The 133,465-nt window shown below is 35.8% G+C and overlaps 14 protein-coding genes across 19 annotated transcripts in view; 4 read left to right on the forward strand and 10 right to left on the reverse strand.

Moving 5' to 3' along the window:
* The first annotated feature begins 3,631 nt into the window (after window positions 1-3,631).
* On the forward strand, window positions 3,632-8,286 carry LOC113765110 (probable linoleate 9S-lipoxygenase 5). Its single transcript, XM_027309170.1, has 9 exons — window positions 3,632-4,124; window positions 4,353-4,639; window positions 5,237-5,477; window positions 5,614-5,949; window positions 6,099-6,184; window positions 6,266-6,373; window positions 6,519-6,823; window positions 6,902-7,165; window positions 7,249-8,286. Exons 1-9 carry the CDS (start codon window positions 3,872-3,874, stop codon window positions 8,015-8,017), a joined length of 2,649 nt encoding a protein of 882 aa, XP_027164971.1. The 5' UTR covers window positions 3,632-3,871; the 3' UTR covers window positions 8,018-8,286.
* A 6,488-nt stretch (window positions 8,287-14,774) lies between these two features.
* On the forward strand, window positions 14,775-15,706 carry LOC113764618 (photosystem I reaction center subunit II, chloroplastic-like). The gene has a single exon (XM_027308570.1). It carries the CDS (start codon window positions 14,877-14,879, stop codon window positions 15,492-15,494), a length of 618 nt encoding a protein of 205 aa, XP_027164371.1. The 5' UTR covers window positions 14,775-14,876; the 3' UTR covers window positions 15,495-15,706.
* Window positions 15,707-22,248: 6,542 nt separating this feature from the next.
* LOC113765229 lies at window positions 22,249-25,013 on the reverse strand. The gene is made up of 8 exons (XM_027309332.1): window positions 24,791-25,013; window positions 24,607-24,672; window positions 24,382-24,479; window positions 24,235-24,272; window positions 24,031-24,118; window positions 23,684-23,893; window positions 23,484-23,549; window positions 22,249-22,764 (listed from the first exon to the last, which is right to left on the reverse strand). The coding sequence occupies exons 1-8, from the start codon at window positions 24,864-24,866 to the stop codon at window positions 22,540-22,542; spliced, it is 867 nt and encodes a 288-aa protein (XP_027165133.1). The 5' UTR covers window positions 24,867-25,013; the 3' UTR covers window positions 22,249-22,539.
* A 4,144-nt stretch (window positions 25,014-29,157) lies between these two features.
* LOC113765210 (thermospermine synthase ACAULIS5-like) lies at window positions 29,158-33,033 on the reverse strand. Its single transcript, XM_027309303.1, has 10 exons — window positions 32,667-33,033; window positions 31,776-31,842; window positions 31,363-31,457; window positions 31,153-31,255; window positions 30,569-30,657; window positions 30,295-30,451; window positions 30,126-30,201; window positions 29,948-30,006; window positions 29,575-29,711; window positions 29,158-29,480 (listed from the first exon to the last, which is right to left on the reverse strand). The coding sequence occupies exons 1-10, from the start codon at window positions 32,798-32,800 to the stop codon at window positions 29,393-29,395; spliced, it is 1,005 nt and encodes a 334-aa protein (XP_027165104.1). The 5' UTR covers window positions 32,801-33,033; the 3' UTR covers window positions 29,158-29,392.
* Window positions 33,034-38,992: 5,959 nt separating this feature from the next.
* Window positions 38,993-48,449, reverse strand: LOC113764881 (vacuolar sorting protein 39). The gene is made up of 12 exons (XM_027308922.1): window positions 47,790-48,449; window positions 46,935-47,146; window positions 46,206-46,337; window positions 45,985-46,128; window positions 45,779-45,891; window positions 44,276-44,708; window positions 43,055-43,384; window positions 42,347-42,568; window positions 41,710-41,952; window positions 40,690-41,136; window positions 39,748-39,846; window positions 38,993-39,587 (listed from the first exon to the last, which is right to left on the reverse strand). Exons 1-12 carry the CDS (start codon window positions 48,235-48,237, stop codon window positions 39,387-39,389), a joined length of 3,024 nt encoding a protein of 1,007 aa, XP_027164723.1. The 5' UTR covers window positions 48,238-48,449; the 3' UTR covers window positions 38,993-39,386.
* Window positions 48,450-53,810: 5,361 nt separating this feature from the next.
* On the reverse strand, window positions 53,811-56,477 carry LOC113765406 (primary amine oxidase 1-like). Its single transcript, XM_027309570.1, has 4 exons — window positions 55,227-56,477; window positions 55,039-55,152; window positions 54,360-54,901; window positions 53,811-54,122 (listed from the first exon to the last, which is right to left on the reverse strand). The coding sequence occupies exons 1-4, from the start codon at window positions 56,352-56,354 to the stop codon at window positions 53,960-53,962; spliced, it is 1,947 nt and encodes a 648-aa protein (XP_027165371.1). The 5' UTR covers window positions 56,355-56,477; the 3' UTR covers window positions 53,811-53,959.
* Window positions 56,478-57,060: 583 nt separating this feature from the next.
* LOC113767010 (primary amine oxidase-like) lies at window positions 57,061-60,107 on the reverse strand. The gene is given in 6 exon segments (XM_027311183.1): window positions 57,061-57,453; window positions 57,541-58,079; window positions 58,285-58,306; window positions 58,308-58,396; window positions 58,507-58,891; window positions 59,287-60,107. Coding segments are annotated over 6 exon segments (2,073 nt in total). The 5' UTR covers window positions 60,096-60,107; the 3' UTR covers window positions 57,061-57,224.
* Window positions 60,108-61,162: 1,055 nt separating this feature from the next.
* LOC113764988 (primary amine oxidase-like) lies at window positions 61,163-64,583 on the reverse strand. Its single transcript, XM_027309036.1, has 5 exons — window positions 63,802-64,583; window positions 62,700-63,084; window positions 62,502-62,615; window positions 61,782-62,320; window positions 61,163-61,696 (listed from the first exon to the last, which is right to left on the reverse strand). The coding sequence occupies exons 1-5, from the start codon at window positions 64,581-64,583 to the stop codon at window positions 61,456-61,458; spliced, it is 2,061 nt and encodes a 686-aa protein (XP_027164837.1). The 3' UTR covers window positions 61,163-61,455.
* Window positions 64,584-75,073: 10,490 nt separating this feature from the next.
* On the forward strand, window positions 75,074-78,829 carry LOC113765146 (heat shock 70 kDa protein 8). 2 transcript variants are annotated; one of them, XM_027309223.1, is made up of 2 exons: window positions 75,074-75,179; window positions 76,854-78,829. In XM_027309223.1, the coding sequence occupies exon 2, from the start codon at window positions 76,894-76,896 to the stop codon at window positions 78,619-78,621; it is 1,728 nt and encodes a 575-aa protein (XP_027165024.1). In that variant the 5' UTR covers window positions 75,074-75,179; window positions 76,854-76,893; the 3' UTR covers window positions 78,622-78,829. The 2 variants fall into 2 exon arrangements, with proteins under 2 accessions (XP_027165024.1, XP_027165025.1); XM_027309224.1 differs by lacking the exon at window positions 75,074-75,179 and adding an exon at window positions 75,884-75,946.
* A 1,401-nt stretch (window positions 78,830-80,230) lies between these two features.
* On the reverse strand, window positions 80,231-80,974 carry LOC113764989. The gene has a single exon (XM_027309038.1). It carries the CDS (start codon window positions 80,972-80,974, stop codon window positions 80,231-80,233), a length of 744 nt encoding a protein of 247 aa, XP_027164839.1.
* An 8,183-nt stretch (window positions 80,975-89,157) lies between these two features.
* Window positions 89,158-93,839, reverse strand: LOC113765731. 2 transcript variants are annotated; one of them, XM_027309976.1, is made up of 8 exons: window positions 93,522-93,839; window positions 93,049-93,166; window positions 92,557-92,645; window positions 92,403-92,449; window positions 92,140-92,228; window positions 91,258-91,391; window positions 89,707-90,402; window positions 89,158-89,448 (listed from the first exon to the last, which is right to left on the reverse strand). In XM_027309976.1, exons 1-7 carry the CDS (start codon window positions 93,612-93,614, stop codon window positions 89,719-89,721), a joined length of 1,254 nt encoding a protein of 417 aa, XP_027165777.1. In that variant the 5' UTR covers window positions 93,615-93,839; the 3' UTR covers window positions 89,158-89,448; window positions 89,707-89,718. The 2 variants fall into 2 exon arrangements, with proteins under 2 accessions (XP_027165777.1, XP_027165776.1); XM_027309975.1 differs by having other exon boundaries at window positions 89,158-90,402.
* Window positions 93,840-109,496: 15,657 nt separating this feature from the next.
* On the reverse strand, window positions 109,497-115,368 carry LOC113765149 (5'-nucleotidase SurE). Its single transcript, XM_027309229.1, has 9 exons — window positions 115,048-115,368; window positions 114,262-114,356; window positions 113,609-113,673; window positions 113,145-113,188; window positions 112,507-112,584; window positions 112,006-112,159; window positions 111,237-111,413; window positions 110,173-110,235; window positions 109,497-110,054 (listed from the first exon to the last, which is right to left on the reverse strand). Exons 1-9 carry the CDS (start codon window positions 115,194-115,196, stop codon window positions 109,947-109,949), a joined length of 933 nt encoding a protein of 310 aa, XP_027165030.1. The 5' UTR covers window positions 115,197-115,368; the 3' UTR covers window positions 109,497-109,946.
* Window positions 115,369-121,235: 5,867 nt separating this feature from the next.
* Window positions 121,236-125,032, forward strand: LOC113765035 (probable serine/threonine-protein kinase WNK9). 3 transcript variants are annotated; one of them, XM_027309086.1, is made up of 8 exons: window positions 121,236-121,456; window positions 121,643-121,790; window positions 121,951-121,988; window positions 122,175-122,402; window positions 122,530-122,750; window positions 122,943-123,100; window positions 123,191-123,626; window positions 123,723-125,032. In XM_027309086.1, the coding sequence occupies exons 2-8, from the start codon at window positions 121,716-121,718 to the stop codon at window positions 124,748-124,750; spliced, it is 2,184 nt and encodes a 727-aa protein (XP_027164887.1). In that variant the 5' UTR covers window positions 121,236-121,456; window positions 121,643-121,715; the 3' UTR covers window positions 124,751-125,032. The 3 variants fall into 3 exon arrangements, with proteins under 3 accessions (XP_027164887.1, XP_027164886.1, XP_027164888.1); XM_027309085.1 differs by having other exon boundaries at window positions 121,236-121,790; XM_027309087.1 differs by having other exon boundaries at window positions 121,237-121,790; window positions 123,461-123,626.
* A 7,728-nt stretch (window positions 125,033-132,760) lies between these two features.
* The window catches only part of LOC113765735 (probable LRR receptor-like serine/threonine-protein kinase At4g30520), a 2,405-nt gene continuing 1,700 nt past the window's right edge, over window positions 132,761-133,465 (reverse strand). For both annotated transcript variants that reach the window (XR_003467771.1, XM_027309979.1), the window contains one exon: window positions 132,761-133,004. The gene's annotated coding sequence lies outside the window, so the exon portion shown is untranslated. The remainder of the gene's footprint in view (window positions 133,005-133,465) is intronic.

Here is a 133,465-nt window from a genome sequence, read left to right on the forward strand (position 1 = left end):
ATACCTTAAATAATTCACTAGAGTTGAAATGTCCAATGTCAATATGTCATGGTCAGTGAATCCCATCTGCATCACGTATTTAATTAGCCCTTCAAAATCTTACAGACCACCGACGACTATCTTTCTCTCTTTTTGTGTGTGTGTGTGTTTTGGTGCAAGGCAACTATGGACGACTTAAGCTGGTAAATGACAAAATCATTAAGTATTTGATAAATTCATCCATCACTCCAATAATTGTTGTATGGATAGAAAGGCAAAGTTTATTAAAATACAACTAGTTCAAAGAAGGAAGAAAAAAAATACACAAGTAGTTCCAAAGCAAAAAAGAAGAAAAAATCATCCAAATTTTTTTATTACCAAAAAGAAAAGAAAAGAAAAATTTACCTAGTTCAAATTAGGAGCGTGCAAAATTGAAAAATTCCGATTTACCGATCGAATTCAAATTGAATTCGAAATTCGGCACTGAAATCGAAATTTTCGATTTCAAGTTATGCGAATTCGGCAATAGAGTTTTTTGAAATCAGAATTTGAAAAATTTACCTAGTTCAAATGGTCATAATCCATAGTACTATAAGGTTAGAATGCATTAATTGGTGGATATTGCCTAAGGACAGGCACCCCAACTACAATAATAAGTGACAAAATAATTCAAGCTACCAGGACCATAGATTGTTCTCTTCACAAAAGAAGATTAAAACGTGCATTTTGTTCTGGCTTGACTCTTCATTCGATGGGGTATTCTTTGTTTCATACATGGGTTTGTTCATATATGTCTTCTTGTTTTCTGGCTGACCATTAAGAGCCAGCCAGTTGCACATACATTTAATATAGATTTAGTTCCCCATCCCCATGTGTAACACACCTCCTAATATACATTTCATTCATTCGTCCCGACTGTGTTGTGCGTTTTTTAATGGCTGATTTATTAGAAAATTAATGAAATTCCAATGTTTTAATAATAATAATAATATATATATAAAAAAAGAAGTTCCCCATCTCCATGTGTAACACATCTGCCGGGGTTTTCAAGGAGAGCCTTTCCATCAATGAAGGTTGGGAAGACTTTTTTTTTTTTTGCCCTTTCTAACGCCTGCATCCAGCGAGGATGAGCATGATGACAGTGGTATTTTTCCAACCATTTAACGGATATAACAAAACTAATATCTGACCCATTTGGCTTACGGATTGACTGACTTCATAGTAATATTTGTCATTGGGTTTGTCCAATAAGAACCCTGAACTCCAAATGTTAATAGTTTGGATAACAAATGTAAGACATGAACCAGTAAGTGTGAATATTTACACATTTTTTTGGATTAAACTGGTCACTGGGCACTGATTACAGAAATCCATAACATACTATACCTACCAAATCTGCCAATCCAGTGAATCTGTTCTACAATCTTGTCATTATTCTACAGTCATCTGGACGCTAGCTGCGTAGATATTTTAGGAAATGTTTCCCAGATTCAGAGACTTGTGCAGCCAGCCAATCTCTCATTTGTAAGTCAAATAATTGTTGGACTTTGGAAACCATATAGTATTACGTTCTCGGGATTATGAGTTGGAAGTTTTCTTGGTATGAGGTGAGTTCTGCTTCAATTAATCTATGCTTCCACAATACATATTAATCTGTATAAGTTTGTTTATACAAGTGTAATACGAAGGCGATTGTTGTACATGAGTAGTTCTTGAAACAGAATTCTCTTTTACTTTATCCATCTCCTCAACTCTTTCCCTAGTGCAAAAAAAAAAAAAAAAAAAAATTTACATACAGAAAGATATCAAGAGAAGATTTCTCAATGTGGAGACTAAACCAAATCAATGATGCATTTAATTTCATTATACATTTGGAAAACTCCCAAACCCTCTCTATATATATATATTTGTCAATTGTCATCTCTACTCCTACTCTATCTACGGAGAGGTTCAACTGAACCTATGGGGACCGATAGGGACAGAACCATCACCGGATCAGACGGGTGCATTACGCACCCGTCTGGATTTGAAGCAGAGCCACAAGAGTGACATTTTGGTGTGAACCCTTGCCTCCCACCCCACCAAAGCCTTAAGGGCTTGGTGGTAGCACCAAGCCCAAGAGTATATATATATGTATTATGGAATTCTTGTCTTTGAGACTTTCTAGTTAAGAAATCCTCAGGATCCGGGAAACAAATGATCCAAGCTGACGCTCACTCGTCCACGTAAAGCAATAGTATATATACAGTAGTACTATTTACATAGTACATTTCCATCTGACATGTTTTGTATTATCAGTGGTTTGATGGTGACCAGTTAACAATTTTCTTTTCTTGATCTAGTTTGGAAATGTTTTGTACAAGCAACAATTTGCTCCATTTCTTGCCTAGTTATAATTAGTGAAGATTGTGATCCAGGGATAAACATCTCCATGTAATTCTCCCCCAACTGTCCCGAAAATGAAATTTGAAGAATATTAAAAAAAAAATTGGATTGACTGTGACTATTTAGGTAGTACCTGAACATGTAGTACATGTATTTAGGTAGTACATGTAATTGATGCGTCAACATTTATTTTTTCCCTCGGCCTCCCATTTTCTGGACCGCCAATTGAGAGCGGCGAAGATACATATGTCATGCCAAGGATACTTGTCATCACAATTCACACACCAATGCAATGAGATGAACCACATTTAGGCCAAAACCCCGGATGGAGTACAACTCCTCTTAATTTGGTCGATCTTTAAAGCTTTTCAGAATTAGGTCCTATCCTTTTGTAGTACCTGAAATTCAAAAGATCAATCTTTGCATGCAAATTTCTTGAACTTTGGATATAACAAGAGTACAAGGAAGAAGGAAGCCTCCCATTGGTTGCTTGATCGAGAATGCTATGGGGTTAATTTTTCTTTTGGTTTTGAGAACTAGAGAAAGGAAATGGAGCATTGTTTTGACAAATTTGCAAGCAAATAAGCACAGCCCAGCAGGTCTCGATGGCCTTGATTTTACTATTCCGCGTCAGTCACCCACTAAACTCTTTCCTCGCTAAAATGCTTCATCTGGGCTTCGCGGAACTGATCGATTTTGATCATTCCAACCGACTCTTAATCTTACGTAATTTACTCGATTAAGCCCAGTGAGATGATCATCAACCCTAAGAAATACAGATAATTCCCGACCGAAAAGGGTTGACTACCCTCATCCGTATTCCTTGTACTTCTCTTTGGTAGTATATACTACTATACAGCAATACTTTTCTTTCTTGGAGTCAAGATAAGGAGGGATCTGAAACAGTAATAAGCTACAAGTGCTGTAACTGTACAAGCACAGCCCATGTGGTAAAGTGGTAACTGGTAGGTATTTACAGACAAACATGGGAGACCTGAATCTTTTTTTGCCCAACCAACAACTCAATCAGAGGAAACATGGGTAAACTGACATGCATGCCATGTATATTACAATAGTAATCAACATCAAAGTTATGTTCACCCTTTATGCCAGATAAGATGGCCAAGTTGGAATCAGGTCCTTCCAATTGATAAAGTGACAGAAAGAATAAATGCATATTGTTACTTTGAAACTTCCTTGTAGTTGTATACCCCCTTCATTTGTATGATTTAACCCCACCACAACCTGCATCGTAGTCTTCATTAATATCCATCCCTCCCAAAACGTTGAACATTCAAACCACATGCTTAGTTGGTCTTAAAAATTTCAGGTCCACTCTCAAGTCAATAATTACATAGAATATTACTGTTAAAATTGCTAGTACTATTCTTACCAGGTGAAGCCATCTTCTATATAAAGCTTTATGTATTCCTTCATTTCATCTCACTTCAAACACTTTCTTGGAGTTTGTAATTCTCTGTCCTGAGAACCTTTCTAGTTTCTTGCAATGGGGATTTTCCCACCATGTTCTTCTACTGAGATGTTGGGGAAATTGCTGGAGACGGTTTGTGGAAAGAATCGAGACAAACCCATAGAAATTGAGAATGGAGAGCGCCCAAAGATCAAAGGGACTGTCGTTTTGATGAAGAAGAACATTTTGGACGTGAAAGATGTTGGTGCCTCTATACTTGATAGACTGCATGAGCTCTTCCACAGAGGCGTCTCCATTCAGCTCGTCAGTGCTGATCAGATTGATCCAGGTAATCTTGATTCTGTAATTTTTCTGTCACTAACGAGTCTCCTAATTGGCTTGGTTCTTCAGTTGTATGAAGAAAAAAGAATCCCTTTTGTCCTTTCTCCGTTTGTTCTGCAGCAAAATACAACTGCAGATTATGCATGAAGTGAACCAAGACATTCTGATTTACTGCAATAAGTGGCGGATAACTTACAACTGCAGCAACCATTATTGTTATTATTTACTGTTGCAGAAAACGGGAGAGGAAAGCTTGGAAAAGCAGCAATCTTGGAGAAGTGGAACGCAACACTCACATCAGTATCAGCTACAGATGTTAAATTTGACGTCAATTTTGAGTGGGATGAATCCATGGGAGCTCCTGGTGCTCTTATAGTTAGAAACCACCACCATAGTCAGTTCTACCTCAAGACAGTCACCCTGGATGATGTTCCTGGACATGGTCAACTCCACTTTGTCTGCAATTCTTGGGTCTATCCTCAACATCGTTACAAATACAATCGTGTCTTCTTTGCTAACAAGGTAATTTAGCCAAACATGCAAAGCAGCAAAAAGCAATAATAGATTTGTTAGTTTCATAGAGTAATTAACTGCTTTTATATGTGAGTTTCATAAGGATAAGCATCACTAGATTGTCCTAAAACTGATCATTACTTAATAGCTAAAGCACATACTTAGCTGTCATCTTTCATTTATTGCTATGATAGCTAGGGATGAGACAAATAGCCAACAGGGTTTGATATAAAGGAGTGGATGTTGTGAGTAGTAACCAATTTTTCAAACCTTAATAATTGACAATTTAATTATCATGTTTAGCTTTTTGGTGGCAGACTCACAAGCATCTTTTTATCCTATCGGGCCAAGATAAGTGTCCTTAATATAATTCATTGGGAAATTGGAAGCAACACCTGCTGAATGTCATTATTCTTGACAGTTGACAGCACAGCCAAGCCCATAGTAGACATTTGCTAAATTTACTGGTTCTGGGTAGGATAAAAGGAATTTCTAGCCATATCACAGAAATGAGACGGAAAAAATCATTGACAATTCATGGAATTACTAAAATTGATGGAAAACAATAAGCAAAACTAACTAGCAGATCCACATTCCTATTTCCAGACATACCTGCCAAGTAATACACCAGAGGCACTGCGGCCCTACAGAGAAGAAGAGCTTGATAATCTTCGAGGAAATGGAACGGGAATGCTTAAAGAATGGGATAGAGTTTATGATTATGCATACTATAACGATTTGGGAAACCCTAATGGGGGACCGGAACATGAACGTCCGGTTCTTGGTGGATCTAAGCAGTATCCATATCCCCGCAGAGGAAGAACAGGTCGTGCACCAACTAAAAAAGGTCAGCATCATAAACATATATGCAGTGCTCAATGATATTACGGCTTTCAGCCAATAGACTTCCAGAACTTTAATTTGGACAAAGTAGTTTTGACAAGAAAGTATTCTGATCAACTGGTTTTCCATTGGCCTTACAGATCCCACAACAGAAAGCAGATTGCGGCTTCTAGATTTAAGCATTTACGTTCCAAGAGATGAAAAGTTCAGTCACGTGAAATTTGCAGATTTCATTGCCTATGCTGTTAAATCTGTGGGTCAGGTGCTGCTCCCAGAGGTTGCATCTGTGTTTGACAAAACTTTCAACGAGTTTGACAGCTTTCAAGATGTATTAGACCTGTATGAAGGAGGAATTAAGCTACCTTCTCGTGCTATGGATAAGCTCAAGCACTGCATCTCATGGGAGCTGCTCAAAGAACTTGTCCGTTCCGATGGTGAGGGAATGATGAAATTCCCAGTTCCTAGTGTAATCAAAGGTACTTCAAGACCACTTCTGACAGCTAATTTGGGTTTCCCAATCTAGAGGCTTAATTCTTCTTTTATAGAATTAGATTCATACAGATAATTCATATAAGTTTCATGTATTCTGATAGCCTGACCTACATGGGTATTTGCATTCTTGCAGAGGATAAAACTGCCTGGAGAACAGATGAAGAATTTGGCCGCGAAATGCTAGCTGGAGTAAATCCTGTAATTATCCGGAGTCTACAGGTAAATTAACCTTCCTTAGACTACCTGTTTCATGCTTAATGAGTTTCAGATCAAAATGTTACCTGATTCTTTCTCTATCAGGAATTTCCACCTACTAGCAAGTTGGACCCCATAGTGTACGGCAATCAGACCAGCACAATCAGAAGGGAGCACATTGAGAAAAACATGAATGGGCAAACTGTAGATGATGTACGCTATTGGTCCTTTTAATCTTGTCAATGTAGTAGCTAGACAGGAGAAGAAAGTTGCATGCTCCATGCCTTGGTTCATTTCCCTTGTGTTTATTCACGCTTAACTTGAAGTTGATTTGACATCTTTATACCTGCAAATTCAGGCACTGAGGCATAGCAAACTATTCATATTAGACCATCATGATGCATTGATGCCATACCTTAGAAGGATTAACACAACCACCACAAAAACCTATGCCAGCCGCACCATCCTCTTACTCCAAGATGATGGTACACTGAAGCCACTAGCAATTGAGTTGAGCTTACCACATCCACAAGGAGACAAACATGGTGCCCAGAGTGAAGTATTCACACCAGCTGAACATGGCACTGAAGGCTCAGTTTGGCAGCTCGCAAAGGCTTATGTGGCTGTAAATGATTCTGGCTACCATCAACTCATAAGTCACTGGTGCGTTTACTGTCAAAGCAGAATATTCAGTGCTGTATAAATTTAGAATCTTAACTAGTGTAGTTCAATTTGCTGCAGGTTGTACACTCATGCAGTGATAGAGCCATTTATAATTGCAACCAACAGGCATTTAAGTGCGCTGCATCCGATGTACAAGCTTCTGCAACCCCATTTCAGGGATACAATGAACATAAATGCCTTGGCAAGGCATACCCTCATCAATGCAGGTGGGGTACTAGAGATGACAGTCTTCCCAACAAAATTTGCGCTGGAGATGTCTTCTGCTGTTTATAAGAATTGGGTTTTCCCAGAGCAAGCACTCCCTGCTGATCTTCTTAAAAGGTTAGATGAAATGGCTTTTACTGTAAAATCAGTACGAACCACATTGATTTTTCTCATTAATAACTTGTGTTTCCTCTCTGCAGAGGAATCGCAGTTCCAGACTCAACTAAGCCCCATGGCCTCAAGCTCCTAATAGAAGATTATCCTTTTGCTGTTGATGGGCTCGAAATTTGGTCAGCAATTGAAGAATGGGTCAGGGAGTACTGCTCATTCTATTATCATAATGATGGCATGGTACAAGGTGATTCTGAACTCCAGTCATGGTGGACAGAGTTACGCAATGTTGGACACGGTGACTTGAAAGATGAGCCATGGTGGCCTCAAATGCAGACAAGAGATGAACTTGTTCAAGCATGTACTATCATCATTTGGATAGCTTCTGCTCTTCATGCTGCAGTAAATTTTGGGCAATATCCTTATGCTGGCTACCTTCCTAATCGTCCAACTGTGAGCCGCCGATTCATGCCCGAGCCAGGCACTCCTGAATACGCTGAGCTCGCGTCAAACCCTGACCTGGCATTCCTCAAAACCATTACAGCTCAGTTCCAGACCCTCCTCGGCGTGTCATTAATAGAGATACTGTCACGACATTCTTCAGATGAGATTTACCTTGGTCAGAGAGACAACCCCGAATGGACTTCAGATACCATACCACGAGATGCATTTACTAGATTTGGTGCCAAACTGGTAGAAATTGAGAACCATATACTTGCAAGGAACACTGACAAGAAATATAAGAACCGGACCGGCCCTGTAAAGATGCCTTATACCTTGCTAATTCCTAACAGCTCTGATTATAGCAAGGTTGGAGGACTTACAGGCAAGGGAATTCCCAACAGTATCTCAATCTGAAGCGCAAAAGGACCGTACCTGGAATTTTGAATCGTGTAGATATCAGGAAGCTATACATACTCCAAAAAATATTTTTGGCTTGCCAACTTTTAAATCTCCCAGTTTTATGCAGAGTTTTGTCACTTGTTCTTCTTCTTGTTACCTTGTATCAATTACTGTAGAAAATCGTTGTTTACCTGTTTGTGTTTCTTTTCCATTGTGATCTCTTGTATCCTTTGCTGTATAAAATCGTTATTTACCTGTTTGTAGAAAATCGGCGTTACCTTTTATCCGGACTATGATACCAAGCACAATTTTGTGTGATTAAATTATGCCAGCAACCAGAATTTGAGGAAAACAAATGAAAGCACCATTAATTGGTAGGGATCCGTCTCTAATAGACCAATACCTTTGTCTCTTATCATGGCAGCTTCACACTTGTACCGTGGCATTTTGCAAGTTTATGTATTCCATAACCTTTTAGACAAAATGTTGAAATTGATGGAGACTACATTCTAAATACCTGCCATAAGAATTCGAAATGACCAAATTGGGTGGCATCTGTATCAACTCCACAAATTTGTTGTGATGAATTAGTACTAATGCCACCCGATTGCCAGGAGTCCTTCTGCTTTCCGCGAATTATGGTTGATCCAATCCCATCACTTCCAAAACTTCACCCTTTCTTTTTTTTTTTTTTTCTAACGCAGTGGGTATCTGGGTTCGAGGACTGGTTACCGTACGACCCAACTAATCCCACTGCGTGGCCGGGAGAGGCTGCCCAACATCACCGACCAGGTAAATCCGGGGACTCGAACCTGGGACGTGGCTCTCCCCCAACTGGGACTACAACCACTGGACCGAACCCCGAAGGGCCACCCTTTCTTTTTTAAGTTCAAGAAACTTCACCTTCGATGTATATGCAAAATGATCAAACCTTTCCTAGTACACTTCCAATGAAAACAGACCACGATTTATGAGTACTTTTTCTCTGTAATGCTTAAAGGAATTTTATGAAGCAATTCATGCAAGAGAGTTCGTAATCCATGCTTCAGTACATACGCAATTTGGGGACAGATTCATTCACCAAAACATTCAAAGCAAAGAGTACACGACGCATCAAATCATGAATAAAGTCTAAGACATGGCTCAGACTACGTAAGTTTTGTACTTTTTTTTTAAGCAAGAAAAAACAAGAACAGTGAATTCTTGCCAGGCTCTTTACTAATATGAATCTGTCACATATTTCATGCCAACTGTAATAGAGAAAATCCCTTAAATGCTTTGAAACTAATGAGCACCCTAAACTAGAGAACAACAGAATAGCATTATATAACTGAAGGCCTCACAAATTTATACTAGTAAGTATAGACAAATATGTCACAGACAAGATGTCGCGCCCAATTTTTTGAAAATAAAATAAATTTATAGGTTATTGAGAAAATTTGAATTTATTTGAAAATGATGAGTGAAAAATAAGTTTTTATTTTAGAGAATAAACAAAAGAAAAAGGGTCTAAAATGGGACTTAAAAAGTACAACGGTTTTGGTCCAAAATAATAGTTTAAAAGGGGTTTTTAGAAAAAATAGGAGTCGCCACTTGGTATCGAGTTTAGGTGTACCAAATCACCTAAAAATGTATTTTTGATAAAAAAAAATAGATAAAATCCTTTTTAGATGACTCCAAATTTTTGAATACAAAAGAAAAGAGTTAGGAAGTCACGGTTGAAAAAAGAGAAGGCAAAGAATTGATAGAATCAAACTTAAGGCACCCTTTCAATCTAATCAAAACTAGTTGAAAGATTTAGTCGAAAATTTTCTTAATCTAACCTATAAAACTTATCACATTTGGATGTTTCAACATGGATGCAAATCTAGATTTAAAGGATATCGAGAGAGTCGGAATATCTCTTCAAAATTTAATTGGTACGAATCACGTTAATTGTGATACCCAAAATGATTCTTAGAAGAGGTCACGAATATACAAAATATGAGACTTGAAGAAAAGAAAAATTATAATATATAAATATACGTGATTTAAAGGAAAGGAATACAACATAACGGGTACGGGGGACTAAGATTTGTGATTTCAATTTTCCTTTTTATAGAGAGGATGAGAGCGTGCTAAAACTAACAAACCATACTCGTTTATTTCCCATATTTGAAAGATGACTCTCTAACCCAATCAAGTGAATGGACTAGCCTACATCTAATTTTTTTTTTAAATGAAATGCAAGTCTAAATGTTATGTTTGGCGCACAAAGGGACAAGAAAATATCCTAAAAATGAAGAATATGTATGAAATGCGATAAATGTCACACAAAATGTGAATCTAGCATGAAAACGGTTTAAAGGGTCTAACATTAGATTAGCCCATTTTTACAACTCTTCACTAGCGTTGGACTAGTGAGAAGTCAGGGAGAAAGGTCACAATTAGTGTTGGACTAGTGTTGTGACGTCATGCATTTATTATAACTAAATAAATCATATAAAACATAATTAAAACAAGTAAACACGTAAAACACATAGAGCACATAGCACATAAACATAATATCTAGATGCAAAAACCCTAAAGAAGTGAGTAAACACGTAAACACGCAAGTATACAAGCACACAAGCAAATAAACGCAAATAAAAGTCTAGCTATTACATTTATCTAACTAAATACATTTTTGGCAAAATTAAATCCTATCTATTACATAGCTTAACTAAATACATGTCTTGAGCATATATCTATTACAATTTGACATTTAAATGCCTCTCAAATAATCATCAAAATTAAATAAAATAAATGAAATTTAAAATGAATAATTAAAAGAAAATCATTCAAAACATGCAATTACACATAAAAAACACATTGTAGCACATAAAATAATTTAAAATAATAAAAAAGATTACCTTCCTTAAAGTTTTGGTTAAATAAGGTGAAATTTGTCCTATTTATGCTCTAAAATCAACAAAATAATCAAGGCACCAATTTAATTATAAAGAAATAGAAATAATCATGAAATCTACCAATTAAAGCACTTAAATGAAGTATAATTAACAATTAAAGAAGACAAGTAACTTATATTTAAGAAATCAAAACTGTTAGAGACCTAATTGCAAAAATTAAGAAAGTTTTTAGGGTTAAATTATAATTATTACAAAGATTAGGGATTAAAATTAAAGAAAAATAAAGTTTATGTACCAAAATATAATTAAATTAGGGACCTAATTGAAAGAAATATAAAGTTATTAGAGGCAAAATAAAACTACTCAAAAGTATAGGGGTTGAAATGCAATTAATGTTTCTGGTTTGACCAGAAAATGGCCTTGGGCCATCATTTTTATTAGCACTTGGACCAGAACTACCTTGGCCCAATCTAAAATCCAAGAAACAAATGCGGGCCTGCTATCTTTTGACCAAGCAAAAACCCAACAAAAAATGTTGGATTTTAACCTCCTAAACCCAAGTCAAAACCCAGAAAATAAGCCAACAACCCATTTGCCAAACCCAAACAAATAATCCTAAACCAATTCTCATCTTATTTTACTAAAACCGAACAAAATAAAAAACCAACTAAAAAATTATTAAACCCTGATTATGCCCCCAAAGCCTAGAAATAATTTTCTTAAAAGACACATTTAAACATGCAAAAGATGATTAAAACTTAACAGGGGAAAAATGATTCAATTGCAGAAGGTTTTGGGCTATAGTGAAATTAGGCAAAAGTTTGGGGTCAAAATAAAAATTTTGAAAGTTCTTCATGCAAGCTTCGAAAACAGCTTTTGAAGTCATCTTCTACATTCTTTCTTTATTTCATCAGCATGCATGATACCAGTGGCGTATTTACACTGGGGGCACTGGCCCCCTTAAATTTCTATGATGCCTATAAAAATTTGATGTAATTTCAACTGTGCCTCCTGGAGTTTTGTGTATCTATTGGTTTATAGACCCTCACTGCCCCCCTTAAATTTTATAATACCTATAAAAATTTGATATAATTTCAAGTGTACCCCCTGGAGTTTTGTGTATTTATTGGTTTATATGCTTTTAAAGTTGTTTTTTATTTTACCTGCTATTACAGCGACCGTAGAAAGGGTTTTTTCAATGATGAATATAGTGAAGAATCGGTTACAAAATAGAATGAGAGACACTTGAATGAATAATTGTTTAGTTATTTATACTGAGAAAAATATATTTCGTGAAATTCAAAATGAAAAGGTTGTAAACCGTTATCAAAATATGAAAACTCGTCATGAGCAATTGTAAATGGTTTAGTTTACTTTTGAAATAAAATTATTATTACATTAATAATTTTGAGTTTGTCTTTTGATGTTTTAATGAAATATATGCATCATTTATATTTGTTGGTGAATATTTTTTTCGTTAAAAAACTAAAAAAAGAATAGGTAAAAAATTTTAGAGTTGCTTTTGTCTTCACTGAAAATTTTTTCTGGCTCCGCCACTACATGATACCACCAAAAATCATCAAAATTTGGACCAAAAACAAAATCATGCAACCCAGAACTCAACTTTACCACATTTAACATGAGGCTATAACAGATCTAAGCTAAGGGGTTCATGAAAAAGAAGAGAAAAAAAGAGAAAAACATATCAAAGAAGAAAGCAAGAAAAGGTGCAGCGAGATTCTAACTCATCCGGAACAAATTTGAGTGAAACGAACGAGAAAGGATGAGTGATGTTACCTCTAATATTTCGCAGCACCGAATAAATGGGAAGAATTTAACAAAAATACGCGTTCCAACCTGGATCAACCAACCCACACTTTTGCTACAAAAAACTTCAAGAACTGGCGAGCTAATGAGTTGGGAGCTTAATTCGAGAGGCTTGCAGGTGTTTTTTCAGGAAACTTTCAGCATGAAAACTCCTCTAATATGTCCATAGAGTATCCAGAAATCACGAATCAATCCAAAAAAGTCAAGAAAAAGATGAAAATGGCCTCTGAATAGGACTGCCCGTTCAACCTGACTCAAGTTCTTACAAAATTTTTCTGCACTTTTTCCTCCTCCTTTTTCTCTGTTTTCGCTCCTTTTTTTATCTGTTTTTCTTTCTTCCGCCGCCTCTCACTATTTTTTTCTTTTTTTTTTCCTACCCTAATGGTCGCATTTTATCTCATTTATAGGATCAAAACGCCCCTCACACAAAACCTAGAAGCAAAGGTGGAGATTAGAGTTGGGTTTCTTGGCAACTTTAAAGCCATTGGATGGCTTGATTCCAGAAGATTCTTGATGTTTTCACTTAAGATGAGTTGGCATTGTACTGAGAAGCTTGAAGGGAAAGAAAAATTGCAAAAAAAATGGGTGGAAATTGGATGAAAAAATGCAGCTGCAGTTACTGTACTATGGCCTCGTCTATGGCCATGTACTGCTTGAGAAGAAACCAATGTGTGCTATGCATGCGCGCGTGGCTAATAATTTTTCCTTTTTTTTTTGCAAAACTGAATTTGATTTTTGTTTTTTTTTTCTTTTCTTTCTTTTCTTTTGCCGATTTTTCTAAAATGATTTTTTGCAAGAAATAGAAATGAAACCAAATAAATTCAAATAAATAAAATTTAACTAAAATAAATAAAAATAGGAATAAAATGAAGAAAAATAAAATGGTAAAATTTTGGTATCTACACAAGAAAATTGCACTTACCATGTTACAGGATGTTCCTCACGGTTGAAATCCGAAGCCTGAAATTTGCTTGATGTTGGAATTTTTATTTTTATTTTTTTTTGGGGGGGACTACTTTTCTCTAGCAACTGCAATGCCTTGCTTTCTGCGGACAAAGGGTGGCTTAACTTTGTTCCACGCTTTCATTAGCTTCCAATTTCCAAAGTTACCAAAACGACAACGTGTCACCATTTCAGCGTGCCGTAATGGGCCTTCCATTGCTTATTCGTTGTAACGGTTGGGTTTAGACAATGCAAAGTCATGAAGATTGCACAAATTGACCTTATGTTTTAGGGTTTGGGTCTACTTGGCCCTTACCTTATTTGGAACAAGGTGCATGGCATTGCAAGAATTTCAGTAGCCATTTCCAAAATTTCCTTTATAAGTGGATTACAGAGTTTAGATCAAATTGGTAGTAATTTCCTTTTTTTTTTTTTTTGTTTTTTTGTTAGACTCAAAGAAGGAAACTAAGGAAAAAAAAGAAAAAAGAAAAAATGAAGATAGAATTTTTAATTCACAAGGCAGAAAAGGAATGGCTAAACTTGAACAATTCGAAATTCGTTACACAAGCGGATTATATTGGTTGGAGCTTAATTCCAAGACGGCCGTGGATTCTGATTCTCCCACTTATTCAACTGTCAAACTGTAACTGATTGTTTTTAAAACACCCTCGGAACATTACCACTGCTGAGTGTTCTGAATACTTTGCCTTTGCAGGTTCTTTTATCGCAAATCAATTCTGTATAAACACATTCACACGGACAAACAAAAGAGGCATGTCATTTGAGTGTTTAATTTTGGGCAATGATCCTACCCATCTTCCATTCTCATTTTCAAAGTAATTTGGAACTCATTTAGCTGGCTGTGCTTCTTGAATGCCAAAAGTATAGCAACCGGATGATGATGCTGCAAATTTGCATGTGTACCTCATCTGTTAATAAGCATAGTATCTTGGCTTTAGATACTGCCATCTATCTGCAGGAGTACACTTGGCAACAAAGTGAAGTCAAGCAAAGACTGCGTATCAAAATCACACATTCTAATTGGTCTATAGCAGAACCTACCTTATCCAATATCCACATTTCCACCACCCATCCAATATCACACTCGGCTGGCTTGCACACAAGGAAAGAACCTTTCTTTCATCAACAAATCTCGCGAAACTCGAATACTACAGACACCATCTCAATTCTTCATCATTTCTCTCTTCAATCCAACCATGGCCATGGCAACTCAAGCCTCCCTCTTCACCCCAACTCTTTCCTCCCCAAGTGACCGAGTTACTGTGCCATGGAAGCAATCATCCCTGGTTGCATTTGCAAGTCCTAAGCCAATCAAGACCAACATGGCAACAAGGACCATCAGGGCCATGGCAGAGGAAGCGTCCACAAAAGCGGCACCAGCGGGATTCACCCCACCACAATTGGACCCAAACACCCCATCACCAATCTTTGCAGGCAGCACAGGAGGGCTATTGAGGAAGGCCCAAGTCGAGGAATTCTATGTTATCACATGGGATTCCCCGAAAGAACAGATTTTTGAGATGCCTACTGGTGGTGCAGCCATAATGAGACAAGGTCCAAACTTGCTCAAATTGGCTAGGAAAGAGCAATGCTTAGCTCTTGGCACTAGACTTAGGTCCAAGTACAAGATTAGCTACCAGTTTTACAGGGTTTTCCCTAATGGTGAGGTGCAATATTTGCACCCGAAAGATGGTGTCTACCCAGAGAAGGTGAACCCCGGACGTCAAGGAGTTGGGGTGAACCTCAGATCAATCGGGAAGAACATTAGCCCAATTGAGGTAAAATTCACTGGGAAGCAAGTGTATGAGTTGTAAGGTGTCGTACCTAATCGTCATTTATGTAATATGTGATATTGTGATTATTTAGTGTTGCTTGATGTAATTGTATTTCTTTTTGAGAAGCTACATTTCAGACACAGCCTGGATCTTGTTACTTTGTATGTGATCGGATACTATTACTGTCTTGGTCCATTCGTATTATACTCTTCAATATTTACCAAGAAAAGAAAAAAAGATTGTGGGAGGAAGGCAAGGATTTGTTGTTTTCTCGCAAATGTGCATCACTGAGTACTCCATATCTAAGATCCGCGAAAAAGTGCGTTCATTTTCATATCATACATTCGTGATGCTAGCTGAAAATACATGTATGTGTGCGTATAATGTGATTGGCAAGACTATAAAAATTAGAGCATTAATTTCCTACTTTTCGACAAGGCTCGAAGCTGTGTTGGTAAGGTGGTATCTGCATAGAAGAATTTGATCATCAGTAATGGTACGTGGTTTATACTAAGAAAACAATTAGCACTTCAATTGTTTGATCCCGGCCACCTTTTGTCATTGCTGCCATCATGGTCCTTGTTCTTCCAATGAATTCTACAAGTGAAGAGGGTTGATTAAATGATTAATTGCTTCAAATTTGTACACATCTGAAACGCATGACCCCAAAGCAAGTTAATAAATTAGTGAGCCAAGTGATTGATTGCCAAGAACATCATCTTGGTGGCAACATATTCAGCAAGCAGCTAGCAATTGCTACGTGGAGTACCAAATTTGGTTGCTGATTTGCAGCAGCAAGCCGGTAGAGCATGCACCTAAGCCTATAAACCACTTAAAAAGTATTTAGCGATGATTAGATTTCCATGTGTTACTCAGCAGGCAAAAGAGAATGGGTGCATCAATCAAGTTCCACCTCATTGGCTCGTGTCTAAATGGAAGTGCAATCTTATGTATCAACACATATTCTGATTCAATAGGAATCCCAATGTTATGATCATCCAATAGTGGTAGACAAAAGTATAAGGAATTGCTTCTAAGAACAATACTCTTTTTTTTTTCCTTCTTCTTCTTCTTCTTTTTTATTCTTTGGGTCAGGAAGCGCAAGTACAATTATTGATTTAAAAACTCCAACCAGAAATAATTTCGAAGAAAATAATTAGAGAAGTAGGAGGAGTAACAGAATGAATCCTAAAAGGAATAAAAAGGAGAGTTGGCTTATGAACAGTAGTCATGGTCCCCTATGGACACCTTGACTAGGAGGCTAAATATGGAATATCAGGTGAACATTTGATTTGTTGGAGTTAGGACTAAGTTCGGATGCGCGGCTGGTGCCTGGTAGGTGATGTGGCAATGTGATTTTACTAGCTAACCCTTATCTCCCAATTTCACCCTTTAATTAGTTATTGATGTGAGCTTGTAGGCTTGGTTATTGAGTCTTTTCATAATGATGCTGTTGGATGGTAGATTGAGATCCATCAGTGTGATTGGTTTCTCCATCTGCTGTCCCAACCCCATCATAAATTAGTTCAAGAACTTCTCCATTTTCTATGATATCTAAAACCAACCGAATTATGCAAAAAATTTAAAGGCAATTCAGTTAATAAAGTAATTGAGATTATAAATGTTTCAAATTGTGGGTATTTGATTCGTTTATGTTTATCCTTTTGTTATGGCATTTAAATTATACCAAGTTTGAGGCTTTGCCAGTTGTTCTTTTGCTCTTAAATGCTCATTGGATTCATTCTTTGCATGCATATTTCTGATTTATAGCTGGGTCCAATTACTGCTCTAATACTGATAGTAGGGAAGATAGGGTCATTGGGGTGATTTTGGGGCAATTCCCCAATGCGTATTGTTTTCGCAGCACACACTATTTTCAAGTACCTATTGTTTTGGATTTTTTGGATTAGTTTTTATTACAAATTTGTTGATCGTTTATATACTCTAAATTTGATCCTGGAAGATGATTCTTATGTCAGGTTCTTAATTATTTTCGGTCATATTTTTATCTACCCTTGGAAGCCGCTTTCTTCTTTACTCTGCCTGCCATATTTGATTGGTTGGGTTCAAGTATTTTGCGTCCTTAGAGCCAAATATGTTTTTAATCTTTTGCTGGATTTCTGCTTTTGAGCCCTTCAGACATGACGATGAGTCCAAGAAGTTCTTCCATTGCATTCTGGTAAACTTGAAATTTTGTCTCTGTTTTCAGCATTTCATTTGGATTCTGCAGTTTATTTCATTTGTTGTTTCTCTTTCTCCCACATTTAGTGCTTTCTTATTAGTCGAAATTTAGGATGGAACTTGGCAAACTATCAAAAGAAGCTGGATAGTAGTTTGAAATTTTGCAGGTATATACTATCATTCTTAACCAGTTTTCCTTAAAAAGGATTGCATCATTCCCCATCTTTCAAGAGACTGAACCTCGTAGGTGATAGTCATTTTGTATGACTTAGTTCAAGTCAAAGGACGAATTTTCTTTATACTCTTATGTTCCTGTTGTTTGATGATATAGAGGGAGCTCTTTGATTTGTATCCACTTATTACATGCTAATTGTTTTAAAAGGCTTGATTGGAAAGCTATTAGTTGGGTGGTCTCACCCCCTACCTAAGGGTGCAATTAAGTCAAGCCGCTCGCGAGTAGGTAAGGGTGCAATTAAGTCAAGCCGCTCGCAAGCTACTCGCGAGCGGCTTGGTTAAAAGCTTGGCTCGAGTTTGGTCAAACCGAGCTCGAGCTACTCGTTACATTCAACGAGTCAAGTTCGAGCTCCAAAAATAAATACTCGAGTGCTTGACGAGCTTAATCGAGTTTTCATATTATATTTATATTATATATTCATATTATATTTATATTATATATTCATATTATATTTATATTATATATTTTGAGAAAAAATTTATAGGTTTAGTTCAAAACTCGAGCTCGATCTCGAGTAGATCGGGCTTGATATTTACTCGAGTTCAAACGAGTTGAGCTCGAGTTTAATTTTATTTTATCGAGTCAAATTCGAGTCCAAATTTATTAACTCGTTCGAGTTCGAGCTCAAATAGCACTGATTCTGATCGAGTTCGACTCGGCTCGATAGTACCCCTACCCCTACCCCAGGGTCTCCTGTCACATTGAAGCTCAAACAAATGTAGCTCCAAGAATGCTTGATACGATATGTAAAGATAATGATCATGATCAATATGATATTTATGGATTAAATAATGAAGTGGCATTTGCTCCACATATGTGAAGCATGTTCAAAATGTCATTTATCAATTACTCCAAGTTTGTAATTATAATTCTCTGAAGTGACTTTTTGTGAATAAAATTTGTTGAAGTCCCCAATTTGCTTCCATCTATGCTACAAGCACGTACATGTGCCAGCATGTATTGATACTGATTTTACCTGTGCACCAACTGCAATCATTTTTAGCATGTTATCTTCAAGATCAGTCGGTGTGGCAATACATGCAGTGATAATGGTGCATTTATGCTTTTAATGCACTAAAAGAAATTCTGGAGTTTGAAATCTGATGTTTATATGTTGACGGCATGAACAAATGCTGGAGTTTTGGGTAGTTTCTTGAGACAAGATACCATATCTGTATGGTCAAAGAATTTGATGAGAATGCCTGGAGAATTATTACAGTTTTTGACCATGTATACTTGCATTGATTATACTCTTTCCGGGCACCGTCACGCAACGTTACTTTTATTGCCTTATTACGTGGAAGCAATTGGAGGCTCACCCATTTATTTTAATTTTTTGTAAATTTATTTAAATTTATTTTTGTAAACTAAATTATTAATTTATATCACCTTTGCACCCATTATTAGTTTTAAATATTTATTTATAATGTTCAATAAGCCTAATTACTATATTTTTTCTCATCCATACTCTATGTCGCAAAATTACATACTATTTAACAATTGAACAATAAGAATACAAAAATTTGAACTAAGTACTATAAAAGTTAATATAAAAACTTAATTCAAAAATTTTGAACTCCTAGCATTTTTTTCGTGTGTAAATTTAAAATTTTATTTTGAAAAGGTAGAAAAATAGACTAAAACTTGTCATAAATTGGTAATACTAAAAAATGAACAAGTTAATAAACTAAGAGAAAATAAAATGATAAGATAAAACCAATAAATAATAATAATAATAATGAAACAAAAGTAGTTAACATCCTGACAAAATGAAGAATTTGAAAAAAAAAATGGGTGGGGGAAGAGAGAAGGCTTGGGAAAAGACAATTTAAATGATTTAATTGGGTTTGATGAGTTACCCAATAAAATTAAATGGGTATTCTTGGGTAACCCATTTATGCCCATATGCAAAAACATAAGATACTTATATCCATCTATTCGTGGTCATGTGTGGGTAAATTTAGCTAAATAGGTTTGTTTCCTATAGTTTTGCACTAGCTATGGACATTAGTTTTCTACCATGCAACCATTTATTTTTGTTAATATAAATAGTGCTTTTGTCTACGGCTCTTTGTATGAGTTTTCTATTCTATAATGACCGGTTTTTGATAATGTACAGACTTATACAAAACAATATACTACGTATCTTGAATTATCACTCTTCGACCGTTAAATTCGCACATACCTACTCTTAACTTCACACACACACAACAAATAACTTCACCAAAACTGGACACCCTCATGGGATGCACAAATAAACTAGTATTAAAAATTATGCGGAGAAGGGTGGGGGTGCAGAAGAGGACAATTTCCATCAGTTCATCGGGCCCTTTAGAATTGTGACCGTGGAGATAGCTAATAATAGCTAATTTTCAATCCAAATGCCAAATCCCATCCAGAAAAACTTTGAACCTTATCAGAAACACATGGAAGGCCTCAAACTGCAATAATTTGCCCTTATTTAAATCTCAAATTTTATGAAGATAATGTATGTTTATTGATTTGTTCTCATAATACTAAAATGTCCCACACAATTGAATAATGTTAAATCATTATAGAGTATTGACAATGACAGTGAGTGATTCTTGTTACGATACATCATGTTGCTTGTCATTTCCCCTAAAAACCAAACACCATTTATGATATTGGTATCTCTTCCAAGTTTAAGTTGCACCCACTCCTGGAAAGCGTCCAACATGATAAGATCAATTCAAGCCACATGGTCATATCCAAGGCTTTGTATAAAGCTCTGATATTCCTGAAAAATCATGATTATATATTAACTACAAATATATATACATGAGAATCTCTAAAATCGATAATTTTAGCTATCTTTTAATTTGTTTACGTTGCTTAGCATAGAATTTTCCTTTCCTTTTCTGGAAAGCATGCATGAGACATCATATGGATAATTAACATTTGAATAAAGGTTTAGTTCACATGACGACATCTAACCACGAATATAGAAACACACGCAAAAGTAGCTCACATTAGTTCAATTATACTTTTTTTCAGTAGTTGAGAATAAGATCACTCCAACATAAAGTTGGCACCGATTATCATCAATTGTTAATTGCATAAACGTCATGTTTCCTATGAAGATAATAATTTAAGGATGGTTCCAACATACTTTTGTTTTATGAATATTTATTAAGATGCTAAACCGGTGAGGCTTATCTCCATCCATCTGAGACCCACACGGAAACACAATCAAAGAAAGACGTGGAGAAACGTGGGCAGGCTTAGCTAGTGCAGTATATTATTGTACCCATTACGTCTGCGTCAAAGGACAATGACACATTAAGTTGTCCCAGCTTAGTTTTAATTGTGCAGTGATTCACTCATGCACGTGAAATCACGCCTTATATGCAAAGCAAATACTCCAAAACAAGAAGTTTTTCGATTGACCTAGCTTCTTTTAGATTCTTCTTTCTTGCATTATATACGAGCAAATCAATAGAAAATTTATCCTCTTCAAAACAATCTCAATTTTGACCAGTGAATTAGCGCATAGTCATTACCTCAGAAATGGTCTGCTATGAAGTTAAAATTTATGTTGTGATAATAATAATATCATTTGCCTTCGTGTCGTGATTAATTATGGCCTCCTCTTTATGATATTGTTCAATGGCAACATCATAAATCCCACACAGAAGGATTTTCATTCTTTCAAGTCATGTTACTCGGACTCGACTACCAAATTCTGACGATGTGGCTATTCTATTGCATATGAAGAACGGACACGAGTACAGCAGGGCAAAGCGTAAGAGCCCGAGTAATATAGCTTTCAAAAGGACAAGGTGCACGGACGGTTGCAGGTGCAACCGTTCCGGACGGTTTTGATCATTTTCAACTGCGCGTAATTTTCTTTATATATCGTGTAACGTTTTTTGCACATCGCGTAACTTTAGAACAAATTTTTGTGAGACCCACACATGACGTGAAAATCGAGTTACAACTTGTAATTTCAGCTGCACAAATTTTTAAGATCAGATCATGGCCATTAACCGTTCAAGGACGGTCATACTGATGACCGTCCCTGCCCCATTTCCCTTTCAAGTAGGTATGTGATTATATCTTGAAGATCAGACAAGATTTTGCGGATGGATGTGCCTTGTCCTTTATCCAAAGGGAAGGTAATTTTGTAGCTCACCACTTGGCAAAATTTGCCATTAACCTGAGGAATGATTTTGTGTGGCAGGAATCGTTTCCTGCATGGCTGACTAGTTTAGCTAGGAAAGATGTAGGACCATGTGCTCCAGCTTTGTAAGCTTTGTGCATGAACCATGCAATTGTTATCGTTAGGGAAAAAAAAAAAAAAGTAGGTATGTGATTAGCAACTACAGGAAATCATTTGCTTGAAAATTAGCTATCAAATTAGAAGACATAATACTTAATAAAGAAAAATAATTACACTTTTACGTCTTAACATGGACCTTATCGATAGTAAAGTGCACATTAAGCATTTTTATTTTGTTCATGTATACATAAAATAATTTCTCAGATACATAAACATGAACAGCATTTGCATGGAACAACAAGACCCTATACAATGCTTCAAAAGAAAACAAAAAACAAGACCCAATACAAGAGTAAGGGTACATTTATTGTACGATTGGATACACAAACACTTAGCCCTTAGGGGCCTAAATTCAATTAACCGGAAGGTTAGGCCCTGAACATGACTTGCCATTGGACTAGGCACCTACGGCCGTAGTTTGCAAAGGCAGAGTCCATTTCGCTTGCAGTGCGGCCAATCCTTTCGTCATCTTCGTCGATTCTTCCGTCATCTTCTCCAATATTATTAAACCATATTTCTGGTATCACTTGCACAAGGTTTGTGACAGTCTCTAAAGCATAATCAGCCCCTCCGATCTTCGTTGCTTTTCCAACCTTCAATTCGCAAATCAGAATTATAATTACATTCATAATCTAATCAAGCAAATTTTAAAAGTGAACTACCCAGTCAAGGAGAAAATAGTTCTAATCACTTTCAATTTCGTTTAACACCCTTCCAAAAACTTTTTATGCTTAATTTTAGTGCATTATATCAAGTCGAGCAGCTTTTGGTCGTATGCTTTTGCAACGTACGTCCATTGTGCTGGACGATTTCTAACAAATTCAATAATATAATATCTTTTTATACAAAAAAAAAAAGAAGAAAAGAAAATGCAGATGTTACTTTATTTTGTTTACATTATTATGACGGCAAGGACAGCAGTAGTGTCAGTACACCGAGAAACCACCAAGACCGTCCCACCTAAAGAAGCACTTGTGCAAAGAAATACTAATATATTGTACATCCCGCTGTATTTTTTTATTTTTTGTTTTACAGAGATTATAAACCTATTCTATTCTAGGCTAGAAAGATGAACGGACTTGAAGAAGAGATCCAAGAATAATTTGGAGGGGATTAAATCATCATCGAAACAAATTTTATGTATTCGTCTGAATTTTTTAAGCAAGTCACTTAACGTGACGATTGATGAAAAGTAATGTTTGAACCTTTGTTCAACATCCCACCAAGTTTTAATGCTTTGACGGTGGCACAAGACAAAGGCTGGTAGTTACAACCGCTATACTTGTTGTACCCAAATCCAGCTCCGACTTACCAAGACTGTTCGGAGACCCACAGCTTTTCCGGCAGCCACATTCCGCACGCTGTCGTCAAGAAAAAGCTGCACAACCGAACAAACAAATATCAATTAGTAATTCAACAAATCCCATCATTATCATAAACAAATACCGTTAATTACTCTATAATTAATGTCATGATCACAATATGACGGTGGAGCTGAACTAATTCGCTTACCGTACGGCGAGGATCAACCTTGGCGACATCGATAGCTATGTTCATGGCTTCTAACGAAGGTTTCAGTACGACCGGGAACTCATCGGGTCGGGTCGACTTGGAGAGGTTCGGATTCATGGTCTCGAAACAGATAATTTGTTCGAAACAATCTCTAATTCCTAAACGATCCAGTGCGTTCATTGCATGAACTCTATCGGAGTTCGTAAAAATCTGATGATTTCATTCCCTCACAAAACATAAGTAAGACCGAACTTTTTTTTTAAAATTAAAAAAAAAATCTAAAAACGTTTGCGAACTTTGTTAAATGAATAATAAAAATGAAAAAGACAAAAAAAGGAAGAGCTTACGATTTTGCGTTGTTTGATAGTCAGCAACAGCTTTCGCAGTTGCGGGTCAGGCTTGATCAAATCGTAGGGTAATCTTCCGTGTACGACGCTGTTTAAAAGAAGATCGAGAAAAATAAACGTATAAAATTCTTAGCAGTAGTAGAAAGTTTATTAAACACGTAAATCTGCTTTATTTGAGATTTTTTTTTTTTTCATTTTTCCTACCTGTGATAATCGTCTGCATCGACATCGTAACCTAATGCCTGCAATTCGTATTCAAAATGAAGCGAGAAATGAGATGGAAAATTGATCAAGAAAAATTAGAGCGATGAATCGAAGCAAATTATAAGAAGTTTCAACGAATTAACTTACACGTAGGCCGGCGAGAGAACTGCCGTAAGCTTGGAAGAGCTCGACGCGGAGGCTGGAAGCTTTGGATTCATGGAATCCGCATTTTTCCACCAGAAAATCTGCACATTTTGTGGTTTTCAGGAAACTCAAGGAGTTAGTGCTTCGAGCTGGCCATTTTTAGCTGAGAATTCAGTTGTAATCTTTTATTGTTGATATATTAAGTTTTAAGAGTTGGGGAATTCGAACCGTCAATGTTGCGTTTAAGGGCTTCTCCAATTCCCGTTTCGGAGGAGTACAAGGTGTCATCCAAATCTGTTTTTTTTTTTTTTTTAATTGAAACAAAATATAATCAGTTAAAATGATCAGCAGTCCGTGGTAGTATTGTACTATGAATTAGCTGTTGTAATGTTGGATTGGCCTAAGCAATTACCGAAGATGATGCAATCAAAAGGAGATGAAGAAGAAGTGGATGAGTCTCGAGCTGATAATTTACTGCAAGAATCCATGACAGGAACAAGAAAAGTGGACAGGAAGAAGAAGAATTGGGGATGGAAAATGGACAAGTAGAAGAAGGTAAATTTGAGTGAAAGATTGGCTGCAGGGGGGGCAAGGCAACGGAGATACAAAATGAGGGACAGGGCCGGTGCATTGAGGAGCAGGGGAGCCCGGGTATTCATAGGAGGAGGACACGGATAGGACAACGACGTGGGGTTGAATACTGAATTAGTCGATGGGGAACAGGAAAAGACGTGGAAAACGTGCTTCTTAATCTTGATTTAATTTGGCTTTTATAATTGGAGGTGGTCAGGCCACGCCCTTTGGATACGGATAGGGGTGCAAAATGAACCGGGTCGAATCGAGATTGATGGGTCATCATCAATTTACTTATATTATTCCTATAAGAGATTGATGGGGATTGAACCACGCACCCATCTGAATTTTTTTTAAAAAAATCACATATTGTAACAATTGGTTGAAGGCAAGGACCTCCAACCTTACTAAATCTAAAGGATTTGGTGGTAGCTAATAGTTTTTGAGTAAGACTGTTAGTTATATATTTATCATCAAAGTAGTTATAAATGTATACCACTTTACCCAACTACTCCCTTTATCCCAATTATTTAGTCATGTTTCGGGAATCAAACTTTTTAACAATAGTAGTTTGATTGTGATGTTTATGCTTCTCTTTTCAATTTTACCTCCACAAATTCAAAATTTAAAATTGAATGGTAATATACATATAATTAGAAAAAAGGGTTATATTGAAAAGATAGACTAAAAAGTGCTTTGACTTTTCTAATATGACAAATGTTTTTGGAATGTCTCAAAATGAAAAGTAGGGGTGGCAATTCGGGTTCAATTAGGTTGGTGGGTCGGGTCTTGATCCGACCTGTCAAAAAATCCGTTGACCCGAACCCGACCCGTCAACCCGTGACGGGTTAATATATCTGACACGAACCCGAAAAATTTGGGTTGGCGGGTCGACCCGAAATGATCCGAAAATTAATTTTAATTTATTAATTTATCACTCTAAATTCTAATAAAATCAATTTCTCACAAAATTAATTACATCATCAAGTAATAAAAATTTAAATAAATAATTTCAAATCAAATCCAAAATAAATTAAACACCGTAAAAGTGTTTTATTCCAAACCAAATATAAAATAAATTAAAACGAATTATATTATTTGTCCAAATATAATAATTTTAACTTCATACAAGGTAAATAAATTCATTTAGGATTAAGTAATTAATGCCTTTGAAAAAAAAGAATGATTTAGTTTAGTTAGATAAAATAATTTTTATGTTTATTAAATTAATTTTAATTTGTAAACCGATCATATCGGGTTATATCAGATCACCACGGGTTGACCCGAAATTGACATGTTTTCTTTTCGGGTTCATCGGGTTCGACCCGATTCTGACCCGAACCCCCAAAACTTTAACCCAAACCCATTAATTTCGTGTTAGGTTCGTGTCGTGTTTTCGGGTCGTGTCAGAAATTGCCACCCCTAATGAAAAGTATGATATTTTCAATGGGACAGAAGGAATATTAGATAATATTTGCACGCGGCATTCTTGAGCCACGCCAAAAAAGAGCCCTTCCACCTAATGTCCTGTAAGAGATTAATAGTCAGTTTGGCTAAACCACGACCACGCAAGTTCACGCACTCCCATTCATTCTTGTGAAGGAAAAAAATGAGCACTGCCAAAAGGAATGGCCTCTTTTTAATTGGAACTTAATAGAGGCCTAAATCCACTCGTACTATTTGGCGCGGAATTTTGTTGAACCCGACACTCAAAATAGGTTGATTGTGAAACCGACCGGTGAAACTTTTACTATTATTTATAAGTCAGTCCTTAATTTATTTTTGGGTTAAATGCAGAAAAACCCCCTGAACTCTCAGATGAGTTACACAATACACCCCTAAATATGTTTATAGGCACTTTGCACCCAAACTCCACTGAAAAGTAACGGATATTTACACAACGTTTATTTTATGATCCAAATGACAACTTTATCCTCAGATAATAATTGAACGGACAAAGGCACCCTTATTCTCCTCCAAACCCCAAGGCAAAGCTGAATCTTGAGTTTGCCAAAATTTTTTGCCTTTTACTTACGATCGAGGAAGAACCAAAGCCGAATGACTGCAGAGGGTAACTAGAAGTGGGCAAAAGACGGTTTGAAGAATCTAAAACAAGTGGAATATTTAGAGTATCTCAGCAAATCAGGTCATATGCAAAGCCCTAATTTTTTCTTTATTTAATCGACTTTTTACCCTTTTTGTGTGGATCTGGATGCCCAAACTTATAGTTTTATGCCCTCATTCTGCTGGTAGTTCATTGTTGTTTTTTACTAGTTGGTTTTATGTTCTCCTCGCCATGATAAATTAATGATTGAGAGCAGTGGTCGGCGGTACACGGTGAAGCTTGCAACTTTTTCCCTTTTGTTCGCCGCTGCTTTCAATCAGTAGTAGAGTTCAAGTTGTGTTGTTTAACGATTGCCACTGGGTTTGTTCCGACGTCTAGCATTCATGGGTGAGTTTTTATTATTACATTTTTTTCTTCATTGTTGCTTTCTGAATGTGAGATTTTGACTGTTGAGTTTTGCTATGCTTTTTCCTTTATTGTTTCAGGCTTTTATTTTTTTGGTATTTCAAGTAGCTTAGAAATTTGTTCATTTTTCTCTGTAATTTTTTTTTTTAGTCTTTCATTTGGTTGTTAGCTAATTTATTGGGTTGGCTTTGGTTTTTAATTTGTGGCTTTGTTCTTGCGCATCTTCTTTTCACTTTTTTTTTTCTTTTTGTTCACTGTTGGAACACAGCTTTTATCTGACTGTACTTCCCTTGGTTGAGACTTGAGAGACCATTTGTATTGCTTGTGCTAATTTAGAAGTTTTTGCTTTTATGTAAAGTATTTTGAGTCAATTATTTTCACCATGGTCAAATCATTGTTCTACGGTTGGATGAAATATTTTTTGAGATAAAGATAAGCCATATTGAAGGATTAGATCACTTGAGCTGCAACTATGTGGACTGTGTTCCATGTGAGTAGAAGAAGAATTGTGCATCTGTGAAGAAGAGGAAATACAAGGGGAAAAAATGAGAAGTGATGGTAGGTGGTTCTCATTTATATTCACTGGAAGGAGGGCAATTCTGTCAGCAAATTCAACGGACAGAAAGTGGCTTCCACGCGTTTTGTTTCACCGTGAAATGTGTGAACAGTCGTTTTCTCAGGGTGCAAAATGCCTATAAACATATTTCGGGGTGTTTCGTGCAACTTCCATGAAAGTTCGTGGGTGTTTTCTGCATTTAACCCTTTATTTTTTTTTTTTGGGCTTCCAGGTTGTATTTTTATCTTTTTATTTCTGTAGAGCTCACTTGTCTTGAGTTCACGATGGCATCCAAGCCTGCTGCACCATTTGATTGGACTACATTAAACTTGGGAGGGGCCAACCCAGAAATGAGAAAAAGACTGAAAACACAAATGAATTAATAGTCAGTCCAAACAAATTTCAGCATTTTTACTAAAATAATTAACGGACGTCAGGTTTCCAGGCTGATGCCTGTGAGGGACTAATGCCAAGAAGTCCCCTTTCCTTTTTTTTATTTGTTTTAATTTTTAAATTTGGTTCTTTTTTCTACATATTCAGTCAAGATATGGACCTCTTATCGTGGCAAGTATAGCAAACTCTTTCTTTCTTTCTTTTTTTTTTTTTTTTTTTGTTCTTTTCATCTAAAAGAAACTCAAAAATAAATCTTCCAATGGAAAGAGTTAAAAGAGTCCCTACTAAAAATTTCTACATTGCCTCCCTATCTATCAGGCATCGGTAAAGCTGTTAGAATATGGTTTAGGCCCACACATAATTTGGGCCTCCTTGTTACACACCAACAACACCAATTACACCTGCCCCACTATGTTAAGTGAAAAATCACAGTCCAATCTATACCAATACAGGACTGCATAAGCCCAGCTAAAGAGCTCAGTTTTATTCTTTTTCTTTCTTCTTCTTCTTTAAACAGCTCACCTTATAGGACATTGATTTAAATTGGACTCCCAAAGTAATTAATTGTTTAATATTTATGCTTTTGGTTGTTTTTTATATGTTAAAACACAGACAGCAGCTTATTGTACAAGGTGTGAATACAAGAGGTGCTAGCCCCTTTGATTTCCAAATTTTAAGAGTTTATGCTTCATAAATCATGAAGAAAACGATGGCTCTGTAGGATTAGACTGTGCATAGCGAATGAGCTATTTGACTCAAATTGTGAAAGTGAAGACCATCTAAATTGGGTGAAACCAAATCAAAGTTCACAAACGCCCATTTTGCATTAATATATTTCATTTCTTTCAAGTCACTGCATAGGCAAAAAGAAGATTACTACTAGTAGCCAAGAAAAAAGAAAAGTGGGAGAAGGATAATGGACAGCTGGGAAAACCATGAGAAAAAAAGAGAAAAGTTTGCTTTTAACTCTCTGTCATTTGTGTCTCTTTTCTGTATGTGGGAGCTCCCTTGTGTTTTCAGTTTCAGGGTTGATTGTGCTTCTGGGCAGTGCCATGGCCATAGATGAACCTCGCATTTTCTTCCGTGTAAACGTGAGTCTCATTGTCCAATCTGTCAAATTTTGTTTCACGGCAACAGTATATATATATTTAGCTGCCAATATATGTGCAGGAATATAAAGAAATAAAGATTGGAGCTCCCTTACGATTTCCGAACAGCTTTGCTTAAGGTGGAGGCTGATGTGAATGTTTGGCCATCAAGATATCTGTTTTCACCTTTGATCCTTTGTTTCATCCTCAGGTCCAATTCATCGGCATTCAGGATCAATGGCGAATCAGAGACCTGTCAATTCATGATCATTAGTACGGTGTGGTTTTAGCATCAAAAACTTGTCAAGGGTTAGATTCGAAGTCAAAGGTTGTATCATTAGTACTTTTTTTTTGGGGTGGGGTGGGTGTTTATCCTACTTTTTTTTTTTTTTTTTTAACAGAGAATATTCTCAAAAGTTCAGACAAAATCAAGAAAACCCTTTTTCTCTTTGTGGGTGTTTTGCTGGTAGCTGTTACAAGTAACAATACCATGATCCATCCCCAGATGTCGGCATAGGAAGGAATATGTGCTGAATAGGGCACAACATCTGCACGTGAAAGGAAATAAATCTTAGTGTAATACTTAACAACAGTAAGAAAAGCAATTGACAAATTAATTAATGTCCAATAGCAGAATACTTTTTCATTTTATCACTAAGGTACTCACATTTGAAAACCTGCCTCAGGGTGTTATAGATGCAAGAAAAAACTTCCGCATGGCTGAAAACTCCAGCTGGTCCTGCCTGAAGTACAAAAAACACTTTCAACTTCTTCACACTCGACTTATGCTATTTAGGCACGTAAATACCCGACAGAAGACTGTTTCATGCACAAACCTGTGTTACAAAAATACCACCCTGATTGAGTCTTGGTTTTACAGTACTTTCATAGAAGGACTTGGTGTAGAGTTGGTAACATGGACCTCCTTCAATTGGATCTGCAAGGTCACCTATGATCACATCATAAAGCTCTTCTCTCCTTTCAAGCTCAGCCCTGGTAGAAAAGAGTGCGGTATTACACAAAAGCAACAAATAAAACCAAGAAAAACGCAAGTATTACAATCCAAACCAAGTGCATGAAATCTGTGATTTGTGGAGAGTATGGCAAAACCTGGCATCATTGATGACAAGATCAAGTCTAGGATCACAGAAAGCATCTCTATTAATCACCAGATATGACTTGCAAAATTCCACCACTTCCTGTAGATGAATTAGACCAAAAAAAAAAAAGAAGTTACTATCTCAATCTGACATGAATATGCCCATATTTTTACTTTCAGCCACTGTAAAGTATTATGACTTTGGTATGCATATTCAACTATCCGCACTATTCAATTTGTTAGTACTATTGACTTAATTCCGCTAATTACGGTTTTATCCTATGTGCTTAAAGTCATGTAAGAACAAAAAATGTCATTAAGTTGCAGCAAAAGTAAAAGTAGGTTCACATTTCATCGGATTTATCAAGAAGGAAATTTTTCAAAAGTTGTTAATCCATCAATTACAGCTGAATCATTCTGTCTTCAAAATGGAGAAATAAGCACAAGGATATTGAAATCGAAGGATGTGAAAACAGTGACTACGCGACTAAAAGTGCACTTATTGACCAAAATAAATCCGTTTTTATTTTTTTTCCCTTCTTTTTTCTTCTTCTGCGCGGATTATCACAAGAATATTCAGGACATGAAAGTTCACCTCATCAATGTCGCACATGGCAACATTCTCAACCGTTTTGTGCCTTAGCAATTCTCTTGCTGTAGAACCCTCACCTCCTCCCATGATGAAGATGTTTTTGGGGCTGAATTAGATATGAACAGCTAGTCAGAAACACAATTCTTTATAATAAAGGAAACTCTTTTAATCTGAACTACTTCCGTAATGATATTTTGCTGAAATATAACCTACTTTGGATGGTGAAGAAGTGCCGGATGTACAAGAGATTCATGGTAGATGAATTCATCAATCTCTGCGCTTTGAAGCTTTCCATCAATGACTAGAGCCTGTTTTATTAATCGTAAATTGATTTCAGAATACTTGAAGGTTAAAAAGAAAATGATAAGAGTAATTATTTCACTTTTACTCTCTTTAGTATTTCATGTCTATCTTCTCTTTATCATTCCTTATTTCTTTCTTGTTCTGTTTACAACCAAAATGTGCTACAATGTCCATTAACTACTTGCAGAAACTGTAGAATGAACATTTTCAACTTTGGACATGCCACGAAATTATATTTGTAAATTATGATAGGTTGGGTCTACACGAGAATTTGATTTTTGTTTATTTATTTATTTGTTGTGTGAGGCATTGAGTTTACTAACCTTTCCAAAAGGCTTTGTGTCCAAGAGTTGAATGTCCTGGTATGGTGTAGCACCCGTGTGCAAAATGCTGCGGAGAGAAGAAAATAAGGTAATGCTGTTAAGGACTTTGTAATCAAAAGTTAAACCAATTTTTACCCCTAATCTTATCCTGTCTGGCTTTTCCACATACAAGAAGGGCTACAGAAGCTTCCCTACTTTTTAAGGATGTACACTTTACAGGGCTATAAATCTTTCTAGGGTACGATGAGTTGATTTGTTTTCTGTTTTTTATTGGTTATAAAATACAAGGACTTAGAGAAAGCAAATTAAAAGATATAACCCAAAAACACCAGACACACACTTAACACTTTTTATCTCCTTAATCCATAATAAAGTGTTAACCCCTTTTTGCCTGCAGGAGAACTCGTAATGATTGTGGTCATGTATCTTCCACTTGGCCAAATAAATGAATAAATAGTCTGCCCTTTTGAAATAGCACTAATGCACTACATTATACATCCTTTTTTTTTTTTATTTATTTAAAGACCACATTATACGTCCTTGATTTTACCTGATCATCCTCAAGAATTAATCGACAGCACCTGATGAATAGCCTAAAGTAAGGTAACAGTTAACAAAATCGCCTCATTTCATGCATTGGTACATCATCATGAATCTCTCGAAACATTACAATCACATAAAACAATACAAGAAATGAAATACGCTCAAAAATTAAAGATTAAATTGTAAAAAAAAAAAAAATTGGTTGCAATTCATCGGTTTGGCTTTGATGTCAAGTGATTAATTACCATGGTGAAAGTATTTCGTTGGATCAAGTGGACAAGCATACCAAGAAATTATTGCTGCATGAAGGGTTAAGCAATAAAAATATAAACAAACAAAAATTAATACCTATTGAGAGCAAAACACCATCTCAAGTTTTCTTCGATCTCTTCTTCATACCAACAACTTTTCCTTTGGGCATGGCCGTTTCCGTTGAAGCCATTCCCATTACTGATGCCGTTTGAACAAGAGATATCACCCATTTCAAGATTATACCAAACTAATGTTCAATAAACAAGAGTGAAAGAAAAAGGAGGTTATATGAGGGAGAAAGAGGGCAAAGGATATGAATGGGAGTGAAGAGAAGTCGAGGGTTGAGTGGACATATAAGAAGGGCCAGGTGCCAAGGTGGTAGGGGTATGATATTACTATTAGGTTGAGAAATCTAATGAAGTTGTTGTCTTCGATGGTACTTAAGAAAAAAAAAAAACAGACAGAGAGAGACAATCTTCATGGGTTGTCGCAACTGATATCAAAGAAAAATATTAAAGTGAAAAAGACCGCCTTGCGAGATTTCTAAGGTTGATGATTCCTCGCGTGGCTTCTCTTTTTTGTCAATGGATCATGTGTTGCATTGCATCAGACATTATTCTCCATGATGGCTCTTGTTTGTCTATTTGAAAATACACTCACTAAAATTCTTATGAACTCATCTAGAATCCATAATATCTTACTATCTTCATGAATATATAGATAGTCTATATGCTCGTACACGCGTACGTAATCTTGCTTGACACGGGAGAAAATTTCTTGAATTTCATAAAGAAAAATTTTTTCTTGTTAAAATAATGCTCGTTTAATAATTTAACTGGCATAATGGGTTAATACTCAACCACAAATTTCAACATTTGGCTGCTAATATGTCTCACAACCTACTTGACATTAATGTGTTTTCATGTGTATAGTTTCATCTAATCACCATCTTAGTTCAATTAATTAATGTGTTGCTACAACATTCGCATCTTAACTTGGCTAGCTATACTTGCATGACCTCACAAATTGGATTTAAATACTTGAGGATTTGTACGGCATTGGTGTATATATATGTATGTGGACTAAGTTAGCATGATGTGCTTTCTCCACTAATGCATCCTAACACTCAAATATCTCATATATAATAGCAAGGCACGGCCAGAACCCATCGCCCATCATAATATAAAAAGATATTTTTAGGGGAAGAAAAGGATAAAAGATGATGATTGAAGCAGACAAAAACCGAAAATTAGGGTTTTTCTTTTTCTTTAGAAACTTGTGCAAGCAAATCAAATCTTGGTTGGAGAAAGAGAGAGAGAATAAGATGGGGAGGGCGTGTAGTGGAAATTAGGGGTGCAAACGAGTCGAATCGAATCGAATTTTGACCTAATCGAGTCGATCCTCAATTTAGTTTTATAAAACTCGAACTCGAACTTGAATTCGTGCTCAAAATGTAAAGTTCGATCTTGAGCTCGATTCAAATTCAAGTCGAGCTCGAGTCTAAAAAAGTCAAAAAATAATTATTTTATATTTTAAAAATAAATAAAATAATTATTTTTCTTAACAAATAATAAAATATTATGGATATATTTGTAATTTTACTATTAAAATAAATAATATATATATAATCGAGCCAACTCGCAAGTTAACGACTTTAATATCTTTAAGTTCAAGTTTGATTCGAATTCGATGTTGACCGAACTCAAGTCGAGTTTGGATTTGAGTTGCTCGTGAGCTGTTCGATTCGTTTGCAGCCCTAGTGAGAACCATCATTCATATTCTCTTCTCTTACTCTTAAAAGATAAACGGCGTGCCAAGTCAGGCGCAGTCATCATTTCGTCTCCATATTTGACCACCAACAAAAACATCAATCTTTGGCATGTCAACAAGGAAAAAAAAAGATTTCAAAACCACCATGAATATAACAACACTTTGCGGATTATTGAATTTCACATCAAAAAACGAAAGGAAAAAATGAGGAAAAAAAGTTCGAGCTGCCTTATGTTATTATTAAGTGTAACGTGAAATATATTCTTAAGGGTGCATCTTGCGTTGCGATTATTGATAATTGCAGCATTCATACTCGGACACTTAATTGATAATTGAACCATATACAACCACTATTATGGTACCATTGCGGTTTTCTGGTTTTGCCCGTTTGTCAGTTGATGATCTGCCTCATGTCACCAAATTTTATTTTGTGGGACTAACAAGGAAGCCTAAAGGGACTCTTCAGACAAGAAGACTGTTAACATACAACAGCAAGAGAAGTCGAGGGTTGAGTGGACACATAAGAAGGGGCAGGTGCCAAGGTGGTAGGGGTATGATTTTACTATTAGGTTGAGAAATCTAATGAAGTGGTTGTCTTCAATGGTACTTTAAAAAAAAAAAAAAAAAAAAAAACAGACAGAGAGAGACAATCTTCATGGGTTTTCGCAACTGATATCAAAGAAAAAGATTAAAGTGAAAAGACCATCTTGCGAGATTTCTAAAGTTGATGATTCCTCGCGTGGCTTCTCTTTTTTGTCAATGAATCATGTATTGCATTGCATCAGACATTATTCTCCATGATGACTCTTGTTTGTCTATTTGAAAATACACTCACTAAAATTCTTTTTTTTTTTTTTGTCAAAACACTAAAATTCTTATGAACTCATCTAGAATCCACAATATCTTACTCTCTTCATCAATATATAGATAGTCTATATGCTCGTACGCACGTACATAATCTTGCATGGCACTGAAGACAATTTCTTGAATTTCAAAAAGAAATTTTTTTTTCTTGTTAAAATAATGCTCGTTTAATAATTTAACTGGCATAATGGGTTAATACTCAACCACAAATTTCAACATTTGGCTGCCAATATGTCTCACTACCTACTTGACAATGTGATTTCATGTGTATAGTTTCATCTAATCACCATCTTAGTTCAATTAATTAATGTGTTGCTACAACATTCGCATCTTAACTTGGCTAGCTATGCCTGCATGACCTCACAAATTGGATTTAAATACTTTAGGATTTGCATGGCATTGGTGTATATATATGTATGTGGACTAAGTTAGCATGATGGTGCTTTCTCCACTGATGCATCCTAACACTCATATATCTCATATATAATAGCAATGCACAGCCAGAACCCATCGCCCATCATCATATAAAAAGATATTTTTAGGGGAAGAGAAGGATAAACGATGATGATTGAAGGTGGCAAAAATCGAAATTTGGGGTTATTCTTTTTCTTCAGAAACTTGTGCAAGCAAATCAAATCTTGATTGGAGAAAGAGAGAGCGAATAAGATGGGGAGACCGTACAGTGGGAACCATCATTCATATTTTCTTCTGTTGCTTTTAAAAGATAAACGATGTGTCAAGTCAGGCGCAGTCATCATTTCATCTCCATATTTCACCACCAATAGAAACATCAATCTTTGGCATGTCAAGAAGAAAAAAAAAGGATTTCAAAACCACCATGAACATAACAGCACTTCGCTGATTATTGAATTTCACAACAAAAAACAAAAAAGGAAAAAATATGTTGAGGAAAAAAAGTTCGAGCTGCCTTATGTTATTTTTAAGTGTAACGTGAAATATATCGTTAAGGGTGCATCTTGCGTTGCAATTCTTGAATATAAATTGTAGTATTCATACTCGGACACTTAATTGATAATTGAACCATATACAACCACTTTTTGTAGATGATCTGCCTCATGTCACCAAATTTTGTTTTGTGGGACTTTCGAGAAAGCCTAAGGGACTCTTCAGACAAGAAGACTGTTGACATACAACAGCAAGAGGGACCAATAGGCATGGCTTACATGTTGTACCTTTTGTGATGTCGAAGTTGCATCAGCATGATGTGCCTGTGCCCTCCAAATTTCAATGGAGAAGCAGGCTACAAAATAAGCAATTATGAGGCTTCGAAAATGGGGGGTTTTTGGTAGACTTTCATGCATCTGCAGCCAAACTGTGAATGCAGATGATTACCTTGGTAGGATTTGGGGATGGTAGTGATAATGGATTCATCCGACTTTCGGGTTGGGAAGTTATGATGGCTCCCAAAGGCCCCAGTTGCTGATTCTCCTGGCTTCTTATTATTATTGTTATTGAAATTCCTACTTTTTTTCCAAGCTCAAAGGACTTTTGATAGATTTGTCAAACCATATTCCCGTGAGAATGACAACTCTTGAAAATTGAAATTCCTACTCTATTACGTATTTTAAATACCTAATGGGGGGGGGGGGGTTTATCACAAATTGTGCATAGCTTCCAGAGTAGTTTATTAATCACTTCAATTAATTCATTTTAAAGAAGTTAAACATATGAGAAGCTTTTATATGTCCAATGGATGGTGATCTATTCCCCATTTTATGTTATACTTTCAAATTGATGAAGTAAAAACCAAAATGTTGACATTCTAATACCAAAACAAAGAAACAAAAAGAAAAATAGAAAAGCCTCACTCACTTGACCTGTGTCATATTCGATTTCGATAAGTTGGACCAGGACACTTACCATTAGGCATTGGCCAAACCAATGATTTTAATTTGTTATGCGTTAGCAAAGTATGCAGTGAAATTGCCTAAAAAAGAAGTAAAGTTAGCACAGCAAAAATATCCCCCATACAATCTTTTTCATCCTCCTCTGAGTATTGCGGTCACTGACAACGTTTTTTTTATCAGACAGACAGACAAACAAACAAATGCTTCATCACGGGTACCTTGAAATTACTCTTCCAACTAGCTTGGCGGTGCGTGAAGCAGAAATATACCCATTTCATCATCTTTTTTTTTGGGCCAATCAGCATTATAATCGAAAAAGAAAAAAGGAACCAAAGTTCTTATTTGAACAGGAATGCATGCCTGCCTTGGGGACCAGCTACGTTATCCTCCACTTATCAAAAGCTTCACCCAACTTTCATACTGACCAATCAGGTTTCTTGCTGTGACTTGAACTCAGTTTTATTATCCAAAAAAAATCCAATTGGAAGAGCTAAAGTTGAGTTCCTGATGATCTTTTGTCGCATTATTCTTCTCAACTTGGTCCCCAAAGGATGTGGGAAATGGAAAAAAAATAAAAATAAAATTGACCCATCATTCCTTTTCTTTGGTTTGTGTCGGGTTTCTGAGTTTGCTGTTGGTTACAGTCATCATTGGACAGCTTAATGTACCATGTCGTCAAAAGCATATAAAAATTTGTTGTATAGACAATGAATTGTACATTTAAAAAAGGTGAAAATATTTTACCAAGATTTTTAACATATAGTCATGAATCGCTGAGAGTTCTATTGGAATGAATTAGGAGGGTCTATTTACATTTTCCTTTTCATTTTTTAGCAGGTTGTCTGTTGATTTTGAACTAGAAAAGTTGATCAAATCATTACTATATCAAAAGTATGAAGGTTGGTATTAGGGAGTGCAAGTACAAGTACTTTTTTATCTTAGTTTTTGTCATTCCTAAATTACCCCCATGTTTTTTAATTAGAATTATTGCATTTTAATGTAACACTAATTAAAAGAAATAAAAAAAACTCCAATTGATTACATTTAAATAGTATTGGTAATTATAATTAAAAATTGCTCATTAAAAACTATTTACCTATCCTTGGACTCCATCTCCAATTATTATACGTATCAAAATTTTTTAATTGAAGCAAAAAATATTGTGCTCATATGAAAAAAGTAGATTTGTCGCATTGGATAGTGCTAAAAATATGAATAAAAGAAAAGAAAAATAGAAAAACTCCAACTATCTCTATCTATAAAATTTTAATTGCTAGAATGTACAAGCCAAAAATAAAAAAGCTTTATGTGGTGAATCATTTATACTCCATTATTGACAAAAATAGAATTAACATAATACAAAGAATTCAAATTACATGTATATTTATTTTTCTTAACTTACTTATATTTTTCGTTTATAAAAATTATGATAATTGTGGTTTATATGGAATAGAATCATGAGTATACAATAATTTTGATAAAACATGATATTATCAATATTTGATATGTTAGTGTTCAAGATATAAATCAAAAAGTATTTGGTCCATGATTTCAAATTCAATTATAAGGGATATGTCAACTATATTGAAATATTTTGTCTCTTTTCATTTTATAAAATTTCTAAAAATAACTAATTTAAAAAGATAAATAACATAAAAATATTATATTATGATGTTGATGATCAAAATTTCATAAAAAAATATTTAGTATCTAAAGAATAATATATTTTAAGATATTACAATCACGTGCAAAGCACGCAAACTATTACTAGTTAACTAAAATGTTTGTTTGGAAGAGGAGGGGAAAAAAAGGAAAAAAAAAAAAAAAGACAATTGCTGGATTTATAGACATACCAACATCAATAATTGACTTCTGAGAAATGGAACACTTAGTGTGCCACTATAAATCTGGCACCATAACTTTTCTCTGAAGCAAGCTGTATGTTATACAACAAATATGCCAATGGCTCGGGAAACTTTACATCAGGCGCACAATTCCTCACGTCCCGGCAGACTTGCAAACATCAAAACCACTCATATTACAAGCACCTCACCATCCAGAAAACAAATCTCAATCTCATTACAAAAATGTACAACAAATAAATATAAGATGATAATAACCTTTATGTCACTCGTCTTTTTCTAACCTATGTAGCTGAATAAAGCACTCGCAGAAAAAATTCATGCTGACAGGAAATAGCACTGAATAAGAAAAATCCTCCTGAATGGCTAACTAGCAAAACATGAGCTCAGGATTCACTTGCTGTGCAGAGTGCGTTGATATATACAGTTCATACAAGACCATATTCTTGTGGTCATCTCTTCCGCGCTGATGACCCTTTTGACACGGCCTTCATATTCTGTGAATCCTTAAAGCAGCCAAAGTGCACAATGGTCTTACCATTTGGAAAGACTGCAAAGACACTAGTCCCTATTTTCTTGTGGCAAAGAGAACACATGCTGTCACCAGTTATCTTCACAGCTGTCTTCCTTTGCTCGTAGAGCTCATCTTTCACCTAACTCACAGCATGAATTACTTAATAAAGCACTGAATTATGAGCAAATCAAAGATAAGTTCAGTGTCTTTCTGAGCAAATGAAAACCATATTGTCTTCATAATACATAATAGCCAATAACAGCTGTACTACAGGACTAATCTCTGTTGAACAAACATACCTGTAGGTTTTCACTCTCTCTTAGACTCTTGATCACCGAAAAATTTCTATATGCTTCACTTGATTTTCTGAGAAGAGGTCCGAGAAAAGGAAGCAAGTTCTGCAATTCCACGAACAAATTTAGACACTAACATTACAAAAGCTAGCACACAAGAGAGATATTTATAGACAGTTTTTTGCATTGAGCCCCATAACATTCAGATGCAAAAGATATCCAATTAAACAAACAAATCTTCAACTGATTCATGCCCTACAGAGAGTGCGATACACGAAGTTACAAATTTTACAACCATGCCATGGCTTGCCCTTTATATGTGAAATGCCAACAGGATAAAGACGTGCCTTGCAGAAAAAGCATAGTTCCCACAAAAGATAAGCCTAGAAACTAGGGATTCTGCACCCACTTTCTAAGTTTCTTCTTGTTTCCTGTCTTAATGGCAGGTGGTCTGATGGTCGAGCGGAATGGATTGTGTTCTTTCTACTTGGTAACTCTGTTTACAGCTTGATATATCTAATAGATTAAATGCCTAGCATGAGGTGTCCTTCCAATGAAATTAAGCAGCAGAAAATGCATTTTTGTCCATAATTAGCAGCAGAACTTTATTTTGAAAATGAGCAGCAACCTAGTTTATATGATTCAACAGATTCAAGCTGAATAATGTAATTAAGAAATCATGCATTAAAAATATGCTGGTGAGATCTCTAAAGTTTAATGTCCAGGGGATAGTGGAAAATCTCCAGCCATCTACAAACTGCCTAGTGCCTAGAAAATACAGAACTTGCATAAGCTGCAGGTGCTGCCACTTTTGTTCATTCCTTCCTTCTAAGTTTGCTTTGAGGAAAGTAATACTCATTGAAACAAGAACTACAACCTTCATCACATTTGTAAAGAAGAATGTCATACACACACTAACTTAAGGTACTCTACAGCAGAAGCTGTTACCTGTAGCTTAGTCTCCTTGGGCAGCAATTTTAAAGCCTGTCCTCCATGCATTCGATCCCACCTTCGGCTCAACAGATCAAGGACCTGATCTAGCATGATAGTAGAAGCTCCTTCTTCAACTGCATCATCTGCATCACCATCACTCCTTCCACTGTCAGTGCTGCTAGGGCTGATTCGGCTGTCCTCAGCACCCTCAATCGCTGCAATTTTTTTAGATGCTCGTCCTTTTGTTTTAGCCAAAGGCCCAGGTCCAATCTTTGGAATACCAGGGCTCTGAGACACTACCAAATTACTGATTCTCTTTTCGAAGTTTTTTATTGTCTTCTGTGGATTCAGATAGATTTGCAGTAAAGTAAGGTATATGCCATAAGGCTTTCCTGATTGTTGATTGAGTCCAGATTCATACACCCGATCACAATAAGCCAATGCCAACTCAGGAACATGCAGCTACAATAACAATTTTGAGAAAATAAGAAAGAGGGAATGAAGAGGGATATGACAAAATGAAAGTTTATAAAGTTACATAATTCAATCGGCTCTTAAAGAACCCAACACTCACATGCTGCACTACATGAACCAAGTTGTCTTGCTAAATACGGTGAAAACATGCATAAGCACCTCAGTTTTTGGCAAAAAAAAAAGAAAGCAGAATTGAATAGGTTATTAGTCCAAACTCACAAAGCCAATAAACCAGTTAATTCCAGTTCATGAAACCAGAAACTAAAATTGTTGCTTAATAAGCTACAGGAAGGCAGGCTTGTTCAGGGTTTTGTCTAGACAATTACTACCTTTGAGGCCTCAATTGAATGCTCCAAACTAGTCAGCACACTATTAGGTCAGAAGAACGGATAAGCAGACCATCAGGTCTAAAGGTCACAAGGCGAGAGAGTATACTACAGCTTTTCTACATGGATAATTGGATGACTAAAATTATAAGCTGGCTAGGGAAAGAAATAACGGTTGGAGACAAATAATGGAATAAATATTTAGTAATGAATGTAAATGTAACTCATGAAGTACCTTATGAACATAAATAGACAGTGCAAGTTCATGTTGATTCATTTTTCCCAGAAGGATGGCACGCTCTTCATTCAATGCATCTGGTGGGAGTCGCTTTAACAATACCTCGGGATTATATCCAGAGATGTTCTCCAAGGCAGACAACAACTTCTTCCTCCGAGGGGTGTATGATTTCTCATCCCACTTTCCTTGAGCATTAAGATCCGCATACCAATCAAGCACTTCCGAAAGATAAATTTGCACCTAACAAATATGATACTAGGCATATTAGTTAATAGTGTAAAAGCAGACATTTATCAATAAACTCAGGCATTGCTTTGCTAACATAAGATGGTAGTAGCATTTACTGCAGTTAGTAAGATTATGGATTCTTGTCAATAGGTCCACACCCAACTATTCAAGAAAAAAAAAATCCAAACGCATTGATCAATAGGGCAACTCTGCCTAGGAAACATCTGTATTTGTTATCATTGTTGGTGAGATACAAGCCACACCACTCCAGCGTGATGTGCCTGATCAGCACTAAACCACATAAATTAATTACCCAAAGTGAGGCTGGGGCAATTAGATCGACTAGCTCATCAATTGAAGATACTTATAAAGACATACTTTTCAAGAAATCCAAAAATTGATTTACCATTTCATTCTGAAGACTTCCAGAGATTCCATTTTCATTCATTGCAAGCATGTGTTCCAAATATGTCGCCTGCATGTCTGGAGCATGCTGCTTTAAGTAAGAGTTAACCAAGTCAGCAGGAATATTTCCAGACAAGAAGAGGTCAATAGTTTGTGCCGGACAACTTTCAAGAACTAGCATTGAGAACTCCAGAACAAGCATTGGTTCAGTTCCACAAAGAGGCTGCAATAGAAAGTTCCACAAGTATTAATTTAATTCAGTTCCAGAGTAGGCGCATGAGATATCAAATAATATTTGTTTCTTAGAACTTCCATAATAAAGTTCAGCACATCTACGTCATACCAATAAAGGAATATAGTATAGCAAATTATACTAGTTTGTATGTAATGATTGGAGGAAAAGATTGATGGGTAAAAATCATATAAAGTTTAAATGTTCAAGGCTTCAAATGAAAAGTTAGGATCCAATCTAATAACTACAAACATTTGACGAATCAGAATCTTCTATTGATAACAGTAAAAGAAAACACAATCAAACAGATATTTAAGTTTCATTTGGGTTTGGCAACTATGCTTTCTATGTGGTCATCTAAAACATTAGAATTGGATATGCAGAGCAAATTGTAAATTTAAATGCTGAACTTAGAAATAATTTGACATCAAGATTGAAAGAAACAAATAACAGTGTGAAGCCATTAGTTAAACTTACTTTAAGATAATCTATAATCATCTCAGGCTTGAACTTTTGGGACAGTTCCATCCGCGGTTGCTCTGACTTCGATTCTTCAACTAATTGATGAAGGAGTTTAAGAGCCTCACGATGCATAGCGTTCCTTTTGTAAAGTTCTAACAAACCAACATACTGATTCCATTTCTGCAAAAACTCCTCACAAATTTTTACATCACAGTAGTTGAGACCTTTTAATAATTCCACAGCCGATGAAGACTGTCCCGTTAAAATCAGAGCTTGAAGCAGCGCAGTATCCAGTATTGCTGCCAAATCTCTAGCAACTGAGCTGATGGGGACATTACCTCTGCCCTAAGAGGTCAAAGAAGTTAGAATTACAGCGCGATATTTTTCCTCTTTTGATGTTGTGGCCCAGCATAGGTTCATAACTATTTTGACTAACACAAAGCAATCGACAAGATGCTATTAAGTATTGTATATAGGGAGATAAAAGCTACACTTGTAGGAGTCACCAAGAATTAAAGGAAATATTTAAAGATACAAAGTAACACTTTCAATTTTCTACGTCATAACTGTTCTCCAAGGTCTACAATACATGGGCTTCTTAGGTGAATAATAGAATTCTAAGTTTGTCTTACATTCTATATACTGTAGCAAACACAATATGTTTTTGATCTAAAATCTCAAATTCACAAACAATTATTTCCTTAATTTTTAGCCACTCAAAAGAGAGATAGTTGCAATATCCTATGCCTCTAAAATTTAACTACATAAAAGAGAAAATTTGTAAAATTTCAAAGAATTTGAACTCCATAACATTGAATTTTTTTCTAAAATCACATAACAGGATATGCTTTATGCTGCATATCATGTACAATGCTTCCAATTGTGATTCTAGGAAATATTTGGCCATTTTAAAGGTGATGAAAGCTTATAGGTCCACAATAGAATGGGACTTTCGCATTACTCTTAGTTTTGGATGGCTGAGAAACTAAAATTATCAAACCATATCCTGTCATTTCATCACCCTTTGCAACACTTCAAAAGGGCCCTACAAAGCACAGACTTGCTCTAAACACTTCCATAAGTGAGCTTGTAGTAATACAAGTTCTGGTTGATCAAAGATTGCACGTATGCTTTTTACACAGAAAGTTGAAAATTCTTAGCACTACATAAGCCACAGATGAAACTCTGACTGCAAGTCTGATTAATGTATTCATAGAAGATAAAGCAAAAGCTTACTTTGCTTGCTTTTTTAGCCCGAGTACTTCCATAAGAAATGAAGTTGCTTCCAACTGCATCTAATACCACCTCCTCAGTTCCCTCAGCTGCAGCTTTTTCTATAATACTATACCTCTTTTTCTGCAAAAACTTAATAAGAGCCATGAGAGTATTGTGGCTTATTTTCTTGGATTCTATATCAGCATTCTCATCAGACTCCAGCAAATGAGAAGGTGGAGAATCCATATCATCCGACATGCCAGAAGAACCTCTTGAGAGATACGAGGCATCTCCGGTAACATCAAGAAACTTCTCTGGCTCAGGGATTAGGGATGATTTTGGAAGAACAACATATGGATACAAAGAAAGCACATGAGTAATTTCCACTTGAGAAGCTAGGAAGTGTTCCATGGCCTCCTCATAGCACCCATTCTCAAACAAATAGTGTGCATACCTGCAGAAAAGGTGCATATCATGACAAATAGATTGCAGAATAAGGAAATGAACATATCTGTGTTGTTTACTGCAAAGGCTACCAGGAGAAATTCAACAGCAATCCAGCCTCTGAAAACTCACATTGGAACATATGGGACACATTCAAGCACTAAGGCACCTCAAATCATTTTTTCCAAAAAGTATGATAAACTAATCAGACAGTCCATAATGTGTTTGACAGATCTGAGATAACAAATGCCCTTATAGGGCCTCCACTTCCAGATAGACTGGCATACCAGGAAGCATTAGTAACATAAAGTGACGACCAAAAAACCAAAGGATTCTACGTTACTTCAAGTTAATTATGTTTAAATGGATGCCATCCAAGAAAAGAGGGACTGGAAATTCTAAAAGGGAGAGAGTAAAGTTCATGGACACACATTGTACCATTAAAGATGTCATTCATAAGAAATGTATTATCATCAACCCCAAGTTTGTAAGACAAACTATGCTGCATCTTGAACTTATAAATTATTTTACAACAGTATTAGTAATAGGGCAATAAGCTGCTTCATTAGAAATTTTAGGCTTTTTGTAAAGGCACCCCCCTTTTTTCTTTTTTCTTTTTTTTTTTGGTGGAAAAAAGGGTTCATTCCCTCTCTCCAGAGAAACCTTGTAAAAATAGTCTCATAAGTCTGTTCACCCTGAACCTCAAAATTTCATCAACTCAGACAATGATAGCCAGCACAAACGAGACTTATTCCAGAGAAATATCCAGACCCAAGTTCAACTTTCCAGTCCTCAAGCAAGACTTTTTTAGAAACTAGTAGAACTTCATTGCTCTAATAGAACATAAAAATATAAGATAAACAGAGAAAAGAGCCAGACCACTAAGCTCCTTTCTAGAGAAGTCATGAATTGGCAATTAACAATGCCGTCATTAACATGTATTAATCAGCAGATCATGCTTGTATTCTGCACAATAGCATGTGTACATGATGAGTTCCGATTAAAGCTAACTATCTCACAAGTTCAGGATATGTGCTACTAGAGAGAGAAAGAGAGAGAGGGGGGGAGAGAGATGAAAACCTAATATGAATTGACTGCTCTTTTGCAGCTCGAAGGCTTGAATCTTCTGGTGGTAGTAATTTACATAAAGCCAATGCTTCCTCAAAATTGCCAGATGCAGTTAGTTGTACAATCTGCAAGAAAAGCAAAATATTAGACTGGAAATTCTGCTAGGATAGCAACAGACGTTACAGACAGAAAGACTTCTTCTTTAAAATGCTACATACCTGTGCACCAAGAGGAACAGGAAATAATCCATGAACAGAGTTGTCAAGTGCAACAATTATAGCACTATTACTTTGAAGGAGACGACGAACATTTCGGAGGACCACTGTCTGTATCAGTGGATAGGGGTCTCGCAGAGAACGTATCTGCATATCTCAGAGAGTTCAATGTGTGGATAACACTGTTTCTTTTTTGTATAAAATGACCTGAATATACAGGGTACCTCAACATGTCTTGGTAAGAGACCAATTGCATATGGCTTCTGAATGACAACAACTGCTGGTGCCTCTGACCAACAAATCCGGCCTTCTTGAAGAAGCTTCCCATTTTGGTCAACAAACACTCCAATGTTATCCTGAATGAACAATGAGTGACACAAGCTGTTTAGACCATAAAACCAGACAGATTCGAAATATATAAGAATTATAGATAGGCACAAGGAAAACCATTTAAGTTGAAGTTCTATTTTGATATGAGGATTCATGATACATGAAGTTTATCTAGCAAAAAATTGAAGTAGATTCATAACACACCAGGAAAAGTCACATAAAATTATCTCCTACAGTATCTATGTACCCATGTGTACATGGTAAACATCTGATATATGGAGTGAGACATGAATTGTCATTAAAGGAGGAATCTACACTAAATGTTTTGATGTTGGAAGTAAGAACTTAGCACTCTGAACAGTCCAACACAATCAAATGTCAGTATAATTTTAGCCTCTCTGCTGAAAAAGATGCTTAACCATTCAAGGGGTTTGCAGTACAAAGTTTGCATATTTGTTGTGCAGGTACAAAAAATGGTGATTACACATTTCCTCCATTTGCATACTTTTGGCTAATCAACTTTCTTACCAGATACATACTTCGTTAAATGTTTGTTACTCTCCTTGTACAGACTGTCAAAGCACAAGATGCAAAATTGGAACCTGTTGTCCTAATAGGTTTACCTTTCCTAGAAGAAGCTCCCCAGTTGGAAGAGAGACCACTAGAGGTGGAGCAATCCGCCCTGAAGGAAACACCTCAGACAATGCACCACTTGCTGAATTTAGTATCACATACTCTCTTCTAATCCCCAAACAGATATTCTCCCCACACCAAGCCATTGACTTCACTGTATCTGGAACACCAAATTCTTTCACCTCTATAAACCCCCTTCCGACTGCAGATAGAACAAAACAGAGGTTCATTCATATCACAAGTCATAAACGGGAGAAGGCTTAAACAAAAAGAGAAAACTGATAAAGAACGAAACTTGCATGCAAAAGGCTACTTCTTTCGCACCTAGCTTCTATATATTTACTTGTGTTGGTCGTATGCATACATAAATCTCCATTCATCAGCCTACGATACATAATCAAAGACAATTCAACAATTTTAAACAGAAGGAAACCAATATACTTAAAACAGATCCAATATGTCCCCAAAAACTAAAAACACCCCCCTCCCCCCTTAATTTTGCACTCGCCTTGCCCTTCTCTTTAATTGTTTTACTATTTCCCAATTTTTTCAAAGTAAAGACAAAATTTTTTTCCCTTGTAAAGCCAGTATACATAGAATATCCAGAGCAATGCACATACACATTCAGCACAAGCATAGAATCTAACAGTCTCAATACAGTTGTTCAATCCCATTTCCTTCTCTTGCATTCCCTAGCAATTGAAGCTATAAAAAACCAGTCTTTCATGAGTTTTAACTATTTAATCATCGAATACTAACACACAATTAGAGAATCAAATGTGGCATAGTGGTCTCCATTAAAGAAAAGGCACCAAAAAAACAGTTGGAAGTTGTGGCATAACTACCCTCATGCCTAAAAATACAAACTCTCTTCTGCCGGGCAAAGCACAAAAACCCTCGGCGATCATCCCACGAGTAAGCATTTGCCCCTTTCGCTTTCGTAATCACAGCCATGGTTTCCAAATTGGGCAACCGATGAAACGATATTGATTCCGAGAGCGAAAGCAAAAGCTCTCGCGAGCTGAGAGCTTCCATTGCGAGCATTGGCTTCTTCGAGAATCCATTAATTGTTCGGTCGAGGGCATAAGCCTCCTTTTTGAGCTCGTGCGGGTGGAAATCGGAGGAGGTAGGAGATCGGTCGGAAGTGGGACTGGAGGAGAATTCTGGACCGTAGATTCTGAGCGATCCATCGGAGCAGGCGAGCAGTAAATTCGAGCCGTAGGATTCGATTGCGTCGATTTTGATTGGGGAATTATGGACAAGCTGGAATGTATCATAAGCACTATGAACCATTGAAAAATGCTGAGAAATTCGGCAATTAATGGATTTATTAAAGAATGAATTTTCTTTTTTGCTTTTGGAAATTCGGATATTGCAGAAAGAATTTTGGGTTAGAGGAAGTGATGATGACGATGACGATGACGAGTGAGGACTGTTGCCTGAAGAAAGGTGGAGAGCAGAGGCGGGTATGTCCGTTTGCGTTTGTCTATGGTTTCAGAAGGAAGTTACGAATGCTTCCCCCAAAAAAAAAAAAAAAAGGGAAGTTACGAATGCAAGTTTATGGAAATAATAGGTATCAAAAATAAATTTGGACAAAAATCAGGGGTTGTACATGCAGTTTTCGAATCAGTTTTGATTCTACTATTTTGTTCACTTAAGGAGTTTCTACTCTTTTTTTTTTTTTTTGCCTAAACCACATTTGGGATGTGGGAATTATAACTTTTTCTTGCCTATTTTAGCCGGTCTGGGATATTTTTATTGTACCAAATCCAAATGTGGAATGTAATTACATGAATGTGGCGCCTAAGTTGAAGAATAGTGGGATACTGCAATTAGATTCTCTTAGCATGAATCAAGTTGATTGATAACTATTGTTGATACCAGTACATTGCTTAATTGCGACTCGCTTATTACTGTTCATGACTTTGAAAAGGTCGGTAAAAGGGAAGGAACTTTTAAACAGTTTCTTGCATTTCCTGCAGATACCCTACAAATGCAAAGCTACTATTGCTTTAACAGTGGGTTTCTTTCAAAGAAGTTTGCTGGCAGAAGCTCAAAACCACCGTGGATTCTTGTCCAATCGGGTGCCAAAGCACAATGTCTTTGTTTACAATTGGTCTGTTCGTGCTGGGTAACACAAAAGAGAAAATAGCTAGCCATGCATCAGATTCATTGACACAAAAAGTACAGTTTTTGCGATATATTGACTTGAACTTGCTACAAGAAGATAAATCGATTCAATAAGAAGGTTTTCCATTAGAAAGTTAAAGCAGAGAAAAGATGCCATGCTGATTAATGTCGCCAAGAAATGAATGTAAAGAAACTGATCTTGCTCCAAAATTACCTCCGCGTCCAAAATGCTAATCCGTCATCTCCCTGGCTTCTATCAACATAAAACCCTCCCCTCCAGCCCATCTTTCTGATTTGTTATTCCTGGTTACCCAAACTTGATACCTAGTATAACTGTATAAGCCGCCCGAATCTGTGGATAATCATCCTCAGCTAGCAGAGAAATGGCTGGCTGGCTGGGGATCAGACGATAACCTACATGATTTCCAATCTTTGTTTTCTTCCAATCAAGAAAGTGACCGGAGGGCGCCTGAAACACAAGTTTAAGGTTTGCTTTGCTGGAATTCCCAATCAAGCACATAATCATAATTTCCAACTGTAGACACCATTCTAACCGCTAAATTAACTTCTTGCTGCCCTGTAATTATCTGCAAAACCAGGAAAATCTTGACCACGATCATGAGCTTAGAATTGCATTTACTAATAGGATTTCTAAATTTACCACTCTTCCTGGAACACCAAGTTCTGTATGCCTTCAAGCAGGATTTCTTTCTCGTGGGTTTAGCATCTAGACAATGAGACCGCTGTATACAGTTAAAAATGCGTATCGCCCGATTTTAGTCCGGCACACCCGTCTGATGTGGAACGGTACGCAGCGCAGATGGTTAGTTGGTTACCGATACCGCAACGTCGAACCGTGCACTTAACCCTACCCTCCCTCCAAAAGAGGTTATAAAGAAAGAAGTTCTTCTTCTTTTCACTTCACATGTTCACCACTTAATACGCAGTTCAAGAACTTGGATGGTGAAGGTGCTTATGATTAGACGTGAGTTTAGGCAAGATATTTGCTATTTATGAACAGTGCCTAGCTGTTGATCACTGAATTAAAATGGTCAGCCACTTAAAAGAAAGACGAGTAATTTTCTTGTTCCGTTTCTTATTGGCGGATTGTGATTGTTGCGGACCATGACTTGATGTAGTGCCTTGGGGTATTCTCACCCTTTTGTTTTACCAATTATTGCACGCTAAGGACAATTTCTTTTGGTTTCTGTTAAAGACACCAGTCTTCACTTGATTGTATTTTCTAAAATTCTCATAGCCAACTCAAAGACAACTCAAATTCCCAGTTACAGGAGGACTTTCTTGCCGTATTCCATACTGAAAGACATGATTAAACAGCTGTTCGGTTCAATGCTGAGCTCAATTTGTACAGTTAAGACCATGTTGGCATTCTTTGCTGCATTTAAGCTGCTCAACTTTTCCAAGCGATTTCACTTTAAGTACCGGATTATGTCAAAGAAATTTGCAGACCTGAGCTCAAACCCACAGTTGATTGTGGGCATGATTGGAAAGTCTTCCTGGATCGGGACATGGTGAAGGCCTAGTATGTACCACAGTACAATGTCCTTGTTCTTTATCCCTCTATTCCTGCAAAAACTTAATAGGATGATTTAGTAATGCAACTAGTCTGACAACTAATAAACTACTCAAATGATGATAAGGATGTTTATCCTAATGTTAGCTCATATGCCTTAGGCATTTTGTTGGATGAGGAAACTCTTGTTCCTCCGTGTCATTGAACACGTGTTGTACATATGATCGGGTCTTTGCTCGAATTGTAAATTCTCTTTTTATAGATCAATGCAAGTAAACTAACATTTCGAAAAAAAAAAAAAAAAAAAACTACTCAAAGAAGGTTAGAAACGAAGCACTGCCTGAGGCTCCGTACAGCTAAGTTGTCATCTCCTCGGCTCTGATCAACGAATGTTCCTCCTGCCCATTTCTCAGATTTATTGTATGGTGTCACCCGGACGTCGTACTTTGCCAAACAAGTACGAATGCTTGGATAATCATCTTATTAGTTTTCTTGTTAGGATTCACTACTAACAGCTCCATTTTTTCTGCAACAATGACAATTCTGAACATTTATTCTTTTTTTTCGCAACGATAACATTTCACTTGAGTGTCAAATGCAGTTAAGTCAAGTGGGGTTCCATTAATTGTACTTGAGCTCTATTTGAAGTAAAATATTCAAGTTTATCAAATGAAATAAAATTCATTATGGAATGGAAAAATCGTTTAAAACATCTCTCACATTTCGCCAAATAAATTCTTTCATTCTTTACTTTAAAAATGATAACTTTTCATCCTTTACTTTAATATTCTTAGTTTTCTTGCTAGAATTCACTACTGACAGCTCTATTTTTTCCGCAATGACAACAATTCTGAACATTTTTTTTTCCAACTATAACATTTCACTCGAGTGTCAGGTGCAGTTAAGTCAAATGGGGTTCCATTAATTGTACTTGAGCTCTATTTGAAGTAAAATATTCAAGTTTATCAAATGAAATAAAATTCATTATGGAATGGAAAAATCGTTTAAAACATCTCTCACATTTCGTTAAATAAATTCTTTCATCCTTTACTTTAAAAATGATAACTTTCCATCCCTTACATAATTAGATCGGTAAAATTTAGTGCGATTGCCATCGATATTGGTACCTCTCACTGCAGCATTGCTGTTCCGAATGGCTCCCAGGTGGAGGACTTGAAGAACACCAGGAATCAGAAGCTCATGAGGTCATATGTAACATTCAAAAGTGACATCCCTTCAGAATGTGGAGTAAGCAATCAACTGGCTCATGAATATGAAATGTTATCTGGAGCCACAATATTCAACATATAACGTTTGATGATGTAATTTTTATTGTTTTTCAAATATGTAGTATCATTTTTTCAGATCTGTTCTTTGATACCTGTATATGTTTGATGATGTAATTTTTGTTATTAGTGCAGATTTTAATGAAATTATGATATTTTATAAAAAAAAAAAAAATATGAAACGTTTAATTGGTCGACTGGGCACAGGCCTAGTGGTATCCTCAAACAGGAGAATTGGAATTGAGGTGTTGATTCAGGGAACACTGAATTGAAACTCGTCAAATGTTGGTGGGTCTGTCCAATTGATTCTGCTATTGATGCACGAATGGAAAGGCAGCAGAAGAGGCACTTGAAAACGGATCAAAAGGTTTACAATATTATCTGACTAGTTTATTTCTCGTGTATTTACACGGATCATTTTGCATTCAATAGCACAACTAGAAATTGTAACATGAATTTTAAAAATCTAAATGTTCATTTAATAGATAAACTATTTTTTTGGCTCAATATTTTAAAAGAGTTTGAGAATGAAAAAAATAAAATTTTTCTTTCACGTTGGGCTAATGGAATTGAATTAATGGCATTGAGTAATAGGCTAAAATTAAGGAATTAACCAACGGAAAAAAAAGGTCAAATTTCAAAGCATTAACAAAAAAACATATAACAAAATCCAATAATAGGAGCAAGGAAAAAAGAGTAATAGGAGTAATGATATGAAAGAAAATTCCAAGGGGAGAGATGGGTTGGTTGGTATAGAGATAGAGAAATATCAAATAAAATACAATAAATTTCGTAATGGCCTTGTCATTAATAATGGGATTGAATTAATAATCAAGTCAAATAATAGGAGCAGAAAAATAGAAAAAAAAATGTGACTAATTATAAATTTTCCTAATCACAATAAAAGAAAGAATCTTGTGATTGAGAAAGAGAATTAAAATCATGGATTGATTGATTGACTAATTGATTAAATATGAGGACAAGTATAATTGGCAAAAACATAGAAAAGTAAAAGAGTAATATATTGATTGGAATTTAGAGAATATAAAGATATAGTAATAAATAATACAAAAAATGGTAATAAATAATTGGAATGATAGGAAAAATGAAAGTTTGCCTAAATTTTGATAATGATACTAAATGCTCGAGCCAATAATATGAATAGAGAATTAAAAAGGAAAGGTCCGAGCTGATTGGGAAAAAAAAATCAAGGCATAATTAATACAAATGCATATAAGGTAAGTAATTGATGATTGATTGAAATTTTCTATAAACAATAAAGTGAAAAAAAACTGTAAATTAATTGTTACCAAAAAAGAAAAAGAATGCAATCTACCAAAAAAAATATAAACAAACATAAAATGTTTTTTGCCAAATGGCAAGATGTTAGGACGTTTACTTTGTAAAATGTAGATATATCCAACTTATGATAGAGAATTAAACATTGTTTCATTTTATGTGTGTGATTTTTTTTTTTTTGTTTTTTTAGTTTAAGTGGGAGGGCTCATGTCGGGACTTTTCACTTACACTGCTTCCCGAACCACTCAACTCATTCCATTGGTAATTCAAATCAGTTTTGATTATGCTATTTTGTTGACTTAAGGACCTTCTACTTTTTTTTTTTTTTGGGTCTAAACCACGTTTGGGATGTGGGAATTATCCTTGCCTATTTTAGCGGGTCTGGGAATTTTTGTTGTTGTTGTACCAAGTGTGGAGTAATTACATGAATTTGGCATCTAAGTTGAAGAATAATGGGATACTGCAATCAGATTCTCATATAGCATGAAGGCTTGTTCCAGTTCTTTGATAACTATTGTTGATAGCAGATGCTTAATTGCGACTTGCTTCTCGTGCCAAACATTCACATGATATATAAGTATTTACTACAAATGCATATATTGAATGGTATCCGTCAATAGCGCAAGGAACTTTGATTTTTAATAATTCAAAAGTACTTGAAAAGCTATCTAATACCATGAGATTTCTATTCATGACTTTGAAAAGGTCGATAAAAGAAGGAACTTTGATTTCTTGCATTTCCTACAGATACCCTACAAATACAAAACTACAATTGCTTTAACAGTGGATTTCTTTCAAAGAAGTTTGCTGGCCGAAGCTCAAAACCACCGTGGATTCTTGGCATAACTGGAAAATCTTCTTGGCAGGGAATGTGGTGGAATCCAATCGTGTGCCAAAGCACAATGTCTTTGTTTACAATTGGTCTATTCCTGCAGGGTAACACAAATGAGAAAATAGCTAGCCATGCATTAGATTCATTGACGCAAAAAAGTACAAATTCTTCAGGACAGATTTTGCAATATATTGACTTGAACTTGCTGCGAGAAGGTAAATAAATTCAATAACTTAAGGTTTTCCGTTAGAAAGTTAAAGCAGAGAAAAGATGCGATGCTGATTAATGTCTTCAAGAAATGAATGTAAAGAAAATGATCGTGTTCCAAAATTACCTCCGCGTCCAAACTGCTAACCCGTCATCTCCCTGGCTTCTATCAGCATAAAACCCTCCAGCCCATCTTTCTGATTTGTTATAGCTAGTTACCCACACTTGATACTTAGTATAGGCCGCCCGAATCTGTGGATAATCATCATCAGCTAGCAGAGAAATGGCTGGCTGGCTGGGGATCAGCCGATAACCTACATGATTTCCAATCTTTGTTCTGTTATTAGGATTGACAAATAGGAGTTCAGCAGGTTCCCAACCTAGTTGAATCCTAGCATCAGTTTCCGTTTTAACTGTTTCTTTGACTACTTCCCAGTAACTCTTCCTTAGTGAAAAGTGCTTGTCCTTCACCCTTTTGGTCCTTAATTTTGCTTTCATGAAGGAATTATTGATACTATCGACATCAAGGTCAAGATAGTATGTCAAGAAATGATCATGGTAGTTACCGACAGTATTTTCAGCCACCAGGGTCCCATAAATATCCTCAGTTATCTGGTGACTAAAGATGTAGGGCACTGGCTTCATTTCCAGCACGCCTGTAAGACTGACCTGGATTCAAGGTAAATAATATTGGCAGAAATTAGTTGCATTCATAAGGTGCGCTATGACTCCGCATATTAATTAGTCACAATTCCAATCAAGAAAGTGACTGGAGTGGGCCGAAACAAAAATCTAAGGTTGCTTACCCCAACTTTGATGGACCCAGATTGCTGGAATTCCCAATCAAGCACATAATCATAATTTCCAACTGTTGACACCATTCTAACCACCAAATTAATTTCTTGCTGCCCTGTAATTATCTGCAAAATTAAGAAAATCTTGAACATAATTGTGAGCTTAGAGTTGTATTTACTACTAGGATTTCTAAATTTACCACTCTTCCTGGAACACCAAGTTCTGTATGCCTCCAAGCAGGATTTCCTTTGTCTTGCTCAAAAATGCAGATGGCTCTAGGGATTGAATGTGCCTTTCCATCAACCCCTGCCAAGTATCCATCCATATATATGGCATTTCCTGGACAATCAATCAGTGGAACAAGAGTGTTGGCAGAGTGGCCAAAACCAAATTCACCAACGTCCATGAAAGTCCTGTAATACCATTCAGTGGTAGGATCCATGTATGGAACAAATGTCTCTGACACATGGCCTCTATAGAGAACATCCCTGAACTTGTTTCTTCCAGCATCGAAAACAGAAGCTGTTGATATAATTAGTCCAGCCCGAGCATCAAATGCTACATGGAATTTCCAGTTTGCCCAACGGACTACATTCCCAGTGATATTGGCATTTGTGTGTGTATCATTACAGGTGCCAGGTTTGGGTCTCTGACCTGACGATTGGAAATCACTACCTTCAGCTCTGGGGAGCAATGATTTTTTTCTGTCAACAAACTCAATAATTTTCATCGATTCAACATCGACAAGTATGCTCATTCCTGAAATGGGCCGTGCCCAAATGTTAGTAGTTCCACCACGGTAGAAGCATGAAAGCCTAAGAAGTCTTCTAGTTACAATCTCACCAAACCAGCCTGTGGTTAATGGCAAACATGTTACTTCTGACACATTTAGTCCCCTTTTTAAGATTGAGTCTTGAAAATGAGGATCCTTGGATGGTAGTCTGCTGGCTTGGAAAAATTCCTCACTGGCAAATGGAGGGTAACCATGGCCAGTGTAGACTTGGTCACACAAGATTGAACTAGTTGATAAATCTACAATCAGGTCATGACTCTTGCTGCTAGCGCGAACCACGACCCTGGCTCGACGATAAGGGAAAGATTCATCTTTCTTATGGGAAGACAACCACTTGAGGACATGATCTTTCTCTGGTTCTTCAAGGTCAACAAAATGAAAGGTTAAATTAGGAATGGAACCAAGGTGAGACTTATGAACTATAAGCTTAATTTGGTTGATCTCAGTTGGGCTGAGGGGATCTAGGGGGTGACATATGCTTGGCCAGGATAAGGAAATCAAGATAAAGGCAAAAACTGGAAGTAGTGTAGTCATCGGATATGCTTTGTCTCCAAAATTGGTGTAAAACTGGTGCTTTCAGATCCAACTACTGTTTGCAGATAAATAATAGGGGATAGATTCTTCTTCATACCATTGAAATTAATACTTTACATGATTGAGAGATCGTGTTATTCGTCTATTTTTCTCATGAAGGATATCCCAAGTAGTCTTGGTACGCCATGTTACATTATGACACATGCCTTACTAAGCAGGCAATGTACCATCAATTGCAATTAATGTGGAATAGAAAAATAGCAAAAAGTTCTTTTCTTGCGTTCAGGGTAAGTTCTTTTCTTGTTTTCAGGGCCAAGAATACTCGATTTTCTCTGCTTTTCTGGTTATAAAGGAAAAAGTTGTTCTTCTTTTCACTTCACAGGTTCACCACTTAACGCGCAGTTCAAGAACTTGAATGGTGAAGGTGCATATGATCAGATGTGAGTTTAGGTAAGACATTTGCTAATTATGAACGGTACCTAGCTGTTGATCACTGAATTAAAATGGTCAACCACTTAAAACAAAGACGCGTAATTGCCTTGTTCCTTTTCTTATTGTCAGATTTTGATCGTTGCGGTCCATGCGGACCATGACTTGATGTAGTGCCTTCGGGTATTCTCAACCTTTTGTTTCACCAATTATTGCACGCTAAGGACCATTTCTTTTGATTTCTATTAAAGACACTACTGTCTTCACGTGATTGCACTTTCTAAAATTCTCACAGCCAACTCAAATACAAGGAGAGTCCCAAATTTCCAGTTACAGCTGGACTTTATTGCCATATTCCATAATGAAAGACATGATTAAACAGCTCCAGTTCAATGCTGAATTAAGCAAATATGAGAGAAACTACTAGATCATGGGCTGAGCTCAATTTGTACAGTTAAAACCATGTTGGCATTCTTTGCTGCATTTAAGCTGCTCAACTTTTCCAAGCGATTTCACTTTAAGTACTGGATTATGCTCAAAGAAATTTGCAGGCCTGAGCTCAAACCCGTTGTTGACAGTGGGCATGATTGGAAAGTCTTCCTGGATTGGGACATGGTGAAGGCCTAGTGTATACCACAGTACAATGTCCTTGTTCTCAATTTCTCTATTCCTGCAAAAACTTAATAGGATGATCTAGTTATGCAACTAATCTGACAGTTAATAAACTACTCGAAGAAAGTCAGAAGTAAAGCATTACCTGAGGCTCCATACAGCTAAGGTGTCATCTCCTTGGCTCTGATCAACGAATGTTCCTCCTGCCCATTTCTCAGATTTATTGTATGGTGTCACCCAGACGTTGTACTTTGCGAAACCAGCACGAATGCTTGGGTAATCATCATTTGACAATAGATTATGTACAAATGACCCAGGAAGCAAACGGTATCCCACGTAGTTCCCCATCTTAGTTTTCTTGTTAGGATTCACTACTAACAGCTCTGCTGCACCTGAGCCCAGATTAATCCTTGCATCAGACTCAGTTTTAGCAGTTTCACTAACTGCTGTCCAGTAACTCCTCCTAGGAGACTTCTTGTCCATCACACGTCTTGTTTGCAACTTTGTCTTGATAAACGAATTATCATAACCATCCACATCTAGGTCAAGATGGAAATTCAGGAAATGATCGTGATAAGTTCCAACAGTATTTTGTGATACTAATGTGCCATAAACTTCGTCCCTTATCTGGTCCTTGTGGATGTATGTTGATGCTTTTATCTCGAGCAATCCTGACAATCCAATCTGTCCAGATAAAGCATTGGATCAGAACATATAAAAGAATTCCTGCAAACTGCTTGGTGCTTCAAGAGTGATCTTTTAGCACATTTCTGGTAGCTAGATTCAGAACTACTTTGTACCAAAAGAGAAAAGGTAAAAGGATTTCTGACTAACGTTGGAATACTGTAATTTAATATCAAATGTGCTCTTTCTAACTCTCATGACTTACATTGACTTTAATTGAGCCATTGCCTGAATTCCCAGTCAACAATGTAGTCATAGTTGCCTATAATTGACACCATTCTCACCACCAAGCTCACATCAGGTCTAACCTCTGTATACTGCAGAATGATCCCATTTTCAGTCAATTATGCAAGTCTTTAGCAAGGATAGTAGAGCACATGTAGCTTTCTGAATTGGAGAGAACATTCACATCAGAGAATCTGCTTACCACTTTGCCTGGAATGGCAGTTTCAGTATGGCGCCATAGTACATCTCCACCATAACGTTCAAAAACACAGATTACGTTATGAATTTTTGTGGGAGTTCCATTCTGTGAAATGTAGTAGCCATCAAGGAATGCTGCATTTTCAGGACAGTCTTTGGATGGAAAAAGTGATGTTGCACATAGACCAAACCCAAATTCACCGGCATCAAAATATGTCCTATAGTACCATTCTTCAGTAATGTCCATATATGGCACAAAGAGCTCTGAGACGAACCCTCTATACAGCACATCACGATATGCATCTTTATCATGGTCACGTACTGAAGCCAGTGATATAATTGGACCTACTCGCATGTCAAAAGCTAGATGGAATTTCCAGTCGGCCCATCTAGCATGAGATGAAATGTTATTTGTCAGAGCATAGATATTGTGGAATCTATATGTTTGCGGATCATAACTATCAAGTTCAATGAGCATGTATGAGGATTTGAGCCAGTGCAACTAATTGAAGGAAATCTATGAATTTCACGGAAATGAATATCAAAACTACAGCAAATCCCTAGGATTTTTCACTCAAAATCAACAAGAAATCACCTGCAGATCATGTTATGCAGACCTTCCTTTAATTGCTCTTTCTGCAGGTTAAAATGATCTATAAAAAGAGTTATGGCTGACTACTATTATCAGTTTCTACCTGTCAGTGTGAAAAATTTTAACTATTTCTCGATGTTAACATTCTTAATCCTAAACTTGCTGCTACTTTTTCAAGGAATGGAACCATACCTAACAATATGTCCATCAATGGTAAAACTTGGACCATGTGGCTGCAACATTGTTATTGGTTTTATAGGTGAACTAACAGGCTGCTTCTGCTTCACTTCTCTGTAATCTGTCCCATCAGCTTTTGGTACTGGAACAATCGCTCTATCCTGATACCCCGTAATCTTCATTTGATCAAGATCAACAGTGACTGTAATACCCTCTATAGGTCTCATGTACAGATTAATTGTGCCATCCAAATAATAACACGTAACTCTGATAATTCTTTTAGTCTTTTTATCTCCAAACCATCCAATTGTGTAACTTTGGCATACAACCTCTTCTTTCTTGAGCCCTCTCTTCTCAATTGATTTTATAAATGGTGAATAACTAAATGGTAATTTGTTGGCAGCAGTTTGCTCATCGAGAGTCAGCAAAGGGTAGCCATGCCCATCATGCACCTTGTTGGAGATGATTGCAGAAGCTGTCAAGTCAACAATGATTTCGTGATTTTGTTGGTTAATTCGTGCGAGAACAAAGGCTTGGCGACGTGGGACTTTTGCATTGTCATCTATCCATGCTAGGACAATTGGTTTATCTGGTTCAGCCAAGCCGACATAATGGTAGCTAAGATTGTGGCAGCTGGTTGAGCAAATTGTGCTCTTCAGTATTGTATGGACCTGTGTGAGCTCAGATGTAGAAAGGGCATCTAGTGGGTGCAATTGATGGCTAGAAATCAGGGAATGAGCGGAGAAAATGCAGATCAAGAAGAGGAGAACATTGAGGCCTGAAGACATTGCTGCTGCTTTAAGTTGGAAAATGAATGCCATCATCTCTACCAACCTAAAACCATATATATAATCTGCCGCATTCGTTTTTCAGTTGATATGACATTGATCTATGCTCGTTTTTGAGTGGTGCCAGTGGATTTGAAATCTATCATTGATGACAGTGTAAAGATTAGGTGATAAGGTCCAGGACCCAATTAGGCTTCAGTAGTCAAATACAGAATCAAGCTTAGATGGCTCTTTGGCAACTCTACAAAGCACGAGGCAAATTTCAACACACGACAAAATGATCAACCAATTACTTGGAGAACAGAAGATATTTTTAAGTTACAAACTCAAGAGTAAACTGTTTGAATGGTGCTGGTATCTCATTATAACTGCAACATGTATACTAAACAAAAATCAAGATCAGCTGCGGCTACTTGAATGATCACATGATAGGCATTATACATTAGTATCCTTCATGCGGTCAACAATAACTGCAACTAAGGAAAATGGGAAAAAATCAGTATATGTACGTAAATTACACTTGGAACTTAGTAGATGTTTGCAGTTTTCTAAAGTTGTGCGAACTCTGAATGCTATCCGTATAGAACAAAACTCAATAGGGAGTCAAAACAATGTAAAAGAACTTTTATGCACGTACAGCTTCAATTGAAAATGTTATATCCACTTTTCACTCTCACTCCGCTACAAGTAAGTTGTTGGAAGATTTTTTTTTTCAGACTACTGGAAAGGAAGGAATTATCTGGACCACTGCACTTGAGGTAGCCACTGAATGCCCCACAAAAAAATGTTGAGAAGAGCAAGGAACCGGAAAAAAGAAAAAGAAAAAGAAAAAAGGATGCACTGAAAAGAAGAAAACAGGTTTGGTGCGCGAAGAGGGTGATTGCAAGCTTAGAAGGAATATAGATTCAACAAACAAAGAAACCAGGAAGCTGCCACCATTTACCAGTGATAACGCTCCTTTAATGGAATACGTCGTTTGTCATAAGATTGCAGTTTGTCAGCCAAAATCATCATTAAAGTTGCACGTCCTGTGATAATGGTTCCTTTATTGGAATACTTCAAATGCATTATAAACCAACCTGGGATTAATCCAAGGTGTGCTAGCAATTTTTATAGGAATATACTGAATCTATCACTTGGATTCAAAATGACTGAACAAGGGATCCTACTTGGAGATTATCTTAATCTATATCTTGCGTCCTTGAAGTTGTACCATCCTCGTTTATTTCTGATCAAGGCACTGTCTTTATTTCATTGTACATTCTAAAACTTCTCAAAATGTTTGAGCTATCACTCAAGTTCAACTTACAGCTGAATCCAGTTCGTTCCACTCAAAGAAATTATCAGCACCTTAGCAGTTCTTTGCTAAAGTGAACCAATATGAGAAACCATCAAACTATGCAAGGGGATCAATATCTGCAGTTAAATTGTGTCGGCATTCCTTGCAGCATTTAAGCCACTTGACTTTTGCAAGCTGTTTTACTTTGAGTACAGGGTTATGCTCAAAGAAATTTGTAGGCCTGAGATCAAATCCATTGTTAATAGTGGGCATGACTGGAAAATCTTCCTGGTAAGGTACATGGTGAAAGCCTAGTGTATACCATATTACAATGTCCTTGTTCTCTATTTCTCTATTCCTGCAAAAACTTAATAAGATGATTTAGTTATGCAATTAATTTATTAGTCCATAAGGAACTCAAAAAGGTTAAAACGCAACAGTACCTGAGGCTCCATACAGCTAAGTTGTCATCTCCTCGGCTTTGATCAGCATATGTTCCTCCTGCCCATTTCTCTGATTTATTGTACGGTGTCACCCAAACATTGTACTTAGTGAAACCAGCACGAACTTCTGGGTAATCATCATCAGATAGTAAGGTATTAACAACTGATCCAGGAAGCAACCGGTATCCCACGTAGTTCCCCATCTCAGTTTTCTTATTAGGATTCACTACTAACAGCTCTGCTGCACCTGAGCCAAGATTAATCCTTGCATCAGACTCGGTCTTAGCAGTTTCACTAACCACTGTCCAGTAACTCCTCCTGGGAGACCTCTTGTCCATCACAGCTGTTGTTTGTAATTTTGTCTTCACAAAGGAATTAGCAGGATTATCCACATCTAGGTCAAGATGGAAATTCAGGAAATGATCATGATATGATCCTAATGTGTTTTCTGCTAACAGTGTGCCATAAACTTCCTCCCCTATCTGATCCTTGTACGTGTATGCTGCTGCCCTCACCTCTAGCAATCCCGTTAGTCCAATCTGTCAAAACAATATCAAATAACTTGTAAAGAGTTCACGCAATGGACCAAATGGTCAGTGCATCATTAAATTTTTTTTTTTTTATCACATTGACTGTACAACTAGAGGAAGAGTTCTGATGCAAGTTCTAGCCATTAAAAACTTGATGTGCTAAGCGCTCTTTTTAAATTCTGTAACTTACATTAACTTTAATAGTGCCAGTTTGTCTGAATTCCCAATCAACAATGTAGTCATAGTTGCCTTCAGCTGACACCATTCTCACTATCAGGCTCACCTCTGGTCTAACCTCTGTAAACTGCAGAACCCAGTTTGCGGTTAACTGGTAAAACACAAGTAGCTTTTGAAATGGATAGAATAATCACATTGGAAAATTACTCACAACTTTTCCTGGAATTGCGCCCTCAGTGTGCTGCCATAGTATATCTCCGGCATAACGCTCAAAGATACAGATTATGTTGGGAAGTTTTATTGGTGTTCCATCCTGTGACATGGAGTAGCCATCAAGGAATACTGCATTTTCAGGACAGTCTGACGATGGTAAAAGAGGTGCTGCACATAGACCGAACCCATATTCACCAGAATCAAAATATGTCCTATAGTACCATTCTTCAGTCAGGTCCATATATGGTACAAATAGCTCGGAGATGAATCCTCTATACATCACGCTACGATATTCATCCTTCTCAAGATCATATATTGAAGCCAATGATAAGATTGGACCAACTCGCATGTCAAAATCTAGATGGAATTTCCAATCAGCCCAACTAATATTCACCACAGAAATTAAAAATGTTATTCATCATTAGCAAATCCTAAATCATTATGAACCATTCAGTAATTACAAGAATTCATACCACTAAGACTAATATGAAGTTCAATGAGCAGATATGAAATCCTGCGTGAGTGCAACTCAATCGAAGGAAAAGCAGTATTTTCATGGACAGACTATCCAAAGTATAACAAAAATCAAGGACTTGTTAGTTGTTATACTAAAATCATTAGAACATGACTTTTACAGAAAAGTTACGGTGACCTTCACCTTCCTCTCCTATTTTGAGTAACATGACATCTATGCTATGATTAACACTAACATTCTACGAGTCATTATGTAGGTGAGGTGTAAGGGGTAGGGGGACAGTGGGAATGAACATGCTCGGCAAATTGTCATTGTTTTCTATAATTTTATTCTGTGCTAGCATTTTCAATCCTGAACTTGCTGCAACATTTTCAATGAATGGTAAGCATACCTAACTGTATTTCCATATACAGTGAAAATTAAATTTTCTTAAGTTAAGTAAAATATCATCTACATTATCACTGAGATACAAGTTATGATTAGTTTCCACTGTGTGTGCGTGTTTGCTGTGGCCTTGGGGAAATGGTCAGGTGGAGTACGTGATGTTCTAAAAAAAAATGCAATTGTTTCATATGCTAATGATGTTAATAACTCGCTGCTACACTTTTAAGTAAGGTAAGCATACCTCACCACATGTCCTTCTATGTTAAAACTTGGACCATGTGGCTGCAACATTGTTATTGGTTTTATAGGTGAACTAACAGGCTGCTTCTGCTTCACTTCTCTGTAATCTGTCCCCTCAGCTTTTGGCACTGGAACAATCAACCTGTCTCTGTAACCAATAATCTTCATCTCATCCAGATCAACAGTCAAGGTAATCCCCTCTATAGGTCTCATATACAAATTTATTGTGCCATCCAAATAGTAACACATTTCTCTGACAATCCTTTTAGTCTTTTGCTCTCCAAACCATCCAATGGTGAAGCTTTGACATATAACTTCTTCTAACTTGAGCCCCCTTTTCTTAATCGATGCTATGAAAGGTGCATAAGTAAGTGGCAACCGGTTAGCAGCAGTTTGTTCAGCAAAGTTCAGCAAAGGGTAGCCATGGCCATCATGGACCTTGTTAGAGATAATTGCAGAAGCATTCAAATCAACTATGAGTTCATGGTTCTTAAAGTTAATTCTTGCAAGAACAAAGGCTTGCCGAGGTGGAACTTTTGTGGAGTCTTTGTCAGACAGCCATGAGAGGACGATTGGTTTATCTGGCTCATGTAAGCCAACATAGTGGAAGCTAAGACTTTGGCAGCTGGTTGAGCAAATTGAGTTGTTCACTATAGTTTGGACTTGAGTGAGCTCAGATGCAGTGAGGGAATCTAATGGATGGATTTCATGATCTGAGCTAAGACAAAGAGCGGAGAAGATGCATAGGAAGATGAGCACACGAGTCAAAAGAGTTGAATACATTGCATTGGCACGGAACCGAGTGGCAAAACCAAGGCCATCATATATTGGCAAAGAATTGGTTCTCTTTTTTGGATACTTCCAGTTTTTAAAAAACTAATTTTTTAAATATTAATTTTTAAAAAAACTCTAAAAGATAGTTTAAATTTTTTTTAATATTTAAAAAATATCTTAAAATATATTTTAAAAACTCTACTACTCTTAAATATTTCAAAATATTTTTAAAAAATATCCCAAAATATACTCTAAAAACTTAGTTACAGCAAAATTTTTCAAAAATATTCTCAAAAATAACTAATCCAAACAGAACAGTTTATTTTATGATTAGCAGGCTGCAGGCTGTCCATGAATGCTTCGGATGCGGGAGGAACAGGAACGGTTGTCAGATCAACCTTCCATAAACCGTGTAATATTTTTCAAACGTTTCTAATGGTTGATGAGAAGTTAATGTCATTTTTGTTTTCTTTTTAGGGATAATTTCAGAAACCTCCCCCAAGGTTTCTGACAATTTCACTGAGCTCTACTAAAGTTTAGAAAATTATACTTACCTTTCTTGATTTAATAGTTTTAGTAACAAAACCTTGAAATAATATTGACTTGGTCAATTTTTTAAATGAATATCCAAAAATATCCTTGTGTAATGAGTTTTAATTTATTTTTCTATACAATTATAAAATTATTTAGTATAATTATAAGAAAAATGTGCCAAATTTTTTATATCCATATCTACTATTTGATAAACAATTATAATAATAATTTTATTACTATGATATGATATTTTTTATGGTATTTTGTGATGGATTTAGATTTATAAGATAGAAAAGAAAATGTTGAAATAATTCATTTAAAATTTATGAATTTTTTGAATAGTGAAATTATCATAATTTAGTAGTACTTTTGGGCCATTTTTTTATTTCTTGTTAACTTTAATACAAAAAAATAGAAAACAAAGATTAGCAAAAACATTGGATTACATATAAATTTAATTGGTCAAAAAATCATTAATTCGACATTTTGTTACAATAGAAACTAGAGGCATTAGTAGTAGTTCTATAATTTTATTGATGAAAAATTTTAAAAAAAAGGAATAAGGAGAAAAAATAATGAAAAATAATTTTAAAACTCATTTTAAGTATAAGCATATCAAATAAGGGAATTTCATTAAAATATTTAAAGGTAAAATTGTTGTTTTAAAATGACAAGGGAGGTACGTATAATTTTTTAAATTTTAGGGGAGCTCAGTGAAATTATCAGAAACCTTAGGGGCTAAGGTTTCTGAAATTATCCCTTCTTTTTAACTTTTTCGTTTCTTTCTTGGTTGGAAAAGTCAAAAGGTCGTCGGTGAAAGTCCATGGATGACAAAAGTGTGCCACTAATAAAGCCTAACAAATTATTACAACATCCTTAATTAGAAATTAACTGCCATGAATTTTCTGGTCTCCTTACAAGAATTGCGTCGAGCTCAGTTCCCACCGAGGAAAGGGTTCAAATCACACCTGCAGCTAAAAAAATTCAAAAGTGATATCAAAATATTTCTTTGATCTAGTCATGTCTATATGTCTGCTAACCTCCAACACAAAAAGTCTTTTTAGACTTCCCTTCTCCTATAGATGATGATATAATAGGTTATACAATTATTATCGTTACCGAAAAAAAAAAAATCAAGAATTGCACTACATTGGCAGGTTTCTTATGGCAGATTCATTGGTGGCATACCCATAATGGCCTTTAGCTTCCGCATCAGTTCAATTACATCCTTCATCAATTCATTTTTTTACAAGTTAATTAAATTTCTCTATCAAATTTCCGATCTTCTGGCCTATAGTTTGACTGATATTTGCATTTTTCAAATTACAAGAAGTTTATGTGCATTCTTATACAGTATTGAGACGGGTATTTACTTAATTCTTCGTTATCTTTTGGTTCATAAACACGAGCATCTTGCAGTTTCAAGCTTACAAAACATATTACCCTTTTCCCTTGGGAAAATTTATACCTTTAATACACAGATACTAAACCAAAAAAAAATATTTTTTTTTGAGGTGCAACGGCCAGTTGTCCTCGTATTGCTTTGAAATCCTGCGTATAATTTGAGACTTCTAGTAGAAAATCAATTATCGAATAAGGAGATTACACTTGCACTACTTTGAGAATATTGAAACTGGAGCTTTATATTCATCACATTGCAAGGCCTAAATATGTGTTGGTTTTAATTTTCTTGAGCTGTGATTTGTTACTATTGGTCCCATTACTTGTAATCATTTATTCAAAGCAAAAATATTGTAAGTTCAAAAGTTATTGTAAGGTTACAAAAGAAATGCAGGATCAAAATATAAATTTGCATATCATAAAAAATGCAAGATCAATTGAAGATTTGCATGTCAAAATATATACTAGCTTTGGAGAAGTTTGTGGTATGGCCGTGATACGACAATATCAATAATTACATTTGGGGTTGCGGTTTGTTTTCAAAAAAAAAAAAAAGTGTTTTTAAGCACTAAAAGTATTTTTTAAAATATTTGGTAACTCATTTTTCTTGACTTAAAGAGTTTAATTTTGATAACTTAAAAGCATTTTTATTAAAATTTACTTATATCAGGAGTGTTTTTTCATGTATCACTGCATCTCCAAACAAGACATTTATCAACATATAAGACTAACAGCCGAAGGATGGTTACTGTTCATAAGCTTTTCGTCGTCCTCACGTGCCGAAGGAAGGTCCTCACGTGGTTCTTTTTTTTTTCTTTATCTTCCCTTTCCGTCTCGTCTCATCTCATTAATGCACCCACCTGCTTTTCCGTCTCCTCTGGTTCTTTTTCTTAATATCTTCCCTTTCACCTCTTTTCATATCTTCCCTTTCACCTCTTTTCATCTCATCTCATCGATGCACTCGCATGCTTTTCCATTTTTTTATTAGACGATGGATTTTATCCTTTGGATTTATGGCCTCCGTCTTTTACCTGAGATTTCTTCTCTTCTACCCAGCAATTGGAGGTATCTCATTAATGCACTGCTCTGGTTCTTTCTTAATATCTTCCCTTTCACCTCTTTTCATCTCACCTCATCGATACACCCGCATGCTTTTCCATTTTTTCCTTCTCCGTCTGCTGTGGTTATGAATGAGTGTGTTGAGAATCTTTTTCTTATTAATTGGAGTAAGGCGTATTACACGATGGATTTTATCCTTTGGATTTATGGCCTCCGTCCTTTACCTGGGATTTCTTCTCTTCTGCCCAGCAATTGGAGGTATCTCATTAATGCACCCTCGTTTTTCCCACGTGCTTTACCTGAGATTTTTTCTTTTCTACCCAGCAATTGGAGGTACGATTCCTTTTTCTCCTTCCTATCTCAGTTTTTTGGCTCTTCCTTTTAATGATTATGATATTTTTCTAGGGTTCCTCTCCCAGCTTTTTGCGTTCTTCAACCTTACTTTTTTGTAGGAAATTTCTTCTGTGCTTTTTTCCTTTTTTTGTTGTATTTTCGCTTGCATGCTAAGTTTTACAGGTGTTGTTTTTTTTATTTTATTTTCTAGGCTTCCTCTTCTAGCTGTTTGCGTTCCTGCAAAGGTTGATCTTTTGTCGGAATTTTCTTCTGTGCCTTTTCCATTTTTCCCCTCTTTGCCTATTTTACGATTGTTGTTCTTGTCTTTTAATTTTTTTGCGTTATTTTGTTATTTTGTTATTTTTTTGCGTAAAGGTACTGTTTTTTCCCGCTTATTTTTTTTGGTCATCGTCTTTTCGTACGGTCTTATCTGTGCCTTTTTGTTTTGCAGGAATGGCAACTGCTGCTGCTTCCACTGTTAGTTTTGTGCCCGAGCTTGGTGCCATTCCATGTGAGCCTTTTGACGCATCTTCAGGTTTTTATGTTTTATAGGTTCTGTCTTAGTTGCCTTTGGGTATGCTTGTCCTATATATTTATCTTATTGCTGCTATTGCTTCAGCCGTTGCTGCTGCGCCTAAGCTTCTTCGCATATCAAATGTCTCTGAATCTACACGTGGTTGGATGACCTTGGTTCATGTTGTTGAGGCTGATCGTGTCAAGGTTGCTAGCCATGGATCGATTTCGAAGTCGTTCCGTTTATTTCGGTTTGGCGATTCGCAGGTGCCTTTGATTTGTTTCTTGATGCATGCTTATTTGATGCTGTCATTTTTGTGCTTGCTTCGCTGTCTAATATAATTTTCCAATTAGGGTATTAAAGTGTCTGCCATTGTTTATGATGACAACGTTCCTTGTGTGGATGGGCTTCTTCTTCCATTTAGGAAGTATTATATATCGAATGCTGAGATCCGCCGGCTTGCCGAGCTCCCCCCAGATTGTTTTTATCCCTTTTACTGGGTGATTAATTCTGATACTTCTATTAGAGAGGCTACTGATGTTGGGCTTCCTGTTCTGCCTTTTTATTTTGGCCTGCGCTCTTACGATTCTTTGCACTTTGTTGCTGACACTAATAACCTCATAAGTAGGTTCTCTCTTCCCTTTTCTTGCTTTTTTTTTATTCGTTGTTTGTTTTCGCTTCATTCACTCTGTTTTTTGTCTTGCATGAACCTAGATATCATGGGGGTGGTGGTTAATTCTTTGCCTGCACGGGACGTTTATGTGGAAGGAATCCTTCGCCGTGAGAGAGATATTATTATAGTTGACCAGGGGTAATCATGTTACTCTGTCTACATTTTTTTTTTCCTTGCTCTTTGTTTTGTTGCTCTTATGATCTTCTTCTTTTATTTGTGTCGCTGATGTAGGAAGCGTCCCATCATCTTGACCCTATTTGGTGACTATGAATCTATTGAGGGGCGAGCTATCGAAAATTTAATGCATGCTATGCCTATTATCATTGCTATCAGGGTTAGGGTGACTACAAAAAAATGTATGCTTTTCCCTTTCTTTGTTGGTTTTCTTTTTATCTTTTTTGGTCTCTTTTATGCGGATCTACTGTTCTTTACTGTTGGGTGTTTGCTGGTTTGGTTTGTCTCTTTTTTCTTTAGGTTTGTCTTTGTCGATTCATCCCTCATCTATTGTTCTTGTTTGTCCTGATGTTTTGGAGGCAAAGTTGCTTGATGCTTGGTAAGTGTTGCTTCTTTTGTTTGTTTCTCTGGTGTATAGGATAGGTCTTTTCCTAAGCTGTGTACCCTCTTGTTTTGTTTTTGCATTTAGGTGTACTGATAACATTTCTGAGTTGGTTCGTTTGGTTTTTGACGAGCGCGCTTACTTGGACCCTACTGTCTTGCTCCCCCCTGTTCGTGATCTCACTGTTACTACCATTGCCGATGTTCTGTCCTGTGACCCCTTCATTAGTGCTTTTATTGTTTCTTGTTGCTTTGGTGTCTTTTCTTTATCCTGTTGTTCCCTTCCTTCATTTTCAGTCGTTGGATGTCAGGATTGGGGAAATGCGTGGATTAAGGGCCATGTTGAGGTTGCTTGGCCTTGTGCTCGCTTTTGGCATATGGCATGTCCCCATTGTTATGAACTCTATGATTATGCTACAACCCTTGGAACTCTATGTCTTTCTTGTGGCCTGGGAATATATGCTTTCCCTAGGTGCGTTCTGTTTTTTCATTAGTTATCACAGGATTTCTGTCTTCCTTGTTTTGGTTTTTCATGGTGCTGTTTTTAAGAGCAGAGCATGGATTAGGCTTACTGTTCATGATGATACTGGGTATGTGAATGTTATTGCGCTGGGCGCTGAAGCTGAGAGGCTAATTGGTGTTAGTGCCGTTTACATGTATACGTCTACTGATGATGAGGTAGTGTGCTGCTCTTTTCTTGTGTATGCATACTTTAATTTGATGGTCGCTCCTTTATGTTGCTTGTCGTTCATTTCCATTGTTATTGATGAGGTTTTCAGTTTCTTACAGAATTTTGCGTTGTACTGCCATGTGTCTCGGCAAATTAAACGCTCAAGGCTCTTGCTCTACATTAAGCGTTCTACTGATGTGATCAGAACAGAGACCACAACTAGATACATTGTTGTTGCCTGCTACCCAGCTTAGTCGAGCTATTTTTTGTCTCTCGAGCGTCTATAAACTCATATTTTGTAATAGCTCTTAGGTTTTATGTACTATTCAATTAGTTATGCTTGCCTCTTGTAATTAACTACCCATGTGGCCAACAGGAAATTGTTCTTCCTACAGGAAATTGCCTCTGATCTTGTTCTTAGCCAGGAAATGTTGTTCTATTTTTTGTATCTGTCTTTTCCTCTATATGTATGGCTATTGAAAGTTTCTGTTTGTTTATATTCGATTGGGCCGCGTGTATTAACCATTCCCTCTTTTTATTTTTTATGAACATGGGAAGCCTTGCTCTTGTTCTTGGCCTTACGAAGTGTTATATTTGTAAATGCATTTTTCCCCCTTGGATGCTAGGCAACATTTTATATCAAGCTAATTGGTAATCAATGGTCTTTGTTTTGCCTTTAAAAAAAATAGTACTGCCCTTCAAGATAGCATATTATCCTCTGCGCATTAGTCTTGAATTTCGTGGCCCAAGATCGGTATTCAATGGTCTTTACTTTGGTCTTTAAAGAAAGTATTCCTGCCCTTCAAAATACCATATTATCCTTTGCGCATTAAGCTTGAATTCTAATTGCCTATTTGCGTTGGAGGAAAAGAACTTTTCTGCGCCGATTTATCTTTTTTCCCAAAAAAAGTTATCGCTTTGGGTAATTTCCCTTTGGGCTACTTTGCAATTGTATCTGACCAGCTGTCTTTTCTCCAAACGTAGCTCTTAGGACCTTATTAGATTGATATCCCTCCATGCACTGTCCGTGCATTGCTCTTTCCATGCACCGCATTGCTCTTTTCATGCAACGTAGGTACGTGTGTAAGGAAAGAAAGATTTAACAGGTCTTCATTTTTTTTTATCTTTCCTGTGCGCTTCCCTTACTTTCGCTTTTGTTCGCGACTCTTGATTCTGGCGCCTTCTTGCTCTTTGGGCAGTGTGCTTTCCTTCAAAATGCAATAATGCCGTTGTTAACTGGGTTGTTTATTGGACGATTCATGCAATTTGCTACTTGGACAATTCATGCAGTGACCTAATTTTTTTTTCCCCTCGAAAAAAAAAAAAGCTGTTGTCCCGAATTGATACACGACTATCCCTATAAGATCTCGTTTCTTTGTTAATATCATTTCTTTGTTGTGTTGACTTTGCTTTTGTATACTCTCCTGTTCTACCGGGCCAGCCTTTTTTCCCGCCACATTGCTGAGCTCTTGTGCCTTGTTATACCATTTTCACTGTATCCGCTGTCAATTCCTTTCTGTTTTCATGCAATATTGATAGCCGTGTAAGGTAAAAAAAAAAAACTCAGCACTCAGCTGCCTTTTTAGCTTTGTCTCAGCGCACCTTTCTTTTTTTACCTTTATACAAAAAACTTTCGTTTTCTGTGCTCTGTTTCTTTTGCTGCCGGGTACCTGCAGCGTATATGACCGTTTAGTTTGTTCATGAGACTCGTTTGCCCTGTGGTTTTTTTCCCATTCCTACGTATGCAGAAGCTGTAGTTCGCTTCTGTTTTCGTGCAATATTGATAGCCGCCTACGAGAAAAAAAACTCTTCGATCTACTATTTCGTAAATTTTCTTCCAGCACGGCCTTTCTTTTTGACTTTATACAAAAGCTCTCGCTTGCTCTGCTCTGTTTCTTTCGATAACATGTTTCTCTAGGGTATATCACCGTTTACTTTGTTGCTGAGCCTTTGTCTATTCAGAATCCATTGTTCTTAATCCTGCTATTCTCTTTCCTCGGGTATACTGCTCTTATGCTTTGCTCTGTGTATTCATCCTTTTTCCTTTTTCCCCCGTTCTTTTACCATTGTTTTGACTTAGTGCTAGCGGTTGTGGTGATCCTTTTTCCTCACTTCTTTGCTCTTTTGCAGTGTAGCTTCTTTTGACTGCTTCCGGCTCTTGTCCTTACTTTCAGTTTGTGTCTTTATCTCAGGTATAGTGATTATTATGATCTTTATGATTGCGCAAACCGCCCTTATATGCTGATAATTCTATATTTGTTTATCTAAAACTTGTTCTGTGTTATTACATTATTATAAGCTAGATCTTGATTCCTAACTCCATGGACCGCAACTCTGTTCGCCGTATGCGTTATGCTAAGATGGACAAGGGGAAAAAGGATGCCTTGTTGCAGCGTAGGCGAGATGCCTACGCGGAAAAAAAATGTACTGGCCATTCTTCTGCTACTGACGCTCTCGGTGCATCTCAGTTAGAGCAATGTGTGCACTATAAAAAAGATCCTTTGTCTACTTCACAACAAGTGGATTCATTTGTTTCCGTCTCTGATTCTTTTGCTCAAGACATCCGACTACCTTCTCATACTACTCCTCCCAAATTCGTGCGCTAGGTGAACCATATTTGTATTCGGTTGAATCGATTCAACAGTGGTTACAAACTATCACCCACATCTCTTCATCAGCATTTGTAAAAACAGGTACGATTTCCCTTTGAAATGGTATTTTTGTTAGACCCTTTATCCGCTCCTACGTAATCTAATATACTTAATCTTTATATTTTGCTTCTAGAACCAGCTAAGAGCTGTAGAATTTCGAATGGACAGCAATGGTGTTATGTACTATTTTGCACAAACATTGAAAAACAGGTAGCTTGTTTAATTATTCACTGCTTTTCTTTTATGTTTCAGTTTATCCAATATGTTTTTTTGCTTTCTCCAGGAAATACCCGATGATATGTTTGAATCCAACCGTTTTCAACATGGACAGACTATAGTTGTTCAGCATGGCTTGGCTCGGTGGAACTTAGAAATCAGAAACCGTTGTTTTGAAGGAGAATGGATGACTTTTTGCTCAGATAACTATATTGCCGAGAATGATATGATATTTTTAAGAAATAGAGGGAGTTTTACATATGACATATTTACTTTTGGGTTTGATCAGAGGCTTGTTTACACCCGCTGGACATTACACCTTCCAATGATCCCTTCTAAATTATCCACTTCAGAAGGAAACTTATTCAGTCCCCTAATACGTCTTTTCCTTTCAGAAAAATATACATTCTCACATGCTCTTTTTTCTATTACAGGTTTTGCTAATAATCAATCAGATTTGAAATTAATCACATCATCAATCAATCGCTTTTTTGCACACAATTTAATGGCGTTAGATACCTTCTATCAAATTTTTTCCTCCGAGTTCAAGTACTCCATGGTATATATATGCATATTTACTCAAATGTTTCTCAGTATACACTTTCTATTTGTTCCATACTTGTTACAATTATAAGTTATTAATTTTTATAGCTTATTTGTTTTGACAGAAGATTCCCCGCTATGTAACTTCCAGATTACATGAATCCAGAACACCATCTATAGTCTTGACAAGTGGAATCAAGATTTACAACATTGGAGTGACACAAAATAGATTTCATCAAAACTGGAACACTTTCGTTATTGATCATGACCTTCGAGAGGGAGAAATCCTTTTCTTCATGCCGCAGTCACGCACTTCACTAGCTGTTTTGATCTTCGGAACAAATGGACTCGAAATCATGTATCCGTGGCATCATCGGTTCCACATTTAGTTTATTTATTGCTTTAACTGTAAAAGCTTCCTTTGCAATTTTTCCGCTGGAACGTGTGGCTCCAAAACGGTATATTTTAAATTTTCGCTTCCTGTTATAACGTTTAGCTTTTACTTTGGTTGTTGGTTCTTTTATTGTCTCTTATTACGTTATTTATTACAACCAATACCCTCAACTTTTTACTTTCCAAGGGATATATCTACTTCATATTTTTTTCTGGGCATCCACCATAAGTTGTTGCCGCGCAGAGCGCGGCCCATGCCTCCTAGTAAGTTACTACTAAGAGGAAAGCACCTATGTATCCAAAATGTAACTGGTCCGAGATTGATTAAGGGCCGGGGATGGTCTAAGACCAATGCTGGGCCTTAACCGGGTGCCCAAAAGCTTTATCCGAACATATCATTCGCGCGCTACGTGCGACGGAGTCAAGTCGGGTGCCAATTATAGCACTTGAGCTCTATTTGAATTAAAATATTTAAGTTTATCGAACAAAATAAAATTCATTGTGGAATTATCCAAATAGAATATTATATGTTCTTTAGAGGTCTTAAGAAAATTCCAAAATCAAATACAATTTTAAAAAAATGTTATTTATACTCTCTTTTTTTAGTTACACTTTATTTTTTTTATTATTTACATTCTTATAATTTATTTTATCATATAGTCTAATAATAAAATTTATATACTTAAAATGCTAATAAAAATATGATTAACGCTCTAATTTTTATTATTTACATTCTCATCTTTTATTTTATCATATAACCTAATAAATAAAATTTATATACTTAAAATGATAGCAAAAATATATAATGAATAAAAATAAGAGTGTAAATAACATTTTCTAAAAATTGGAAAACAGAAAAGAGAGGGAGAAGGACGGTCCAGCAGACTGGAAGGCCTCTCTGGCGAGCTCTAGAATGGTGGGGCAGCACCAGCTTTTAGGCTTCTAGAAACTACCAGCAAGTGTTTTCAAATACTTCTCGCACTTTCTCCTCCCTCTTAATGTCTCCTCCTCCATCACTGCTTCTCTTCAACATTTCATAGACTCTCTCTTGTCTCGTCAAATTGTAAGTTCTTAGTCTCCTTGTTTCTCTTTATCTCTATCTTTGGATTGGTATGTATTCTACCTCTACCATTTGTCAATTTTATGCTTAATTTCCAAATTTGCTGATCATTCATGTGCTTTGTAAAGTTTCAATCTTTACCCATGAAATCAATCACCAAAAGGCGTAATGAGTCGATTCTCCTTTATGCATTGCTTACTCTCTGTTTGTTTGAAGTGTGCCTTTTAGCCCAGCAAGTTTATAAGGCTTTTTTTTTTCATTTTTCTAATTAAAGTTTGTGGTTTTTTATGCATTTTTTTTCTTTAATCTTTTGTGGGATTTGATCATTGATAGACAAATCTTATTTTATAGTTCATAGTTTTTCATCCTCAAAGGTGCTTCTTTTATTCTGTTCCCTGTTTTAATCAGTCGTAATTGATTGATTGGTTCTTATATCATTTTAATCACTCTCTATAGTCTATACTTTTCTGTTATGAATTGTCTGTACTGGTGTTTAGGTCCTCTAAAGTCGAACTTTTCTCAGGAAAATGCATGCACTTGAACTGAGGATACTGTTAGTTTTAGCTTAACTGAAATAATCTTTCCCGGGTTTTATTGCCAAGTGGATAAGCCCTGTTCTTCCTATCCGGCTTTGATATAACAGTCTATAATCCAGGTTAATGAAGAAGAACAGTATGAAGCAAATGGAAAGATTGTTTTCCTTGCTCAGGGGCTACTATAAGCACTTTCCTTCTCGTCGCCTATCAGACCCCTAGTTTGTGATTTTTAAAGTGCGTAGCATTTAATATTTGTTCAACTTTACTGCCTGTATTCAGAGTCATTAGTATTCGATTTAGTTCCTGTACTCCTTTGAGATTGAGTAAGCAGATTTTGTGGGATTATAAGATTCTGAGTACATGTCAAGTGCTTGTGAATAAGTGCTCTCCTGTAAGGAACTTTAAACCTTGGTGTTGGTGATCATTTAGGTGGCGGAAAGCAATACAGACCATATTTGCATCATGTACCTTTCTGAGTCGAGGTGGTTTGTCATTAAGCTGTTCTTTAGATTCTGCTGGATTATTGCTTGGAGAGGTGGTTAACTTAATGGTATGGGGAGGACGGAACTAGTCATTGCTGTAAAGGCTTGCTTATTTATGCAAATCTTTGATCCTTTAGGAGCTTTAGGAGTGAAAGATTACACAACAGAACTTAGCTGCTGTAGTCTTATAGGCAAAATTGATCCATCCTGCGGTAGTATTTCTAGGGACTTACTGTCTTTAGGACAACTTTTCTATGGAGCTTTTTGCATGATGACTACCATTACGGGTTGACAGTGCATTAATATTGGCAGTTAACAAGGCATGGTAGTTTGCATGTTTTGTGGTCTTTCTGTGACGCCTACTCTTTTTACTCACCATAGATGTTTAACTTTGGATTATCTTAAGGTTTATGAAGTATTAGTTGATTAATTCTCAAATGGGAAGAAGACAAATTCTTCTTCCATGTATATGCCATGAAATTTTTCTAATGTATTAACATGAACTTGCAAGTCTGATGAAAGTAGAAGAGCATCGAAAATATAATAATAACCAGCTTTAGCCATTGGGATTAATTATTGAGCCGTTTAGTCACAGATAAGCTCTGCATTTTTACCAAAACTAAACTAAGTGGTTCTTTGAAAATGTTTTGGATTGACAGGGTGTATCTTCTGGTATTAAATTGTGTCTAATTTGCTGAAATGGCTGCTGAACTGGCATATACTGTGGCATCTGATAGTGAAACTACTGGCGAGGAAAAATCTTCATCTCCGTTATCTGAGATTTCAATTGGCATCGATATTGGTACCTCTCAATGTAGCATTGCTGTTTGGAATGGCTCCCAGGTGGAGGTCTTGAAGAACACCAGGAATCAGAAGTTAATGAGGTCATATGTAACATTCAAAAGTGATTTCCCCTCAGGTGGAGTGAGCAATCAACTGGCTCATGAATATGACATGTTAACTGGGGCCACAATATTCAACATGAAACGTTTAATTGGTCGATTAGACACAGACTCAGTTGTTCATGCAAGCAAGAACCTCCCATTTTTAGTACAGACTTTAAATATTGGAGTCAGGCCATTCATTGCAGCACTGGTGAATAACATGTGGAGGTCTACTACCCCTGAAGAAGTCCTTGCAATATTTCTGATTGAATTAAGAGCCATGGCCGAAGTCCAGCTGAAGCGTCCTGTTAGAAATGTTGTTTTGACGATTCCAGTTTCGTTCAGCCGATTTCAACTCAGTAGGATTGAACGTGCTTGTGCTATGGCTGGCCTTCATGTTCTAAGACTGATGCCTGAACCAACTGCAGTTGCTTTGTTGTATGCGCAGCAACAGCAACAGGCTGTGCATGAGAATATAGGAAGTGGAAGTGAAAAGAATGCCCTTATATTCAATATGGGTGCTGGTTATTGTGATGTAGCTGTAACTGCCACAGCTGGTGGAGTTTCACAGATCAAGGCCTTGGCAGGATTTACCCTAGGAGGTGAAGACATGCTTCAGAACATCATGCATTATCTATTACCTGAAATGGATAATCTCTTCTCGAGCCACGGAATTGAAGAAATTAGGAAAATTGGGCTGCTTCGAGTTGCCACCCAAGATGCAATTCACAAGCTTTCCTTTCAGCCAAGTGTTCAAATCAACGTTGACTTGGGTAATGGGATACAAATATGTAAAGTTTTAGACAGGAACGAGTTTGAGGCTGTGAACCAGAAAGTGTTTGAAAAATGCGCGTCTCTCATAGGACAATGCCTACGTGAAGCGAAGGTGGAAGTAGAAGATGTAAATGATGTAGTACTCGTTGGTGGTTGCTCTTATATTCCCAAGATAAAGAGTATACTGACAAGTGTCTGCAAGAGAGGAGACCTATACTCAGAAATGAACCCTCTGGAGGCTGCTGTTTGTGGGGCAGCACTGGAAGGAGCAGTGGCTTCTGGGATTAATGATCCTTTTGGGAGTTTGGACCTGTTAACCATCCAGGCAACTCCTCTAAACATTGGCATACGTGCTGATGGGAACAGCTTTGTACCTATTGTGCAGCGAAACACTACAATGCCAGCAAGAAGAGAATTGATTTTCACAACCGTTCACGATAACCAAACTGAGGCATTGATTATCGTGTATGAGGGTGATGAAACGGTAGAGGAAACGAACCATCTCCTAGGATATTTTAAGATCACTGGAATACCTCCTGCTCCAAAAGGCATTCCTGAGATTAATGTATGCATGGACATTGATGCTTCAAATGTTCTAAGAGTTTTTGCTGGAGTTATAATGCCTGGGGCACAGCATCCTGCAGCTCCCTTCATGGAAGTTAGGATGCCAACTGTTGATGATGGCCATGGCTGGTGTGCTGAAGCTCTGCATAGGACCTACGGGTCTACCTTAGATTTAATTACGGTGCAGAAGAAAGTGCAAAAGTGAGTGTAGGTGGTGACTTGCCACATTATGCATAGGTAACTTCATGGTAGCCTAGAAAATCGTAAGTTGCTCTTTGTGAGGTTTGTAATTACGCACATGTTAAAGCCAATACAGCATCCTTGACTGATGATGATGATGGAATATAATCGTAGTTTGTTTACACCTTCCTACAAATAAGCTGAATGAGAGTGCCAATGCTGGTTTTCCGTCATGTTCTTTTGCTTTACTCCTTTCATGGATTTTTTTTTTCTTTTAAAAAATCCCTGTGAAGTGAACTTTTGCTAGTAGGTTGAACTTCAAAATTGCCTAGTGAAAATTTTACCAATCTTTGCATCTCAAAAAGTTGGCTTGAGGTGTGATGCTGATGCACATTCTAAGGAGCTTAGTTGATTCACGACAAGACATTTTCATTTATGTATTGTGGTACTCATTTCTGTGTCTAGTTGAAGCTATGTTCCCAGTACCACTGACATGAGAGAAGGCGAGACTTCAGATTCGACCAAAGAGTGGTTGGAAAGGTATTTGGTGATTTACATTATTGTATTTTTAGCAGCTGGGATATTTAAGGCTAACAAGTACATGTGATTCTATTTTGAGTATGTGACGGTGAATTGAGTTACTTCAAAATGCTGGCATGTGGCTGCACCGGAGGTGAAGGGGAGGTTCATGATTTAGTTAACCTCAGCAGCCGACAATGGCAGGTGGATGATTATATATACTTGGCAATGGAGCCGATGTATCTTGTTCTTTGTAACTTCCTTCTCTATTAGTTCCGTTAATTATTGCATCTGGGGTTGGGAATTGACTTGTGGCAAACAGTCTTCCAACTTCAGCCAAAGAAACAGTCTTCCAACTTCATAGAGCACAGGAAACCACATTCATATTAAGCTATTGAAATCAAGGAATTGACTTGTGGCAAACAATGACCAAATACAGCTATTGAAACTCAAAAAGGATTAGGCTGTCAGCATGAAAGAAACGAATTCCATGCGCCTATCATGAATCAACTGAACCTTACCATCTGAAGATTGCTAAATATCTGAATGTCTTCCAACATAGTTTAGTTTAGTAGAGGGCAATCTGAAATTTCTTGTCAAAGAATGAAGAATATCGCAGAGCAAACACATGTTGAAAAGGAGAAAGACTACTCAGAATTCATGCGCATTTAACGCAATCACCTAAATCACCGCCCCAAAATCAAACCCTTTGACATATTTAAGGGGTGAAACAGCAAAAAGCAATTGCTTGACAGGTATGATAGAGATGGCCAGAGTCAAAATACTCATTCCCAAATGTGTGTGTGTGTGTGTGTGTTTTAAATTGTCCATCACATGTAGGTTTAGGAAAATGGTTGTGATTGGCATCAAGAAGAAAACGAAAGCAAAATGCTTTGCAGCTGAAAATGATTGCCATTTAAAATTGCAGGTAATGCACACAATAAACATAAGAATTTCTCAAATAGCACTTTAGCTTGAGCTCGTCATTCCCTATGTTAGAGAGAGAGAGAGAGAGAGAGTCACAATTCATGGCCTCTAGGCTATCTAGCCATAATCAAAATTGTTATGTATCTATAGAATAAAAAATTTTGTCAGCAATTCAAGAAGAATATGGTCTATTCATTCTTCCAGACATGCAATACCAAGGAGAAACCAAGACCTGGTAGCTTAGTATCCTCAAAACTTCCCGAGGTAGGCCAAGGCAGTATAGAGGGATCATCAGATGAAGTTTGGCTAGCCCACAACTTCTCAGCTGACAAACAACTTTGGAACACAAAAACTGCATTCCCAAGACCTGAATTACCAAACAACCAATTATAAACATCCCAAAAGACTTCCACAGGAAGGCCATCGACCAAAATGGTGTAGTTTCCTCTGAATTTCCACTGCAGATGCTTCACCTGCATCACTGTTTTACTATCAATACGAATCATAAGACAAGGATCGTCAATCCCATTTGTATCACATTCAATTTTGAGGTCATGAATTTGGCCTTTATCACAAAATTGAGCTTTAGTACCACAAATTCTCTTGCCAAAAAGATGCTCCCTTTTGGAAACAAATAGTGGACTTGAAAGAGCAGGGGCTGCATTAGTCTTCTTGAATGCTTCTTTCCTCAGATCCCCAATAACCAAAACCATCTCCCCCTTACACATCAGAGCAAGATAATATCCCTCTAATGGCTCTGGCCCAGATCCAAATCTTGCTAAAGAAAGGTCCCAGTAGAGGTCAAGTTTGGTAGAATTAACTTCTAAACACTTGGACCCTTTTCTTTTTGAGAATAAAGAAGGCTTCACATCAACTTTACCGAGGCAGTGATGAGACAAATCATCTATTTCTACACTAAGGCAATGCCCCATCAAGTTCTTGCTCCAAATAATACTGATTAGACAAGATTTACCGAGTAATTTACACTTATGAATGCATGTAACCAAATTTTGAGAGGCCTTACTCGTACTACCCATATTTGAGCAAGAACCATCAACAACTTGAACTCCATTTTCACCAAAACAGGATGGGAAATCTCTCATTGTAAACATTGAGGAAACCCGAACAGGAATTCGACTTTTTCACTTTCTTAGCCTAAAAACAAATAAAAATGTGAACTTTAACGACAAAGAAGTGCAAGAAACTCAAAAGGGCTTGCTTTGCATGCCAGAAATGAATCAGTGGAAGGAGCAACAAAAGGACTCATGCTTCGAAATTTGCATTTAAGAATTGGAAGTGAAGATATAGGGGGGAAATGGGATGAGGTGATGCTGCTGTTTTTTGGAGGTGCAAGGGAGGTGGACATAGTTTTAAAGTACAAGGAATCAACTGTGTTTAGGGAAAGGACAAGTGGAGCTTGAGATTAAGGGAGAGGGGGAGCAAATTTTGCGGGGTATGGGAAGGCGGGGCCAAGTTAAATTTTGAGAGAGGAAACAAGAATCAAAGGTCCAGAATCCCTGTCAAATGGTTTATTGTCTTTTTGCAAGCACCACATCTATTAGGTAATTTCAGTTTCCACTTTCAACTTTCCAAAATACTAAAGAGGAGCAAGAAGAAGATAAAAAAGAATAGTTCCACACGGATAAAAGCTTTTTCTTAACCCTCCAACAAAAAAGCAGATTTTGTGAATCCTATGTTAAAGAATCATTTAAGTGTCTTTTTATGTTTTTGAGCATAGGAAATTGCTGTATACTAAGGCAAATATAGAGTTTCTATAAATTGTGCTTTCTCCCATTAATTGATCATTGATGCTAATATCAATTTTGTCCATCATGTTTCACTCACACATTTGGCTTGATCATTGATGCTAATTTCAATTTAGCCTATCATGTGTCACTCACAACTTATTTGGTTTCTCATATTTTAGTTTTTTGAACGCTTACAATGTTTCTTCCCGTATTCTAGCACTTTATTAAAAAAAAAACTACTATTTTGAAATGTTTTAGAATGCTCAATATCACAAGTCACTAAATAAGGACTCGATTTGACCAAATCAGAACCATGAGGAAGTGATTTCGAAGGACCACAACAAATAAAGAAGCAAATATGCAACAGTCAAAGTGTAAAAGGACTCAGGCAAAACAGCTACGAAAATGTAAGGGATTAAAATGCAATTTGTTATATTGTTGAAGCTCTTATTTTAATTTCTTTGCTCATCAAACAACAAGACTCCATTATCGTCACCTTGTGCGTGGTAGAAATGACCTAAAAAAGAGTGGAATTAGTCTAAAAGAGAACGGGAAATTTCTTGCAGAAAATTCAATATCACAGGCTCCTTTTTGAAAAAGAAAACACATTTATGTACTCTAGATTGTCTTCTGTATAAACTTGGAATGAGATTCGACTGGGGTTAGAGCGGCCTAACTTGATTGATCTTTTTCACTTCTACCTCCAAACACCGTGTCAAACAGGCAAGTACTTTTCCAGGTATAAAATAGGCTCCATGAATCCTTCTGATCTGGAATACCAATTCTTTCTTCTTTCCCAGATCCTTTTTCTACTGCGTTGGGACCACAACCCTCCATTAACTACTGTTACAAACTAAACCTTAGTACAAAAATCCTCAAATATAAGAGTGGTTCAAGAAATCTGAGATCAATCTCATCCGCAAGATCTCACTATTGACATGAATCATGTGTTAAAACTGAACTTCTTGAGGCAACCAAGTTAGCTGCTGTCATGTCTTTGTTGCAGTAAAAGAAGCAGATCCCTGATAACAATTACTACTATCTGTTTGCTTGAACAAAATTTACCTTTGTTAGGAAAAGTTAAAAGTCTTCAGATTAGTCAACAAAAGACGTAGCATTGCTGTAGATAAAGTAGTCGTATGAAATTAACATTCACCTTGAATTTTACAAGGACAATGGCCTAGATATGACCAGCCCCTGTTGGTGACAAGAGTAATCAAAGGAAATTTGCTTGAAAGAGACAAAAGCTAATCGTTAATTATTTGAAAATGGAAAACTTCCAACTAACACTCTTCTTTAATCTTGTTTCTTTTTGTGAGGGGATAGCGTATGCGTAACACATGCCAAGCCAAGCCAAGCCAATGCGTGCGCGGAACAAAATTATGAAGAATGCATTGCCCAGTGCCCATCCCAACTAAACTTTTTGCAAAAGTAGAATCCAAAGGGATTTGATCTTTCTCCAATGTCTCGAGTAAGTAAGGATGCAGTGTCAAACATTGACATTCTCTTGATGTCAAATGTACGTTTGTTTTCCAGTTTTTGACATAATCATAGCGTGAAAGAAATTGTGGCATGTACCAATGGAATACCTTATTGATCCTTTCTTTTCTCAATTATGGGAAAGAAGAAAATGCAAACAAAAATAGGAAAAAAGAGCAAGTTGTGTTAGCATTCTCAAAAAATTACTACTAAATATAAGCATTGCTTCAAATTCGAAATGTGAACTGATAACAAGAGTTGGTGCGTCCCAAACTATGGAACATCATTGGACCACCATACCTTAATGCCAATTCCCAAGGATAACTTCTGAAATCAGCCAATCATTCTATTGGAGCAAGAGAAATTAAGCTCAATAAGGATGCTATCTTTATTATGTTAATCTTTTTCATGTGAATATCTCATCACTATTTCAAGATCATCATTAGTTGAAAATATGGTTAATTATTTTGGGTTAAACATCTCTGAACAGAAGATTAATGGACCCCTTCTTCCCATGAGCCTCCTCTCCCCCCCCCCCCCGGGCGGGGGTCCTCTCTGATGGGGCGCCCCAAAAACCCAAAAAAAAAAAAAGGGGGCCAAAGGCAATACTACTTGGTAAAATTGGCCAATATGTTGGCTGTTCAATAGAGATAGTCCTCACTAAACATCTTGGTGCGAGTAGGTCCAAAACTTTGGGTAGATCACAAGATAGTGAAATGCTGCCATCCTGAAAATGGCTGATGATGATACTGCTGCTATGGAATAACTAAACTAAATTCAGAAAGAACTTTTTCAGGGTCAAAAAGTGGTCGTGTATGAGACAAAACATGCCCAGAAGACTGGACTTCTCCATAGTGGATTTGGAGCACAGCAAGTCTAAGTCATATGTCATCATCCATATTGGTTCACTATATATTTTATTCACATGCCAACCAGAAAAGTTGAGAATTGAGAGCTGTTCTGCAGTGAAAGCAATTAGCTTTACACCTTTTGCCCTTTGCCCCTACACCTTTTTATCTGTTTATGCGTTAGAGTATCTGTTTATGTTGTATCATTATATATTTTTTCTTCCCCCAGACCTCTGTTGGCTACTGCTTTTCAGTTTTGATAAGTATGTAGCTGTACATTGCAATGCATAATTCCTCATAAAATCATGGAATGAGGAATCAACCATCGCATTTCAAGTTTTCAACCTCAACAAGGGAAAATTGTAAAAACCTTAACCATCAATTTTCTCAGTGTAGTGTAGCACTAGAAAAACCATCAATCATGAATTGCACTTGAGGCATGCAAAGATACAGATTAATTATAACCCCAGTTTCTTCAAATGTTACTGGACTAAATGGAGGCTTTGCTGATGGGATTAGGCTACGACTCATCCGATTAAAGTAAGTACATATTAATCCCATACAAAGTCCTTTCTAGCTCTTAGACTTGTAGCTCCCTCTACCTTTTACCAAGAAGACAAATTATTAACTCTTAATTAAATTAGATTAACGTAATGCTCCACGATCGACCAAATCCCTTTTTATTTTTAACATTGTCAAGGAGGTCTTTGGTAAATAGGTCTTAAAACAAAGGGTGAGTTTTAATTTCAATCCTATTCATAAACCCCTTCTACGAATTCATGATTGCCAATTAAACAGCAGGGTTTTGCTTATCCACTAGTTTTTATTGCTAAAACCCGTTGCTTTATCAAAAAAAAAAAAAAAAAAAACCTATGAATTTTCATCAAACCTATTGCTATCTTTAATTTATCACATTCATGGTCACAGTTATAGTGACTGTGGAATTCGAATCAAAACTGCCCATAAGATTTTTATTTTGTGAAAGAAAAAGAGATTTCGTGGCTCCGCATTACAATAGATGCATGCATGTGACGTCTATCAAGACTTGTGCCCTTTTATGGAGCTGGCATATCATGAGTTTCATGATAATATACTAAATTACTAGCAAACTTATTCTGAAAGCATAAGATAATTAGCGTTTAGGGGAAAAAAAAGCTTTGTTGTCGTGCTGTGTATGTTCAATGCGACACGTAATCTGCTTGTTCTTCAAGTTTCAATTTGATTATATATATAATAGTGAATTTACTTAAACACTTCCGCCAGGATATCGGGCTAATCTTCCTTGTAAGTTTAATTTTGGGGACATGTACAATGATCATTTCCTGGTAAGAATTTGATTTCCATAGGAATCAGGTTATTGTATGCGACAACAAAGACGTGTATGGAAAAGTCTATGCAAACAACGTTATATAATGCAGTTGAAGTTTGACAAAAAAAAAAAAAAAAAAAACTAGGGCAAGTACATTTAACCATTTCTTTACTATTCTAATGTAACACTTCTTGTTGATAATTTCTGTAAAAATGAATTCTCACAAGGGGAATTTGTTTTTTTTGGGTTAAATGGATTTATGTCGTAGCAATGAGTTTACTTATAGAATTCAGAAAATCATCGGATTTATGGAAAGCCATGAAAACTCAAGCTTAAAGATACTGACTTAAGGAGGAAAAACGTTTGCTAGTTGGGCAAAATGAGGCAAAACAAACACACACAAAAAGGGAAAAAAATAAGAAAAGAAAAGGAGGGAGGTTATCATTTATCAACTAAGTCGATGGATACTGTGTTTGGATAGAGTATTATTTGAAATATTATTTGGAATAATTATTGTAACACTTTTTGTGATATGATGTATGAGAGATAAAAAAGTGGTTAAGAATATAAAAAAGTGGGTTTGAGAAATATGTTTATGATGCAAGCGAAATATTATTTGCAAAAATTTAGTTGACCAAAATTATCCAAATGGATATTACGTCACAATTCTAGTCATTCTTACAGCATATTTTGTAGTTTAAAGGGAGAAAAAAAAGCAAATGCACAGTTTAATGAACAAGCTTTTTAAGCTAATGACGGACTAAAAGTACAACAATCATCTTAAATTTGAGATTAAGGAATGAGAAACCAAACAAAAATTTCGATGGTACTCCATTTCATGGAATTGTAATCATGAACTTGGCTACCAGCTAATGATAATAGGCCTTCTACAAATCCCAATTGGATTTTCGTCCAAAAAAATTCAGAAATACATTTAATACAAGGAATTTTAAAAGTCTTTTCTCCAACACTATTCTAGAAGTGTATGGATAAAGTCACATCATTGATGGCTACCTATGAAAAATATTTACCGCTTGAAGATAAATAAATGTTGGTCCAGGAATGCAAATGAATCGAGTTTAATGGAGTAGCTCACAAGTTTTTTCAGTCAAAGCTCGAGTTCGAACATGCATTCACCGAACTCAAGCTCTAATTCGAGCAATTCAAACTGCTTGACGAGTTCGAAGTTAATATGTAAAACTCAAAATTTATTAGTGTGAAATGTCTATCTTGTCTCTAGTTTTAAATTATATAAAATTTAAATTTATATTACTTAAACTCCATTGAACTTGATTAAATTAGATTGAACTCGAGTTTGAACTCGTGTAAAGCAAAACAAAATTGAGTTCGAGTTCGAACTCAACTTTCAAGAGTTCAACGAGTTTGAACTCAAGCTCGAGTTTTTTAACTTGAGTTGAACTCAAGTAATGCACTACGCGAACTTGATTCGACTCGATTACCCTTAAGTGTGACTAATTAAAGTGGATTAGCAAATTCACAAATGCTTTAAAGAAAATAATTTGGGCAACTGAGAATTTTATAACCTACTAAATAAAAGCCCTGGTTGGGAAGTCATCAAGGCAGCCTGTGGGCCTTGTTGACAACAGCAAAAAATTGTGAGGAGTCACTAGAACCAAAGTAGGCCCAAAATGATTTTTCTATATTTGTTAATTTCTATACTTGCTTGATTGGCCCACTGGACAATACAGTCCAATCCCATTTTCATTTGGGCTACCAAACCACTCTTCTTTGTAATATCAGAGCCCTTGCTGTTGCATGTCAAGTAGAGCCCAAGCTAAAAGTTTGCAATTTAAACAAGGATTAATCTTATATTTTATATGTACTGACAGTGTATACATTTTCATCGTTGAATGTGTGACACATAATTCGAATTTGAAATTTTTTACGTATGTATTGTGCATCTAATCGTAATAATGTATACATTATCAGTATATATAAAATTAACTCTTTTAAATAAAATTCCTACTTTCCTTTTCCTCATTTGTAATGTTTGGAGTCTCACTTTGAGCTTATTCCTACTCCCAAGCAAATAGTTGGGCGGAGCGATGGTCCTTTCCAATTTCCCTCCCTGAATAATAATAATTAGAATAGTGGTAGTATTACCGGCTCATATTGCAGGGATTTCGATATTGACACTTAAAAAAAAGGGGCTTGTGGCACTTCGTCCCCCTCTAAAACCAAAAAATGTAAGGAGTATTAGAGGTTTTTTCAGAAGTACCAATTAATATATTGATTTGTTTGGTCAAATGATCTAAAATTACCAAGACTGCCAATCAAGGGGTTCTCAGCAGCAAGCTGGATCCTCCCTCTACATCCGCCTTTAGTCAGTAGCATTCTGGGTTCAATTTTTAACATACCTTTATTGTTGTTTCCACTAAATAAGAGCACCGTCCACTCAAACATGAAGATTGAAGAGTCTCGAGTCTCCACTCTTCACGTTGTGTGTTTTAGTTTTCAAATTTGTACCGGTGGCTAATGTAATTATGAGGAAGAATATTCAAAGAGACGAGACACATGCATGTGATTCCACTTTATGTTATTTCACTTCTCGTTCATGTCACCTTACCATTTGAAGTCCATCTGATTTGAAATCAACGTTACAGATTAAGGGCCACTTAGTCAAATTGAAAGGAAACTTGGCCAATCAGAGGGCTGCAAGTTTTTAAATTATTCCCACCTTTTTATCCAAACAATTTCAGGATGAAAAAGGGGGCATGATTAGTTGACTCCATATATGGAAAGCGCGGCAAATTCCTCGTAACGCATGCATGGTGAGTCAGCAACAAAAGTTACACACTGGGAAATTGCTTGTGACTCTACATTTTCAAACTTAAACAAGAGAAGAGGGCCCATGAAATTTGTCACTTCCGTTAAAAGTTGTACTTAAATTGCAGCATTCTGATGGATCAAACCCTCCTTTCAACTCCAGAACTTGAGTTTCAAGAAGACAAGTATCTCATAAGCAACAAACAACTTTTCGAGTCTGAAGATTGAAGCAGCGTCAATAAGATCAGATTTCTGATTCCGCAGGCATATGTTTCGATGAGAGAGTACATGATGCTCAATCGGTCAGCCATGGAAAGCCTGGTTCATCCATCACTTCAGCAGGTTCACTTTCCTCTTTTAATCGAAGAATTAAGTGAAAAAGACTTGCAGACGACTCCAAATGAACGTAGTATATACTCCAAATGCTGCATAAAGCTGAGCTGAAGGTACGAGCTACAAGGATTTGTCCATATCAAGCTTATCCGTAAACTAGAAAACAAAACGAAAACCTCATATATTATATAGCTCTGAATAAAACAATAGCTCACGAACGAGATAACTATATATATATAGTATCATGTGAACTTCTATAGACGGTCAGCCCTTTACCACACAACGTCGATGGCTTGATTGCATGAGGACAAGTAAAACCACGACAAGATCTATAATGTACATATGCCGCATATATGCATGTGCAATAAGTCTCAATTTCCCATACAATTTCACACGGCCACCTCCATCTCCACCTATCAATTTATCCTCCAAGTAAAACTTGTGAGAATATTATTGTCAGCTCTCTGAGGATCCCATTTGACTTTTCGCATGCAACAACAGCACACAGACACTTATTCCTACTCACCCTCTGCCATTCTTGAAACCGAGAGGAATATAAAAAATTGACCTACTAAAAGAAAACAAGAACAACACTACAAATTACAATGCCCTTTTTCAAACTTTGGCACGTTATTTTATTGCTACAACATTACAAATTTCAACCAAGTTGGTGTCAATTAGGTTCCAGTAGAAAGAACCCCAAAACTTCAAATCGAAGAAAGAAAATGAAAACGAACTATTCGTCCAAAAGGGATTCAAGACATCAACTTTGCTCTTCTGGGAAGGTTGATTTGGTCTTCCTTACACATCATAAAAATGATTCCCAATGTGATGATGTTCTCCGTCTCGACCACGCTTTCTTGTTCCCATGCAATGTTAGTGCACGACCCGAAGTGTAGACCCTATAGTGACCACCACATTACACTAAGTGAGACATATCGCACGATCTTTCACATCCCACTTTGCACGTAATCTATTTCTTTTATGTGCTTTCCCCTTGCCATGCTAACAATAATCAATGTACCATAATAACTTTGTGCTTAATGAGGCCCCATAATAACTTTACTTTGACATTGGACTCATAAAAAAATATATATATGTAAATCAATTACTATTAGTGATGAAAAGTCTTCCGTCAATATAATAATATTATTATGTACTTTTGTCCGAGATCAAAACCGTTGAGAGACCGACATGTGTCTTCGCCTGAGGTGAGGAGAGACGATGGAGATTAGGCCACCAAGCGGAGGTCTCATTTTTGACCTATAAGTCATCTCATCGTACGGCCTCCTATAAAACTTCAAATATGGAACGAAGGATTCGCGGCATTTGTCCGCCCTGCTGACGTGGCAATCCTTCCTGAAAAACAAGGCCGGTGACTGGAGGAACGAGGGCTTCGGCGTTCTTGGATGGTTAATGCTTGAGAGATCAAATTTTTGGGTTTTTTGGGGCATTGGTGTAGATGGGAAGAACCCCTTTTTGACGGCTCCGAACGTGTCAGGTGGCGTCCTGGCTGCCGGTGATGCAAAGGAGAAGGATCGAGCGTTCAAGGGTGAGATGAGGGCTGGGCCCAGTAAGGTTGAAGAGGGGGCTGTGGGTCCAACTTTTGATGCTGATGTGTCGGTCAACGTTAGGTACCAAGGTTTGAGGGAGTCAAAATGATGGGAGACGGTGAAGGAAAATCTTGATGAAGAGCATGCGCCGATCTTGGCCGTTGATGGTACTGAGGAGGCATCAAATCGGAGGGATGAAGCTCTGGGATAAGATTTGAAGTTGTTGAACTCCAATGACTCCTCGAAATCAAGGGATGATACTACCATGGTTGATGGTGATAGCTCAAGAAATGGCTTCACGCCCTATACACAAAATCATCAGCAAAGATTAAGAAAAAAAATTTATTGCGGCAACTTACATGAAAATGTGAAGGTTAACATCCTTCATTTTGAGCTTTTGTTACATTTTTCCCACTTAATTAATGTAGCTGAGATGAATAATCCCTTCTCATTAAGTTATCTTTTTTATAATTGCCTTCTTAAACTAATGGTGAGAAGACTTTAATTTATACTACACTGATTGAAATAAGGTACGAGGATGGGGGAAGTATACGGACAAGTTTAGGGAGACAATGGAATGAAACTTTTGGCTATGTATATAGGGCACGTATAGTATATAAAATTTGTATTGGAAATGCAGTGCTTATTATAAAAGGTGTAGAGATAAAGGAGTTCATTTGAAAAAAGAGATCAAAACAAAAGCAAAAAAAAAAAAAAAAGGGAAAAGGAAAAAGAAAAAGAAAAAGAAGACTCCATCAAGCATTATTTGAATTAAAGAAAGTGACTTCTCTAGGTAGCTTCCATTCGTCCTCGATTATTTTCAACTATTAGGTAACAAAGCTTGAGGAAAATGGTTTCCAGATACCAACAAATTTCAAGACTAGGTATTTTAGGCACCTAATCATGTGAAAAGATGAACATGTCTTTGTCTGTATGGCTGTTTCTGATGACTTTAGTTGACCATCTGGATGTTCACATTCTAAATTAAATTCTTAGAAATTAAAGTCCTTTTAGTCCTTAAACAACACATCTCCCTTCCCCCCTCCCGCCCCCCAAAACAAAAACGGAAAAGGGCCAAAAAAAAAAAAAAAAGATGCTTTAACGCTTTATGAGCTTGGTACAAGATGTAGCTAAGATGGCAGAAATTTATTTTAATACCTTCCAAAGATACGAGAAAAGAGATGGAGGGTCAATGACAAAAGCCCTGTGAAGGCGGCCTGGATAATACTCCGCCATGATCTTCAGTGTTGCCAGTAATATGTTCATAAAAGCTGAAGCCGACCTGAAAAAGCCTGAACAGCCATCCATTAATAATTACATCACCGTAATCCTCAAACCCTATAAAAATCATTATCAGGCAACGAAAGTCTAAAAAGCTAAAGAAAAATTCGAACTACTGTTTGAGTTCTTATTCCATGTATTGTTCTGGATTCTGATAATTCTGACACAGTAAAAAAAGTAGAATTCTGGGCACTTTTGCATTACATAATTGAGGAAAAAAGAGAATGACACCTTCTACCCCTATGGCACAATCTTTGACCGTGACACTACAGGGGCACTCCGGGAAGATTCTGCAAAAAGTTTCACACCCCATCGACTCTACTAGGTAAAGTGACCATCTACTTTGTTTCATTAGAAAATTAATTACGCATTAATTAAGTGATTAGGCGTGACACTGGAAATTAAAGAATGGCCTGAACAGCTATAAATTTCAGGATAGGCATGTTTGAGGTATATTTCAGGCTGATTAAAGTCTGGGGAGCATCTAGAATGGAATGTGCATTAACTGCTTTTAAGTTTTATGCTGCCTCAAACTGAGAGAAATCTGCACCCTGATTCGATGTGTAAGAAAGAAAAAGTTTGAGAATATTGAGAAATCTGGCCAGTGAAGTAGTACTAGCTACCATGTGTAAGTGTGATTTTCGGAAAGCATTAGATTTTGAAATTTTCAAAAGCTATGCCTGAGAAAAGTTAATATCAGTAGCATTTGTGATTTACATGTATAATTAGCATGGTAGTTAGTGACAAAAAGAAACTTACTAGCATCAAATAGAATGATGAATTGTTCGACATTTTTTGCCATTGTTTGAATTGCCACCTCAAGTGTGAACACCAACAATCGAGTAAACCTACAAACGTTTATCCCAGGAAAAGAAAAAAAAAAGGAAGATTGTCAATTATGATTATTAGCCCACATCATTAAACAGCAAAAAGGACCAGACAAGGATCATATATAGGCAATACTCATGCACGCATAAAATAAAAGTTGGTTTTACTATCATTTATGTACGTATCATACTTACAGTTTCTGCGAGTGGAATTTCTGGTAATCTTGCTTTATGCGAAAAATCTGCACGTTGGAAAAAGGTTAGAGAAAGAAGCTATAATTGTGTGAAGGAACAAAATCTTTTACGAAATAAACAAACCAAAAAAAAAAGAGAGTTTATGTAATAATACCATGACAGGTCTTGATTCATCGTCATGGCCAGCAACATAAGCTAAGCCTTCAGCAAGCTCGGCAGAGAATTCATCAGCTATCAAATGGTCTGCACATTTATTCAAATTTTTACCACTATTAAAAAAAAAAGTTATGATGTTAAATTCTTAATCTTTTTTCCTTTTTTTTCTTTTTTATTTTGGGTTGTGTCTCACTTTTCGGGATAAATCATGACTTTATTCACAACCAGATTTTGAGTATTTCAACGGGCTTGGTTGGCTAGTTCAAAAACCAAAAAACAAAACGAAAAAGCAAGATTCTCAGGTTGCAAGAAAACAAGAGGAGAGAAGAAAAAAGAAGACAAAGATTAGAAAAAAGTTGCGCCTACAAATGTGAGGTGAATTCTAGGGTATTTGGTTCTTTGTGGAAGAAGATTCAAAACTAATTTGAGGTTTCGAGAAAAGACAAATATCAAGAAAACTTCTAAAGTAGCAGCTAAACTGTTAAATTACCGGTGCCTAAACTCTCTCTCCAAGCAAGGCAGTTCCTCAGCTGCTTCACTGTTTTCTTCATATTATCGCCTTTCACTCTCAGAAACCGTTCCACACATGCGTTGTTGCAGAACTTCTCCTGCAAAATCCAATGAATTATAAGCCTCTTTGTCAAGAATGTTGGACACACACACACACACTAGTGTATTGCACCCAAAGAAAAAAAAAAAACTAATTTTAGCATAAACATTTTTAGTTGAAGAAAAACCCATAAATGACCAAAAAATAAAAAGTTACATTATTGCAATTCATTGATAACTGAATCATAAGTAAAATGGTATGCTCTTGGATGCACCATATTAGCAGTTTAACTCCTTGAACTGGGCATGAAACAGAAAGCAAATAGCTTAAGAAACAATACATTTTTGTTTCTTGATATTGAACTTTCACATACATACAAAATGAAAATGAACTATAATTATTATTGAACAAACCTGTTTTACAGAAAGGGGAGCTTGTTTCTTCAGAAGTTCAAGTACGGCCTGAACTCTCTCTTTATCCTTTTGATTCTGATCTTTCTTCCCCATACTCAACTCAGCTATCCCAGAAAAACCCCAGCAAGAAACTTACTCGTCTGAGCAAATTCAGAAGCGAAAATGAATCTCTCAAGTGAAGGAAATGAACTACACAAAGATTACAGACTTCTTGTTCACGCAACCATTTCAAACTACACAAACAGTTTGTTTCCTTTTCCCACTTTAGCTTTCCAGAATGAGAGAGAGCATGAGTGTGTGTGACTGCGTGAGAGAGAAAGAAAGGGAGAGTGAGTTCAGTTTTTGAAGAAAAGAAAATCGAGAGTGAAATGAGTGAGGAGTGAGAGGTGGTATTTATAGGGATGACGGAAGCCGTTAAGTGGAGAAGTCACAGGGTCAACAGTTGTTGTGCGGGCATATGATGACGGCCAGAAAGTGATTCCTAACGGAAAACGTTGGGCCAGTACAGCTTGGCTAGTGCACCTATTTGCTTTTCCATTTTAAACCATCTTCTATATTATGATGTACATTCCTTTTCGGTTTTGGATGATTCTTTGGTTTAATTTTGGAAAACTATGGACTTAAGAATATTGGAGTTTGTACATTGTTTGGACAGTGATATGCTTGTTTTTTTTTTGGTGTAATTCACGGATATCCATATCCGTTTTACGATTTGCAATTAATCATGTTTGAATCGAATCAAGCTTTTTGCAGGAAAAAACTCTTCCAACGTTATCTCTCTCATGAATTTCGAACTCGAGATCTCATGATTAAGAGATGCAAGTCTCTTCCGCTTGTACCGACATCCGTCAGTGATACGGTTGTTCATGAATGGGATGCTACATTAATGTTGAATAATGGACACTTTCGAGGTTGAAGTTAATGAACTACATCAGTTGATTTAGTTTTACTCCCTTTTGCTTGCACAGGCTATTCGAGTGGGAAAACCTTGGGTACCTTGGAGTATGTTAAGTCATGTTAGAACTAAACTTCTGACTTGTAAATATCTATCAAGTTTCTTGATTATAGTCTTGTGTTCAAATGAGAAGATGAGTAGGTTAGTTTTTGGTTCCAGTTGCTTGCATAGGCTATTTATGTGCGGGAGTGCGTTTTTCCCCCCCTTTTCCTGCCCCTTCATTTCTACATCAGCAATATAATCGATTGGTTAAAAAAAGATTTTTTTTTTTTTTTTGTAAAATTACAATTAACTCACATTATTGTTGGAAAAATCAGTAACATCTAATTAGATTAAAGTCATGTTTAATACTGAAACATGAACCTATTGATTGTTTTGCTACTAAACTGATTCTCATTTGCTGGTATATTATATCTCCTACCGCATCAATTGTTTATCCTTTCACTTCTCTTCATATTCTTTTCACTCTCAACTGTCGAACTCTGATCTTGACAGTGGGAAAGATTATAAGAACCTTCTCCTAACAATCAAAGTTCTTTCACAAACTAAATTATGGAATTCTATTGCTTTTCAAGAGATAAATTAGAATTCTATATTACAAAAATTTTACGTGCATGATATATCATAGTATGAACTTAAAAATCCAAATAATTAAACTGCATGTCATCCGACAAGAACACGTAACACCTTAGAATTGGGGTTGAGATTTTGTACTCAAATTAAGCCAGCAGGATAAGTTGCAATATTCTACCTTCCGAACCATACGATTCCACATTACTCTCCAAAAACCACACAAATGTATACATGTACACTAATCAAGTCTTATGGTCTTATGCTTCGGTCCCGCTAGCACAGTTCCTAATGATGTAAATTTCCAAATTGTTCTCAAAAGCAAACAAAATCAACACTATTTCCACAGCGAAATTCGTACTAGTTGCTTTTGCTCAGATGTATATTTCCAGTAACAGGACATTGCCTGAGTTTTTGCCGCAGTTGATTGCATAATTTAGACCAGGCATAAAAACGACGAGGCAATTGGAAAGCTATAGCAATTGAATGCTTCGTCTTTCTAAGCTACACCAGGTGAAAAACCAGTCAGGTGACCTTTTTCATGGCCAAAATTAACTTACTATGTACAATATTGTGTAACTCCATACGAAGACTTTGTTTGCTAGGGCTCAGAGTTAGAGGTTTAAATTAATGCAGAAAAGCGTTAAGGATGTGGCAGTGAGTAGCATAACTATAATTAATTTGGAATCTTTCATTCCTACCAGTAATAGGGGGAGGGAAAATATTGATAAGACCAATTAATAGACATGTGTTAAATTTACTATATACCCTTCAACTATATCTGAATTTCTGTTTTGGTTTGTAAACATCAAATTGAGACATTTTCATCCCCAAAATATAAATTTGTCTTGCTTAATTAAACTCTATTTTACTTTGGTCCCTTAAATATAAAAAAAAAATCCCATTTAAGTATAAGATCGGCCTTACTTTAGGGACTAAAATGTAAACAATTTTATACTTTAGAGACCGAAGTAAAACAAATTTATTTAAGTGTGACAAATTTTGAAGGGTGCAAAGCGGAATCAACCCAATAGACACAGCAAGCATGCAGTATATTCCTCTCTAAATTTTTGTGTACATCAGTCAAGTCAAGGTAGTAAGATTCTCGATTTGAAACTTACTACTGTCTCCTTTCTCTAGCTTCTTGATCAAATGTACAAAACCGGAAAAAAAGAGGAACAAGGAATTTGTACTTTTTTTTATCATAAAATGGGTCCAAGCGCAAAACAGATGATGAACCCGTGAACGGATATTATGGGATTACCAACACAGCCATATCGTCACTGGTCGGGATGTCATCATATACCTCGATCCTGGGCGGACGGAGCATGATGGCTTTGCACGAATTTGGTCTGAATTGTGACGCCTCTCCAGTTTTGTTTTTGGATCAGGAATTATTTTTTACCAAATGGAAATGCCTTTAACAACAATAATGTTTCTGTGGTTCCTGCGGGCATGCGAAGAAGGTAATGATAGTATAAAGTTCGACTCTGAGAAACCATGTACGTTTGTCATCGATCCTACTACTATTTTTCTGGGATATCTCACGTGTTTTTCTGACTCCTCGAAGCTAAATTTGTGTAATGCCAGCCAGTTTGAGAACCAGATGACAAAACTGGGTTCAGATCTAAGTGTACAAATGATTTAACAGCAATTAGTCATAAGCCATAACATTAATTTGTTAAACATGACAAACCTTAAATAATCAATTATTACTGTGTTATGGTCCAGCTTCGTACTTGATACGGCGAAGACTTTTTACATCTACAGTTGCCAATAGTCAACTATGGTTTTTTTTTTTTGGATAGAAAAGAAGTTTGGATGAATTTAGTTCCGATCATCACAACGAGTCAGAACATACCTTAGAACTATAAGTTGCTTATAGGAGTTCTTACAAATCGTCAACCAATAGGGTTCTCACGTTGACGATGGCGAGATTATCAGTCCGTTTGGATTGGCCACTTTTTCAAAAAATAAGTTTTTCAAATACAATGCTACAATAATACACAAATAAAAATAACTCAAAAAATATCTAATATTTCAAAAAATATTTAAAGTAAAAGTTTTTCATATATACTGATGTAGTAAAATTTTTCAAGAATACACCCAAAAACAGCTATTCCAAATAGAGCCTATATTTTGTAAAAAAAATTATCTATTTTTACCAACGGACTCAACTTGTGCTAACGTCAACTATAGTTATTCCAACATTCTCCACGTGCCAACACGCTTAATTCTTGTCACTATACATACAACAATTGAATGAACAGAAAATTAGGAAGAAATCATAGTTAAATGTCTAGTGGTGGGTGATTAGTAAGTGGCTCATACTCGAGTAAAGAGCTTCTCGTCGTCTCGAAGTAATTAGCCGCTTGCTGAACTTTGAAATGCTAAAGTCAAATATCACAAGAAAACCTTATTCTGTTCAAAGTAGCTTGCTGTCTTTAACCGGCACATAATCGCTAAGCTTATATGCATGTAAAACACGCGCCTCAATGAGAATTAACAACATATAAGCTGAAAACTTAAGTTTATGTTAATATGCTAATTATAGTTTTTGTTCCTCAGTGCCCTAATTTCTACACGCATGAATTTATTTTCTGAATTTTATCTCGACCCGTAAAGTTGTAAAATGTGTTACTTTAGTGGTACATCTGTTTTATTTTGTCTCAGACAATTTCTTACATGGCTGATGCCAACTACAGCTACATTGAATCTCTCACAATAACATGCCTACCTGCAACTTTTTTTTGTGTGTGTTTTTATCCCTTTCTTCTCCTGTTTAAGGAAGACTTGTGCTGATGGTCAATTTTTTGACAGATCAATCGACCCAAAATAAATTTTCCTCTTCGCTTGAAGTAAATCCAGTGCTTGTCAGTATGGAATCGTTCAGACAAAAACTTTTCTCCTAAATATTCCTGTATTTCAATGCTTTATCAGTTTGCCTGCTCAGAAAATTTTATTCCAGTCGGGGCTTCATGTAGAAAAAGCTCCCCGACAAGAGAGAGGAGAGAGAGAAACTCATCATGCCCTGGTTGGTCACATATAATTTATATAGTGCATGGAATTCGCAAGATACTACTGCAATCTACGCGTAAATTGTGCTCTCTGCCTTACAAAACCATGCAGACAAAAGCAGTCGTCACATAAGTAGAGAAAACAAAATAAATGATGGGGTTTGAGACTTTGAGTAATTAAGTGAGGTTAGAAATGGCTAAACCATTGTTTAATAAGATGAACTTGGGCTTCCCCAAAAAAAAAAAAAAAATGTAAACTAACTTTATGGTGATAATTAATTTAGTGACATTAGACTATAGTTCTGATAAGCAAAGATTTCTTCCATTTGTCCTCGTTCAAATGTCTGCTAGATTCTCTCCACACCCTTTTCCTTTTTCTACTAAAAGAAACTCTTTATGTCCTAACCTTCACCTCTTTCTCCAAATTCATCCGTTAGTGACTCAATATTGTATTTTATATTTGCCAGCCATCATGTGTAAGTTTGGCCAGTTTAGAATGGGATGATGACTTTAACAGTCAGTGTGATTTGTTGATTCTTGTTACATAGTACATACCCTCCTCTTCTCACATGGACAAGTGTACTAAAATTAGATTCAATAAAATACATTATTGTCACTTCACCTACCCTAAGATTGTCTAGAAAAGATTTCAAATTTTGAACCATATCACCTCTCCTTACTTGCTCCCCACAATCCCATAGTGAACAAACAACTGGTAAAAATCTCATCATACACATCGAATTTTATTCACACTCTTTTGAATTCAAATGCAGTGATAATAGATCGCTCACCTTTGTGCCTTTGTGGGCTTAAAGGGACTAAGAGGATAGTTGCCTAAGCTGTAAAGGTCGACCATGCATGGTAACTTCCAAATTTAGTCATCAAACAAGATAGAAAAAAAAAATCCCAGATTAATGAGGTAGGACAGGACCGCTTTGTTTGTTTTTGCAGCTCGATCGTGACAGAAGTGACGTGAGATTTTTTTGTCCTTGTGAAACTAGGCAAGCAACATCTTCTAGGAAAAAAAATAAAAATAAAAATAAAACCCGGGGTCATAATTTACAAATATGACATGATTGTCAGCACTATTCTTTGAATCTCAATTTTTAAATTTTCAGAGTGTTTAGCAACATTTGGCGATGGGGTTAGCCCATCATATGGTGGAAGAAAGGTGAATGAAGTGGTCTGTTAACGTTGTATAAAGTGAAATGAGGTGTAAAATGGCCACTGTTGATGGCGAATTATTTTGGATCGCACTATATATGGTGACACTTCACAACCTAGCAACTTTTTTCCTTTTCGCCGGTTGCGAAACATTTCATACAAGGAACCTTTGCATTACAATACCAGAGGGGGAACCTAAAACTCCTCATTTTTGTGCATTAAGGGCCTCAAGTAATTCAACAGAGTAATTTTACTTATGAATATATAGTGATATACAATTCAACACTTCATTTTACATTATTGAGAGGTTAGATATATTTAAATTCTACACATTTTCCTATCTTCTAAATTTTACATCTGCATTAGTTCTTTTAATTGTGCTCTTATCAAATCCATATGACAATGGAAACATGACACATGTCTTTACCATTATAAACCTTTTGAAGCCTCCACTATTGCATATCACCTTCGATTTTGCAACCGCATTTTGACCACTTCATTTTTCACATGGTATAGGTCCCATGGTTAGAAACATATGATTGCATATATAATGCATGGCCCCATTTCGGCTAAGACTAAAAAGTTTTGCTGCAAACTCCATCATGGGCTAAAAATTTTCTGTTAGTCTTCCATCTTTGAGGACTTAGCTCATGCTGTGTAACTGTGTTGTTTCAAACTTCCATACGTACTGTTTGACATTAGACGGCAGTCAATTGGTCTTGTTTGGATTTATCTCTTTTGTTTAAAAAATATTTACATTTTTCATAAACATATTTCTCAATCATCTTATTATCTCATTCGTATAAAATCGTTACAATACAATTTTTTTTTTTATAAAAATTTCAGAAAATAGCAATCCAAATGGAGTCATTTTTTCTTTTTTCTTTTTTATCTTTTTTAAATGAAAGGCATGATGGATTGTAGGTCTTCATGATGATCGTGCATGCACTATTGTAATTTGTACAGACCTTTATTAGTGGCACTCGATTAAGGATTAAAATTAATGCTTCCTCCATTTTCTCCTGTCGCTTAAAAGTCTGCTGCCTGCATGCATGGCCCTAGAAGGTGAGAACCTACCCTACTTAACTAATTTCAGGGGAAAAATTGCCAATAATATAGCTAGATATAATACCGTTATTGACAGCCAATTACAACCCCACAAGTCCACAACCAAGTTAGTCCTTTCCAAGAGGGGATAAAAAGTATTAGAAAATGGATAGGCTTAGCACAATATGAGAATGTGAGGGATGAAACCAAAGTCAAGTTGAAGTATGTTTGAATCACTTTGCCTCTAGTTCCCCTAACCAAGCTTTTGGTATTACTAATCAGAGAATGGCAGGAAAATCTTGATAACATTTTGGGTACAAATCATTAACCATGCTCCTTTTGTGCCTTTCAATAGATTATATATTATAGGTTCATCTCCTTCCCCTTTTTGCGGTATAGGACCAATTGTAGCAATGTTTCACTCTTTGATAATATATATATATCTATCATTAACCATGTAATCTGCCTAATTTGGGGTATAGCAAAGATTTGCAAGAATCCAAGATATCAAGTGGAGTTGATTTCTCCTTGTTGCTCCTGTCTGATACTCTTTTTTTTTTTTTTAAGGACTCCTGTGTGATACTTAATTCAGTGGGCATTCTCGAGTCTAGAGCTTCAATCTAGCATCATTATGGGCTGTTTTACAATTTAACGACTCGGCCAACCTGACAGCTGATATGGGCCTCCAACAACACTTCCTAGAGACTGTAAAACAAAGCCCATACTTTTTCATTGGGTTTCAGGGATTGCATCGAAACACTAAACTTAAGTTTATAGCCCGTGAATATGTTAAACCAATAAACCCCTTTATTGATTAGAATATAGGTGTAAAAAAGAAAAGTCAGACATTTGCGGATCTGACAGAGTGAATGTATAAAACTATGGGTGCCGGACTGTCTCAGCCCGGCACCTGACAGAATTTTTTTTTTTTTTAACATGTCAGGTGCCGGGCTGAGACGGCACCTGACACATTGTTTTTTTAAAAAAGATGTCAAGTGCCGGGCTGTGTCAGCCCGGCACCTGACATTCACTCAATTGAATTTGAACATTCACTCAATTGAGTGAATTGCAATTCACATCGAATTGAGTGAATTGCAATTCACTTTATTTGTTAAGCTAGTTGATAAATGCAATTCACTTTAATTAGTTTAGTGAATTAATTAGTTTAATTAATTGAGTGAATTAATTTTAAGAGATTCGATTAAATGCATTTAATTAAGGTGATGAATTAGGTTTAATTTGTTATTTATTAAATATTCATTTATTTGTTATAAATGATTTAATTATTTAATTATAATGCATTATTTGTTGTTATTTAATTACACTTTATTTGTTGCTATTTGTTATACTATTTGTTATTATTCGTTGTTATTTAATTACCCTTTATTTGTTGTTATTTGTTATATTATTTGTTATTATTTCTTATAATAATAGAATTGCACCTGACAGGAAATTTTTTTTTAAAAATCTATTAGGTGTCGAATTGTGTCAGCCCGGTACTTGATCGAATTTTTCTGAAAAATAAAAAAAATTAATAAGTCTACCAAACAAAATGTGCCGAGTAACAAAAAATTCTTAGTGAAACTTTCCCACTAGAATTCAAATCACTTGACTTGAAATACAATTCTCTAGTATTCATATTCTTTTAATTTTGAATTTTCCTATTTCATTTATAGCTTCTCATTTTATTCTCAAGAAAATATCGTAAGGCTGAAAATGTGATATGATTAGTAATTATCAATCGCAATTTGTGACACGTTGCATCATGCAAAAGATCAAAACCCTAAACCCTAAACACTAAACACTAAACCCTAAACCCTAAACTCTAAACCCTAAACACTAAACACTAAACCCTAAACCTAAAAACCCTAATCCCTAATCCCTAAACCCTAAACCCTAAAGATCAAAACCCTAAACCCTAAACCCTAACCCATAAACCCTAAACATTTTAGATTTTGTATTCATTCTCGTGTTGGTACTTATATTGAAATTTTGCATTTTACCAATTGAACATAATGCATACTAATAGAACATCTATTTAAGTTCTGAATTTTTTTCGTAGTTTGTATTGTGAGGATAATTTCATAAATCTCCCATACAAAAAAAAAATCAAAAAACCAAAACAAGAAAAAAAGTTTAATAAAAAGCTGAGTCGACCTGAAGTACTAAATACTTTGAAATTTAAGTTAATTAATTTACATTTCAAAGTTGAAACGTAAGAAAAAGAAGAAAATAGATTTGTGCAAAATCACTAATTACTCCTATAGGATGTTAAACTACGAAAATGTTTTTCAAACAAAATATACCATTCATTTTGTAATAAGATGTAGTTCTCAAATTGTTGAGAAATAATTTGTTAGAATTTTTATGTAATTTTTAATGTTCACTATAATTTTATAAAACTAAATTTATTGTGCAATATATAAAAAAAAAGGACCAAAAAAAGAGGAAAAAATGCATAGCGTGACAACGGTGAAATAGCTAAATATAAAAATAACGATAAGCATTCAAATAATAAAAGGCTAAATTCCCATATTATAATATTTGATATTTAGCAAACATGTAATGAAGATTGTATATTTTGTCTACCCAGAAGATTCCGATCTAAACCCAGAAGATTATATATTTTGTCTACCAAATCATCATAACCTACCATCTCTATAAGGAACAACACTTGTTTCGGTATAAAATGATCATATGAAATTGACCCTCCTTCGTTTATAATTTTTCCACCCGAATATACTTGAATCACCAAGCAATTATCACTTGACATGTTATACCTATTAGAGACGAGTGTTGATAGCATTTTAGAACCTCATTAATATGCTTATTTGAATAATTAATTAATTGAATCAAATATATATAATTTATAACAAATAAATAAATAATTGCGATTCTATAATTATAAGAAATAATAACAAATAACAACAAATAAAGGGTAATTAAATAACAACGAATAATAACAAATAGTATAACAAATAACAACAAATAAAGTGTAATTAAATAACAACAAATAATGCATTATAATTAAATAATTAAATCATTTATAAAAAATAAATGAATATTTAATAAATAACAAATTAAACCTAATTCATCACCTTAATTAAATGCATTTAATCGAATCTCTTAAAATTAATTTACTCAATTAATTAAACTAATTAATTCACTAAACCAATTAAAGTGAATTGCATTTATCAACTAGCTTAACAAATAAAGTGAATTGCAATTCACTCAATTCGATGTGAATTGCAATTCACTCAATTGAGTGAATGTTCACTCAATTCAATTGAGTGAATGTCAGGTGCCGGGCTGACACAGCCCGGCACTTGACATCTTTTTTCAAAAAAACAATGTGTCAGGTGCCGACAGCCCGGCACCTGACATGTTTAAAAAAAAAAAAATTCTGTCAGGTGCCGGGCTGTCTCAGCCCGGCACCAATAGTTTTATACATGAACTCTGTCAGATCCGCAAGTGTCTGACTTTTCTTTTTTACACCTATATTCTAATCAATTAGCCTTAAAAATGCTTCTTCCCAACATTACCCCTTAAATGTTTAATTAAATCAACTCACCTCCTGCGCTATCATAATTTTTCCCAATCAGGTACAATTGGGTTGGACAGTCCAATTTCGGGTTGAGTTTAGCATGTGCAATGCCTATAGTTTTGTGAATTAACCAAATTACTCTCAAGTTCTTAATTACCATTTTTTTACTTGATAAAAAAATTTCAAAACAATATAATTATTCCTCATATCGTTAAAAAATCTAATTTTGTGTAACTTTTAGTTAACCATTATTGAATTTAATTTAAATTTACTACACATTAGCTTATGGCTACTATTTTTGATATCTTTGTATAAATGCAAAATGTATTGAAAAAAATGTAATTGTTAGTGCATTATACTTTATATTTCATAAGTTCAAAAAATTTTTCAATAAGTGTAATATTCATAGTATGCTTAGATTTATTTTATTAGTTTAAAACTTTGTTCAAACGTTTTTTGTGAAATTTTATATAACATGGGGAGCGTATGTTGGTTACTTCACAAACAACGTGAGTTGCACCTACCAAATTTCGGTTCAAATTGGGCTTTTCAATCGAATTATACCGATTGAGAAATTTTTAAGGAAAAATCGTTCAAAACGTCCCTCATATTTTGTAAAATGACTTTTTTGTCCTTCACTTTTAAAAGTGTAATTTTACGTCTTTTATAAATTCACATAGGTCAAATTTGATCCTTATCTAGATTTTCGACTAGTTTTTTGTTAGAATTCATCATGTGCCTTACATGTGATCATTTTTTAAGGGCAAAATTATCAAATCAAAATTTATATAATCCATTTATAGCCTCTTATATTTCACAAAATGAATTGTTTCGTTCCTCACATTTCACAAAATAAATTTTTTCATCCTCCATTGACCATATGTACGAATAATTTTTTTAAAAAAATTCATGTATATATCTATTTGATTTCACCTGAACACTACGAATAGCATGTAATATATCTCTATTTGATTTTACCTAAACAAATTAATTGTAGTTGTACATATACTATTCAATAGATATATACATGGGTTTAAATCTAATGATTTTGTTTTAAACCCATATATATATATATATATCTATTTGATTTCACCATGTGAATCTATTCAATATTTGTAACATTTTATATTTTGATAATAATTTATTTATTGAGTTGTATAATAAGGCCATCTAATTAATTGATCCTAACTCAAATTCTGTAGTCCTGCTAACAAATTGTTTAAATCTGAAATTTTTACTCGCCACCTTTAAGACCAACAGTTGAATTTTTTGCCTTCTGATTATATTAAAATTTAAAGGTATCAATCACTTACTTCTTTTTGTCATACTTTTCCTTTGTTTATTTTTTCTGTTCAAATTTAATTCGATATAAACACTTGATAATATTTAGGATTAAATGATTTCTTTTTTTTTTCAATTTGTGAGTAAAAGGAAATTAAAATGAGTGAAAACCTAATAATTTTTTTAAACCCCTGTATATATCTATTTTAATTTTACCTGAACAGTACATTCAAACGAAATCAAATAGAGATATATTACATGCTAGTCGAATTGTTCAGATGAAATTAAATAGATATATACATAAATTTAAAAAAATTATTCGTACACATGATCAATGAAGGATGAAAAATTTTATTTTATAAAATATGAGGGATGAAAAAATTCATTTTATGAAATGTGAGGGATGAAACAATTCATTTATGAAATGTGAGGGACAAAAAAATTTATTTTTTGAAATGTGAGGGACTATAGATTGGATTATATAAATTTTGATTTGATAATTTTGCTCTTAAAAATGATCACATGCAAGGCACGTGGTGGATTCAACAAAAAAATTAGTCGAAAACTTAGATAGGATCAAATTTGACCAATGTGAATTTATAAGGGATGTAAAAGTACATTTTTAAAAGTGAGAGACGAAAAAATTTATTTTGTAAAATGTGAGGAACATTTTGAACAATTTTCTCAATTTTTACTAACACAAGAGTGCGAATTGATTCAATTAGACATTCAAGGAAATAATGTGAGAAAGAGGCATTTCTTGAGGGCGTTTATTGGAATTAATCCAAAAATTAAAAAGTTCTCCCAAAGAAGTATTGTTGCAGGCATATCTGGTTACCGGATCTTCTGGAAGAAAATAACTTTGTTAGAGTAGCCTAGACTGTAATTTTTATTTTTTGGTCGGAAACCTAAAATAACCGAATTGGTTCTTTCATGATCATGCGACCATGTCCAGATTCTCTTATGAAAGTGGTCAGACAATCTTCTGGCTGGGGTGATCTTGGTCGTGATAATTTAATAAAAATGTTAGAAATTACTAACTCATGACTTCCAGTATTACCTGCATAAGTAGTTCAATGCGCTCGATACATGCGCCGTATTATATACTTTCAGCCAGTAGCATGAGATAAATCATAAAGGACTCTTATTACATTTTCTAAACAATTCTCCTGAAATTCCTTTTCTTTTTTTTTTCTTCAATTTGATATGCCTGGTTAATCTATTTTCTGATTTAGTACGGTTTATGATAAGTAGTTGTGTTGTCCAGGCGCATACTTACCACATCTTTGAGAATGGATTTCAAGCATTTATTACATTTTTGGCCTTTCTCCTGACAATCAATTTCGTGACTTTATATTTAATGACTAATGTAGATGTGGTTAATGCATGATCAGTCTTCTATTATTGTTGGATACAAGATATCTGCTTTGATTTTGCTTTTCCGCTTTTTTTTTTTAATTTTTGAAGCTTTTGGGAGAATAATAAACAAAGAAGAAAGATGAAGAATAATGAAAAGGACTGTCTAAATAACAAAGATCCAAGGCTCCAATGCTAGCCTTCCACGGCCATAAGCTAAGAAGAGTCCTGCATCTTGTCGGTCCATCGATGGCATGATGCTCTTATCTACGTCTAAATACGTTCAGCAATTACATTCTAAAGCTACACATACGACTCTCTGATGAATTAAGAAATCTTGACCAAGAAAAAAATAATATGCACTTCTCAAGGTAGGTGGTATATGTACGTGCTCAAAACTGAATAAATACAAAAAACGTTTTATAGGAACACGATTACATCCTCAATGTGAACCCGAATTAAGTAGTGAATAATTTGAGTTGAAAACAAAGATACACAAGAATGATTGAATGTTGAATGTTAAGATAAGCTATGATACAACCTTGAAAAAATATTAAAAAAATAGATAGTCAGAAAGCCCTAAATGGACACAGTAACAAGAGAAGCCCTACTAGTACAAGTGGTCGAATAGGCATTGGATACTTGAAACATACTCTCAAGAGAGGAATGTTTTCTTAGAAAACACGAGGGAGCACAGAAAAGAAAAAGAACCCCACAAGTCCAAACCGAGGGGCATCCAAAACTTAAACAACAGTAAAAATCAAGGCTTGAGGTAGAAGGGATGTCAATATGGAAGAAGATGAAGAGATGTAAATATAAGGGCTCGTTTTTTTTTCTTTTTCTTTTTCTTGGAAGTGTAAGAAGGGTGGATGATTTGTTGAGCGTAGCTTCTTCTACTAGAAGAGAAAAAGGTGTGAGAGGGACATTGCACCAAGAAAAAAATGTGATGTGCATAATTGGTCTAGAAGGGAATGTTAATGTTCTAAAAAAATAGTGACCTAAACTTCACCCTTGTCTAAGCAAACTAGCCATTTCTCTCTCTTACCGAGTCTCTTATTTCCCTTCTCCTCCACCTACCATGAGCCACACCACCCTCTTCTCCAAATGGGGTGGCTTCAATCACTCTTCTCTCCATTGAAGAAACTGTGGTTTCGTATCCACTCAGCTCACAGAAAGAGTATTCACTCCTAGCTATAATCTCTCCATTGCTCATTTTCTTAGCAACTCTTCATCTCACATTCTCATTTCTACTGCATTATCTCTTAAGAAATGTTAGACTGCAAATGTGTTTCATGCATTCCTTCCTTGCCTTCAAACCATGCTTTAACATAAACAGCAACTCTCTTCTTTTCAAAATTATAACATGATATTAATAATGGGATAAAGGAGCGGATTTCTTTCAATTTTGCGTGTGATTAGCTGGTCTTATCATCGAATTTAAACTTGATTTTCTAACTGCAGTTTATCTTTCTTTTTTTTGTTTTGAATTGGTATCACAGGTAGGGGGATATACATCTTGTATGAAGATGTAAAGTCGTGCCAATATGAAGACGTGCATGTACTGTGGTCCATACTAGTGGAGTCTCATCCGCCTGCCTTGCCTCCACCAAAATGCAGCGGCGACACATAGCACAAATTTGGAGACTTTAATCTCATGTAAATATTTTAATTAATTAAAGGTTTTCTGTCTTCTTTTTTGGGTATCTTTTTTCTTTTCCCATTTTGATTTCCGGCATCAACAGAGAGAGTTCCTCAGAGAATGTCCCTCTTAAATTATGAATGTAGTATTTATCTTTGAGTTATTCTGAAATCTTCTTCCAAGAATCTGAGAATTGACAGTATAATGATGATTGCATCTGAAAAAAAAAAAAGTGAGGAGGCTTCTCCCTAATATTTTGCATGACGAGAACACTGGTCTGTAAGGTGCAATATCTCCATATTTGTTTTTCTTTGTTTTGGCTCTTTTTTTTTTTCAGCTTTTTGTTCCCACGTCTATTCTTGGCAGTTGAACTAGCAATTTGCTGTACTTTACGAAGTCTTGCAATAATTTAGAGCTACTGATTGGACCGACGACCGACAAGAAATTTTCAATTTTTCACAAAATAATCCATACATATTAATTATGTCACTGCTTTAGCTTTTCAAACGTTGCTTAGGAACATGTTGAAAACCATTTAAAGAAAAGAAAGGTAAATTGATTGAAAACGTTGCTTAGATATTGTAGAAAATGAACTATCACCTTCTTCCTGCTTAACTTTTTCTTTTCAGGAGCAAAGGAGAAAAATTGAAAACTTTTGGCTATTAAAGCAAACTAGTTAAAGGTCGATTTATTATAGATTAAAAAAAATAAAAATCCAGTTTTGGTCACGACTTTCTTTTTTTTCTTTTTTTTTTAAAAAAAAAGGAAAGCAAGGGCAGCAAGGATATTCATTGTTAAGCAACTGCTGAGGAGCGTCTAGAGGGAAGTTAACGACTAAAGTGAAGGCCATAAACATGAAATTAATTGATATTACAGGAGCTGTAGCAATTAGAACAGTCAACGAAGCATCAAAGTATCGCCGACATATAGCTGAATTTAATCATGGCAAAATTTTGGAACCAAATATTAAAAGGAATGGCATGTATTTTTGAACCCCAGTTCTCAAAAATACTCTTGATTTATGAAATATAGACATAAATTACAAGATTCCAATTATCTGACTAGCATTTTGTTACTAGTAGATTTTTAAATAAAGGATGACTACACCATCCATCAAATATATATATATATATAATACATACATATAATGTATGAACTTTTATCTTGAAAGCATGACTAAAAGTCCGGTTGAAAAATACACGTTAAGTCGTGCATTCATAATATGGACACATGTAGATGTGACGGAAGTAAAAATATGAGTACATGTGGAGAAAACTTAAACACATTCTAAATGGGAAAAACAAATTTCGAGCTTTGTCACAAAGTAAATTACTATTCATAACGTATAATTAAGGAAAATTTTATAAGGTATACTCAAGGATTGTTTGAAAAGCATGAATCATACATAAATTTTGTTGAATTATGCATATGAATGTATGTTACACGGGTCTAACATGAGCTCAAGACTTCTATGAATCTGCAAGTAGTTGCAATAATACTCGGATTGGAATCTGTAGATTTTAAAATCGTATGCTTGCTGATCAAATGGGGATTCCATAGAAACAGTTAATTGATCTATCATGATACAAACAGCTCACTCTTGGTGCTCATTGTCGCTGAGTTTTTGTCCACGGGCTAGGTGGTTCTGTAGGCAATAACTGGCGAAATGTTTGTAACTTCTACTGTTTATTTCTCATACAGACCAACCTTCTTGGAATTCTGCCCAGCTTTGGTAAATTGAATTGGTTCAATTTGGAGCCACAAATCCACTAGCTTCATCATGTCCTGGAGTATGTGACAGAAAAAATGGATTCTGGGGGAAAAGGAGGGACTCGCAACATCAACTATAAATCTATAATGCAGAGGAATAGCGCTCAGATACAATGGGCAGCCACTCTTTGAAGTATGAATAGCCATCGATCTCTGGAGGAGACAAGGCACCAAGAGGAGTGACGGTTATCTGGAAGCAAAGGGAGCAGACGCGTATCAACAAAATTTCCTATTTGTGTCATATGAACCAAATAAAACTTAAAATTCACGAAAAGCGAAAAGAAGAACTAAGAACACCAATTACGTACATATCCTCCTTGAAGGGTGCAGTAGTCAGTATCCTCATCATTCTCAATTTGACCTCCTCTGACCTAAAAATTGGAACAGTGAAGTATGGTGTTAAAAGCTCACTACAACAAACAGATAAAGCTGCAACAAATGAGAACAAATTTCAAGCTGACAACTTTTGACAACTAGGTTTTAAATCTTTAAGGTTTCAACAGACTGACTTCATTCTTCACCCCGAACAGAAGAGAGTTTGGATGTATGCTTGGGTGCATACACACAAAATTATTGCAGCTGTGTCTTTCTTTCAGTTCAACAATTGATTCCTAGAAAATTTCATTAACACTGTTTGTAACGGCATTTTTTCACTAGCTCTTCATATATATAATTTGAATTCCATCAATCCAATGCAGAGTTAAAACTGTACTCCATCCTAGAAATTAAGTCCAGTTCAAGAAGATACTATACTCCAACCAAATTCCTTTTCATACTAGAAGCAAAGGAGAAGTCCCTAGTAGAAATCATATCACACAGTTGAGCTCAATATACCCTTGTTTGCAAAATTATTAAAACACCTATATTTTTTTTTCTCCTGAAGATAAAGAGAAGTTTAAACTTTACCACTCCCAATTTGTAATCTGTGTAAGAAAACTAAATAAATAGGTTATCAATATTTGGTCTGCACCCAACATGATTAGCTGTTGTCACTTTTATGTATTTACTCAAGCACATGACTGCTACAAGATGAAGCAATTTCACTTGCGTCTCTGGCACCAACTCTTTAACGTTTTCCACATTTTGTCTCCAGTAGCATCCAATTTATTTGATGACTATCAACAAAACAAGTCAAAGAGGGAAAAAAAAGGACCAACAAAAGAACCAGAAAAAGGAAAGAAAGGTTTGAAACCTAATCCTAAAGAAAGGTCACCTTAGCTATTACCAAACTGATCTAAAGGTCTTAGAAAGTAACCAACAAGCATGTAAACAGATCTATCCACTTGGAGAAAACTACAACCAACACCATAAAAAAAAAAAAAAAGCAAGCTTTGCGAGTTAGAAGAGCAGCAAGAAGAGAAATAGATCATACTTCTCTCCTGAAAAGAAGCTGCTCTTGTTGTCTGCTGGAAAAATCTGCCCCTCCTGCTTCTGCACCTGAAACATCCATTGTCATTGTAGATAACATTTTCCCCCCTTCAGCATCAGATGTTACTTGCCTCCAGCCCATTTTGACAATGCTCTTGCCCTGCCTAGTCAGACGATATCCCTATTAAAGGAACCAAACAACCAATAAGTCATCCTGTACAGAACATGACACAGCTCTTACGTCATTTGTGCAAAATATAAGCTCAAGAGGAGAAATTGGCAAGGGAAGGATGGGCAGTTACTTATACTAGAATGCAAAGTTCATGCCCTCACATATATCATTTCATTCTCTACTTTAATAGATAAATGAAGAATCACTGTTGATTATATTTGTTAACTTATTTGCAAATAAATTATCAATCAATTGTCAATAATTGCATAAATAGAACCGAAAACAGTAAACTTTTATAGGTAAATGAGTGGAGAAGTATGTTCAGCATAAAATACATACATAACACATTTTCTCATTGATAAGTCTAAACCAGAGCAGATAAGCTGCAAGGCCATGTGGCATGATAGGCATAAACAGTGAAATTCCTTGATGAGGTAAGTAGCAGATATGAAATCTATTGACTGCAGCAGAAATGTTCATGATATTTTATTTATTTATTTATTTATTTTGTATATCTAAACCATTTACAGCAATGCAGATCGAAAAAAAAAACACTCTTTGGTCAATATCAACCAAGTTTTGGAGCTGGTATCATGCGTACCTTGTTATTAACAACATCTGTTGGCACATCTATGTTCAGAAAACAATTCTGAGGGTAATTATGATTCTTGATCTCAACTGCTACAGCACTAATAATTGGCAAGCAAGCCTCAGCAGCCAAAGTGAAGTCATTAACATTGCTCTTTCCACCAACCCTGCACTCAAATAAGTGATGATGTGTTGAATCAATTTACTATCCTTCTAAAGAAAACAAAATGACTAAAGTAAATAGAAGTAAAAACTTTCAAATACATCAAGAAGCGGCTGACATATGTTCTGTCTAGATTTGGCAAGCTCTAAGCAATCTAACCTAGAGACTATCGCATAGATTGAAGAATATAAGGGCAATTACAAACCACCATATATTTTCTGAAGTAGAAAATTTTGGGATGTCATATTCACAAGTCATTGCTCCTATTTGTTTCTGAAAATGAGTTCAAGGAAAGTGTCCTATGATGCCTGATCAAAGCAGAAAGGTGAAAAAGTGCATGTGCCTACGTACCAATCATAGGACAAGGAGACGGATGGTACACCATTGAAGAAAGCCTCTCGAGCACCCCCTACTGTGCCTGAGTAAACCCTGCATGTCCAACAAGAAATTTATCAGGTAGAAAACACATTTAAGGACAAAGAGCCCTGGTATTTATTATGGAGAAAAAAATGGCTAGCAAACACATAAATGGCCATTAGAGTATTATCTAAAATGAGAGAATCAGCTATTTTAAGGTGGTGTTTAAAAGTATGAGACCCCAATGTTTGTAGTGTTTTAATTCAATATAACGCAAACACACTGAAAAGCTTATAACATCATATTGTAATCAAAGTTTAACAGGAACAAAAGTTGCCATTACATTTACCATACTTGGTTTCTGTTTCACATATTGGTTTAACTTACTGAAGGGAAGCATTTACTATCATTGGAGCTTAAGTTTGTTTTTGGCCAGGAAAATAAGTCAAGTACTCTAATAAAGTCACCAAAGTATTTTCGAGTAGTCATTTGCCCATAAAATACAGTGCAAAGACAGGTTAGATTGGAGAATGGCAACCAGAAATATCCTGAAAATATAAATCTCATAGTTCCAGTTGACAGGATTCATATTCAACATTATCCAAAAGACAAGAGAAGATTGTTGTACGAACACATGGTAACCGCAGTTGCTACCCATATTTATGCCACTGATAACCTGCAAAAAATGTTGAAGGCTAATGAGACCATACACAAGTATCTGACATAGAAAATCTTAGCAAAACTTCTAAAGCAAAGCTACAAAGACAGAGCATGTCACGGACAACTACACAAGTGCATGTAGCAGCTTGATGGAAGTTTTCAAGCAAGATAACAATTGAGTTAGCTCAAAGCAACTTCTATGTTGGCCAACCTTTATATCAACAGGAATAAATCATTACAGCGTTCAAGCAAGTACAACACTGAAACCATGCAGTTGATGTCCTAAGAATGAATTAGAATGGGAACAATCCATCCGAAAGAAGAATAAAGAAAGAATGGGTAAATCAAGCATCATAAAATTGGATGATAATAGAAGGTACAAGAGCCAGACAAAAAAATATAGACACGAATTTGCAGTGGAAGCTAGTATACTTACAAGATCAGGTATTGAAGGGAAGAGAACTTGAGAGATTCCTAAGGAAGTGCAGTCTGCTGGAGTTCCTGCAAAACAAAGGAATGGTGATGATATATTAGACTGCAAATCATGCCAATAGGTAACACCAAATCAGGGGTATCAGGTGGAAATGGCAGCATCAATTCCACCTATGGCGAAGTAAATTCCAAATTTTGCTTTATATGAATCAAGAAGACAACTGCCAAACTGAAGTCAAAGCAATACCCTCATTGCTAGTTAAGTTTTTTATGTATCCCTAACATCTTATAAACCACAGCATTTCAGTGAAATACATACCCAAGTAACATTCAGAAACTCAAGATAGCGACATCATAAAGTTATAATTCCTCTGCATTTGTCATGAATCAAGAGGAACTTTAGTCTTCATGTAAAAAATAATGATTCAGCTTAAAGAATACGAGAACCTACAGTCCTGTTTAATAGCAATGCTAAACCATGAGATTCTCATTTAAGTCCACTAGACATAAAAAGTTGAGCAACTTAATTAGCATTTTTTACATTATTTCGGGTGATTAACTTAGAAAAATGCGTTAAAAACACATATAATAGTGTCAACTACAACCCGAACAATAGGCATAGTGTAGTTTAGATATTTAATTGGATTTGCAACAAACCAGAAACAGCAAAAGCTGTAGCTCCACTAATTTCCACTTGCTTCGCTGAAACAGGGTTCCGCCAAGTAACGCTATGACTCACAGCTGACTTCTCACTGAAACAGAAGAAAGTAAGTTTAAGACATAGATTATCAGATTTAATTCAAAAGCTCTCTTTATCCTTATGAAAATGTCAACAAGTTGACTACATAATCCACCTCAGATTTCAACCTGATATATTCCTGAATAGTATGTTTGATTGCAGCCGCTTCCCAAAAATTAAGCTCTGCTCAGCAATAGTAAATTTTACCACTAACATTGCTCAAATTAGTCAGATTAGGCTCCCACATTTTAAACAGAGTACCATTCATTTTTTTTTTTAAACTTTCTTCTTTTCCTTCATTAGTTATAGTCTAAGCACTACTGCAACTCCAAATTCGAATAATAAAATAAACGCGTCCAGAACTTAAGCATATTGTCTCCACAAACAGATAAGTCTGACCCTTCTCATATATTTAAGTAACCGTGAAAAATTATGCCGCCTATCAACCAGTCAAAGCAGCTGTTTTTTGCTAGTCTAATCCTAAAACGACTTATTAACAGAACAGTAAGAAGCCTGTTAACTTCCCAAAAGAATTGCAGTACACTAAGTAGAGAAATCTTCACCAATTAATACTGGAATTGGAGATAAACTCACTAAGAAAAAAAGCGTCAAAAACTGAAGTTACGATATTGAGCTCAAATCCATGTAAAAATCAGCTCAAACATTCATGATCATAACTCGAAAAGAAATAGAAAGAAACATACGAATCGGGAGCGCAGACGAGGACGTGGAAGCGATTAGTGGAGACAAGGACGCGAACGAGAGCTCTCAATCCAGGTGCATCAATACCGTCGTCGTTCGTCACCATCACCGTCAGCCGATCGCCGGAAATGTCTCCGCTGCAATTCTCCATTGTCCGTTGAGTTTGGAGGAAACGATTAGCTAAAAATAAGCTGCGCAAATGCAACAATTTAAATAGTGGTCGTTCAACGGGTGGGGCCCGCAACTTATTCGCATCTGATAAACGACGGCGTTTGAACCACGCAGCTGGTATTTTCAGGTGCCGCTTTGGTGGGGGTTGGAATATGCTGCGGGCATAAAGGTCACTGAATGGAAGGGATGTCGTCCCAGTGGCATTGACCATTGTTCCTCATAAAATAGATTCTCAATATAATTTCGGTTCTTAAGTTTCAATTATACAATTAATTTGTCTTGTAAACTTCAATTAATTTAGAAAGATTTATAATATTGATGTTTATTGCCCAAAAAAAGGAAAAAAAATAATAAATAGATGGCTGTTGTACCTTTTCAGATTGAGTGATTCATGTGACAGGCTTTTTTTTTTCTTTCTTTCTTTTTTTTTAAAAAAAAAAAAAAGAAAAAAAAATTGGAGCTCTCCTTTTTCCCCCTAACCATATTAGTATTAGATATTAAGGTGTCACGATCGTGTGGATTGAGGGGGTTGGAGCGAAAATTAAACGCCTAAAGCATTTTGGATTTTATTTTGTAAGACCAAGACTAAGGCCCAAGAATTGATGCCCAAAACAAGTAAAAAGAAGAAGACTAAGGCCTGAAAATTTTATCCTCTTTAAAAAAAAAAAGATTGGATCTCTTACTCTAACGAAGTCAGCTTTCTTTTTCTTTTTTTTTTTTAAGCATAGGAAGTCAGCTTTCTGGATTGCAAATTAACGTTCGAATTTGAGCATCTTACGCAATATTAACCGATCAGTACAGACATTGCAATACAAACGGAAGGTCTTTAATAACTCACTACTTCATTTAAATTTTCATTGTTAAGAGGGATCCTGTGGCCGACGGGGAGGGTGATTGTGGCTGCACTGCTTGGCAACTTTTCTGCTGGACCTTTTTATTACCGCTTCCTCAGACAACCTCAAATGTAAGAATCTATCTATCTTTGGTAGATAATAGTGCTAAAATTTCGTTATATAATACTCTTTTTCAATTTTGATATTGTGGCATTGGCACAGTTCCTTTTTTTTTTTTTTTTGCTTTTTAGGAACTGGTACCAAGCCGACAGGATGACTAGTTTGCTCGTGTTTGGTTGAAATTTGATTTTTGTGTATGTCGTTTCATCCCGATAAGTAAGTGGTGCACGGGTCATCAATTCACTTGTACAGGTACTGGAGTATGCATTCGTTAGGCTTGATTTGCGGGTGATTGATTACTTACGGAAACAAAAATGAATTAAGATATGATGCTTATAAAGAAGAAATAAGAAATAGTAAGATAATAAAGAATAGAATAGAGTATAGCACAAAAAATGAGATAAAAGATTCCTTACGAATTATCCATGAGCAAAATCCGGCGAGCCGTTTTGTTAGGGGCAGAGAACAAGACCCTGTAACAATTCAAGACTATCACGAAACATACCTTTTCAGATTTCAATACTATATATGTAGCAATCTTCAACAAGACAACCGCATACTACATAGGAATTAGAGGGCAGAACAAAATTAATTCCACAAGAACCGATAATGGGCTGTTGTCGGACGTATATCATTCTCCCCAAGTAACTTCAATATGTGTTGTAACCATTTGATAAGCAAACACTTCTAATTCTTTTGGACTTTGTAAACATACCCAATTTTATTTTATTACAGGGATCAATAATGATTTGAATATGTGACCTGTCGATACAAGCGAGACGCCTTACCGATGAATCTAAGTTTCGTTGTCAATCAATCAACCCATTTTTTATATCAACAAAATAGTAATTTTGACATTGTAACTTATACGTCAAATAACCAAATCTCCATCCTCCACGCACCACCTCTTTTTGTTTTGAGGAAGAAAAAAAATAGGCCCATGAAAGCGTTGTACTACTTAACATGTGATAGAAATATTAGTAATTGTTTACTTTCTTAAACAACAAGGCAATTCTTAATAATTGCAGAAGAGTTTGCTTAAATTACCCTAACTATGGATCAAATATCATGTGCATCTGTCTTTTTGCCATGGTCTCGAGTTGGCCAAGACTCGTGTACTTAAAAAGAGTATTTAGTCGTAGAATTTCCCTAACATTAATTATTATGCTAAGCTAGGCCTCTTGACTTTTGTGCGAATGGCCCTCAGCCTCAGGTTGTACAGTTGCTAGTGGACAATTTGGAGCTCAATGGTGACCATACGTCTGCGTCCTATCGCCCGAACCACACTAGATAATGGTTCCTGCTGTTAATAAATGGCTGCTTCTACCGGTACTGGTTTTAATCTTCTGCCATAAATTCGGACCCAATTCGTCCGATCGTTATTAATTCTAACCTTTGAATTTTGAGGCCCAGGACGGGACAAGCAAAAGTTAATGCCCGTGTTCGTCGTGCACGGCCAATTTATGTAAGGGCCGTCCAGAGTTTTATTGACGTTTTTCTTTATTTTTTTCCCTTTTGTTTTTCTTGTTTTCACCTTCGTTGTTATTGGTCTACTGTCATATTGATAACTCAATTTCTTTAATATGTTGTATTCAAGCTGTTTGGATAGAGTATTATTTAAAATAATTACTGTAACACTTTTTGTGATGTGATGTATGTGAGATAAAAAATTGGATTGAAAAAGATGTTTATGATGCAAGTAAAATATTATTTGAAAAAATTTGATATCCAAACAAAGCAATTATAAAAACCCTGAATGGTAATTTCATAGACAGAGAGTACAAAAAAGTATAATGTGGTGGACGGGGTAGGTTTAAAAAAACTTGTACCTTTATATATTGGAGCTCAAATTCTGAAGATATTAATAAGGTGGTCCTGATCAAAACGGACTAAAATATTTTGACCAAACTTGTTCATATTTTGTTTCCAGGGCGTTATCAATTTTAGTCGATAATTCTAAAAGTGTTTGACAAAATTACTATCTTGTTAACATTATTATTGTTCGCAAAAGATAATTACCTCGCAAATGATTAGTAAAATTCTCATAGGAACAATAATAATTGCATAACAATTTCATTTTTTGATTGGTGTTAAAATAATCTATTTAATGTTCTCAAAAAATAATTACATTAACTTAGACTGCGAAGAAAAGTCTTTTTAACATTTTAATTTCTAGTAGGAGTTATATCCATTCAGCCAGATAAACATCAAATTTGGACTGATTTTCACCAGAAACCAAGTCCAAATTCCTACCAAACCCAAACTATACAAGGAAGAAAAAAGTTGCAAAATTAAAGTTACTAATAATAAAAAGTACTACGTCGTTTGCAGACTCAATTTCCTAATCAAATACTACCAGAAACCAAGGCTTTGATTTGGGAGAGCTTAAGAAGACTCCAGAATTATCGAATGCTCAATTGTGTTAGGACAGAACAAGTACCAATAATTTAACATAAAGTACCACTACTATTAGCAGTGCCAATCAACAACTTGTATCCATCTTTCTTGACAAACACCAAAATCAAAAGATTGCCTTGAGATTTCCATCTTTTAGTACGAGTTCAATCTTCAATGCGACAATGCAGCAATTCATCTTATTTATTCAAAAGAAAGCTTTTAAGATTGTTTTGTGGAATTTCTTTTTCGGAATTGATTAAATTATTAGACTCGTCCGTCCATTAGAGCAACATGTTTTGAAAGTCGCATAATAAAACTTTCGACCGCTTTGATTGCGTAGTTTTCCGGTTAAGTACGACGTATTACGTAATATACCATTCATTGACAGCTAGTTTAATCATTTTTTACATCAAAACAAAACACAACAACCTGTTCCAATGCTTAAGAGAAAACGACGGATCCGTATATATTCCGTCAAATTTGATGCGCACGAAGAAGTTTATTAGAATCTTTCAGCTCGCCAGCAGATGGTTCACTTCTTACTTTCTTTTTATCCTAATTTGTGTCAAATTTATGTTATTTCCAAGCAAGTCCGGTCCAATAAGTGAATTTCTTATCTTGATCGTGTATAATATGCATTCTTATCTCGTAATCCTGTTAAATTTAATGATTTTTCAAATCAAATATATCCTTGATATATATATATTTACGTATTGTCTGTCATCAGTGTAGCTTTGTTCATCATGCAAATCGTATCGTATCATACTGAACGATTTTCAACTAATTTATTATTAATACTGACTTATGTTTTATCAAAATCTTAGACTCAAGTAACAAGCCAACGCCCTAAAAGTTCACTAACAGAATATTACAGCTAGGAGCCCATTATGTACAACAATTTGGGTGCCAATTGCATATATTCCATGTTCTTCCCACAAAACGAAAAAAAAAAAAGAAGAGAAAAGTGAAAGAGTATTTGATAGTAGTATAAAGAATTCTAACCAGGCCAAATTTTTTCCTCCAATAAACGGTGTGAATTATGGATGTCCAAACTTTCCAAGAACAAGAGATATCCCTATGTGCATAATTATATCTAATTCCGGGCTGAGATCATATATGTAAGAAAATGATGGTAAGTACTTGAGATTTGACAAATCACGAAGGAGGGAATTGTGATCCTGGTCAGCTGTTGGACTATTTGTTTGTTTATTAATATCTTGCATTGCGGGATAGGTCCAGCCATGAACATAAAACTAGTTGGCCTGCGTGGTGCTTGATTGACTTAGCGAAAGGCACATTTCAGCTGGCTTTTTTTTTTTTTTTACCAAAAACGTTAGAAATGTCCAAAGCTCCCATGCTGATAAATCGAAAGCAAAGCTTGAAAAATTCTATGATGTTAAGTCGTAGCCGTCTTAGCTTGCCTAGACTATCACTGTCATCAAGACTAAATTTATTATTAAAATTTTTCTAACGAGCCTTCAGTAAGTACTTGCTAACATACTTAAATTGCATATAATATATCATGTAAATACACATAATCACAATTATTAAATATTTTTCCAAATTAACTACGCTTTATTTTTAAGGTGCAACCGTAGGTAAACAAAAATACAGGCGAGACTATCATAAATCTGGCCTCGTTTCTGGATGTTAACATATAGTTGACAACATTGGCTACAGTTTAGAATTAGTGACCAACTCTTAATCCCAACTTTGAGGCCCTACTTGGCTACTTTGGCACCAAATTTTAGAAAAATCGGAGAGATCTCTGTACAGCTGTATGAACCAAAGGCGAATGTAAGTCCTTCTAGAATGACTCGCAGAAAGAAGCCCGAACTCTTGCTAACTTCATCAAACGTAATTTAGGGCAAAAAGCGATGAAGAAAAATGTTCCACATGGAAACCCATGCAGCCCTGAGTGACTAGTTGATGTAACCCATGGACGGCCTAACTGGACTAGATGATGTAAGTGGGAAATAATGAGTAAATGGTACTCCTTAAATTAAGTTAGAATGGGTTATCTTAATGTTATTGTTACGATAAAAAAAAAGTACTGATAGATATAGATCCAATTTATATAATTGCAGAATTTACCATGAATCTACTCATCTGATTTTCTATGCCTACCACTTAAAGAATGTAACACCTGAATCAGACTATTTGGCCAGATATTTTGAGATGAATCATCACCCCTCATTATCGGAGACCATAGTTTTTTTTGTTTTTTTTTCCAAGACGGCATATCGGAGACCATAGTTTGATAGTTTTATTTTTATTATTATTTTTTGTTGGGGGGATGCTTGATGTAGTCTGGTACTACTATAATACTTGTAGTAGAGGAGTGAGTAACTTCCTGTTGATCGATCAGGCAACTTATTTTAGGTTGAGGCTGGCTGTCAAACTCAATCCCATATCCTAAACTTATCCAATCAGATAGATTTCCAAGAAAGAAAACATCTTCTTTGAGTCAAAAGAAAAAAAAAGTTAATTAATGTTTTCCTTACAATTACATCCCAAGTCGCCATGTACGACAATCTGTACTACTGTCAAAGACCCACTTGTTCCACTGCCACACAATCTTAATTTAACCAAATTTATTAATCTGGGTTGGTCCCTGTTTGGTTCACTGTTGCAGGCCTTGTCCCATTTTCCCCCCCTCTAATATTTCTGGGCACACACCACATGTCTGCTTTGAAACATGGCACAAGTGTAAAGAGTAAAGACCAAAGAGACGGAGCGTGGTTTTACAGCTCGTGAATGAGATAAAGAAAAGAAGAAAGGGAGACCTGTTTTGTCATGACATGCCTGCCTGAATATGAGAGAGAGGAAATAGAGGGGGCAGAGTAGTCCATAGAATTGAGAAATCTTTGCCTTGGTTGTCTATGAGTTGGTGAGAAAAAGCTTGTCTTTTTTATTATGAACTCACCTATGCCTGTTAAAGTATATTTCTTGGTGCTATTTAGTAAACTTTTGTACCGCAACATATAATTTGCTAGTACAGCTAGATTTCATCTTTATATTTGGAGGGGTTCAAGTAATATAACCCTTTTTGCTCCCTCCGTTTCTCTAATACAAGGAACAAGCTAGAGCCCAGGAGATAACAGTTGGTCCAAGAGTCTTTCTTTATTGTCTAAATATAGATAATAGGAATGAATGCTGTGATTGACCTTTATGCTGATCATCCGGATTTTGTTGAAGTTGATCCTACCGGAAGATATGGAAGGGTATGGCTCATGTCTATCCACAATCTTTGCTTTTTACTTTATATCGTTGGTTTTTTTTTTCTCAAACAATTTTTTGTACCTTCCAATTTTTTGTATAATATATGTTTTGGTTTCATGTGTTGAAAATTTTCGTTCTTCTTTGTTTTCTGGTTAATTGCAGTATAATGAGATTCTTGGGAAGGGAGCTTCAAAGACAGTGTATGCACCTTTTTCCTGTATTCATTTCTGTGAAAATTTTGGTCCTTCTGCTACTCTGTGACTTGTATCGACTGTTTGGATTGCAGTGCTGTCTTTTGTAGCATTTACTGGTTCTTTAATTTTGGTCTGCTTACGTTCATTCTTATTCGTGGGTTTTCTTTCTTTTTTTTTCTTTTTTCCCTTCAGTTATAGAGCATTTGATGAGTACGAAGGGATTGAAGTAGCTTGGAACCAGGTGAAACTTAACGACTTCTTGCAAAGTCCTGATGATCTTGAGAGATTGTATTGTGAAATTCATCTGCTGAAAACTTTGAAACACAAGAATATTATGAAATTTTGTGCCTCTTGGGTTGATACTGCAAATAGGAACATCAACTTTGTGACAGAGATGTTTACGTCTGGAACTCTGAGGCAGTAAGTAATACTGGAGCTTCATGCTTGTCTAATTTTCAGTTTTCAGAGAGATAAATTTGTCAGTATGAGCTAGTTTGGAATTTATTGTTCTTATATGGATTCATTCTGTTCTGAATTGCCCTGATAGGTATAGGATGAAACATAAGAGGGTTAACATTAGAGCAATAAAGAATTGGTGCAGGCAAATCTTGAAAGGCCTTCTTTACCTTCACAGCCATGACCCTCCTGTTATCCACAGAGATCTGAAGTGCGACAACATTTTTGTAAATGGCAACCAAGGGGAGGTCAAGATTGGTGATCTTGGCCTCGCTGCATTTCTGCGCAAATCCCATGCTGCTCGGTGTGTTGGTAAGTTGGGAGATTTGAAGCTTTGTGGTCTCATGTCTATCACCTAAAAGTTAGCCTCTCTGTAGAATAATCATGCGGTCAAGTTCTCCATGTAACCTTAAATTCATCAGTATGATTCCAAACTAGTTATGTGGATTGATTTTCTTGCAGTTGTATATACTTTTATTTACCTAGACTGCTGCTTTCCTCCAGGAACACCAGAGTTCATGGCTCCTGAGGTGTACGCGGAGGAGTACAATGAATTAGTGGACATCTATGCATTTGGGATGTGCATTTTGGAAATGGTTACCTTTGAATATCCATATAGTGAATGCACACATCCTGCTCAGATCTACAAAAAAGTGATCTCTGTAAGAATTCATTGATCTCAATTTTTATCTGCTGCATCTGAAACATGCATTGCAACTCTGGTTTTGATATGTTTGTAATTCTGCATTAAGGGTAAAAAACCAAATGCTCTTTATAAGGTGAAGGATCCTGAGGTGCGTCGATTTGTTGAGAAATGCTTAGCAACAGTGTCTGATAGGCTATCTGCTAGAGAGCTTCTCCATGACCCTTTCCTGCAAAGTGATGATTATTTAACTGACCTTGGACCAGTAGATGACTACAGAGATTTCAATGATGTTGGCCCAATGTTACAAGAGCCACTCTTGAGCTTTAGTCAAAAAAGCAGTTCCTTGATAGATAGTTACACCATTTATTTTGATCAGGAGCATAGAAATGGCTTGGAATACCATCAAAATGGGTATGAAACAAATGGAATTGATCTATTGAACAGTCAGGAGGAGTCCTTGGGAAGTGTGGACATAACAATCAACGGAAAGAGAAGAGAAGATGATGGAATCTTCCTAAGACTGAGAATTGCAGATGAAGAAGGTCTACAAACATTTGTTTTTACTTAATTGTTTGGATCTGTTGTTACTTTCTTTCTTTTCAACTGGAGATTAAGTAACACGTATGCTGATTTTGCAGGCCGTGTGCGAAATATATACTTTCCTTTTGACATCGAGACCGACACAGCTCTCTGTGTGGCTGCAGAAATGATTGCTGAATTAGATCTCACTGACCAAGATATGAGTAAGATAGCAGAAATGATTGATGGTGAGATAGCTTGCTTAGTGCCTGAGTGGAAGAGGAGGCTTTACAATGAAGAGATCCCCAATTACTCAAATGGTAGATGTTGCCAAAATTGTGCTTCAAATGGTTCTCTTCTCAGTTATTTAACATTAAATGGATCTGGTGCCAAGAATTTGCAAGTTCTCTGTCCTCAGCATGGATGTGGTTCCATACATGGGAGATTCGAAGAGATCACTTACCAGTTTGAAGGGTCTGAACAATGTTTAACAGAAAGCGCACCTTTGGTTTCAAGTCAATCTGACATTATACATTATACTGATATATGGGCACAGCATGAAGGGCCCGAACTAAGATCACAAAATTCCAGTAGGAACCAATGTGATGATCATCTTGAACCGTCTCAGCAATCCACCTTTAGCAGCGACGAGAAAATTATAAAGATCATTGAGGAGGATAGGTATAATGCTCCCGAGACAAGAGATTGCCCTACTTCACCTGGTCACTCGGAAGCTGCAGATTACGAAAATGAGATAAGGCAGGAGTTAAGGTGGCTAAAAGCCAAGTACCAAATGCAGTTGAGGGAACTGGGGGTTGTATCAACTGGGATTGTGACGAAACCGTCATCTCTGCTAGATAGCATTCAAAGCAAAAAGGATCTTTTGTCATCAGTCCTTTCCACACCAAGGGAAGTGCAGGATGGTAGTCTACATCAATCTCTCATCTCTGATAAGCATTTCCCTCCCTATCTGCCTGTTTATACCGGAAAGAAATGTGCAAACCAGATGCTGCGGGATCAGGAGTTGGCCTATAGTTCTTGCAGTCCGGAACATATGATCACTGCCAAGAGTTACTACACTGGGGCCTTACTTCCACACCCACTTCACAGGGCCACTTCTCTTCCCGTGGATGCCATTGATGTCTAACACTAACCAAACACTGGGTGATTCCTGGTATTCCAACAAAGCAATGTGACCACTTATCACAGAACATTACATTTTCGCGGCTTGTAAAATCCCAGTTCCAAGAGAAATACTTCCACCAAGGTTGACACTAATGTATGCATGTACATTCCCACTTACCAATACATTATGTATGTATATACATTCCCACTTTCCAATGCAAATCTGTTCTGGGGTTGAGGCAGTTTTACGTGGCAGTTTGAGGTCCTGCAAAAGATTGTCAGCACAACATGAAACTTTGAGCAACTTGCATTTTGTTCCTTTGTGAGGACCATCCCTAAATTCCTTCCTTTGAATCTTTGATATCTGAACGTAAGGATCAAGCTGCATGCAGCCTAGTGCCTTATTCTGACCAATTGTGGCATATGATGCGAAATGAATAGCGTAAAATGTGGTCCAACATCCAAACCATTTGCCTTAAGCTATTGAAGTATGGCTTGATCAATATACTTTCATATGGTCCAAGCTACGGTAGATTGTAGTCATGATTCATGAAAATCTGAACAGTCAAGTTGCCCTAACTTCTGGTGAAGGGCCATTTTAATTTTGAATGAAGTTTGTCTTGACAAAACTAATTTGTGAACGACGGATTTTCATTGACCCTGAAGGCAAAACCATTAAGAGTGCTAACAAGAAAAGTCAGCAGCACCAAAAGCACTTCAATAGTTAACTGAATGATTACCACGAAATTGGTTCTTCCACCAAAAAAAGTTGCTGATCAATTGCTACAATATTCTTGCCCAAAGCCATGTTTAGGAATATGTCAATTTCTAACTCAAAAAACTTTTTGTTTGTGTTGTAAGGCTGAGAGAGGAGAGATTCCAATTTCTGTGATTGTCCTACATTGTTGCTTTCTTGATTCACAACCAACAGTAAGAATGTGATCATTAGGTATACTTTTTTTCTTTTCTTTAGTTTCCTAGAAACATTGTATTAGCAACATAGCATTCAGAGCCGTGAAGGGTGAAAGAGGACATCAAAAGTGGCAAGTATGATAATGAAAGGTAGATGGATTCCTTTATTGCTTTGCATCAAAAGGTGTTTGGGGGCAGATCAACCTTCCCTTGTTGAATTCGGCACCAGAAAACATGATACGAGAAAAAGCATCCTGCACCAAGTACAATCACTAATCCTGACACCTTCAAATCCATTCCTCTTCTTGGCCAATTGGGCTTCTTCTAAACTATAGTGGGTGCTTATCATTCCTAACACTAGCATTTAACAATGGCTTTAGGTACATTTTTAACTTAGATTAACGACAGAATCAAACGTTGAGAATTGATTTTCATTATGACAAATGCTACCATTTATGCAAACAGAAAAACAATAAAATGCTACTATGCATTTCTTGCTTCCCATCATATGATTGAAACAGTAACAAAATACTAATTCCTCTCCAGGTAAAACACTCAGCCGAGTGTTATAGAAGTATCACGTTTCTGGAGATGATGATGTACAAATGAATAGTATGAATATATACATCATGTTTGTGAAATATACATTAATTGTCTAAATAGGTTAACCAAAAAAAAAAAAAAGAGAAAATTTTTGTCAAAAAAAAAAAGAAAAAGAAAATTGTCTTGAATAGTTTTTAGGGGCCATTCTTGGCAGCCCAGATGAAAGTCTGCAAGAGGCCCAGTTTACCGCTTAACGAATCGAAACTAATTCCTATCTTCCTTACCATTACACTTTTTTTATTCCGGTTAAAATAGAATTCAATGTTATTAATAAATTAATTAAAAATTGTCCAACACTATTTGTTCAATAAAAAAAGATTCATTACTAATAAAAAATACATAAAATACGTTACAATCTCACAGATATGTCTAATCTGAAAAATCATTAGATTTAACAGAAGTATAAATTGCACTATCTGCATTCCATTCTCGATCAATTAGCTGGCGAATTTTCCACAAAGTGTTGAAGAGTTGGATCAGTCCCTCCCCAAGGTGAATTCTAGGCTGACTAACGGGAAGTGAGCCTGGCCCATTCTTGTACTCTTTTTGGACGTTGGTTTAAGCCCCACCCGACCCACATTATTGATCCTGCGGACTCCATAGCACCGGCACATTCTATTTTTTTTTAAAATAAAAAGAAAAAAAGAAAAGGGCAACGTTATAACTAGTGAAACTTGAATTTATAAAACGCAATTGCTTGCAAAGCTTCTTCATTATTACCTCTCGTTCTCTGATTTCTATTGACCTCATATATATTCCAATGCCTCCTTCATGCTCTGATCGTCCTCTATGACCGGAAGTTTAAGGGATCCTTGAAGACCCAGAAGGATAGTTACCTGAAGAATGAAGGTATACGCAAAGAGATAAAGCAACAATTCGCAGAGCAGTTGCTTTCTTGTATAAAATGAATCATGCTATAGCTAGAAACAAATTAGAATATTTAGGAAGATTTTCTTGTTTTTTCAAGAAAGTATAGCTTCCCAATTGACTTGAGGTCACAAAAAATAAGGAACTTTGATTGATGCAAGGGAATTGAGTAAATTGGAAGAGCCTTCACAATGGACAAATTCAAGAAAAAAAAAGCGTTTTAGGGTGAACGTGCACCACAATAAATTTTTGGCCAAGATCTTCAAACTCTGCAGGAACGACAGGAACTTGATATTTGGCATTATTGACATTGACGACAGATTCAAAATCAACTTTTGTTCTTTCTCGAATTGAAAGTTCTTGGAAACGATTTTCCGCATCGGCATCGACAAACTTTTGGTCCACCTGCAAGATTAACAGTTTAATAAGCCAGACGGGCACTCTTTACAAATTCCTAAATAAAATATCCTTTCAACTGATTTATATGCTGTTGATTGTACCAATTCATCCATAATATTTGCTCTCTTGTTTTTTTTTTTTTTTCAAGCACTTACATACGAGAAACCATACTTCCAATAGTCAGCACCAAAGAGAAGTGCCCTTCTTGTCTCTGCAGCCAAAGATAGACATGAAGTTGTAAGCAGGATAATTCCTTTATAACAGTTAAGGTACTCTTCTTAGCGAATAAACAGCATTCATCTCTGTGGATGAAATTGGGTGGAAATTACGCTGGTCAGTTGCAAATGCCAAAAGATCGGAGCTAGGGAGTTGAAAATAATACCTCGCAGTATAGTATTCAAGCCGGCCAAGGTACTTGTGTTCGTGGAGGCGGCAATACTTTGGAGATTCTTTTGCAGATTACTGGCTTCTCCAGATAATCCAATCTATTAAACAGAAGTAGCAACCTTAGAATTCAGAATTCTCTTTATCTTTTTTTTTTTTTTTTTGGCCTTGAAGAACTCTCACAAATAACACAAAACCTTTTAAGAAGTAAATTGGATAAGCAATAAGAATCGTTTAAATAAATCTGAAGCATGAGAATGCTGTTTCGCCGTTGGTCTGTTTCAATGTAGAGAAACAGCAGACCAAACACTATTATCACGATTATAATCAACTTTGGCTGCAGAGGCAACAAGGACACTTCTCTTTGGCTGCTGACTATTGGAAGTATGGTTTCTCGTACGTAAGTACTTGAAAACCACATCGCCACCCTGATTATCATTCCCAGATATGGCAGACGCATTCCGGCTGGTCCCATAATAATCGTTAGTGATATCATAACTGTAATAACCAGAACCTCCACTTGATGAAGATGAAAATAATCAACACTGCCACCCATAGCTCCACCTGATTGTGCTAATATTGAAGTAATATTACCCAACAATAATGCCAAGGATATTATCATGGCACTAACAAAAAGGTTTTTTCTGGTACGCCAAGGAGTTTACGATGATTAATCTAGTAATCGCGTGTTCCCACCCTACCAGTTTGCTTCCCGGGTTTTCAAAATTAATCTAGTAATCGCGTTACATTGATAGTGTTTCTTTTTTTTTTTTTCGGGATAATTTCATAAACCTCCCCTAAAGTTTGTGACAATTTCATTGAGATCTCTTGAGGTACATTTGACACTTTTGGTAACCAAATCTTAGATTGGGTCAAAAATTTAAATGAACACCCTAAAATGCTCACAATTTACAAGGTTTTTATTACTTTCATAAACAATTGTGAGATTTATAGGAAAAATATGAAGAGCAAGCATCAAGTTTTCAATATCTATATTTATTATTTAATAAGCAATTATTACAGTAGTTTTATCACTATGATACTACTATATGGTGTTTTACTTGTAATACATATTCCTTCTAAGTCGGACAAGAAAGTATTGTCATAATTCTTTTGTCCTATGTTTGGATTGAGGGATTTGATTAAAGATTTAAAATCCTTTCAAATTCCTCTAACTGCTTATATTATTTAGAAGACATTTAGATTTGTAAATTGCTAACTATTCTAGTGTCTAAAATGTATTTAAATAATTGGTGAATTACAATTCCAAATGTTTTTTAAACAATCTAAACAGCTAAAGCAATTTGTGTGGATTTCAAATCCTTTGTCAAATTTTTCAATCCAAATGAATCTTGAGTTTGTGGATTTTTAATTTGTTGAAACTATCATAGTTTAGTAGCAGTTTTAAACGGTTTCTTTTCAAGTTATTATTGCTTTTGATACAAAGAAAAAAAAAGAACGAAAAAAAACATTGGATCACATTCAAAGTTGTCAAAAAAAAAGAAAAAAGATCACAACTTCAACATCCGGTAACGATAGCGACTAGAGTAAGTACTTATAGTCTATAGTTCTTTAGTTTTACCTGCAAAATATGAAAAAAGAGGAAAAAGAATAGAAAAGGAAAAGAAAAAATTATGATAATTCTCATTCTTTCAGTATGTAAACCCAACAAGGGAGTTTTAAAATAGTAAATTTAATGTTGTCATTTTAGTTGGACAAGGGAGGTAGGTGTAATTTTTAAAATTTTGAAAGAGCTTAGTACAATTGCTATGAGAATTGTATATGAGTGTTGAAAACTTGATATGTCGTGAAGCAGCCCAAATCTCATCTAATGATCAGGATTCTAGTAGATAAACTTGTAACACAAATAGATATTATGGAAGGAATCAAAGAGAAGGTGCATTATGACTATGTACCTCGTTTTGTCTAATTGTGATTGAGCACAAATATTGCAATGCCTTTTTCATGCAGTCAGAGTCTTTTATGGCAGGAAGTTTTAAAGAAACAAAACACCGTGCTTGAAGCTTCAGAAGGATTGCCACCTACAAAATGGCAACTAGATTAGTTACGAGTACTAATGAATTACTTTTCTTTTCATAAATTCATATCTTGGGATCATTTTATTGCAATTTTACTAGGCTAAATATATATATGTACCACAGTGAAACTCTTCTGAAGATCTCCACCTTTGGGACGACTGCAAGAGCTTAAATTGAGGATGCAAGGTCAAAATGATACGTCGACCAAAAATTTAACATATTACTATAGAGTTCGAGGGACAAAACAAAACCTCTTAGTATCCTATTCAAACCATCCAAGCTGTCTGCGTTTGTCTGTCGTAATTAAGAGCAATGTTTCGAAGATTTCTTTGCAGGGTATTAGCGATCTCTCTTGATAATCCAATCTATTAAAACAACCAACAAACAGTTAATAAACAACACTCACCATAATTTCTTTAACAACACTCACAAGAAGTGGCCGTGATTGCCATAATATTGAGCATCACATGTAAATTGTTTCCTTAGTTTTTACAATTAGGTAGGATGGATTTTATACTTTAGAGTCGGGACACAAAAAAAAAAAAAAAAAGTATTAAAAATGAATGGATAAAAAGACAAAGTGTTCAAAACGAAGTTTAAGGACTAACATGAAAAAAATCTGTAAATTAAGGGTTCAAAATGAAATTTAGTCCTTTTTATTTTGTGGCTTTTCATATGGAATTTAATTGGTGAAATAAATTTGAATACTCATTGCATATAACTCTTGAGCTTTATGTTTTAATTGGATTTGTTTCTCTACAAATTTTCAGATTTTTTTTTTGATTGGTGTTGTAGTTGTAGTAATAAAGCAATATAATTAATTGCTTTTGAAGGAGGGTATGTGTGGGTTGTGTTTCGTTACTAGTCACAACTCACAAGATGAGAAGTGTAAAGAAATTCCAACAAGATGAGAAGTGTGGGAATTTTGTGTTTATCCAAATGATAGTGGGTTTTCTATTCTCTCTAAATTGGGAAAATCAAATTGATAAGTTCTCTAAAATATCAATATATAGATTCAAAAATTGGGCCCGATCGCTATAACAATTTTACAATTACCACATTTCCTACGAAAGAGATAAGCACTCTTGTGTAACAAGTGACATGCAACCCACATCTTATCCTATCTTTTCTCCTTTACCCCATCAATAATACTTGTTAAGAAGTTAGGTTTGGATAAAAGAATGAAAAGAAAAAGATATTTCTTTTGTGACTCAAATCAATCAAGTTATATAGTAATAGTATACTCAAAAATCAAATCAAATAAACGTTTCATTTTGCATGGTTATACAGTAATTTTGGATGGTTATTTCGAAACCTTTCTTGATCTATCGATACTAATAGCTTCGATAGGGAAGGTGCATGCGGGAAGACAAGAGGATCTTTCTTGTACTAGTGTAGTAAAAGTGGCAGGTAAAAGTGTGGAAAATTTCTTGACACTCTCTTTCTTCTTCTTTCATCTTGATTACAACATAAAACCTAATCACATTGTCAAAATTATATATATCATGGATGTATCAAAAATTAAAGGGCAAATTACACTTTATCCCTCTTTGTTTAGTATTATTTTACATAACTTCTTATGATTTCAAAAGCTATACATAATCCCATCATGATTTGAATTAAAGTGTCAAAGTGACGGAATTTACAATCCATAACAGAGTCAACTAAATACCCTTATGTAAAGTTGAAAATTATTTATTAACTACAAGAAATTATGTATATATATTGAAAATCATAAAGGGATTATATGGTAAAGTACTAAACCATAAGGGATTATATAACAAAATATAAAACCATACGAGGTTAGCGTGTCATACATATTATATTTATATATTTTAGCCACTTCAACCATTTTAATTTTTAAATAAGCGTAATTTTGATATTTTTATAGGTTTCGTTACAGATGATCATTTTCGTTACTTTGACGCTTTAATCCAAAATATGATGGGGTTATATATAGCTTTTAAAATTATAGGGAGGTTATGTAAAAATTAGCTATACCATAGGGGGTAAAGTGTAATTTGCCCAAAATTAAAACATGCTTGTGTAAAAATAGAAGCATAATCATCTTCAACACGAGGAGAAAAAAATTCAGTAAGACGACGCAAAGACTATATTTTGTTCCATGCAGAACTTTTTAAACATGTAATCGAGTTAAGATATACCATGGTGTTATCTTTTGCTCGCATCTTTTTCTAAAGAAATTTTCGTTTTAAGAGTCATTTGAGTGAAAAATTCCCTTTTGAAACGACGTTAAATTGATGATTGTCTTTTTCCCTGGTTGACTGATCAATGGAGATACAATTGCATGTCCCGCATCTATTTATCTTGATCATGTGTGAAGGATTTCTGCGAACGTTCAATACATCGTCAATAGGCCTTAACAAGGGGAACTTCTCCTTCATCTGCTTCTCTGACATTCACTACAACAAAAATGGCCTTTAACGGCATTTAAAAGTGTCAGTATAGATAATCTAACCTGACACTTTATCTATCCTCACACCTAGGGCGAGTGTTGTCCCTTCCAATGTGGGGATAGACTCATACCTATTCAACATGTCAGGAAAACTATGCTGTTATAACATCCCATCTGCCAACAAAAATCCCTTTTCTTGATAATTGAAAGTGTCAGGATAGGTATAGTACAACATTAGAATATCGAATTCTATGCTGACACTTTTAACTGCCAGGAGTTTTTTTTATCTTTTTTTTTTTGATATAGAAGCAACCTGCAGGTAGTGCTCCCTGCTATACATTCCGTCAATCAGAAACCCAAAGGACTTGTAAAATTATCCCAAAGAACAGAATGCATATAGTAATCTAAAAGCAAAAGTCAATACTCAAATATAATTTGTTGAACTAAAAGTCAGTAACAAGTACTAACATAACAAATCCCTAACAAATACAAACTTGAAAGATTCTCATGTGCACAAACTTAAAAGATTCTCTTGTGCACAAACTAAAATATTCTCATCCCTAGCAAGTAGAAAGAACTTGCAGTAGCTTCCAAACTTTCCAATGAAATGAGAGCCTTCAGTCATAACCTGATATCTTTTGTGAGCCATCATTATTCTGCAAAGAAAGACCAGAAATAAAAAAATAAATTAAAGATATCAACACCTAGCAATTACGTTCTAATGTAAAGTAACGATACCAAACAGGATTCATTTCATTCGAAATAAACTTGATTGCTGAATAGCCAAATTTTGGTACCAAGCAGGTTTGCAAAACTTAACTGGCAAAAGCAAATGTGATAACGCAAGTTATATTTTCTTGTATATCAAAAGGTTTTGGAATAACACACTGATCCAGTTGCCATCATTGCACTGAAATTTCTACTTGCTATCACCAAACATACTACTAAAGCAGCAAACATACTAAATAAAGAAGAAGAATGACCAAAAAGATAGATGTCATGATTGAAATTACCCCCCTTTAGAAGACTAGAATTTATGAATCTAGATGTAATTTTATCCTTTGGCTTAGCAATGAATTCGAACGTTTGACATAACAATCTGGGGAGAAAATGTGAA

Source organism: Coffea eugenioides, chromosome 3, assembly GCF_003713205.1.
Source record: "Coffea eugenioides isolate CCC68of chromosome 3, Ceug_1.0, whole genome shotgun sequence".
NCBI lineage: Eukaryota > Viridiplantae > Streptophyta > Magnoliopsida > Gentianales > Rubiaceae > Coffea > Coffea eugenioides.

What these genes read in the sequence shown, in the direction of transcription:
- LOC113765110 (XM_027309170.1), top strand. Translation starts at nt 3,872, where the DNA reads ATGGGGATTTTCCCACCATGTTCTTCTACTGAGATGTTGGGGAAATTG. An exon ending in AGTTCCTAGTGTAATCAAAG is followed by an intron (nt 5,950 to 6,098) that starts GTACTTCAAGAC and finishes GCATTCTTGCAG; the next exon opens with AGGATAAAACTGCCTGGAGA. An exon ending in ATGGGCAAACTGTAGATGAT is followed by an intron (nt 6,374 to 6,518) that starts GTACGCTATTGG and finishes CTGCAAATTCAG; the next exon opens with GCACTGAGGCATAGCAAACT.
- LOC113764618 (XM_027308570.1), top strand. Translation starts at nt 14,877, where the DNA reads ATGGCCATGGCAACTCAAGCCTCCCTCTTCACCCCAACTCTTTCCTCC.
- LOC113765229 (XM_027309332.1), bottom strand. Translation starts at nt 24,866, where the DNA reads ATGGATTCTTGCAGTAAATTATCAGCTCGAGACTCATCCACTTCTTCT. An exon ending in TTTTGATTGCATCATCTTCG is followed by an intron (nt 24,673 to 24,790) that starts GTAATTGCTTAG and finishes AAAAAAAAACAG; the next exon opens with ATTTGGATGACACCTTGTAC. An exon ending in CTATCAAACAACGCAAAATC is followed by an intron (nt 23,894 to 24,030) that starts GTAAGCTCTTCC and finishes TGAAATCATCAG; the next exon opens with ATTTTTACGAACTCCGATAG.
- LOC113765210 (XM_027309303.1), bottom strand. Translation starts at nt 32,800, where the DNA reads ATGGGTGATATCTCTTGTTCAAACGGCATCAGTAATGGGAATGGCTTC. An exon ending in GCACTTCTTCACCATCCAAA is followed by an intron (nt 31,256 to 31,362) that starts GTAGGTTATATT and finishes TATCTAATTCAG; the next exon opens with CCCCAAAAACATCTTCATCA. An exon ending in CCTGAGGCAGGTTTTCAAAT is followed by an intron (nt 30,007 to 30,125) that starts GTGAGTACCTTA and finishes TTTCACGTGCAG; the next exon opens with ATGTTGTGCCCTATTCAGCA.
- LOC113764881 (XM_027308922.1), bottom strand. Translation starts at nt 48,237, where the DNA reads ATGGTTCATAGTGCTTATGATACATTCCAGCTTGTCCATAATTCCCCA. An exon ending in TTGTATTTTTAGGCATGAGG is followed by an intron (nt 47,147 to 47,789) that starts GTAGTTATGCCA and finishes TTCTATCTGCAG; the next exon opens with TCGGAAGGGGGTTTATAGAG. An exon ending in CCAAGGAGACTAAGCTACAG is followed by an intron (nt 39,847 to 40,689) that starts GTAACAGCTTCT and finishes GTGGAATTGCAG; the next exon opens with AACTTGCTTCCTTTTCTCGG.
- LOC113765406 (XM_027309570.1), bottom strand. Translation starts at nt 56,354, where the DNA reads ATGACTACACTACTTCCAGTTTTTGCCTTTATCTTGATTTCCTTATCC. An exon ending in TTGGTGTTCCAGGAAGAGTG is followed by an intron (nt 55,153 to 55,226) that starts GTAAATTTAGAA and finishes TTAATTTTGCAG; the next exon opens with ATAATTACAGGGCAGCAAGA. An exon ending in TTAGCAGTTTGGACGCGGAG is followed by an intron (nt 54,123 to 54,359) that starts GTAATTTTGGAA and finishes GTTACCCTGCAG; the next exon opens with GAATAGACCAATTGTAAACA.
- LOC113764988 (XM_027309036.1), bottom strand. Translation starts at nt 64,583, where the DNA reads ATGTATTCAACTCTTTTGACTCGTGTGCTCATCTTCCTATGCATCTTC. An exon ending in ATAGAAGGACATGTGGTGAG is followed by an intron (nt 63,085 to 63,801) that starts GTATGCTTACCT and finishes GGTGAATATTAG; the next exon opens with TTGGGCTGATTGGAAATTCC. An exon ending in TTAGCTGTATGGAGCCTCAG is followed by an intron (nt 61,697 to 61,781) that starts GTACTGTTGCGT and finishes AAGTTTTTGCAG; the next exon opens with GAATAGAGAAATAGAGAACA.
- LOC113765146 (XM_027309223.1), top strand. Translation starts at nt 76,894, where the DNA reads ATGGCTGCTGAACTGGCATATACTGTGGCATCTGATAGTGAAACTACT.
- LOC113764989 (XM_027309038.1), bottom strand. Translation starts at nt 80,974, where the DNA reads ATGGGGCATTGCCTTAGTGTAGAAATAGATGATTTGTCTCATCACTGC.
- LOC113765731 (XM_027309976.1), bottom strand. Translation starts at nt 93,614, where the DNA reads ATGGGGAAGAAAGATCAGAATCAAAAGGATAAAGAGAGAGTTCAGGCC. An exon ending in CTCCCCTTTCTGTAAAACAG is followed by an intron (nt 93,167 to 93,521) that starts GTTTGTTCAATA and finishes TGGATTTTGCAG; the next exon opens with GAGAAGTTCTGCAACAACGC. An exon ending in AAATTCCACTCGCAGAAACT is followed by an intron (nt 92,229 to 92,402) that starts GTAAGTATGATA and finishes AAACGTTTGTAG; the next exon opens with GTTTACTCGATTGTTGGTGT.
- LOC113765149 (XM_027309229.1), bottom strand. Translation starts at nt 115,196, where the DNA reads ATGGAGAATTGCAGCGGAGACATTTCCGGCGATCGGCTGACGGTGATG. An exon ending in TACAGCTTTTGCTGTTTCTG is followed by an intron (nt 113,674 to 114,261) that starts GTTTGTTGCAAA and finishes TTTGTTTTGCAG; the next exon opens with GAACTCCAGCAGACTGCACT. An exon ending in AGCTTCTTTTCAGGAGAGAA is followed by an intron (nt 110,236 to 111,236) that starts GTATGATCTATT and finishes TCCAATTTTTAG; the next exon opens with GTCAGAGGAGGTCAAATTGA.
- LOC113765035 (XM_027309085.1), top strand. Translation starts at nt 121,716, where the DNA reads ATGAATGCTGTGATTGACCTTTATGCTGATCATCCGGATTTTGTTGAA. An exon ending in ACGTCTGGAACTCTGAGGCA is followed by an intron (nt 122,403 to 122,529) that starts GTAAGTAATACT and finishes TTGCCCTGATAG; the next exon opens with GTATAGGATGAAACATAAGA. An exon ending in CCATGCTGCTCGGTGTGTTG is followed by an intron (nt 122,751 to 122,942) that starts GTAAGTTGGGAG and finishes GCTTTCCTCCAG; the next exon opens with GAACACCAGAGTTCATGGCT.